Here is a 142,718-nt window from a genome sequence, read left to right as displayed (position 1 = left end):
CGAGGGGAAGCGGCCCACAGGGTAGCGGCCCACCGACGTGGTTTCCTTGTCCGCCGCCATGTGGAGGGGAGTGAAGCCGCCCCGACCTCTGGGGTTCAGCTTCAGGAGCCGGTACACGGTGTGCTTCTTCTGGTGCTCCTGCTCCGGCGTGCACTCCAGCTTCTCCAGTAAAAAAATGAGGTGGAGGATGATGTAGAGGGCCTTGGTGAACTGGGGGGCCTCTGGGGGGCTATCCCTCTGGGCCACGGCCCTCTCAACCTCCCTCACGCTCTTCACCAGCACAGTCATCAGATCCTGGAAGGTGATGCTAGTCGACAGCGTGCCTTTGGACCTGTCCTGAAGAACAAAAGAGAAAAGCTCTGCAAAAGACAGGAAGCTGGCGGCCGTCATGGGACTCAGAGGATCCAGGTTGCTCTGCTGCATGTCTAAGGCATACTTCCACAGGCTGATACAGCGCTCAAAGTTGCCAGAGTCGGCGTACACAGCGCCCCTGTAGCGGATGTAAAATGAGGTGTCTGGGTGGGACGGCCCGAGGATGCGCTCCCGGACCAACAAAGCCTGCATCCGCATTTCATCTGGGTCTGTGATCAAAGCCTCCAGCTCCTCTGCCGAGCTCACCTCCTGTGCACAGCCATACGCAGAGATCGGGGGTCCGGGTGGAGGCTTGGCCAGCGGTCCGGCTTGGTCCCCTGGCTGCCTCAGCTCCATGGCTCTCCTCCAGTACCTAATGGCCCCCATCAGATCTCGCTTTTTGTCCACAAAGGTGGCTCCTAACAGTTCCAGAGCATCAATGCGCTCCTCTCTGGAGGTCCAAGGCTGGTGGGCGAGATATTCCACGATTTTAGTGTGACCCGTGACACTTGCAGCCAGCAGGGGGGTCATTCCGTAGCCATCCCTCTCCATTCGGGCATTGCACTTCAACAGCATCTTCATGATCTCCAGGCTCCCGGACTCTGCGCAGTCGTGGAGGGCGGTGTTCCCCTTCACGCTTTTGCGGTTCACGTCCGCACCTCGATCAAGGAGGAATTTGGCGATCTCCTTGTGGCCTTTGTAGCAGGAGATCATGAGGCAGGTGTGACCGTGGCGGTTGGCCACCTCCATGTCGGCTTTGTGCTCCACCAGGTAGCGGACGATCTCCAGGTGACCGTCAAAGCAGGCGGCGCGGAGCGGCGTAGAATTGGTCAGAGTGGCGTTGTTCACCGACGCGCCGTGTTTCAGAAGCGTCTTCACCACCGGGAGGTGACCGGCGGCCGAAGCCGCCCACAGCGGCGGAGCCCCCTCGATGGTCTCCCCGTCAAAGTTGACGGAGCCGCCGAGCTCCACGTTCGCCTTACAGTGAGCCACCAGGTAGTCCACCACCTCCAAGTGTCCGTTCCGGGAGGCGATCAGCAATGCGGTGCCTCCCTGCGTTTTCTCCCCGGCCAAAACCTCCAGCTCCTCTGGACTTTTGTTGCTCAGCAACTTCTGGAGAAGTTTTAGCTTACCCTCTCTGGCCGCGCAGAAAACCGCCGTGTTTATATCCATTTTAGAGGCTTTGTGCTGCGGCGCCGCTCAACAACCCCATAACCGTCCGCCTGCGGGGAAAACAAGTCCTATTTTATGCTTCAGAGTTGCGGTGTCGCTGCGGGGACTCCGTTTCGGGCTCACATCTTCCTGCCATTTTGAGGGTGCTGTCAAGATGGCGTTTCTGTTGTTTGACAGGTCGCTGTTGACGCGTTCAACAAAGCATTGTGGGTAATGTATTTTAGGGCATGTTTTAGTTATTTACACCACACACTCAATTTCACATGTGGCAAACGACCAAAGCAATTTACATACAAATGAAACGAATGCAAATCTGACCAATTTCGTATCATTTCGTACCGGAAATATACATGAAATCCTTAAAAAAACAAAAACAAAGTACACATATTGGAAAGAAATACAGCATGTTACCACAATTTAATAGAAATGTCACTTCAAATGTTAGGGGATATAATATAATATAATATATAATATTTAATATAATATACAATATAGCAACCCAACTCCTCTTCCCAACACCCACAAATTAGAGCTTTACATGCTCTTCTGCCAGCTTACAGACCCTCAAACCTCCAACTTAACATTACTGGTGCAACAAAAATGGTGAGCGATATTGAAGCTATTCTATTGAACAGTTCTGAGCCAGATGCTAAAGACTTACATGAATCTAATCATCTGCAAGTGGTTGCATCAGAAAGGAGCAGAGCAGGGAGCTTGTGTTTCTACGTGACATATATTTTTTAAATTGCGTTTTTTTCCCTTCTTGATTCACAAAGATTTCGGTAAAGAAATATTCAGAAATGCAATTTAAGCTTAATTGTCTTTACAAATGTCCTCCAAAGCAATTTTCCTCAGAGTGGGACTTTAAGAAATTTGATTTGCCTAAGTTTCTTTTTTTAAACCCTTTTCTCTATCGAACCATTGAGCATTACAAAACATGGCTTCACTCGTAGTGAATCAACAAACAGCAACAAAACAAGTTCTGAGTATTTGCAGCCAGAATAAAACAAACAGAACAACAGACAAGAAAATAAATAATGACAACAATTGTAAATCTAACAATGCAGGGCCTTTTAAAGGTTATATCAGGCAGAGTAAAAACAAATAAATAAAACTAAAATTCAAGAAAAGCAAAACAAAACAAGTCAAAGGTCAATAGAATATACAAATATGTATATACTTGTAAAAATGTAATGCTCTGAAATATGATTAATATTATTCATTTTTTAAAGGATATGGAGGTTGTCCAACTTTAAAATTGGACATCTAAATGTAACTAACATTTAATGTAACATTTTGTATAAATGTAACTAATTTTAAGGCATGTAAAATGCTGACATTACTTTTTAAAAACGTTTTAATGACCTTTTATTTTATTTATTTTTTGTTGTTTTTTCAGGCCATCTGTATCTTCAGTTAATTCTTTAGAAAATGTAAGATACCTACTATGTCAGCATCCTCAGACAAATGAACACACTTTGTCCTTTATTTACCAGGTTTTAAAATGTGTTTGTTTTTATAACTGTATTTTTTATTAACCAAGCAGAAGATATTTGCAAGATTAATCTTTATGTTCATCAAAAAAAAAAAAATCCCTATAGACAAATACATTATTGACAGCCGATACTTTAGGTTGCTATTGCATCTCTGGCCAACCGGAAATTGAATTCTCAGCATTAGACAGGGAAATGACTTTACAGCCTGGATGTTAAATGGTAAGTCTGCATGCATTCACATTTTAAAGGACTGGTTGTTGCCACTTTTTTCATAAAAAACAAATAGTCTGAAAACCTGTTTTGCAAGCCTATCTCAATAAGGCAAAGCACATTTTTAGTGGTGCAGCTATTCATAGAACAAAAACACAGTCAAACACAATCCTCAGATGATGATGACTTAAGCTAAATTTCCATTTAATTACTAGAAAAAATTAATGGTGTTGGTTCTTTATATAGCTCACACGGTTCCCTAAAACAAGAAACCACCCAAAGCTATTACAGGCTCTTCATGGGAGTCTTAAGTATCAGTGAGTCTCAATCGAAGCTGCAGGCTGAGTAAAGATAAAAATAACTTCTGTCTCATAGACATGAGCCTCCCTGGATTGTGAGCAAATAACATCACCTGCTGTTAATAGTTGATCATGGATTGTACCAGGCTTCATAGTATCGTAAACAATCATTTTGTTTTCTCTTCTGGACTATTTTTCCAGTAATAAAGGAAAGTGCGAATGATATACCTGTTTTACATTGCTTTAGATTGTATGTCAATTGCAGCAACTTATAGAAATGTATGATGCTGCTTCTTTAAATGAAAGAAGCATTACAAGTGAAAAACAAAGATGATGCTTTTATGAAAATAACAAACAAAAACAACTTTATTATGGAAAGAACAGGTTGCAAACAAAAGTCTACAATGTAGCTGCTATTGTGTGGGAAAGTAATAACCTTTAACATATAGGGATCTGCCAATTCTGCAGCATCAGGTTTATTGAAAAGAACAAAACAAAACATACAAAAAATTGTATGAAATAAAGAGTAAAAAGGGTGCTGGGGTTGAAAAATGAACAAGGTCTGCATAAATGCTGACATCTAAATGCAAAGAAATGATCAGATAATCTCAAATGTCAGCCGCTACACCCTTGTGCCACTGTTCTCAAACTTAAGAACAAACTTTTTAATTTAAAACCTGTTAAATTATTAGACTGGTAAAAAAAAGCTCATTGAAAACAGATTATTGTGACAAAATCTGGGAATGTTTTTTTTTTTATTAGAAAGATTAATCTATTCTTCATTTTAGTGCATGAAAGTAATTTTCAACTAGTTTTAACAGAGCACTCATTAAAATATTAATTATCTTTGTGGAATTAAAATGTAAACGTCCATAGAGGATCCCAACAGCTTAGTATAGACCCAAGTGCTTAATTTTCCTAGTCAGAGACTATTACCAGAACACCAACTGATCATTGACTTGCCTAAAGCTGTCCAAATCCCGACCAGTGTAAATTAAATGACCAATTTACTCAATAACTAATGCAGACAGTAAGGTTTGGTTCACATAGTAGGACCGGATTTAATCAATTTAATAAATATATTTGCTATAGAATTGGTGAAGAGACAAATTGTCTAATGAAACATACAGGAAAATCATTAAGATCAGGTTATTAGTCTCTGTAAAAAGCCTCAAATCTTAATGCTACGTTCACACCGTCCTTGGCGATGAGTCTTTAAGCAGCCACTTCCAATGAAAATTCTATGTGAACGTGCGTAAATGCACGTTTCAGTCTTCTGCATTCAAAACTCACTCGTTCACATTTCAAAAGTTTCTACTACCGTTTTCTGGATCTACTTACAAAACGCTCGGCCCCTGAATGTGCATTGAAAGTTAAACCAGTTGAACCCTGACCAATCAGCAACTCTATTTTGATGTGGGTGTGGTCCCTTTAATTCACGGAAGTGCTGCCAACCATTTGAAAATTGATCAAGGTGGAGAAATTCATAGTTTTGGGCTCGCCTGGAATTACATGACGCCAAATCTTTCATCGTAAAAGAGCTGTGAAAGGAAAACCCTGGAGCAAGACTTGCAGCACTTTGACATTTCATACTTAGCCTCTTCCAAAAGTAGGTGGCGGACATGTGCTAGTATCGGGCAGCGGCAGTCCAGTGTGAACAGCATTAGCTAAACATCAAGAATGTGCGTCATATGCCTTGTGTGAACATAGAAAAACACTTAAAAGAGTCTTTATGTTTGGTAAAACATTAATGCAAGAGGGTGAAATAGGAAAAAGAAGGTCTGTTTAGAATTTAAAAATAAAACAGATTTCTTAGTAAAAGGTTGTTGTTCTATGTGGTCTTCTCACTTATGATTCAAAGCATTATTTAAGGAAAGCAGTGCCTTGAGATTAGAGAGTTTTTAGATTGTTGGGACTAAAAAGATCAATACTTTACAGAGGAGCAATTATAATGACCATCAGGAGCCTAGTTTGCAGAGAAGAGTATAAGAGTCCTGTGGACAAATTAGTTCTTGTCTGTCTGTAGCAGAAATGTGCTTCTTTGTCTGATGATAGAGCTATAAGACAGTCGAAGGTTTTTTTGTTCTGCAAGGACTAGAGTTAAGGAAAAGACATTGCTACAGATTGATGCTCTGAGCTTTAACAAAAAATTTCATTGACATGCTATCATCATGCTGCATCACCAGCAGAGGGTGCTGCAGTGCCACCCAAAAGTGATTCTCAGTTGGCCTCAAGGGTTCAACCCTTGTGCTATCCTAGGCACTTTAACGTTGGGAGTTGGGTCATCTAGACCCACTAGACAGTGCGCTGAACCTTTTTTCTTCAATGATTTGTGATCTTCACTGGTGTCCATGGATTACATGAAATCTTTCCAACTTTATCCACCTTTGTCATGGTAGGAATAACAGATCAATGTAAGGGTGGGGTCATCTAAGATAGCACAAGGGTTTTAAACATAAACTTTAAACTACCAACCAGGACACATAACACATTTACCGTCTTTCTGTTGGCAGTTTTTCTAAGCTTGGCTGTAAGATGATCAAAGTCTTCTGCCATCATAATGACTGAACTCAGCAAAGGATCATAAACTCACTAAAAAAAATGAATTTGAGTGCAACAATTTTGCGAAATATAAACCGAAAAACAACCATGAATGTCTTGCTTTGCCTTGTTTAATGAATGACAGTCTCAGAGATGCTATATTGAAGAACTTTAGAGCCAAAGAAAGAACAATTGGCATTCTTTTTGACCATGAAGAGAATGTGGAGGAAATACATGCAGAAAGAAACCCAGACGCCCCCAAAAATTGAAAATTTAAAGAAACAAGCAAACACTGGAATAACTTCTTGTGATGTTTATTCATACTTTTTTAAACTGAGCACATTAAGATCTTTTTTTTTACAACACATCTGCAAGAAGTTACAGTGAGTAAACATTCATTTTTACTTTGGACTTTTTCATGCAAAAAATACACTCTAAGGTTATTAAGATTTATCACAAAAGTAAAGCTGATGCAAATATCAACACAGCTAAATAGTAGCACATCTATGCATCATGTGTCATTGCTTCAAAAGAAACACCTGAAAGTCAAAGCTCCAAAGCTCACATCGCACTGTTTCTGGCAAGCATGCAGGTTGTAGCTGCTTGCTTTTGGTAAAATTGGACTTAAAAAAAAAAAAGTAAATAAAAAATGAATGTGTTTAAAATCAAAGACATAAGCTAAGAGCATGACAAAACTGTTTTCAAATGCTTTCTCCTGTCCGGCATTTGTCAGCTCTGAAGTGGTACAAAAAGGTTGTCAGTGTGAAGGGGAGAAAGCCCTCCACCTGTGACAGGTGACTGTTTTCTCCCGAGTCTTGACAGGAGATGTCTAAAGGCCTGCAAGCAGCTCACTGAGGAGCACCTCCCTTTCCCCAAGTAACACGTCTCTCCTCAGACTGGTTCCTTTGTTCACCACCTTTATCTTCATGGCCAGGCTCTTTACTTGTGCCTGGGGCAGTGCGTCAAAAAAAAAGTCTTCATTGAAAACCGGGTTCCTGCTGTTCTTGATGATGGTGCTTCTTTGTTTCTGCTGCTTACCAGGGTTCAGGTAGAGGGCAACGCAGCAGTTGATGCTTTTGAGATCCGTCTGCGTGTTGTATAGGGCCTCTGCAGCTAGCACTCGAATCCGCAGCCGGGCCGCCTCGGCATCGTAGTGAGTACTCAGTCTCAGTGTGCCCCCCTTGTGGAGATAGATCGTGTGCTCGCGCTGCAGGAGATCTGACGCTGCGCCCCTGGTGCTGCTTGTTTTACTTCCCCTGAAAGCAGGAGAGGGGGGGCAGCGCGTGCGGCGCCGCTGCATGTTGGGGCTGTTGTCCGCTGAGCTGCATTCATCAGTTGAGAGAGAGCTGTGGCGAGCCAAGGAGCGTTTGGCACGCGACACCTGAAATAAAAAAGAGACAGCAGGTTCATAAGCAATGCAGAAGAGAAAAACACAGAACTCGTGCACAACTAGGAGTTTGTACCTTGGCTTGTGTCTCCTTGGTAATAGAGCGCAGTAGGGAGGCAGATCGAGACAGAAGAGGAGAGTTGAAGGGGGAAGATTCCGCTGAGGAGCAGGTGTCACTCTCACCTCCGCTGAAGTACCTGGAGGGATTGGGGTCAGCTGGGGCCAGAAGGGTCCCACCTTGGGAACGCCTTTGGGAGTTAGGGGAGGTGCTAGGACTGTTGGGGTCGCTGTGGAACAAACTCTCCTTACGTCGGGTGTGAGGAGACTCCACCAGGGTAGAAAAGCCATAGGAAGTCTGGGCCTTTGGAACATACGGTAAAGACATTGCAGTCTGCGACTGGGGGTCAGCGTTGGTGTTGACGTCAACATCCCCCTTCCCCGCAGACCCAGCAGCAGGCTCATCCGCACTCTCAATCTGGATGATATGGCGGTTAGCTGACTTTTGAAGGTTTTTCGCAAAAAGGCGAGGGCTGGTGGGATTCTTGCTTCTCCTAGCTCTGGGGCTCTTGCTGCAGATGGCATGGTCTGACGCGGATGGCCTGAGAGTGGAGCAGTGCAGAGGTTCTGGGCTGGGAGACTCATCTGGCGGGCAGCACACAAGTTTAGGTGGGATAAAGAAATCAGGGATCCTTTCTGGAGTGAGTACGTTGGCATAAACGGAGACTGGAATGGCCTCTGTCATCTGTGGGGTCTGGGAATTTGTCCCACTGCTCTCTACGGAGCTGCGGAGCTTCTCCAGTAGCCACATGCTTGTTTAGATGCTTCAGCTCACAGTTTCTCTAACATAAAAAAAATGTAAATAAGACTCCATACCAATAAAATGAGATGCTCTTTATAGTTTAAAACATTTTATTTACCAAAACAGGAGTTCCAAATAAACCCCAAGCTTTTACCAACTGTTTTTGCAAAGGAAGTTGCAAAAATGCTGAAACACAACATCATCCAACAACTGTACATCACACATTTCAGTTTATTTCGGCATTTTTCTATCAGCAAAATACACAAAAAGCACTTTTTTAAAATAATGTTCCTACTTTAGTCGATTGAACATTTTTTAAAAGGACTTTTGCCTTCAAAAAGACCCACCTGTTGTTGTTTCAAGTGTCCTCGCAGAACGCGCAGCGCAGCGCCCGTCTCTCTCTCCTGCGCGTAAAATGACTTTTTTCCTGGCTGCTGTGAGCCTCCGCGCTCGCCTGCTGGAAAAGGGTTGCTGGATCAGTCACTCTCGCTTTATATGATGGGGTCTCTGACTTCTGAGCCAATGAGAGGGTTGTGAAACCTTCGCATGATATTTGCCTTCAAATTGTTCCCTGCGTGCGCGCGGAGGCACGGGGGGGGGGGGGGAAGAGAGCGAGGTAGGCAGCGGGGAGGGCATTTATCAGCTGTTGCCTCAGCTTCTAAGTGTTGCAAACTTTTTGAATTCTCTCTTCCTCGTTGTTTCGATTTATCTCCTTTCTTTTTCTTTCATTTCCAAATGAATTGTAGTTGGCGTTTAGGCTCGCGCCATTCCCTCGTGAGTTATCAGCAAGCCTACACAACAGTTATTACGCGGAACAAAAACGCCTTAACTGGACTGAACTCAGCAAAGGATCATAAACTCACTAAAAAAAATGAATTTGAGTGCAACAATTTTGCGAAATATAAACCGAAAAACAACCATGAATGTCTTGCTTTGCCTTGTTTAATGAATACAGTCTCAGAGATGCTATATTGAAGAACTTTAGAGCCAAAGAAAGAACAATTGGCATTCTTTTTGACCATGAAGAGAATGTGGAGGAAATACATGCAGAAAGAAACCCAGACGCCCCCAAAAATTGAAAATTTAAAGAAACAAGCAAACACTGGAATAACTTCTTGTGATGTTTATTCATACTTTTTTAAACTGAGCACATTAAGATCTTTTTTTTACAACACATCTGCAAGAAGTTACAGTGAGTAAACATTCATTTTTACTTTGGACTTTTTCATGCAAAAAATACACTCTAAGGTTATTAAGATTTATCACAAAAGTAAAGCTGATGCAAATATCAACACAGCTAAATAGTAGCACATCTATGCATCATGTGTCATTGCTTCAAAAGAAACACCTGAAAGTCAAAGCTCCAAAGCTCACATCGCACTGTTTCTGGCAAGCATGCAGGTTGTAGCTGCTTGCTTTTGGTAAAATTGGACTTAAAAAAAAAAAAGTAAATAAAAAATGAATGTGTTTAAAATCAAAGACATAAGCTAAGAGCATGACAAAACTGTTTTCAAATGCTTTCTCCTGTCCGGCATTTGTCAGCTCTGAAGTGGTACAAAAAGGTTGTCAGTGTGAAGGGGAGAAAGCCCTCCACCTGTGACAGGTGACTGTTTTCTCCCGAGTCTTGACAGGAGATGTCTAAAGGCCTGCAAGCAGCTCACTGAGGAGCACCTCCCTTTCCCCAAGTAACACGTCTCTCCTCAGACTGGTTCCTTTGTTCACCACCTTTATCTTCATGGCCAGGCTCTTTACTTGTGCCTGGGGCAGTGCGTCAAAAAAAAAGTCTTCATTGAAAACCGGGTTCCTGCTGTTCTTGATGATGGTGCTTCTTTGTTTCTGCTGCTTACCAGGGTTCAGGTAGAGGGCAACGCAGCAGTTGATGCTTTTGAGATCCGTCTGCGTGTTGTATAGGGCCTCTGCAGCTAGCACTCGAATCCGCAGCCGGGCCGCCTCGGCATCGTAGTGAGTACTCAGTCTCAGTGTGCCCCCCTTGTGGAGATAGATCGTGTGCTCGCGCTGCAGGAGATCTGACGCTGCGCCCCTGGTGCTGCTTGTTTTACTTCCCCTGAAAGCAGGAGAGGGGGGGCAGCGCGTGCGGCGCCGCTGCATGTTGGGGCTGTTGTCCGCTGAGCTGCATTCATCAGTTGAGAGAGAGCTGTGGCGAGCCAAGGAGCGTTTGGCACGCGACACCTGAAATAAAAAAGAGACAGCAGGTTCATAAGCAATGCAGAAGAGAAAAACACAGAACTCGTGCACAACTAGGAGTTTGTACCTTGGCTTGTGTCTCCTTGGTAATAGAGCGCAGTAGGGAGGCAGATCGAGACAGAAGAGGAGAGTTGAAGGGGGAAGATTCCGCTGAGGAGCAGGTGTCACTCTCACCTCCGCTGAAGTACCTGTAGGGATTGGGGTCAGCTGGGGCCAGAAGGGTCCCACCTTGGGAACGCCTTTGGGAGTTAGGGGAGGTGCTAGGACTGTTGGGGTCGCTGTGGAACAAACTCTCCTTACGTCGGGTGTGAGGAGACTCCACCAGGGTAGAAAAGCCATAGGAAGTCTGGGCCTTTGGAACATACGGTAAAGACATTGCAGTCTGCGACTGGGGGTCAGCGTTGGTGTTGACGTCAACATCCCCCTTCCCCGCAGACCCAGCAGCAGGCTCATCCGCACTCTCAATCTGGATGATATGGCGGTTAGCTGACTTTTGAAGGTTTTTCGCAAAAAGGCGAGGGCTGGTGGGATTCTTGCTTCTCCTAGCTCTGGGGCTCTTGCTGCAGATGGCATGGTCTGACGCGGATGGCCTGAGAGTGGAGCAGTGCAGAGGTTCTGGGCTGGGAGACTCATCTGGCGGGCAGCACACAAGTTTAGGTGGGATAAAGAAATCAGGGATCCTTTCTGGAGTGAGTACGTTGGCATAAACGGAGACTGGAATGGCCTCTGTCATCTGTGGGGTCTGGGAATTTGTCCCACTGCTCTCTACGGAGCTGCGGAGCTTCTCCAGTAGCCACATGCTTGTTTAGATGCTTCAGCTCACAGTTTCTCTAACATAAAAAAAATGTAAATAAGACTCCATACCAATAAAATGAGATGCTCTTTATAGTTTAAAACATTTTATTTACCAAAACAGGAGTTCCAAATAAACCCCAAGCTTTTACCAACTGTTTTTGCAAAGGAAGTTGCAAAAATGCTGAAACACAACATCATCCAACAACTGTACATCACACATTTCAGTTTATTTCGGCATTTTTCTATCAGCAAAATACACAAAAAGCACTTTTTTAAAATAATGTTCCTACTTTAGTCGATTGAACATTTTTTAAAAGGACTTTTGCCTTCAAAAAGACCCACCTGTTGTTGTTTCAAGTGTCCTCGCAGAACGCGCAGCGCAGCGCCCGTCTCTCTCTCCTGCGCGTAAAATGACTTTTTTCCTGGCTGCTGTGAGCCTCCGCGCTCGCCTGCTGGAAAAGGGTTGCTGGATCAGTCACTCTCGCTTTATATGATGGGGTCTCTGACTTCTGAGCCAATGAGAGGGTTGTGAAACCTTCGCATGATATTTGCCTTCAAATTGTTCCCTGCGTGCGCGCGGAGGCACGGGGGGGGGGAAGAGAGCGAGGTAGGCAGCGGGGAGGGCATTTATCAGCTGTTGCCTCAGCTTCTAAGTGTTGCAAACTTTTTGAATTCTCTCTTCCTCGTTGTTTCGATTTATCTCCTTTCTTTTTCTTTCATTTCCAAATGAATTGTAGTTGGCGTTTAGGCTCGCGCCATTCCCTCGTGAGTTATCAGCAAGCCTACACAACAGTTATTACGCGGAACAAAAACGCCTTAACTGGATGTACTGGTGGTGTTCTGGTGAAAACAGCATGCACCACCAGTGGGGGTTCTACCCTGAATTACTCCCCGGGCGAGACCCTCCTCTGGCGCCCCCCCCCCCCCCCCCCAATAGAGTCACTTTGTCCATTTATTGTAACTGAAAATACAGTTAGGAAATATTTAATAAACACAAATAATCTGAAATAAATATTATAAACTACAAATCACACAAATAATACACTAGAATAAATGTAACTGCAGCACTAAGAACAGAAAACACTAACTAAAACCTAACCTTTGTGGCCTTCCTGATGCAAGCTTGTCAATAACGTCATCATATGAAATCTGCTCCCCCCCTGAATGATTGATACTAACAACAGCAGGTTAGTGAGTTGCTCCTGAGACATTGGTGATCTCAGGTATGACTTGATCAACTGGAGTTTTGAAAAGCTAACAGCAGCAGCAGCAGCAGCATGCTACCATCACAGCTTATTTAACATTATGAACTAATATACAACAATAAAACACAACAAAAACTTTGTGTTACAGCAGAGCAGACAGACACACGAATCATAACTAATGTTACAAGTTAAGGCAGAGCAAACATTTAAGAATAAATATCTTAAAAATGACGTTATTTGCAATATTTGGGCCTTATTCAGTTTTGGTCATGATAGACCAAACAAGAGATTTTTTGTTTGGCCGCGACCGTTGCCCCCCTGGAAGAAGATCCAGCCAGGTTTGCGCATGCGTTTTGCGCTCCGTGCTCACCTCTCAGCCTGCATCCTTCACCCCGCGCCCCCTCCCTTCTCCTTCTCACACACATTTGCGTCTACTTCTCAAAGACAGGAGAGAGCGCAGCTGCGGGGCGGGGGCGCCGCCAGGTTTCAGGCTGTTACAAACTCTGTGATATAAGTAAACCAATAGTGATGCATAAAGTATTTTACAAGAGCTGAGCCGCTGGCGCCGCCCCTCCGTCATTTTTCCGCCCCGGGCGATCGCCCGTATGGCCCGTGCCTAAAACCGCTACTGTGCACCACCTGTACTTTTACAGAGAATTGAGCTGAGGATGGAACACTGATTTCCTTTATAGAAAGTGACCTAAAAGTCAACAGCAAGGTAAAGAAAACATAGCATTCAAATAGCTATTATTGCAAAGTGAAAATTGTCATCATTTTTTATGTAATCACTTATATTATTGTACTTTTTTTTTTTTTTACTTTTTTGGTGTTATATTACTAACTGGGCAGTGTCAGGCTTTTTATGTTTATTTCTTCAAGTCCCCTCCCCCACCCCACCCTCAGCAGTTCACAGTTTGTCACCCATTCATCAGTAGTGTAGCTTTTGACTTGTTGAAAACAAAAAGCAACGGGTTTCAGTTACTCTAAGGCAGGGGTGACAAACTCATTTTCACCGAGGGCCACATCGGCATAGTGGCTGTCCTCAAAGGGCTAGATATAGTTTATACATCTAATCAAATGTAATGAAAAATAAATGTAACTGCTCCTTAATGTTAAATAACTCATCATTTATTATACATTTTTAAAGTGACAATTATGGAGTCCTATGTTGTTCATAATTAGATAAATTGCAGTTGCAGAGACAAACATATGTTTGCTTACTCTAGCATAAATCTTTTTTAAATTTGATTCTTTCAGGTTAGGTTATATGGACAGTGTTTAAGTCCTAATTTATAGTTGGCAATTCCGATAGTTCAAGTCCAATTCCCCCTTAATATGAATAAATATACTATATATATATTATTTTAAGAAATTAAAAACTTTATGCTCTCATGGGCCACATAAAATGACATGGCGGGCCACATTTGGCCCCCGGGCCTGGGGTTTGACACATGTGCTCTAAAGCTACGTCCACACCGGGCATGTGACGGGCTAAACCGTTTAGCACATGGTGTTCTCGCTGGACTGTCACTACCCGATTGTAGCGCATGTTCACCATCTGTGAAGATCCAGTTCACCATCTTGAATTCTCTGGAAGAGGCTTAGTGCAAAATGTCAAAACGGTGCAAATCTCGTAAATTTTGCTAAAGGCTTTTTCGATATATGAAAGACCATGAATGCATTTTTTTATCTAGAGCCCAAAAATAGTCCCAAAAATGTGCGTTGAGACGCATGAACGTGAGAGTTTTGAATAAAGACGCCTGAATCACGCATAAAGGCATAAAAAGTGTGTGTGTGTGTGTGTGTGTGTTAGCCTGGGAGCGGTCCTGGCAACACAGACTCTTGCTAGAAGGGGCTGTTCGCCTCTTTGTGATGTCACAATGTGAGGACCCACTCATTTTTCTGGATGAGAAGGGGCTGGTGATCAGAGCACAGGTTTTTAGGGGAATACTCAGGGTGTAAATGGATCAAAATACTGTTTTGGGGTTGTTTTTTATGAGCAACTAACATTATAATACACTTAAAAACTCAAAATGTTGATTTTGTGTGATATATTTTAGCTGCAACAAATAGATTTTTGAAATTTTGTTAATGAATCATAAATTTCCAAATGAGCTGTTCATAGTGTAGTAAGCGACAAAGCCCTATGATCCTTTTGGGGGTTATAATAAAAGCAATTCCAAAAGCTGCTAAACAGCGTCTCAGGCTGAATCCGCATTCTTCCCCTACTCCCACAGCTTCTCCCTACCCTTACATTTAGCCCTCCAAACAGAGATTTATGGAAAAATAGTCATTGTGTCCGAATTCCTTCCCTACTCCCTACAAAGTGCGTTTGCCATTTTTGAGTGCTGTCCGAATCTACAATTTGAAAATCGAGTGCCCTAGAAATTTCCCAGAACTCTCTGTGAGAAACCAGTGTGAGGCTATGCTCACTAGATTGTTGAATATAGACCACAATGCATTGTGTTTGAACAATTTTTGCGAAGAAAATGTTTTTCAATTACCTTTTTTTTTAATAAAGTATCAACATTTTCATCTTCAGAACACAGTGGATTCATAAACGGTCGTCGCAAAACGCTCATATCAGTGAGTTTCTCACTTTGTGAAATCAATAAAAAAAAAAAAAGAAAAAAAAAGTAGTAAGCATGGTGTCTGAATTGCTTTCAAAACCCAGGGCACTACATAGTCAAGCACTATATAGTTTTTTAGTAGTGAGGGAGTAGGGTGGGAATTCGGACACAGCCGGTGTCTTCTAATTCGCAAGTAACTCTATAATGTCATCAATATTCACCAGTCAGCTACGTCACCGTGGAGCTACTAGCACTCGGAAATACATAAAAACGTTGGTTTTATAACTTTAAAAAGGTCATGTTAATACAAAAATAATTACTTACATTTAAATGTAAACTTCTGTGCATCAGAGCACAGCCATGTGAAAAAAAGCGCTTCTCCTCTGTGGCACATTTTGCTTTTTTGTTTTTGAATGATTTTTTTAAGATTTCACCTTCCTAGCAATGTCAGTGTTTCTACACTGCACCCCAAATTACTAATGTTCTTGGGGTCAAATAACCTATTTCTACTGGAACGGTCTAATGGAGTGTCTCAAATCTAATCCTAGTTTTTCGAGTAATTTTTCAATCCCCGCAGTCTGTCTATAAATCCAGTTGTGATAAATATGTTGAATTTTACACACTGCCATGGTTTATGTTACACTGAGCACACAGATCACAAGGCCCTGCAGTTTTTAATACCCTAAACCCTCACAAAGACCTACAGCATTGCTGGCGTCTGTAGTTTGGAAGCCAAATCTGTAACAATCTCCCTGCTGATTTGAGAACAGCTCCTGAAATGAGCTGTTTAAGCCCCCACAGACACACGGAGACAAATGAAAAGGAACTGTAGATCTTTCTTAAATGCAATTCCATTGTGTTTAGCATATTCTGACAGTTGTACCTATGGTTTAAAAATTGCACAGAGATGAACTAAGCCATTTGCAATTTATAAACCCAAATATACAAACTGACATGTATTTTACCGTCCAATTTTTTAAAAAGAAATGAAGGGTTACAGAGAAAATGGAGCACCATTTTAAAGCTGTACAATGTGTTTTTGAACAAACAGAACAAAAGGCAATTTGAGATTTCAATATTTTTTCAGAAGATTGACCCACTCATATCTCAGCTGGTCAGTTTATAAGAGAAAAAAACAAAATGAGAGGCTCCCTCCTATTTTTCTAATACGTTTTCTACAGTAAGATTCAAAGATTTGGAGTAGAGCCAAACTGTCATGCACAAGAGAATAAACACTGGGCAATTCACTGCTACCATTTTATTGTTTAGGGAAAACCATTATCTGTAAAAATAAAAGAGAGAAAAAAAAACACAAGAATGGCCAGAAAAAAATGTATGCCAAATAATGAACACGGAGGTGGATCTGTCATGGTATGAGCAGTCCTCATGTAGGAGTCAGTAGATGTTTTGCAGGGATTTAAAAATGGACAATACATACGAGGACATCTTACATGATCTTCTTCATTGTCTTTTTCATACTAATGACAAAAGACTGAAAGTCTTTAAATGTTTGCACTTTGTGTTTGTTTTTCAGAACTTATTTTTGGAAACTTCGTTTCATTCTCCTTTTTTTTTTCATCCGAAAAATATTTGATAACTTTACTTAGAAAATTGTATTACTTCCAGTGACAGTATAGTGTATACGATTTGTTTATGTACTTAAAATCTAACATGTTCTATTTTTTAGAATTAACAATTACCTTTTCTGAAGTTTAATTTTATTATAATCTAATTTATAGAGAGAGATTGCGAATCATTGATCTCGTGTGTAAAAAATATTGGTACTCAATTTTTCTGAACAGATCATGGATATCCGACTATTTGGATACTTGTTACAGCCCTAATTTCTTCAAAACAAAGTCTCAAAGAGCAAATATAACACGGTATTTTTGAGATTTATGACAATTTTTCCTCATAATTACCTCATGATAAGCAAATTTCTTTTATGATAAAGGAGAGTCATATTGAAATCAATTTTCAAAGTTTTACCACATGTTATTAAAATTGTGTTTTTAGGATGTTCTTGTAGCATTTTTCTGATGATGAAGGACATATATAAAGAAAATGAGATTAACCCTTGTGCTATCTTAGATGACCCCACCCTTGCATTGACGTGTTATTCCTACCATGACAAAGGTGGATAAAGGTGGAAAGATTTCATGTAATCCATGGACACCAGTGAAGATCACAGATCATTGAAGAAAAAAGGTTCAGCGCACTGTCTTGTGGGTCTAGATGACCAAACTCCCAAGTGCCTAGGATAGCACAAGGGTTACAAAGGCATTTCTGAGTATTGCAAATCATTGTGAATTAGGAGCAGACGCAAAAATGCCATTGGAAAAAACTTGTAGCCGTGACGTAGGTGCTGCAATCTGTGGGCCACAAGCATTCTACTTCGTTCCATTCTGATGCATCCACTTGCAGACGACTAGAGCCATGGACGTGTTTGTTTTCCTTGTCTAAGCTGGAATCTGGATCAAAACTGTACGGCTGGATAGCTTGAAAACTCATCACGGGTTTTTTTTGCACCACTAATGTTATATTGGGTATGTGAGGGGCTGTAAGCTAGCAGAAAACTGTGTAAACAGAAGGATGACGGGAAGTGGGGAAGTATTGCTCCCCACCAACAGTCCTGCCCACAACTCAAAGGCAAATTTTCAAGGAACTACTGCTGCTCAGCAGAAACTGTCATAGAAAACGACACAGGTTCTTTGATTTTGCCTAAAAACGACACAATCATAATAAAAGAATTTAAAATGTTTCAAAATATACTCTACCTGTTCAGTCAATACATCAGTTACTGATTCCTTTATGGCAATTAAACTTCTGTTTATCTTTTACCAAAATGTCTGAAAGACAATAGATACTTAGTGCATGGCTTATTTTAGATTCACAGTATGTTTTATTGTTTGCTTATCACTACACAATGTGTATGAAGAAACACCAACATATAGTGTGAAACTCAACACTTGCCAGAAAAATCCTACAACAAAGAAAACTGTAAGACTGCAAAAAAGTCAGCCCACTCTTTAAACGATAAAACACGAAGCCCAACTGAGTTCATGCAAAGACAATTAAAAAAAAACACAACTTATTACAATTTAGCCTGAGAAAAAACCTCCTTCAAAAAACTCTTACATTTTTTATCATATTATTTTTTAAGTACCATATTTTCACAACCATAGGACGCACTGGGTCATAGGGTTTAAGTTATGGGTGCTTTTCTGTATTTAAAACATTACAAAAGGCGGACCGGGTTTTAAGGTGCGGGCACTCTATCAAACACGCCAGGTTCCCTTTCGTCAGAGTCTGTCTCGTTGCTGTGCGGCTTCATATGAATGATGCTGGCTTTTGGGAAAGCTCGAAGAACAGTGCAAGCGTACACGTAAGCCCAAGCTTCTACAATACATTCACAGATTGTGGCGTAACTCGCCCAGCGCCAGCTCCCTGTCTTAGTAAAAGACTAAGACTTTGTAAAAGGAGCGGAAGAGGGACAGCTTTTAGTTGTAATACGCTGGAAGTTACTGCGCCACCGTAATCCTTACCCGGATGGAAAGATGGCCCCGTTTCATAAAACGAAAGCACCAAGACGGACCTCCTAGAAAATGTTCAATTTTCATTTCCTCTGCAAGCGTTACTGCCTTCAGTCAAATGGTGACAGTAGAGGCGTTTCTCCCAGCTTTTAGCTGATCGTTAACCCATCGCTCGAGTCGGTCTTCCAACTCAGCTCCTTCTTCTTGACATGGTCGGAGTTTGTTTTCCAGCTTCCTCCACTTGCAAACCATAGATTCATTCATCTTGAATTCTCTGCAGCTGCTCGATTCCCATGTTCCTCTGCATAGCTGATAGCTTGCAGTTTAAACTGTGCTTCATAAGCGTTCTTTTTGCTGGTGGCATTTTCAGGGTTTACAAAATGATGTTGTTCTGATAATTCACATACCTAAACTGTTGTACTATTCAGGAGTGTGTCTTCTTTCACGTCCACACTTCCCCCCTTACCGTTCTCATGCTGTCCGCTCTTACGTCCTCTTTACCGAAGTCACACAACAACACATTAGGCGCACCGCACCATATGGCGCTCCGTACACTTTGGAGAATATTTACCACTTTTAAGTGTGCCTTATGGTTACAGTAGTTGTTGTTTTGGTTTTGATATTTTTCTGCTTTAATTTTTTTTTTTTGTTGTTTCCAATTGCAAAAACCACAATGTGAGCAGTTGTTTCTTAAACACACATTTTGACATAAATGTATTCCCTGAAGAATCCAAAAAAAGTGAGAAAGCTTTTTAAACAAAATGCATGAATTACAATTCATTATTTAAAATAACAAAAATAACACTTCAGGACATGACTCATTGTTTGTAGGGGAGTTTTTCTAAAGGTAAGCCAAAAAAAAGAAGAATATATGAAAAACTTGCACTTACTCTAAAATGAGATAGATTTTCTAACAAAAGTATATTTTTGGGGAAATTTTAGGTCTGGTAAAATGACATTTTGTTTACACACATCTGCTTCGACAAGTGTTGACTGAAGGCTTTGTGTACTGCTCAAAACATAGTCTTGAGTTTCTCTGCTTGAGTAATGCCTCTTTTTCAATCAAGACAGATTGCACTACTTAATTTTTCTTTTTTTGTAAATGTCAATTTAATCAACTGGATCTTCACAGCATCTTAGTTTTTGGTCGTTTTATATTTATTTCTTATTTTTGTAACAAAACGTCACGCTCAAATCCGATTTTAAAAAAAGAGTATAGCTTATGTTTGCATTAATCAGCCTACAGGAAGTTCCTTCTTATGATGATCAGTCAAAACAGTTAAAGAGCTATAGTGTCACTTGTTGATGCTCAGAAGCTTCATGAAGCTTTAATGCATAACTGATTATGTTCCAGGTGCGCTGAAAATAATCTTCCATTTGTTTCACATGACTGCCCAGTAAAATAATGAAAGATCATGAGGACATTTTTGACAAAAAACAGACTAAGGTAGGACTGATGATAGGTTAGGTGTTGTATTCATCATTATTGTCACAAAACGCTGAGTATTTTCTTGGATGGCTCCTATTATTGAAGGTTAAAGAAATAAATGGCAGCTTATTTTGACCAATTTAAATTGTGTTTTTGTCAAGTACGATCCCTTAACACAATTTACATTAAAACGACTTGATCTGGTTGAAATCAAATCCCTATTAAAAACAATTGTACAGTGGCTGAGCTAGAACATTTGATTTAAGGGGGCAGAAGGGGGGCAGAAGACTTTGGCAGGGTGGCAGTTTAGAATAGTGGAAGGCCATAACAAATGAAAGATCAAAAATACATATTTTAAACAGTTTTATCATCGTTATTGTTGGCGAGTTCTTTCAGCTGAGGTGCTATTACTAGTGCTAAAACAGGGGTCGGCAACCGGCGGCTCCGGAGCCGCATGCGGCTCTCATGCCTGTGCTGCGGCTCTCTGTGGTTTTGTAAAATAACTATCATGTTCCAAGATTGTCGTGGTGCCTTTAACACCGTCCGGTAGACTGAGCGGGCAGGAGAAAGAGAGCAGCATGAGCGTGTGGAGGGGCCATATCTGCACCTGTGAACGCGGACTAGAGTCTGTTATGGGATGGAAAGTTCTTCTAAAAAGCCAGTCAGTGGTAATATGGTAGGGGACACATGAACGCCCCCCAAAAAAGCCAGTTTTTTTCCCTAGACCAAAACCACCCATTTCCGCGTAAATTAATCAAACATGCTGGAAGGGGGGTTGCACGCGGGGGAAAACAACTTGGAGCTGCAGAGGTGTGAACAGGTAGAGAGGCGGGGGCGGGGCTTAGACTCACCGCTGATGATTCCAGACCCCCCGACAAACTAACAGCTGCTTCCTAACAAAAAATAGTTCTCATCCATAAAATTAATATAATTTATTGGGTTTACTAGATTTAAAGAACAAAAAATAGAAAGGAGTCTGCATTAAAGTGAATTTGTTTCCATCATCTCACTCATCGGAAAAGTCTATTCAACAACTTTTTTCTAACACCCCTAGAGTTGCGGCTCCCTGTGCTCTCACTTCTGTGGGAAACTGATCCAAATGGCTTTTTGAGTGGTACAGGTTGCCCACCCCTGTGCTAAAAGAAGCTTCTATTATTGATTTCTTAATCTTTGTCAGTTATGATACTGATATTGACCCAATAGCTCCCCCATGCTACTGTATGTCTCAAGCTTAATTATCCCAAATAATGCATTGATCAGTGATTAATGTTACCTAGTTTACACAATCACATGTTTTTTCCTTAAGCTTGGAATAGTTGTTAGCATTCATAACACAATTTTAAAGTTTACCTCTAATTGAAGTATTTTTTTTGGCAACATTTCATATAATAAATTTAAAATGTTAAAACAAAATCACTCTTTTTCTGGAAGCATTAAGAAAAAGCCATCTTTTTCCTCATGTATGACAAAACACGATCATCTCACAAAGTATATATGAACATGAGTGTCTGCAGGCTCACACAAATAGTGTGACTGTCACTTTTAATTGGTGCAATGCCACTTGGCCTCCATGTATAATGAGGGCTCGCACATGTATCTGTTTCTTCCGGACCTCTCCTACAGGAGGGAACCCAGCATTTCTTGTTCCAATTAAGCCCCAGCTATGGGCAATCTTTAGGTGCGGTAACCATCCTCATCGGCACACTCACACATAACTTCAGATGACCATCACCTTGTCCAAATAGCAACTTGTCACATTGCATTTCCCAATAAAAGAAAATAGGAGCTTTCTGCAGACGTACTGTTTAATTTTCCTCTGGAAGTTTTAACGAAGTTTTGCTTTCAGTTTTCATGCAGATTTATCTTGTCTGCTTTATTTTTTACATCTGTCATTTGTTTTTTGTTTTTGTTTTTTTGTTTTTTTTTAACTTGTCCTGTCCAACAGCTGGGCAGACAGATGAGAGCTGAGGGCCTTTTGTGTTGGACATATTTTACTTTAACAAGAGGGGTTATTCATCTTCAGACAAACCAAAGGTATGTCTGAATAAACCCCTTTTGTAATTGAGGCCAAACTTTATTAATTTCAATCATGTCTGAAAATCTTTGGTGTTGGACCGGACGGAAAAGGAAAGAGGGGAAGAAGAGAGAGGGACGTTAGAGAGAGGGGGGGTAGGGGGTGATAATAGGAGGGGAAGGGGGATAAGACCATGAAGCAGCATAAAGCAACAAGTTTACTGGTTGTTAATCATTATGGTAAGGTTCAAATGTAGAAAAAAAAAAACCAAAAAAATAAAGGGGCGGAGCCTGTCCACACACACACTCAAATGTTATAAACACACCTGCTAGCTGCAAAAATGTCCATCTGTCGACATGTACACAAAACAGATAGTGTTCACACGCATACTTATGCCTTAAAACCAACTAGTGTGAAATATTTCAGTCATTCAGTCATGCAAACTGTTAGTGCAAAGGTGAGCTAACACCAGTGCTCAGGTGAGTGTTTATGTTCTTCTAAAATGGATGGTGGAACGTGAAAAGAAGGAGGGAGAGTGCCCAGCCATCCCCACCCCAAGACCCCCACCGCAGCAGCAGCGGCAGCCGGAATCCCCCCAACGCCACACAGGAACCGGCAGGGAACAACCGCCGCCCGGGCGACCAAGCCCGCCACCCAGGCCAGGGCCAGCAGGGCCGCCGCAAGGCCCCCAGAGCCAGAGGCCAGGGACGCACGGAGGGAAAGAGAGCGCCGCCCCAGCCCAACCAGGAGAGCAGCCCCCCCGCCGCGCCGGGAGAACCCAACGCAGGGCCCCACCGGAGAAGGACGCCCACAGCCCCAAACGAGCACCCCACCACCACCCAGGAGTTCCGGGCATCCCCCCGTCCCAACCCCAGGTACGAGCCAGGACCCCCCAAGGGAGACCCGCTCCGCACTCCAGGCAGCCACCCGCCCGGCCCACGGTTGGTCCAGGGAGGAGCGAGGCAGGGGCCCGCCGCCCCCGCCCAGGAGGGGGGAACCCCGGGGAAAAAGAGGGCCCACAAGGGGTGTTGTAAATATGGCCCGACCAGGCTCGGCCACAGTTGGAAATTTGGCGGGGCCCAGCACTCAGGAGCAAGGACCAGAACCTACCCCCCAGGGACCAGACACCCCCGGCTCAGATGTAATGTGAACCCCCCCACCGCGCGGAGAGAGCACCGCCGGGCCCAGGAAGCCGGCACCCCGGGGCCGGCTTCTGTCATTTGTTGTGATGGTTTATTTGTTTCCACATGGTTGGTTTAAAGTATCCGACATTTTTAACCAACTGCTGGATGAATGATATGTTTTTGATTGAAACACAGTGAGGTCCATCTGGTCCTTCTCAGGAATGTTGATCAGCAGCCATCACCACCCTACACACACAGAAGTTACAAACACAAACCCACAACACCCTCCTCCACACACACAACCAACATTAATTTTTTAATTACTCCAGTGTTTGGTTGACTTGTAGGTGGGAAGCATGGTATTATTGATTTATGTGAGGGCATTTTTCAAAAGTCATATTGATCTGGTGGGCGAAATAAGATCTCCTGCAAAGATTGTACTTTCATGTCTTCAGATTTTATACAAAATAACAGGAAAAAAAAGTAGAATTCATTGGGAGACCAGGTTGTTCCATTAATAAATATTTAGGTTTGGATTGCAGCAGGCTCTAAACCAAACACGTGTCAGGCTTACATTGGTATTTAGGATGAAACATTGGGAAATTTTTACAAACATTAGCAAATATTGAGTCCAGATCTCGTATCATTTGAGATTCATTCCTCATTTAGTCATGCTCTTTAAAAATAGCTGGAAACAGCAACTTAGATCAGTACTGAGATATTACATAGGGTCATTTAAATGATATATAGAACAAAACAAAGGATGGGAGTTTTAATTCAAGAATCCAGGATATGGAGCAATAAATTAAAGAAACCAAATCAGAAATTTCCTTCAAAAACGAATTAATACAAAAATACAATAGATGAACTTTGTTGCTTTATTCCAGGAACCCAAATGTACAAAAAGACACAACTTGCTATGCGTTGGTCTAAACTGAATGCTATTCTACATTGCAGAAATGTTTGTCTCGACACAGTACCTTTCTATATTACATTTTGTACCCTTGTTTTGCTCTTTTAAAGAATGTAAAAGGGGCAGAACAATAGGTTGTCTTCTTTATGTTACCTTTCTTTTATTATGTATAAGAATTTGTCATGTTCATCTTGGGGAGACAGACCCAGATGCTGGAACCCAGAAAGAAACACGAGTGTTAGATGGATAAATGGATTTATTTTCCTGGATGTGGATCCGAGGGTGAGTAAGTTAATGATTGTATGATGGCAAGATGAGACTGGTGTGGCAACCGGGAGTACTGGCTTGGAATTGTGGCGTGGCTTGGGGATCTTGACTTGGCTGGAGTCTTGGGGTTGTTTGGGGATCTTGACTTAGCTGGAGTCTTGGCGTTGTTTGGGGATCTTGACTTGGCTGGAGTTTAGGCGTGGCTTGAGGCTAGGATTGCAGATGAGGATTGGACTGCTCATACATGGAAGGACCCAGGAGGACAGCTCGTGGTAATTGGTCCTGTAGATGAGGCAGGGGAGCAAAGTTAGAAGGTAGCAAGAGTACAAGAGCATAGTAAACATAACGTGAGTGGCCAGTTAGGCACCATAAGGGGTAATGAACTGGCGATAAATGTTGGGACTGGATCTCCTTATGAAGGTAGGTGGATGATGAGGTGACCGTCCACAGCTGGGTCCAATCAGGAAAGCAGAGCAGAGTGGGGAGGGGAGGAGAGACTGACAGAGGCACCATGACACTTGTGTGAGATCTGTTGTTGATCCATTGAAATATAAAGAAATAAGGGGAAAAAGTGTGGGTGTGTGGTTGTGTTTAGGCCATAGACATTTACATGCTAGATGGATAATCCATACCAGGCTTTTTGTGGATTTGGAGAAGGCGTTTGACCGCGTCCCCCGTGGTGTCCTGTGGAGAGTGCTCTGGGAGTATGGGGTCCGGGGAGCCTTACTGAGGGCTGTCCAGTCTCTGTATGACCGGAGTAGGAGCTTGGTTTGCATAGCCAGCAGTAAGTCAGACCTGTTCCTGGTCCACGTTGGACTCCAGCAGGACTGCCCTTTATCACCGGTTCTGTTCATAGTTTTTATGGACAGAATTTCTAGGCGCAGCCAGGGGCCGCAAGGGATCTGGTTTGGGGAGCACAGGATTTCCTCTCTGATTTTTGCAGATGATGTTGTCCTGTTGGCTTCATCGAGGCAGGACCTCCAGCGTGCATTGGGGCGGTTTGTGGCTGAGTGTGAAGCGGCTGGGATGAGGGTCAGCACCGCTAAATATGAGGCCATGGTCCTCGACCGGAGAAAGGTAGTCTGCCATCTCTCGGTGGGTGGAGTGCCCTGCCCCAGGTGGAGGAGTTTAAATACCTTGGGGTCTTGTTAACGAGTGAGGGAAGACCGGAGCGTGAGATTGACAGGCGGATCGGGGCAGCATCCGTAGTTATGCGGTCGCTGTATCGGTCCGTCATGGTGAAGAGAGAGCTAAGCCGAAAAGCAAAGCTCTCAATTTACCGGTCGATCTTCATTCCAATACTCACCTGTGGTCACGAGCTATGGGTCATGACCGATAGAACGAGGTCCCGAATACAAGCGGCTGAAATGAGCTCCCTCCGCAGGGTGGCTGGGCACTCCCATAGAGATAGGGTGAGAAGCTCGGTCACCCGCAGAGAGCTCGGAGTAGAACCGCTTCTCCTCCACATCGAAAGTAGCCAGTTGAGGTGGCTCGGGCATCTAGTCCGGATGCCTCCTGGACATGTCCCACTGGGCGGAGGCCCCGGGGAAGACCCAGGACACGCTGGGGAGACTACGTCTCTCGGCTGGCCTGGGAACGCCTTGGGGTCCCCCCAGAGGAGCTGGAGGAAGTGGTTGGGGAGAGGGAAGTCTGGGCATCTCTGCTTAGACTGCTGCCCCCGCGACCCTGTCCCGGATGAGTTGAGGAAGATGGATGGATGGATAAATATAATATTGCCTGAACAAAAAACACTTACATTTGTGGTGCATACTTGGATTCATTTTTAAATTTGACATTAATTTCTGTTAATTTTTTTAAAATAAATACCAGATGATAAAAATCAATCAGTTAAATTGCCAACCAAAAATGCAGATTTAGAAAAATTATTATAAACCGAGTTTTTAAGCTTCATGTTGGAATTTAAAGAAGGAAAACAGGCTCAGTAGCTGAAATATAAAAATCTACCCTCAAATTATGACTCCAGGTAAACCTGAAGCAACAGGGCCTATTGATTTTAGGTATTTATTACTTGTAAAGTCAGGGAAGGAAGATTAATTTTACTCCAGGAAAAATAGCCTATAAACTGCAGTTAAATGTCAAACCAAATGTCACAATGAGTCTCACCCCTCAGCTTATATCCTCAAGGTAAAATCCCTTTTGTTTTTTAGAATAATTAAATTTTATGTTACTGCAAGATGCCTAAACAGTGTCTATTTAGTATTTTCCCCAGCCTGATTTGGACGAGAATGTAAAAATGGACTGGCTTCATTAATTCTGACTGCTGTGTGTTCATTTCCCAACAATCACAGGCTGTCAGGCAACCGTGCATGCTCGCAACGAAAGCCAATTTAGAACCAGCAGTTGGTATTACATGTGTGCCGGGGAAAATGCATCCTTCAGAACAACTGGCACAGGGACAAGAATTTTTATAAACAAAAATTAAAGAAATAAATAGAATTCTCCTCGACGTCAAACACCAGTGACCTCAGAGTCAAAATGCCCTTGTGCTTTTGACCTCAATTAAAAGTTCAGTTTCATAACGATCGTCAAGAATCTTTTGCTATAACCTAGAGCCATAAGTTCCTTACAAGTTTTATTATTCTAACTGTGAAAGTTTTAACCTCAGATGCAGACAAATCTGTTAAAAATAATACATTTTCATTGCATTACATACTTTTAATAATCATTTTTTTCCTCTGTTTACCTAATAAATGCTCAGCATGGTCAGTATGACCTCTCATCAATCTATTTCCATACTCCAGCATGGACAAATATTCAATTTCACTATCATCGTATTTGAATAATACAGACCAATTATAATAATAATGGATTGGATTTATCTGTGCTTTTGTCAGATGGTCAAAGTGCTTCCATTGTGTCCATTACTCATTCACTCCTCATTAATACTTGGTGATGGAAGAGGCGTGGCTCCTCCATCTTTGAGTTTGTGCCTATGGTCCCTCTGACCATCACCGGGATCCTTCACGCATATTCATGCTGGTAGGCATAGCGTCACGGGTCTTGCCCAAAGGCCCTCACTTTTAATTGCTCGCCATTGATATGGTAGCGGTACTCCTAGTACCCCTAGGGAATCGAATCCTGGATTCCTGCATGGTAGCTTTTCACCTTACTAACATCACTGACATCACTTTGATGTCACAGATATATGTAAAATTAGCAAAATTTTTACAACTGTCAGGTGGTGCTTCATTCACTGACATGAAGTGCTGGCACCATGGAAACAATGCAAACAGAAAAGGCAACCAGTTGAGTTCTCATTATGAAAACAGAGTATTCATTTAGTTACCGAAAAGACCCAAATTCGTCACTTTAGAGGACAAAGTTTCCTTAAAGGTGTTTTCACTCTAAATTGTTGATTTTCTTTCTCTCTCTAAAACTGGCTTTGTTCAAATTTAGGTAAATGAGCTGAACGGGATAAAGGTGATACAGAGGAGGAAAAAAAATCAATAATTTTTCAATTATGACAAAAATAATGAACAAGTAAAAATTAACAATCAAGATTAATTGAAATGAAATTATTTTTACCCTACAAAAACTAACCTGCAAAACACTTATTGTGTTTTGCGTTTGGCAACTTTACTTTAAAAAAAGGCTGGAGAGCTTAACTTAAGTTCTCGGCATAATTATAATTAAATGCTTTCAAAATAGATCAAAAGATGCTTGAGTTGGAACTTTAAGTAAAGAAAATCTGCTTCAAAATCTAAAGTGGGCTGTGGGTCCAAAGACTGAACTAGATCTAATGACGTCTCTACAAGACAAGCTAAAAGCCAGTTTTACTTTTATTTGGGTGTTTATGACAGGACAATTCTGTTTGTTTACTGTATTTTGATTAACTTTACAGTAAATCTGCAATGAATCACTTAAACACAATAAACCACAGTGAGTTCACTAATTTTTTACCACAACTGTGCATAACCATGGAAACCTCCAGCAATTATGATGTGTCATGTGAAATAATGAATGGCACGTTATAAGAACGGCCAAGATTATAACCTATAATAATAAAGTCAAATGCTCTCTGCGTGAGTCATGGCAACCATTAAAAGTGAGATTAGAGGATGGTAGTGAGTTGAGTCACTCTTGTGCAGGAGGCCAAGTTTGGAAAGAAACAATCAGTGCACAGTGCCGCACTGTGATATTCAGCAGGTTTAGGAAAATTATTGACCTAAAAAAAATAATCAGTCTTGTATTTTCAAAAATACAGATTGCACTGGTTGGGAAAGTTGGATATCTTAATGGAACCTAATAATCTTCAACATATAAACAAATATTAACTGGGTTATTTTTGTTCCATTTTAAAATCTACATTATGGCTCACAGACAACTGATTATGTTTATGAAAGTAAACAAACAGCAGGCTGGAATGAGCTATAAAAAGAGTCATTTCTGTGCTGCTGAGAGAGATTCTTCCGTGTTAATTTGTTGTATTCAGGATCAACTCATATGCAGACCAGCAAGCTAGAAGCCAATGTGTGGAGGTTGAACATGTAAACAAGAGAAAAAGAAAAAAAAAAGCAGACAGATGGAGAGGGGGTGAAGACGGAGCAAATACAAAGTGAAGAGTGGACCGATACCATCTGTAAAACAGTTGGGAGAGATTGTGGATAGGAGACGGGAATGAAACTAAAGAAGCTTTGTCACTTCAATAAACATGTCACTTAACTTGTAAAAAGCCCTGTCAGAACATTTGATCACAAACATCCAGAGTCCATTCACGGTGCATGATTTCTATGATGATTGAGAGCAAGTTTTTAGGCTAAAATTTAAAAATAAATGGCTAAACCACATAGCTAATGGAAAAAAAAGTGTTACATTTGCAACATTCAGGTATATTTGTTAACCAGTTTTATTCTGCTTTGCTTTCAGCAGACAGTCTCTCTGTGATGTGGGCGTGTTCAGCTATTTGTCATTGTGCAAACTGTGGTGACGCAGAGACAGGATGGAAAAGTTGATTAATCTGGTCATTGAACTGTGACAGTCTACAGCTGGTTCTTTGTGCAAAAGTGGGCGTCGTCTTTTCAGAGGGAGTTTAACAAATGTTCACAGCTAAATTTATCTCAAGGGAAAAAAAACTTTAATCTAAACCTCTGGCATATTCTTTGTCTTAAAGAAACTAATAATAACACAAGTAACCTTTTTTTCCCCCTTGAATCTGAGACCATCATGTAACCTACAGTATCTTCTCAAAGGCTCTAGCAATTTCCATTTCATTTTATCCACATTTTGTAGCTGAATGCTGACATGGAATTGTAATAAGCAGGAATCCACTGGTATCAAATTTTTTTGGGTGCCTCATCTACTCAAAGACCCACTCTGATTATCTTTTGATTCATTTTCAAAGCATTCCCAGCAGAACTTTAGTTCTGTGTATGATGTTTTTAGGCCAAATCTAAAAACCAGTGTCATTATCTAAGACGTAGTTTCTGCAGAGCGTCAGCAGTTCATTCAAAATTTGCGTCTAAGTTGTGGGCGGGACAGTGGGCGCAGAGCAACCCCCTCCCTCCCCGTTGCTTAGTGTTCTTAGGAGGAAGCTTGTGGCTTGCCAATTGTAATGTCTATGTCACAGCTACGTATAAGCTCATTCCAACAGCATTTTTTATCTGCTCCTGATTCATGACGATTTGAATAAAGGATTACTCAGAAATGCAATTTTAAGCCTAATTTTCTTTGTCAATCATCAGAAAAATGCCACAAGAACATGTTAAAAACATCAAAAAGACCATTTTCATCAGATTGGGTCTTTAAACATTCATTTAGCTTTAAATGTTGATTTAGCTCCGCTCAAAATGTAACAAGTGGGGACCAATTTAAAGAAAAGAAGAGTGGACTAACCTCTCTCTGGAACACATTGAGTTTTACACTATTTACTTTTACATACATTTTAATTTTAGAAAAAACTGTAAACAAATCAAATTGGAACAAAAAGTAAATTAGATGTGTCTTTTCCACCGTGCAAAAGAAAAATAAGTAACTTACTTTAATTGTGTATGAAAAATGTTGAGTAAATACAGTAAAACAAGCACAGAAAAACAGCTACACATAGGAATAGTAAGGCAGCACTGTAGACAACACTGGTACAATCTATTCATCAAGATAAAAATAGAAAAAGAAAAGAACAGACCAGGTATTGATATATGGAAAAAACCAGCATGAAAATACAAGTCATTTTGAAATCAAACGTACCAGTTAAGTAGGTCTGTTTCGCCTCAGAAATACCTGAAGCAACACATGAAGATTGAGTCTAGGACCATAAAGTCTAAAAAAAGGATTTATAAAGGTTTGTTCTGGAAACATGTGACCTTCATTTACCTGTACACGGGGATATAATAATTTAACACAAGAAGACAGTAGATGATCAATGTAGAATAATTAAATACTTAAAGTCAAGCTCCCTAACACCTATTGATGTAAAAGCGTTTCCAGAGGTCATTAAATTATGATTACGCCATTTTTAGCCAAAAGCAAAAAAAATTGTTGTTTTCTAGGACAGAGTTTCCGCAAAGTGGCAGTAGTCTATCAGAAATTCACCTTTGTGGTCCCAGATTCTTCATCATTCTCATGATCCAAAACAGAGGCAGTCTGATAATCTCACGAAAGTTGTTGGAAGACTGGAGTGCAAAGACAGGGAGACCAGAGGATGACCTGTATACAGCAGAAGGCTTGAAGATGGTTTGTTCCAGGGTGCAGAAGCTGGTCTGGTTGCACAGCTTTTTGGTGTCTGCGATTAGCATAAAACCCAGAGAATGACTGACAACTTATGGTGCTAAGTGCTTCTGATTAAAAATGTTTTAAAGTAGAGTCAGGTAATTTTAACAATGTGGATCTTCACATAATTACTGACAATTAAACACAATAAAAACCTGAAAAACAAAAGCATCTCTAAGAATGCTAAAAAACCTGAAGTGCTTCTATGTGTACTAATATGTCTAACACTAATCAATGTTTTCTGATATTAAAAAACTGCAAAGGTCGGCAGATTTCTCAAGAGATATTTTTAGCTTTAGAGAAATGGACATTAGACGGAAAATCGAAGGAATGAGATTGAATGTGATAATTGGCCAGAAAAGAGATAGGAAGCACAAATGTACCGTCTTTGACACATAAAGGCGCTTAGTCTTCATTTAATAAAAATGACTAAAGTGCTAGTCTTTGTACCTGAGGCACATGATTTCAAAAAGCATCAAGGCATATTTGTTAAATCTCTACTGATAATGATTCCCCCCAAAACCTTAAAAAAACTCATCTCTAATGTAAACCTAGCTGCACATTTCTTGGAGGTTTTGATCTATCTATCTTTAACAGTGTTCCCACTGGTCTTTTAATTATGATTATGTTTTTTGTTTTGGCAGAATCAAAAAATCTGTGTTATTTTCTAGGTCACAGTTTTTGCAGAGCGGCCGGAGTTCATTAGAAATTAACCTCTCAGTTGTGGGGCAGGACTGTGGAGCCTCCCCTTCCCATCATCAAATGCTCTCTTGCTAGATTAACCCCAACCTATCATTACCAGTCCAACAAAAATGGTGAGCAATATTGGAGCTACCCAGCCGTACAGATCTGAGCCAGATTCCAACTCAGACAAGAAAAACAAAGATGTACATCAATCCATTGTCTACTAGCGCATGCAACAGAATGGATTTGAGCAGGGAGCTTGTGATCCGCTTTTTTTGTCTGCTCCTGATTCACAAAGATTTGAAGAAGGAAAAGCACACAAATGCAAATTTAAACTTAATTTCCTTTATATGTGTCCTCCTTCATCAGAAAAATCCCTCAAGAACATGTTAAAAACACCAAACACTCAATTTTCATCAGTGGTTCCTTTGTATTAATGTGTGTCTTCTTCCTTAATCTTTCTGGTTTGCTTTTTTCAAGTACTTCTAGAAAATAACGTTCACTCTTTCTTATTTTTAGTTCAATCATCTCTCCGTCAAGTAATGTTCAACAGACAGGACGAAACCCTTTGATGGCTTCTTCAGATCTCCTCCTCCTGTATTTACATTTGAGCCTGTGACTGCTTGGCATTTTGACAAGTGTGTGACGGTGAAGTCTTTGACAACAGCATGATGAGTCCTCGCACAATATGCTGTCAAAGAACAGTGTCTCTCAAAGCAGTTAGAAGAAGGAATAGCCAAATGTTACATGAGGAAAAAAACCAACCCGGTCTCATCCTAAAATGTGTAGTAGCTACATTTGTCCACATGGAAATGCGTGAGAGTTTTACAAAAACGCCCCCTAAACTGTGAGGGGGATACGTTTCATTTTTCTATTCATTTTCTACGAGCCTTCTCAGGATCACGTGACTTTGGAGGTTTGGCCTGCCGTGAGCAAAAAACATGGCGGATGCACGTTCATTTTTCGGTGGAATATCCCATAAAACAAGATATTTTGAGGACTTATTTTTATTTTGACAACATTTCTAGTGAGAAATATACCATTTTCTTTTAAAATATGCTTTCATTTTGGACATACAGTTTGTAGTTTGCTTGTTTCGTTCAACTTTTTATCCCAAAGGCTCTGTTACGTTGGAGAAACACGTTAACTTTCATTCATATCTGCAGACGTGCGCGTGGGTCACGTGACTAATATGATTCTCTTTTTTCCCCGCAGAAAATGCAATAAAATAGGAGTGATTGTGGACTAATTTATTTTTGAAAACATTTCTAGCAGTATATATCCCCTTTATTTTCATAATATCCATTCATTGCAGACATGCAGTTCGTAGTTTGTTTGTTACGTTCAACTTTTCCTCAAAGGATCTGAAGGCGTTTGATCTTTCAGCCGCATATATTTTTCCATAAATATATGTGGGCTGACGTGGGTCACGTGACGTGACCTGAGTTTCTCTTTTTTCATATAAAAGATCTCGTAAAAAGGTACGTTGCTATTTATTAATTATTTTTATTTACATTTCTACGGACCCGTGTATAGGTTTCATGCTGTGTAGTTGCGACTTTGAAGGACATTTAAACAAACCGGAAGAATGTTGTTCAGGAACGGACTGGAGAGTTCTCTAAATTTACTTAGCGATTTGTTTTATTCAATATTCTTTTACATGTTAAGGTATTCACACTACAAGTCTAAATGCTGTGTACAATGTCTGATCTTTCCCATCATATCTGTGGGCTGACGTGGGGTCATGTGACGCGAGTTTCTTTTTTTTCCCGTGGAAAAAAAAATCTCGTAAAATAAGATCGTCTGAGGTTTAATATTTACGTTTAATAACATTTCTAGGGACCGATGTACTCTGTCGTAACGTCCATGCAAGCGTATTTTTTCAACATCAACTAGTTGAGTTAAGAAATACACTGTAAATACTAAAAAAAAAAAGACGTTTGGCTCTAAACTGGTTTTGTGATTGCTCCCAGTCCCACGTTTATCGGGAAGATTAAGTTTTAAAAATAAGCCCAGCGACAAACAGGTGTTTATTTTTATTTTTTATAGAAATTAATGTTTCCATTACTAATGCAAACTTTTTGTTTTGCAGGTACTTAAAGAAACAAAAAATCAAATGTTTTTCAGAGCGAAGGTACCTTGTCGCGTGACAGATTGCAGTTGTTTTTTATTCAAACTTTATTGACTGTAACAATTCAAAACAACAATTCCAAAAAGCAACAAGAAAGAAACAAACCAGGGGATTATTATGAAATTTTTCACAAAAACATTGAAACTGACGCACAGATTGAATGTTTTAAATGCTTTCTTATTGTCAGAGTTTCTTATTGTGTTCATGTTTTGTTTGAACTCATTGATAAAGTTAGAAAAATGGGGGGTATGATTTATAACTTTGTATTTATGAATGTGCCATATGAATAAAAATAAAAAAAGGTTAATGATGTAGAATTGTTCTTTTTTATGGGATGGACAGTGGGTGAGGCACGACAGATTACAGTAAAACAGTCAAACTGCTACCACAATAGCGTTGAACTTCTGTTGAGAATAATTCATTCATAAATCTGTCTATATATTAGAATATCAGCATCTGGATCATTTACGTCTATTTTAACATAAAAGGGGCTAAAAAGAACTAACATCAACAAACAACAACTACTAATAAATATTATAGGAAATAAGGAAACTAAGTATAAAAAAGTAAAACAAAATAAATGTACATAGTATATTATTTATTATTGTAAATAAAAAAAATAAACATGTCTGACTAAGAGTGGGGGTTGAGGTCGGGGGTTTTTTTGTCTCTTTTTTGGAATCCAGCGTAGAGGCCATGACCCCCCCCTGCAAGAAAAGTAGAGAAGGTTCAATCAAACAGTGATAGACGATGGGCTACAGTTTGTTCACTCAGTGCTCACAGGACGACTGTTTCTAATTTGATTAGTGTCAATTATCCTTTGTAGGAAATATTAGTACTATTCAAATATTCATGAATAATTACATTACTACATTGATTTTTAATGCATAGCACAAAAGCATCAAATAATCAATATCTAACAACTTGTAGAACATGAATAACAAAACTTGGACATGCATCCATCATCTACCCCTTTTGTCCTTTTATTGACAAAATTAGAAAAGATTTATATAATTTTAAATAAACAAAAAAACAAATTAGGCTGATTATTATTTGGACTTATTTATTTGCGACCAAGCAAAAAAACTGATGGAAATTCATGTTGAAGAGGCAAGTTGCTGGATTGTCCGCACGTATTTTAACCATAACCCCGGCTTCTTTACTTGCAAATAGGCACTTCAAAATAAATAAATAAATTCATTAATAATATATACAACATAAAACATGACTAGCACTCCATTAACTCCATCTGGGTTTCATAAATAAAATAAAAACGTTTACCACTCAAAACAATCATCAGAACTCTAACACAGTAAATATGCCAAACAAATTAATAAAAAAGCATTTATATACATTAGAGTTCTACTTTAAAATAGTAATAATGTAAAATAAAAACTGCTCCTTTTTTCTTTAAATGTCCTCATTGCATATTAATCTTTTCCTCCAATCACACGGCTGCATTCTGAAAGATGAAAAGTGTAAACTTGTTTAAGAGATGTTTAAGAGGACTACTGTGAACTAAGATAAATGTGTTAGTTAAAATAAAGTAATAATGCATAGTTATTTTATAATAAAAGACTAAAAAAGGCAAATTAATAATACAAAATCCAAATCTTTACAAATTCTGCAAGTATTTTGTCGTATTACTTTTTACTGGTGGAAATGCAAAGAAAAGCGACAAATTAGAAGAACTGGTTTGAACATGAATTATTGCACAAAGACGGAAAGGTGGGCGTGTCTCCAGGAAAGAGATCCTCATGACAACCAACATGATTTTTGATACGGAGGCTGATGCTTTAAGGAGAAAAGAAACGTCAACAGCCAGTGCTGATCAGAACACAATCCAATATTCTCATCATTTGAATAAATCCTGAAATGTTCATCTGCTGGTGTTTGTCTACATTTCTTGATGAAGTTTTGCTGCAAAATAAACCCATTAACCATCACTGTTCTGTCTGTGATGGAATAAACGCCAGGGCTACTATGGGAAGATATACGGTAGTCAACATTTTCTTGGAAAGGATTCTTTTTAAATAATATTTTATAGAATCTTTTAATAGTGTGTAAAATGTTTTTAACTACAAAGCATATTAATTGCATGTTATATGTTTTATATCAACTGTAATGCCCATTAAAAAGAAAAGCTAAAGTAAACTTGAACTGAATTATTTCTTTCTTATTAAAGATTTGAGGAAAAGTGTAAAAATAACCACCAGATGAATAATTCTGTATTTTCACATTTCTTTGGAGAAACATTTGTTGAGGATAAAAAAACACAGGAATATCTTAAAAAACATATTTTTGCTAACTGTGCAGAAAAATAAGATTGTACCAGGATAGTAAAATGTCAGAAGTTGGCACACTGGTGGACGGCTGTGGGGCTGAAGTGGTGGGAGGATGGATGTCTGAAACGGTTGATGGTTGGACGGCTGAAGCACTGGAGGGCTGCTGGTTTTTCCAACCTTAATGGATGAAAATGATAAAATGATTAGTGTGGTTGTTTTGGTGAGACATGACCAGATCTGCTGACGGTTCACAAATGAAAGTTTCTAATCAAACTAGAGTTTATGCAGATTGAAGATGTGGTGTCATCAAGCTTCCATGAATAATGAGGAACAACAACAGACTGAGGTGAATGTAAAATTATTATTACCAGTATACCTGATACAAGGCCTTCATCCAGTCAAAGCACGTTTCTGCTTGATCAGGGAACTTAAGGCAACTTAGGGGGCACAACATGTGTGTGGTAAGAGGCGGGACTTTTTGGCAGGTTTGGCAGCAATTTTTGTATCGTCATCGTCAAAATTTAAATTATCATACAACACTGTGAACAGATCGACAATTGGTTAATGACTCTGAGTCACAGATGGTAAATACATACCAATACAGACACTTCATCACATGTGAGGCGTTCTCTTTTGGCCTGAAATCTTTGTAGCCCGCCTTACATTTGGATGTTTTGGTGGCCACAGCGATCACAGTTGATGCAAGAAGTTGTCGAGCCTCGTGGCAGAGTCAGCTGAAAATAGGAAAAGCAGAATTTTTGTGTCCAGTTCCCCATTCTGATAAGATTTGGGGAAAATATTGCCATATTAATGACAATGGTTGTTAGTTTTACAATTAAATTAAGGTAGCAATTGAAGTCTAACAGTTTTGTAAGAATGTGCAGGTTATTATTTCTGAATTTTAAAAAGAAAAGTTATAAAAAAAGGTCATGAAGACTTGGTTTTGAGCTGAAGATGTCTTTCCTCTTATCCAAAATGATTTCTGGAATAAAACTGGTAAAAAAGCAGTTTGACTGGATCAGAGAAAAGGTCTGAGCGAGTGTGACGTCACCCATTTCCTTCCAGATCCATCATAACAAATTCAATTCTGTCGTCGTTTCTCTGTGATAAAGACGTCACCACGTTGGAGCCAGTTGACAGTGATTGATCTGAGTATCAATTCTATGGCAACTACTGTCGCCAATCAGGAGTAAGCTTGTTGAAAGTCCACACTGCTTCCACTGAAAGTGAGCTTGGTGGAATTTGTCAAACAAACATTCAAGGTGGCACATGCTATTACTGAGGCATCTGTTGGTCAGTCTATAATTTGAATAACTTGTGATAAAGAAACAGTTTTGTAAAACAAATAACTGGAATTAGAAAAAACATGTTGAAAAGGGTATCACAACAAGAATGGTTAATCTGACCCATAGAATGACTAACTAACAGCTGTTGTTTCTCTTTAGAAGTCTACAGGATTTTGGCTCCTTGGAGCCAGCGGGTACTTCCTGTTTGGAACGTGAGGGGGAGGAGTCAGTCAGTCCAGGTCTCTGAGACAGAGACTGTTTTAAAATATTTACAAAACCAAGTCCAGATGATCGTTGTTACAACGTTTTTTGTGTAAATTTGGAGAAAAACCCTAAATAGGTCAATCATAACACTTTAATATGTCAGTAAATTACTGTTGCTTTTTTTGCCGGGAAACCGGCGGTGGCGCGAGCGCTGCCATAATCATTAGCTAATGTAACCCCGATTCTCACAAACCTCCCTTCCTCTGCTCCACCACAATAACTATACAGTCGAAACAAATAATTAATACATTTTTCTATGACGATCATAGTAACCTGCAGTCGTGTTACGTTCAGTCTCTCGATGGAGGCCGTATTTTTCAGCACCGCTCTGCCGTCACACAGTGATAACAACAGCTGCATTCATTTGTCAGATGAAAATACATTCAGATGACCATAAAGTATTTTCATTACTGCCTCTTGTGTTTACATTTCTTACCTTTGAGACTTCTTTAGCTCGTGCAGAGATGCAGAACGCGCGACAACCAGATTACCTTTATTGACGCCCAACACCCACCGACCGGCGCGCGGATACGTGGGGGTGGGGTGGCTTAATGTGCACGGCGCGCACGCATGCGTATTTGCACTAAAATTTTCACATGGCCTCTTTGACATATAAACCTAACATTTCTATCATTTGTGTCTAAATTACGTGCATTAAATAACACAACTTGATGTGTGTCTGTCATATAAAATATTCCATGTTGGGTCTAAATCAGATAAGCATTGTTCATCACATCAAATATTTACATATTTACTGTATTATACTGTTTTCATATATTTATTACTTTTATCATCTAAATTTTCCCAAGATTTATGAAAAAATGAAAATCACACACTGAAAAATAGGGTTTGCTTTATCAGTTTATTCTGCATAATGGAATGTTTGGCTCAGAACTGAGCTCTTTGGCATCAACTCAACCATTGGGTTTGGAGGAAGAGAATTGCTACCTATGACCCCAAGAACAGCTTCCCCACTGTCAAACATGGAGGTGGAAGCATTATGCTTTGTGGCTATTTTTCTGCACAGAGCTACGTCACCACGTTGATGGAGCCATTAATGGAAAATCCTGAGTGAGAACTTCCTACCCTCCTTAAGCCAGGACCCTTCAAATCAGTCATGAATGGGTCTTCCAACAGGTTAGTGACCTAGAACCTACAGCCAAGGCAACCAAGGAATGGCTGAAGAACAATCATATCAAGGTCATTGAGAGGCCCAGCCCATGTCAATCCTATGGAGAGATCTCACAGTCGCCAAGCAACAGCCACCAAATATTCTTGATGTAGAAGGGTCAAAAGAAGGGCAAATACATTTATATAAATTCTTTCAACTTGATTTCTTTCTAGGTTTGCAATTCTGCACAACAAACAAAGGACAAAAACTTTTTTTCCTCCAAATAAAGGGAAAAACCTTGAAACTTCATGTGAGTTCTTGGCAACTGCCATTTCCCAAATCCTGCTCATACTGGACCCACATCTCCATGTCTTGGATATAAGTAATTAACTTGCCAATAACAAAGACTTATTAAAGGTCACTGAGGTGAACTTTGTAGACAAGTGCGGAAACTGTATAGTGTAAGGCTGATCGGCAAATAAAAGACCATGAAAGTCATCTTGGACTATAGTAGGCACAGAGGAGGGTTCACAGCTTCCCTTTCCTGGGCATCCCCATCTCAGCTGATCTAACTTGGTTTCCTAACATCCAGGACGTTATCAACAAGCACATCAGCACGTCTGAAGCTGCTAGCAACCTACCGCTCAGCCAGTCCAACTGTATCATGGTCTGGCTCTCAGATCAAACTGAAGAAGAGCAACAGAAGCTTCTGTGCTGAAGATACTGGAGCAGATCATCGGCTACCCCCTTCCCTACCTGTCATCCTGTCTGAGTAAAGGAACGTGTCAAGGACAGCACCCTTCCTGCAGCTAACATACTGATAAACACACATTTCTCTCCACACTTCTAATATTCTTAATTTCTCATGTCATTTACCCCTAATTTAAGATAACTCATTGTCATTTTGTTACATTTTACTTCAGTCTTGCTACAATTAAAATGTAGTCTGTACCCTGACAAAGGATTTGGAGATGCATAGCACATTATATGAGTTTAATAGGTCAGTGTTTCATTCTAAGGTGTTGGACATACAAATCAAAGGCCAAACGTTTGAGTTAAAATGAGAAGTGTCTTCAGCACAGGTGTGAGCACTGAAATGTTTAGCTAGTGTTGTAGAAACTTGAACGGAGGTAAAAAACAATGTAATTGTTGAAATTTAGGTTGAAAAACCCTTCATTGGTGCAGTTCAGAAAAAAATCTCTCATTTCAATTAAAAGTCATTTATTGGTACAAAAATGAAATGAGGTTTTCCTTCATATAAGCCTTTTTTTAGGGGTGGAGCTGGGGCTTGAACTGCAGAAAGTCTCCTCCTCAGCAGACAATTAGTCCCTCATGTTCTCTCTCCATCAATGACTCTGTGCTGCCTAAAAATGAAATGAAGAAGAAAACACATAAATGCCACAAGCCCTGGACATCCATGCAGATCACAAAGAGAAACCTCCTGGCTGTGTGGGGCAGAACCATCCAAAAGCTGGGAGGAGAGCTCTTCAACCACACTTCAAGGACCTGCAGTGCTGCTGGACTTCACCAACCACAGTCTGGTCAGCAGCATGACATCATAGAGCCTTTAGTTCTTTACCATGGCACCATAACCTGCAATCCATCACATCATGCTTGATCAGTTATGCAACAACTTTAGAAAGTGTAACCCTTGTGCTATCCTAGGCACTTTACCATTGGGAGTTGGGTCATCTAGACCCACTAGACAGTGCTCTGAACCTTTTTTCTTCAATAATTTGTGATCTTCACTGGTGTCCATGGATTACATGAAATCTTTCCACCTTTATCCACCTTTGTCATGGTAGGGAGAACACGTCAATGTGAGGGTGGGGTCACAAGATAGCACAAGGGTTACAAAAGATTTTTACCATATGTTGATGACAGCTGATTCTTGTTTTCCTGATGCTCAGACAAAGCCCTTCAGTGTTTTTCTCTGGGTCATTTTGATTGGTCCTTGTGGGAAGAGATTAATGTATTAATAATACTGAAGAAATCAAGAGATATTCCACATCAACAGCATGAGAGTAACATGAAAGAAACAAGCCAACATTTATCTACAACATTACCACAGTCTTTACCTGGAGGTATCATTCTGGTCACGTCTGCTCCAGCTTTTCTGACTTCCGCTTGTTCCAGCCACCGGCCTGAACGGCGAGGATGTCTGTGCAGAATGAAAGGATCAAAATGTATTAAACTGAGAAAACAAACTACACAAAAAGGATGCATCTTCAATGAGTATTTACCAGTTTTTGACACATATGTACTCGGAACATGTGTCTGGTGAAGAGAGGAAGCTGTTCAGTCGGTTCAGTCGGTTCAGTCCCTTTCCCTGATGTTGTCCCTTCTTGATTTCATCCTCGGATCCTCATCATTTCAACCAAAATGTATGTTTGCAAACTTTTGAAACATAAGGGGTTAGAAAAAAACTCCAACAGGAATAAGGGCAGAGGCCCTAAGGGAGACCCAGGACACGCTGGGGAGACTACGTCTCTCAGCTGGCCCCGGGGTCCCCCAAGAGGAGCTGGAGGAGAGGGAAGTGTGGGCATCTTTGCTTAGACTGCTGCCCTCACAACCTGGTTCCTGATGAATGGAAGAAGATGGATGCATGGATGGAACGTGTTCAGGCCTTTCAGCAAAACTCCACGATGGCAGACTGCGATCCTTCCTCATTTACTTTGCCAGAAGACTTGTTGGAGGACTCTGGTGCTGCCACAAACTTACCTGCTCCACATCTCCCATCTCCAGGATTCTATCAAAACAAATAAATGTCGTAAATTAACATGATGATATGACACAAAATACAATAAAACATATATGCAGGCATGTTCATTTTCTTAAGGAAGAGGCCATGAAAATAACCTTACATATTCTATTTCCCCATGAATGCAGTTCACAAAGGAGGTCACCACAGTGTTTTTGGTCAAAAACGCATCTTCCAAATAACCACTGAGCCTAAAAGAACAGAAAAGTTTACATAAGAAAAACATTTATACCATCAAAAATGTAGGTGGAAAAGAATTTTACACACCCCAGTTGGCTCTCAAAACAGTACATTTAGCAAGTTCCATCCACTGCTACAGCCAACATGGAGGGAGAGCATGCAGGACCCTGAAACAGATGAACCTGACAGCTTCTCCATCTCAAAGTTAGCAGAAGATCAGTCCAGGAACTATTTGTACATGTTGTCTCCAAATAACTGACCAGTCTGAGAGAGGAAAGGGAAAAAAACATGTGGTTCTTTTATGTATATACATACATACATGCACACATACAAGAATCAGGAATCAGACATTCTGTTGGAGTGGAACTTTAAGTCCCACTCCAACAGAATTTTTAGCTATTATAAAATCGTTCCCAGTGTTTCTTTTAATTACGATCATTTTGTTTTTTTTAAGACATTTTTCTGCAGCACAGCAGCTCATAAGAATTTCACCTCAGAGCTGTGGTGCAGATGTTTGCCTCTGCTAATTTTCCATAAACCGTTTGTTAATTCTCTCTCCCGCTAGCTTATAGCACCTCACAAGCCCTAGCCGACATTAGCATAGCAAAAAAAAAAAAATCAATGAGCAACATTGGAGCTATCCATGTGTACACTTTTGAGCCAGATACCAGCTCAGACAAGGGAACTCAGGACATTAATGGATCTACCGGTATTTGTCTGCAAGTGGATGCATCAGAATTGGAGCGGAGTAGAGACTTTGGCCCATTCATGGCAGTTAGAGCGTCACAACTATAAGCTTTTTGAGACAATGAGTTTCATCTTCTCCTGATCCATTGAGATTTGAATAAATACTCAGAAACAGTTTTAATCTTATATTATTGTGTATGTGTTTATATTTTTGTTAATGTTCTCAATAAAGAGAAAAATGTTTGATCTTAAAAACATGACTTCCATTGGAGCGGCTCTTTAACTTTGTTGACAATGCTAGGATAAATACATGTGGTCAGTCAAATCAGCCATAACTGTTTAGACCAGGGGTCTGCAGCCTGAGGCTCCACAGCCACATGTGGCTCCTTGACCCCCCCTTTGCGGTTCTCTGACAAAAAATAAAAATGTTTTTAATTCAAACAAATATCCTATTTTTCAGACGACACAGCGCATCACGCAAAACATAACAGTCAGATAAGTCAAACTTTACACTTTACTCAACTTGGTGATCTACTCAACAGTTGAAGCAAAGTATTACTGTGCCAGGCTCCTGACTACAGTACCCATAATGCTTCAATAATCTATCAAGCGGTGATGCACAATATTTTAAGAAATTCCAGCATTTATGAAGAATTTTTTTAAACCTGACAACGTACCCTAAAAAAATCAATTTGAGGTCAATACGCACAATTTAGAGGGCCTATACCATGCTAGCCATTTAGAATAAACTATTTCCTCGATCTCTGAGGCTCCGCCTTTCTCTTCTTGTGGGTGTCGCCTATTTCATGACATCAACCTAGAGTCGGCGTCTGCAGCGTTTCTGCGTTTCTTCCATCCAAACTTTTGCAAAGATGGATGTGAATATTGTGCAATGAAAGCATTTTGCTGATCACCACTAGCTCCATTGAGAAAGTGGGCGTGTCTGTTAGCCTGGAGGCGGTTTTAGCTGCACAGGCTCTTCCTAGAAGAGGCTGCTCCTCACTTATGATGACGTCACAATGTGAGGACCCTCTTATTGTGAATTGGGAGGGGCTGGTGCTCAGAGGGTTTCAGAGGAATGCTGAGAGATGCGTGAATGGATCAAAATACTGCTGTGGATTAGTTTTTGTGAGGAATTAACATTATAATACACTTTAAAATTTTAAAACGTTGATGTTGCATGATATAGGCCCTTAAAGAAATACTGGCTGAGATGTACTAACAACATAAAATTTACAATGTGTAAAAAAAAAGCTTTTGTAAACCCCAGTAGTTATCCAGTTTCCAAAATAACATAAATGCAAATGAGTGTTTGACTTTCTAAACGCTGAAGAGACACCTTGTGTGTCCTACTGAGTTCTGGACAGTGAGACATTAGAAAGGCTCTTTAGCAGTTTAAAGGGCTGCAGACCCCGTTTCTGGCTAAATGACCCAAAAGGAAACTTACCTCTGCGGAGACCACGTGACGTTTCCGCCCACGTCCTCTATACAGAAGAGGCCTTCACCGTGATCCTGCGGCCTTTTAAATTTAAGATGGAAAAACGCCTCGTCATTCAACGTTTATCCTAAACAGCCAACACGTTTTTACTAAAAACCCATCTCTGGTTTCCCAAATCTAAACATTACATTTCTACAGAGAAAAGTTCAAAGCATCGCCCACCTTCCAGCTGTCCAAGAGTTCTTTAGCCGCGCGCCTTCCTGCGGGTTCATCCGAGGGTTTCCGGGGGAGTGGGGTGGGGGTGCCCGTATGACGCTGCGTTCACTGGCTTTTCGAAATGCGCACTTCATGTCAATTGGGGCAAATTGAAGGCTTAGAAGCCTGTTTACTTTAGATAATATATCCTATTTAATATATCCTATTTAAAACATTATTGAGAATTACTACAGGAAACAGTGATGAAACCTTTTTTAACAGATAAATTAGAGCACTTCATTGTAATACTATAATATATGAGATACGTCAAAAAATTGACAGTTAAAGAAAAAAGAATATAATAGATCCTAATATTTTATAAAATCCATCAAAATAATTGTTTCATCTCATTTATCATAATATTTATAGTTTTTTTTATCACACACCATTAGACTCATAGTGTAAATAAATTAAAATGCAGAAAAATCAATTTAAAGAACTCTTTGGTCCGTCCCTGAACTCAACATTTTTCCGGTTTGTTGTCACATGTCAATCATAGCCTGATCGCCGCAACAGCAACACGGAACGAGAGAACCTATACACGGGTCCCTAGAAATGTAAATAAAACAAATTAGTAAATCGCAACGTACCTTTTTACGAGATTTTCCACAGGAAAAAAAGAGAAAGGCACGTCACGTGACCCACGTCAGCCCGCATATATGAATGGAAAAGATCAGACGCTTTCAGATCCTTTGAGGAAAAGTTGAACGTAACAAACAAACAACTTCATGTCTGCAATATTACGAAAATAAAGGGGATATATACTGCTAGAAATGTTTTCAAAAATAAATTAGTCCACAATCACTCTTATTTTATGGCATTTTCTGCGGAAAAAAAGAGAATCATATTAGTCACGTGACCCACGCGCACGTCTGCAGATATGAATGAAAGTTAACGTGTTTCTCCAACGTAACAGAGCCTTTGGGAGAAAAAGTTGAACGAAACAAGCAAACTACAAACTGTATGTCCAAAATGAAAGCATATTTTAAAAGAAAATGGTATATTTCTCACTAGAAATGTTGTCAAAATAAAAATTAGTCCTCAAAATATCTTGTTTTATGGGATATTCCACCGAAAAATGAACATGCATCCGCCATGTTTTTTGCTCACGGCAGGCCAAACCTCCAAAGTCACGTGATCCTGAGAAGGCTCGTAGAAAATGAATAGAAAAATGAAACGTATCCCCCTCACAGTTTAGGGGGCGTTTTTGTAAAACTCTCACGCATTTCCATGTGGACAAATGTAGCTACTACACATTTTAGGATGAGACTGGGTTGAAAAAAACACAGCAGCCTGCGATATTATCCTCAGTGTAGCTTAACCGACAAATGAATCATGACAGACAGTGACTGGCTTTGGGACAAGCACAGCTCAATTATTGCCTCAATTAACAGATGTCAGTTCTGAAGGTGTTTTTCAAAATAAAATGACGATGTCCATCCAGAATCCTGCCTTTCTGTTAAGGAGTCAGATTTTCCGCTAAGTCGTTCAAATGTAATGAAAACTTAATTTTTGTTCTTTTCATACATCCGAGATGATTAATCTTAATGATTGAACTAATGACGTCTGCATATTTGTTGCTAAAACTGAGGTAAAGAACATGATTTCGCCACATCTTGTTTTTCAAAAAACATATATTTTTACCTGGTCTGTTGCTAATTTTAAACTCACAGGAAAAGACTTCCTGCTGTTTCTGAATAGCCTCTTAGTGTCGGCTCCGACCTCGGGGAAAGCAAAGGGAAATGGTAGGAGTGAAGTACTCTACTAAAAGAAACAATTACAGTAAATGACTCGTGGACCCTTTAGGCCCATGAAGTATAGTTTCCTCTCGCCAGCTATCAGCAGTCTTCTTGAGTTCATTGTGAACTTCTAAAAAAGAGTGACTCATAAACTTTGTTCATCAAGTAAATGTGAATGATTGCTGGTATCACCGACGGGGGAACTAACAGTGGGGTGGGATGTGCGACACAAAGCAGAACACATGATCCTCAAACTCTGATTAAGAGGACGTTTTACTGCAAATTTTGAATCAACTAAAGTATGATGGTTGAAACTTACTGTATGTTTCATGTAATAAATGCTTGTTTAATGTTTTAAAACTCACTATTTTAGGACTGCTTCCACGTGGATTGGATTTAAAGTTCAACCGCGATCAAGCGTTCCCAGTTGTGGGTAGGACTTCTGGCTCATCTCCCATTATCCCTTTGTTTACATTCTCTTCTGGTAGCTTACAGCCCCTCACAACCCCGACCTGACATTATTGGAGCAACAAAAATGGCAAGCAACATTGGAGCTATCAAGCTGTACAGTTTTGAGCCGGATGCCAGCTCAGACGAGGAAAACAAAGGCGTTCATGGATCTATTTGTCTGCATGTAGATGCATCAGAATGGAGCAGAGCAGAGAGCAAGTGTCCACTGACTGTAGCAGCTGCATCATAGCTAGAGGCTTTTTTCTTCTGCTCCTTATTCACGACGATTTGAAAAAATATATACATTCAAAAATGCAATTTTTATGTTAATTTTCTTTAAATATGTTCTCCATCATCATAAATGCATGAATGTGTTTAAAACCAATACACCATTTTTATTGGAGTGGGTCTTTAAGCTGTGTAAATTCACATAGATCTTTCTGAAAAACAAAAATTAATCTAAAAATCCATAAAAGAAAAAGAAAATGCTCACTTCATATTAAAAAAAAGCATCTCCAAATTATCAATTTTTCTTCACCAAAATGGGAACTTAAAAATCCGGCACACAATGAATGCTGTTCAGATATTAAAAAGCATTTAAATTTCCCTCATTCTATGTGACGTTTTTAAAAACTTGCTAAATAGATTCCTATTCACAATTTCTTTCCACATTTCCACACTGTTATTTGTCTTCTAATTTTTCTTTGGGGAATTCAGATAAAGGGATAGCACATATAATGAAGTTGAAGGGGGTTTTCTAAAGAATCTCTCAGAGGTAGAAATGGTTTACACCAATAACTCTTACACAGGTTCCGCCATCTAAAATGACTGTTGGATTGTTGAATGTAGTGACAATTTAAGCATCTGATTTAGAGGTATTTTGTGGTTGATGTTGTTTTGTTTAAATTCTTGCTGAAACTTTAGAAACCCTCTTTTATGAAGGGTCTTGCCTAAACACACAGCTGTCAACCTGGTACAGTTTGCATGATGTAACAGGGAGAAATGTCACTCATGTCCTGCTTTGCGATGAACCTGCAAAGATGAAAGACTTCCAAGGGGAATAAAATCAAGATATTCCACATATGATGGTGAAAGCGTTTGGGAATGGAGGAGGCCCCAGTGTAAAGTGGTGAGACAATAACAGGACACACTTTGCACCACACAAGCCTCAGTTTATTTATACTGTTAACACTCCCACAAACTCCAGTTGGAGACCTATCAGCGTTAGTCAAGCTGGACACAGGAGCCAGCAAACCTGATTGCCATCAGTTTGGTTCATGAATCACATGGATCTTGTTTGAGGTGATACTCCACTCAATTCCTTAATCACTTATAAACCCATCTCTAGCTCTCCCTTTTATTTATGTAAAAGATTGAGAAGGAGGTTGATCTTCGTTTGAAAGAAGGTATCATTATTTTCTTTGTGTTGTCATTGGGGAGACAACAAGGGAACGAACTAAATTAGTAAATGGCGCCCACATATCTCCCTCCGAGTTCATAAAGAGTCTAATGTATTTTGTGCACAAAGCATTTTCCCCATTACACCCGGAGGAGAGACTCCAAAAGAGACACACTCTGTGAGAATATTTAACCCAGACGAGACATAGAAAAAGTTTTCTCTGTCGCTAAAGCAACAAGAAAATGCCAAGCCAAAAAAAAACCTTTTCTTTGGAGGAAGGAAAAAAGATCAAACCCTCCCCATCTAGATCAATTCAATGTATATTATGTACAACTGCAAAAAGAAAAAAGAAAAAAACAAATACATCAATTTGTTTAAGCTTCTGATGATGTTGTGAAAGGACTGTTTAAATGCCAGCACTCCTCCTTTAAAGTAATTATCCTTTCAATCATATTTTATTCATAGTCATATGGGTGTGATCCCCGATATTATTGTTGGTATGAGTTTTACATCCATGGGTATAGGTCTTTATTGCAACCTACACCAGTGAGAATTCTTTGAAAGAGTAATTTGCTTTCACATGCGAGAAAAGACTGGAGACCTAAGAAGAATTGAGTTGCTGTGATAACGTTGTCAACGTCTGCGACGCAGAGGAGCATTTTTTATATGCAGGTACAATTGTTGCAGTTCATTCCTGTTTGAGCATGTCAAATATATCATAAAGAACTTGACTCAATGGAAAACTATTTTTTGCGTTGTAGTGTTTTTATTTTTATTTTTTTTATTTTAAACACAGCCTCACCTGCCTTTTCTGACTCCATGTCACTGAAAGTCAGCGACTACTAGATTCAAGGAAAAGTTGACCTGCCAAAAGAGACTGTGTTAAAACACGAAGAGGCTTGATTAAACAAAAAAAAAGCAAATAAACTTATAGTGTATTTAGCCAAATCCAGTGATTCCCTTTTACACTACTGCCTAACTATGTAATCATGTGGGGGCTCAAGTCTGTGTCCCGCTGTGCCTGTCCCCAGCCAGGATAAAATACAGGGTTGTGTCAGGAAGGGCATCCGGCGTAAAAAATCTCTGCCTAACCACCTGTGCAACTCGGTGAAAACTAATTCGCTCTGGGAAACCTGATAAGTTCTGATAAGATCAGAACTGTGTGATAAATAGACCTTTTGCTAAAGCACATTTAGCTTTTGCAAAAGCTCCATATCACTGACTGAAATTCTAATGTTTAATGTGTAACCTAATGAATTAACTTGATGAAGTAACTTAATGAATTAACCGTTGTTGCTCAGCAAGAAGTTTTCTTCCTTGAGCGCATAACATTGGTACAATATGTGTTTTTTTATTGAGTGGACTGTTTCCAGTGAAACCTATTGTCTTCATGTTGACATTGTTTCCAATAGGTTTCCAGTGAAACCTATTGTCTTCATGTTGACATTGTAATGAAAAAAAAAGTTTACTCTTGAAAGAGCCATTTTCCTAGTTACAACTTAATAGGGTTTTTGCTACAATATAACAGTTTCTTTTATTTTTGTGGAAGGAATTCATTAAAAGTATGTCTGACAAAGGAGGATAAAATAAAATGAAGATTTATTGAAGTTTTTTTAAATTTGGCAACATCTTACAGGGTTGATCTGTCTCTTAAGCGCAATTTAAGGGAGTTGAAACATTCTCAAATTTCTATGCATCCTTTTTTTCATGTGCTGACTCTGGAGGCCCCTGAAATCAAATGTGGTGTTTGTCTTGTTTATCCATTTCTGCTTTCTTTGAACCCATGGTGAGAAAAATACAGCTCAACAGTTTTGTGTATTTTATAGATGTTTGGTTTGAGGAAAATACATGAAACACACTTTAAAGCTGTTGTATTAGAAAAATCTTGTCAAAATATTCTCCGTTTTTTTTTTCTGTCGCTGTGCGCTTGCACTCAATTTCTATGAAGCTAAAAAGGGGAAAATTACAGTGAAAAATCAACCCAAGTGCTAGAAGAAATGACCAAAAACATCAGGGTGCAGCTGTGAAAGAGGTTTGGGAGGGAGATGGAGAGCAGTGAATCAAATATGATTAATGCAGGGGAAGAACAAAAAGAGACAGCAATACATTTATATAAAAAACATTTGAAAGAAAAAGATGTTGTTTAAAGGCAGCAGTAGAGCTAAAGCATGCTGTGAGGCAGCAGGTGAACAGGAGGTTCTTGCTTACTGCCTTTTGATTCTTCTTCTGCGCTCATGCCTCTTTTGAAAGTCATCCATAACAAAGGTGGGTTGCTGTGAATGTCAGCAACAGCTGAGCTTTTAATAGACCAAAATAATATGAATCTTAACAACTCACTTCCAACTGAGGTGCATTCTCCACAGTTTATCTGACACGACTCGTGTCCTGTTTCTTTTCTGGACTACCTTTCCCAACTAAAAAGCTTTCATTGTTGCCTTTTAGAAAACAGATGCAGCCTCTGCCCCTTGAAATCAATTTTCTATAACAAGCTCTCACACTCTCCCCTGTGCTGCAGCTTGTTTCGGACGCATTGTTGTCATTCAGCAGGTGCCAGAAGGGGAGTCCGCTCATTGATCTGCCAATCAGGTGGGCTCTAAAATTAGCGTGAGGCCTGCACTCACCTTTGCCAAGATAATGATGAGAGTCAAGGAAAAATGGATATGTTTTTCTACATCATAATGAGAACATCTTTGAAAGACTAGAATTTCTGTTGATATTTCCAAACTACAAAAGAACTAAGTATAGGTGATGAAAAGAAACTGAGGTCACATCTTGAAGGGATTTAATTGAAGTACTTATCTATTGAAACACGGTTGCTACCAAGCGGTTAGGAAGTAAAGTATTAAAGTTGTTCCTTGCACGCTATTTTATAAATGTCCGATTTCCATGCTAATGAGTCTGTAATGTCAAATGAGAGTTAAAGGAGACCAATTTTAACATTAACGAGCAGCCCACTTGTTTTTGTTGCCTTATCTTTTGTCTTGTTTTAACATTTTACTGCTGCTGTCATATTAGTTAACAATAATTCAATGATTAAAGTCTATAAAGTTGTCTTATGCTCTTTTCTTAACCAGCAAATTTCCTTTTATCTTTACAAAACATCTCTATCAAAAGCCTCTCTCACAGCTTGTTTACTCATCCTTTTAACTTTATTTTGCTCTGTTGTGTGAAATTCACTTGACTGGAACATTTCTTTTCCACCTCCTTCATGCCTCACTGACCACCACAACCACAGATCCAGCTCTGATAACTAAACCGCTTCATTGGAGCAATCGTGGGTCAAAGTGGGTCAAAGACTTAGCTCAAAGTCTCCAAACTGGGGTAACAACTGAGGGAAACACAAAAAAGCATTTGTTCCATACAGAAATCTGTCAGTCTCTGGACTTAAACCAGTGACCAGTGACAAAACGTCATCATACAATCAGTGATGTTCTGTAGTGTCCATCCTTTCTGGTACCTTGTTGTGTTTCATTTTCAATATTTCATTTTGATTTCTGGAAATAACTTTCAATTTCATTAAGTTTTATTTTTATTTTATTTTATTTTTTGTAACTGTGTTTTGGTTTCTGGAATATTGCTTTGATCTCTAAAATGTAATTCTGTTTTTTAATTTTTTTTACATTTTTTGCTTTTTTAATTGTCGTTGTGATCTTTAACTTGTTTTTGTGTTCACCGATTTGTTGGTGTGATTTGCACTTCAGGGCCACCGTAGATTCCTCCTAAGATCTGCAATACCAATAAAAAGTGTACGTAAAAGAAGGAGTATTTAGAACCACAAGAGTTTGGGTCACATCAAAGGGTTTTTGGTGCAAAACACACAACTGAGTGTTTAACCCTTGTGCTATCCTATGACCCCACCCTTGTATTTACGTGTTCTCCCTACCATGACAAAGGTGGATAAAGGTGGAAAGATTTCATGTAATCCATGGACACCAGTGAAGATCACAAATCATTGAAGAAAAACGGTTCAGAGCACTGTCTAGTGGGTCTAGATGACCCAACTCCCAATGTTAAAGTGCCTAGGATAGCACAAGGGTTACATGTGCAATCATCCCCAAAAACAAATAAGTAACAAAACCAGTTTTTAAGAGTTTTCCCATGAAAGCTCTGCCAAAGAGCCAAAGGTCCCATTTAACAGCTTATGTCAGCTTATTTATCATGAGTTGTAGGAAAGTAAAGAATTTCTTAGGACTTTGACTGCACGCTTAAAGTTATGTAAAATAGTTTAATAAGCCACGTTTCTTCACAAATAACAATAATAATAATAACTATTATTATTGTTTATTATTAACCCAGAAGAGGGTCTAGATGACCCAACTCCCAATGTTAAAGTGCCTATAGCACAAGGGATAAGAAAGATTCTCTGAAACAAAAAGAAATGTCAAGCAGAACCAGACTCTGTCAGGACGACTGCCTGTGAATGCTTGGGGTCAGAGATGTTGGGCATGTCTCTGTTGCCACCTCAGGACGGTGTGGAGATAAAACAGAGCTGGGAGGAAATCTTGCATCAGTGGTGCAAGTCAAACAGCAATATAACAAAACTATAAGGGAGTGCCACATGTGTTTCTTTTTGCGAGTGCCACACATTAAAGTGATTTTATACAGTTTAAGATTTGAAGTTTACATGTTATTTTCACATATCTTTTTTTATTTTGTTACAAAAAGAATTTCTTCTGGTGGCATTTAAAGGGCAATCTGTAACTACTGATTTAAGATTTTTCTGACAACCTGATGTTGACAGAATGTTGTTATTTCAAAATTAATGAACAGACACGACTTTTTATTTGCTTTGAGTTATCAGTTTGTCACTTGTTTGTTTTTCGTTGTGAACATCTCAGCATGGTTCCACTGTAGAACAATTCACCAAGTTTTATTTAGTCTTTTTTCCATCATTAACATTATTTTCTGCATGGTCTTGAAATGACCATGTTCTTTTATGACATTTTCTTTTAACTTCTCCTGTGTTTTGACAATGACATGTGGACTTTGTATACTTCTGAGGAGCTAAAATCAAGTGCAGTGAATCAGCAGTAAATCAACCTGCAGTTCAGTCTTTTTTCTTTAAAACTGCATGCAGAAAAACAACAGAATTCATCTGGAATTAGCAGAAACAAGTTTCAAATATTCCAGTCAGGCAGGATTTTCTTCTAGATTCTCTTAAAATGTAGAGTTGTCTTTGTTCTCACCATTTTATAACTCAAAATCTTTAAATTTGCTGATAGGAGATTTTGTATTTTGGCCATACAAAAATAAAACTAAAGAATTAAAAAGGAAAGGGCAAAGATAAAAGATTAAACTGAAAAAGACACATTTTTGAGTACAGACAAGGTTTTGAGTAAAACATGAACTTTGTTGCAAATGGTTTCCTGATTAATAACATTGTGAAGTATATTTTTTTCTATCTTTTATTTTTTTGGGACCATGTCCATTAATCACACAAAAGAGATGTTTCTGCCAGATTCAGCATGATACTTTTAATCTGCAGTCCTCCAGCATAGCAACAACTGATCACACACTAATAACACCAATTAACAACAACAATAAAGGAGAGCAAAAAACGGAACAAGTGTTTAATCATAGCAAAATTAATATATATTTTATTTTTTATATAACTACGGTCTGACAAATGGGACTGAAAATAATTAAGTGCAGTCTTTGACAAGTTATAATTAGAAAGCTCTGATAGTTGTAAAGGATGGTAAACAGTGTCAAAACGCTTTTGTAGGACCATAAAAACACAACCAGCTTCATCCAAGTTTGCTTTTAGAGTTTCACCATAGAGGGATATAGCTCTGAGTCTAAAATGTATGTGATGTAAGCGATTAGGTACAGGTTCGGTGTTCTGTAGGTTGCTTGTTGATGACCTGGGTTGTAACGATTCAATTTTAACAACAATTCGATTCATATCACAATTTGTGGTTGCAGATATGATTCATTGTTTATATTGGTTCATTTTGAACGATCCGATCCAAACTGACCTAAAATTGATCTTTGGCCAAAAATGTTATCAGTGTCACCATGTCTCCATCCAAAGGGTATTTTCCAATATTGAGATGCATATTTTTTTTCATTTTTAATTGACTTTATAATAAACTAAAACAACTTGCCTTTGCTTGATCTGTTTGGTACAAAAGAATAGAACTTAATTAAGTCCATTAATCATTACACCCCATTGATGAATTTCTTTTAGAACAATTTGACGATTACAAAAGATTACCACACTGCTCAGATCTGACTCTGTTGCATTTCTTTTATCATCACCTACAAAACAGTTTTAGTTGACTCAGTGCAAAGATAGCCTTCCCAGCACAGCTGTTCCCTCATTGAATCACAGCGGGGCTCATGCTAAACTGGTAATGAGCTATGTCCATATTTCATATTCCTTATAACAGGATGATTCATTCTAAATATCCTTTTATCTATTTGTTTTGAATCATTGTATGTTTTGTGATGCCATTTTGACCCCTTCCACTCATTTGTTTATTTTATAGGTAGCTCATAATCCAGTCAGTGAAGGAGCCTTTCATCTGCACCTTCTTCAGGTTCTCTCCCAGCAGGGCGGGTGGATCATGCCTGCTGCACAGAGAAATCAAAGACTAGGATCCTTAGCGTGCTGCTGCGTTGTCCATACCAGAGTCCTCTCTTTTAAGCAGGTAGAAAGAAATCCTGTGGGGTTTGACAAAGACGTTCTCTCTCATTAGTTTAGCGTAATTAGTTGTGGTTATGGATGCAAGTAAAAAGCTTTCACACACACTGAGACAGGCTGATTAAAGGCACTTAGTATATGTTGTCTGTAACTGTAACTTTTGAAGTAAACTTTTTCAAGTTCAGGCCACATTTCCTGAGACCATAATGGCAAAACCACATTAGATATGCTTAAAGTCCCCCTCTAATAAAATCATGTTTTTTGAGTTTTTGACATGTACTTTTGGTATTTTTCTTATGAAAGAGAACAAATGTAACAAAAAAACTTTCATATTTGCATTAAGGAGTATTTCTCCTTTCCTGTCAATCAATATGTCCCAAAGATGCTAGGTTTGAATTAATGAGCAGTTATGATGTCACAACAGCCCAGTAGCCCATGTGCATTGCACAAGCTCCCTGCCTCCTCCAGCATCCACAGGCTCAGGGAAGAGAAGATAGCACATTGCTGCATTCCCATTTTAAGTGCGTCCAAGGCTGGATTTTGTTGTTGCAGCATCAAATTAAACTTAAAGTTAAAAACCCAAATGTGTTTGCCCCTGCAATGGACTGTCCAGGGTGTACCCGTCTTCGCCCAACAGTAGCCGGGACGGGCAATGTAGGGCAATTTGGTTCAGACGGGTACCAAATCGCTGCTGAAATTGCCCTGCTGCCAGACCTTTGTGCCGTCGCTCAAATCACGCCGCTGGACCTCATATCCCATCTGTATCATTGACTTAACATAGAAACTGGCCGCCTATGCCGCAAATCCCGGTGTGAACGCAGCTTAACCGTAACCCGTAATCCTGAACTTAACCCTTCCTCTGGGTTCGTGGGGCTAAGAGAAGATTACGTGGGAATTGTTACTTTCTTTGTGGCATTTCATTTTATTTGCTGTGCAAGGTAACTGAACAATTTTCACAGTTTTTGAGACTGTCAGTTGGTGTCGTTTGTGTCACCCCCTTGTGTCAAGCTCGTCACTCATGCAAGACAGCTTGCAGAAAGATCACGGGCAGAGCTACTCAGCTCAGCACCAATGACCGTGCCCATGTAGAGGAGATTTTGGTAACAGAGGCTTCAGATAAACATGAAATATGGCTTTTTAAGACATTCGGGCTGTGGGATTTTGGTTAAAACACAATAATCATAATTAAAACACCACTGAGAACATTTTTATTGAAACAGAAAATTGTCCCGGGGGTACGGCATTTCATTATGCCATTAATTGAACAAGCGCAAAGATAACTGAGCGACTGTATTTAGGAACTGAGGGAGCGAACCTTACAACTGCGCAAGCACAATGTTAACTGAGCGACTTCGTATTTTACAACTGCACGGCTGCAATCCTAACTGAGCGGCGATCCTGCGCGTTCGCTCGGTTTGCAACAATGTACAGGGAGGGTTTTTGTCACTTGGGGGCAATAACCATTCTGGTTGATCTGATTTGCTGAAATTTGCATGTCAAATCTGGTGAGACAGCAGGGCGGGACTTTCCTTTTTTAGAGGCTTTAATAGAAAAAAAAAACGCTGGATGTAACATGGATTAAAACGTTAACAACGACCAAGACCATGTAAGAAAGTGAAGAGTTTTTTTTTAGTTTTTTTTAATTCAGCTTCATTTATGGTTGTAGAGCCAAATTGCAATATTTCAAGAAGGCGATAGGAATACGAGTAATTATTTATTTGTGACACAGAAAGATGTGAAGAACAAGTGGGCACAAACCTGTGCTTGTGCCTGTCCCAAGCCCGGTAAAGGCAGAGGGTAGTGTCAGGAAGCGTATTCAACATAAAAGCTTGAAGACAAATTGATCAAAGGATACAATGGGTATTCGAATAGATAAACTGATATGATGATAGCATGGTTTTCTGGGGGCTTGGAGGGATATGACACCCCAAACTCTCAGCACACCTGCACTTGCCCCATTCTGATACTTCCTGCACCCCAGGGGCTGGCTAAATCCAGGCTTGTTACAATGTTGTTTTTTGTTACGTTTTTATTCCTTATTGAAGACACACATTCAGGGTACCTTGCCAAACTAATTCTACTTGATCTAGATATAGAAATCTCTGGTGTGAAATCCTCTAAAGTGGATTTTTTTTTTTACGAGAAAGTTAGAGCTACTTTTCCCCCCTTGAAATTCTGTTTATCACGTCACCTGACCTAAAACTAGATCTGAAACCACCGTGTCGCACTGAAGCAGCTTAAGTCAAAGTATTGATCACAGGACTGCATCAGAGAGATACTGATGTTATCGGTTAAATGCGAGCCAGTTGTCAATTGCCTGCCAGCATGACGGCCTGCAACAACATTCAACACGTGTCACGGCTTCCTGGATTTACTTGTGCTTCCTCTAAGAAGATGAAAGGATAAGGAGGCTGATCTGGACTATCAGGAGGCAGTCGTGGAAAACAGACTGCAAAATCAGTTGCCTTGCCAACCAAGCCCCTCAGAGTGTGAGGGTTAAATGCAAAAGATGCTCTGCCAATGCAAATATGGGTCGCCATCTGTTTTAATTACATTCCTATTGTTAGGTATTCTGAATGGTGCCGAAATGGTTTTATTGGAAGTAGATCCCTATAATCCCATTTTGTGGAGATTAGCAAGTAAATTTAAATATTATATTAAATTTAGAATTGATAATTTATAAGATTACATATTTCGTGTATACATCAGGTGTATCTTTTTTTAAAAATACGTTGTGTTTTCATTTGAGAACTTTTTGTACTCCTAATTATGGGGAAAAATTAAAACACTAGCTGAACTTCTAAAATAAAATAAAATGATCATTATTTTTATCACTATTACCCCAGCATGTTGGGTAATAAAGCACACTTATTTTGAAACAAAAGACAAAGAGCTGTTTCATCTTCAGAAAAAGAAAATGCTTTATCACACTCCCACAGAGTTGATGCCACCTTTTACTCTTCCCTCTAACATAAAGAAGACTTTGCAAAAAATGTTAAAAGTTTTGAAGTCAACTTAATTTCTGTCTCTGACTATTAATCTCCAGCTGAGCTATCAGTGATACAGTGAAAGCAAGAAAACAGCAAACGTGTTGCTAAGGAACAGAGAGAAATAACCCTAACTTTTCTTGAAGCATCTGATCTTCTCTCCCAGGGTGCTCATAGCGTTGTGTGTATGTGCGTGCTCGTCTGTGTGTGTATGTGTGGTAGAATCGGGTTTAGCAGAGGTTGTTTCTAGGCAACAGCTTTTTTTTCCTTTTAATATGAAAGTTGTTTGTTTCTCTGCATTTTATATCTTTCTCTATTCATTATCTTCCACTTTTTCACAAATATGAGTTTTGATCATTAGGGTTTGGTTAAGCGGTTCTGTGCTGCATCGGTGCAAAAATCCCCACACTCTAATTGCAAATTTCAAAGTTTCTCTTTTGCTTCTATGCTTAGTTAACAGAGGTTTTAATCTCTCACTTTGTCAGAAGCCCGACAATAAAACATCTTCAGCTTTCATATAGTTTAGCTTCATCACACGCAGCCTTTCTTCTAACATTCCTGCAGCATGGATAAACTAAATACTTGACCTACAACAACTGCTGGCTGATTGCCTGGTTCTGCCTCAGATGTGAGGATTTCATTACATTACACTGTGGGCTGTGGTTAAATAAACAAACATTTTGTTAACCTTTCCTCATCAGGTCTTTTAGCAATCTAAAGCCTGTTATACAGCTGTTAAAAAAGGAGCCACGGACCTTATGGAATGCCATCTTCTAACCTCATTGTCTATTAAATTTTAATTAAAGCTGTGCATCTGTGCATGAGAGAAACGGGTAAGATGGGTTCAGGCTTTGGTTCATGCATGAAAAATCAGTTTGGCATCATATTTTAAATAAAGAGTTGCATAGTGGGGTAAGTGAATGCAAATGTAGTTTAGATGCAAAACCATCCATAAAGCATAAAAGTGGCTGCATTGTTTCATGCGTGTTCACTTTGACAGAACCAGCAAAGCAGCAACTAATTGCAGTGTCTAGCCCCTACACCTCTGCACCCACCTTCACACCGCATTGATTCCAGCAATGTCTTTTGCAGATGGACCCCTTTGATCAGTTTTAATTGGCTGTGTGTGAAACCTTTAATTATATTTTTCAGGATGAAAGTTTCAGGGAGAAACCTGTGGTGGATTCTGTGTTTGTCATTCCCTAATTAAAATTTTCTTCATTAGATGATGAGATGACCCAAAACCCCTTGGTGTTGACAGAGTTTGCACACAAAACAAAAGGAAAACAAGTTTTCTCTGGTTCTTTAGTCTCACAATTAATCCAGGAATTTCACTTCATGAAATTGCATTTTAGGTCAAGTCAATAAGCAAATTTTTGCTATCTGATACATCGCTATCTTTTTGTTTTTCTTGGCTCTATTATTAAAGATAATTGCCAAGTAAAAGACCAATGAAAAGGTTAAATTCAATAAAAACTCATGGGAAAGGCACTCCTCCGAACAACTGGTAAATGGAAGTTCTGTTTGTCCTTTAGGCAGGTATTCTTGTCCTACCTGAAACAGCCATTACAATGAAAAGACATCGTCTTTTTCCATCCATCCTAATCTGTTTTAGCAAATGAGAAAAAGCAAATGCTTTTGCTTGGACAGGACATTTCTGATTTCAAGTGGTTGTAGTATACTGTTTACAGTAAAAAAGGATGCACATTTTTAAAAACACATTTGAAATATAAATTTGTATGAATAAAGATTTAAGACTTTTGGTCGACTTCAAAAATGTTTTCCGTTTAAATTCAGAAAACTAAAAAAGATCTTTGACTTTCCAATGTGTGCAAACAATCTGACATACTTTAGTATCAGATAAATCACTATTACATTTTCAAATAGTTTCATATTTCCATGTAATTTTTCTTAATTCACTTCAATTTAGTTCTTCTGCCACAGATGGGAAACTAATCAACTCAACATTGCACCAAGTGTCAAATGTGTCTGTGGGGAGATGATGCCCTCTATTGGTGAATAAATTAAACTACAGCTTTGACAGATTATTGAAGGAGCAAACTTCTTCTGGGTTAATTTTGATGAATTTCTTCTGAGGAAGTGAGACCACTTAGTGGGTTCTTAGTGTAAATAGTGGCTCACAATGTTTTCAGGTTAACCTTTCAGGCCACAAAAAATGAGCTTTCATTGAACTAGAAAAAACAAGTTTATGGTTTTTGCCAAACAGAAACAGTAGCATTGCCTATTGATAGTGTAAAAATAGAAAGTGTGGCAAATCTTAGATTCCTTAGGGTAATATTGAATAAAATTCTTGGTAACCCATATTATATGTTTAAAACTAAAGTGTCCGAACAGCTTATTATGTATTAAAAATAATTTCTGCGAGATTTAGGAAAGATTCTTATAGCATCATCGTTTGTCTTCTTTTTTAAACTACCAAAGAAATTAATTATACTTGTGTACTTCTAAAAAAGAAAAAAACACGTTCAACTGTATTTTCCTATTACATACATAACAAACATGTGTTCTATATCTACTTTATCAAACATATTATTAATCCATGCTATGGTTGTTTTAAGATCGTAAAATACAGAAAATAAACCACCGGCAGTGCATCATGGGAAAAGGGCGGCTCTGAACTTTTGTAAGTGGGCGGGGCTGACAGATCATGTGACAAGAGTCGCTGCAATGTGGTTACGACCCGCTGTGTTACTAGGGGTATTAGGGACCAGGGGCATCGTGAGAACCATGGTAAGTCCTGCGCACAAACAGAATGACTAAATGCTTCTTCATGTGTAAATGAGCTTTACGTGTTTAAATATTCGCGTGTTGAATGTTGAACAACATGCAGGTCAGACTGGTTTCTTTTTTTAGACGCAGTGCAGCAGAAAAATACGTCCGACATGATCGCGGCGGGTAGCTTAGCAACACCAGTCAAATCTCGTTACCTGACTGTGTTGCGTGTTCGTTTTGGTGTTTTAGAGCTTGCTGGGTGGTTTGATTGAGAAAATGGAAACCTGTATTGTTATTTTTCTTTAATTTATTGCATTTATTTGTAATCTCTTCCTATTATTTGTGTAAACAACACATTTTGGATTAATAAGTGTGTCGTTATAGTTGCTTTATCCAACAGGAATCAACAGGAGATTTCCTTTTCATGTTTAATCCCAATTATTTCCTCTTGTTGTCCTGTAGCAGTAGGGATTTACATTTACAGCGGACAGCTACACCTCTCTTCATGATCCAAGCAGTCTTTTATTTCTTGAGTAACTAACAGACAGGGGCGTGGGGTTTAGACCAAAAGTCGATCAAAGTGCACCAAGAGCTCTGATTAGGCTCTGAGTCGTTTCTGCCAGGACCATGTGACTGTTATGATGTTATGATCTTTGCTTCATCCGGTGCCACTCCAGCTGTTGAAGTACTCGGTTATTGCCTAATGAACCCACATCTTTTTGCAATAATCCCTCTATTTTTTTTCATTTATTTACTTTTGCAGTGTGCTCAGAAAGAAGACTGGAAAAAAGCAGCCTCCATCTATGAATTTTCGGCCATAGACATCGATGGGAATGATGTGTCCCTTGAGAAATACAGGTAAAAGGAAGATCACTGCACTGATCAGTAAGGATGTCCCGATCGGTTTTCTTTGGCCCCGGTCCGATTCTGTTCTAACACGTTTACAATATGAACAAATTGCTCCCCGACTTTGGAATGACCTCCCCCTGTCTCTGTGCCAGATTGACTCAGTGGAGTGTTTTTAAAACTTAAGTTAAGACGTTTTTATTCAGGAGAGCTTTTAGCTGACTTGTGTTCCCTTTTGTTTGTTTGTTTGTGTACTTAAATGCCTGAGTGTGTTTCATAGGGTTGTACCAGCTTTAGACTCCCTGTGCCATTTTGTGTTCTTTCTCTGATTTTATGTTTTAGGATTGTGAAGCACTTTGAGTCGTTCTCTGAGAAAAGTACTATTTGTGCCTCCTGCTCACTAGTGCTGTATTCTGCTGTGCTTTATGGCAATGAAATGTCTTGATCCATTCCTGTAGGATATTTGTCTGTAATTATAAGCTTTAAATATGGCACTGATTATAATAATGAGAATAAAATAAATATCCAATTCCCGATAGGGATACAACATCCTGTCTGAAAATATGTGATCGTATCACACAATGTTTGATCGCGTGACCGGATTGGGACGCCCCTCGTCTTAACTCTGGGTTTGCTTTCTTCTCTCTTCCAGGGGTTATGTCTGCATCATTGTAAATGTCGCCTCTAAATGAGGACTGACCGGCGTAAACTACACTCAGCTCACTGCAATGCACACCCAGTATGCTGAGCAAGGTTTACGCATCCTTGCATTCCCATGCAACCAGTTTGGCTCCCAGGTGAAACCAATAGACACTTTGTTTTTTGTCTGCAAATGCTGCTTCTCCCTTGAATTTACTGAATAAAATTGCCTAAATGTTTAACATCTCATTGTGGAAATGCCGAGTAGTTATAGATCACTGAATTTTTCAATTAAATGTCCTTCTGGTTTATTTTGCTGCTTTTAACTTTTTTTGTTCTGCAACTCAGGAGCCTGGAACAGAAGCAGAGATTAAAGAGTTTGCTAAGGGTTACAACGCAGAGTTTGATCTCTTTAGTAAGATAGATGTCAACAATGACACCGCTCACCCCCTGTGGAAGTGGATGAAAGAACAGCCTAAAGGAAAAGGATTCATGGGAAAGTGAGTTATTAGCATGTTTCCATAGATGAAATCAACATTCCTTTAATGTAGTATTGATCAGTCTTATTCTGTGTTAAAGGACATGCTATTTTTTTGTTTTTGTTTCCTTAAAGTCATGGACATTCTTGTAAGAGAATGTCAGATGATTTACATAGTTTTAAAGTCTAGATTGTAACAACAATAAAAAAAAGAGCATCTTTGAATTTATGAGGGGTTTAGGTGGGCATTTATGACACTGTCTATAGCAAAATAAGTGTATAATATTTACAAAGTGAAATTATTACATATATTTTTAAAGAAATAAAAGTAATGTTGATTCATGGCAGCCACAGAATAGTTCAAACATTAAAATAAAATGCCCTTTGTAATACACAACCCGGTTCCGGGTTACGGCAGGACACGTGCGTGGCTCTCTGCGGATACAACTATCTTCAAATGACTTAAAAAGTTGATTTTCTCCAAAAAAAGAGAGCTGACCATGCCCCCCAAGAAAAACCAGGACTACGAAGACCTTAAAAAGATTCTTAATGATATCAAAGCTACGCTGTTTTCCTTTATGGAGCAAGTGTCCGCTAAGCTAACGCCACTTATGGAGACAATGGAAGAGTTCCGAAGATTTTGGGCTCCAAACGAGCAACGAGAAAACCGGGACGACATTCTGGAGAAAAGACTGGAGGATGTGGAACAACAAGTAAGGATGAATAATGTCATTCTCACTGGAGTACCAATCAAACCTCGAGCAAAGCTGAATGAAGCAGGAGCTAGCACTGCTAATGCTAGCGTAGCTAGCAGTGCTGAAGCGGCGAGCGGTGGAGAATCTCTGGAACAGCAAATACATTCATTTCTCACATCTAAAGGGATTTCCCTGGATCTCAATACCATCAAGACCTGCCACCCGCTCCCCAGGAGAAAGGAGATGGATAAACCAGCGATCCTCATCAGGTTTGTGAATCAAAAACACAAGCTAGCTTTGATGAATCCACGTAAAAATCTCCGAGGTTCCTCTGTGTATCTGAACGACCATCTGACCAGAAGGAATGCTGAATTCTCCAAACATGCACGGCTTCTCAGGAAGCGTAAGCAGATTGAGAACACTTGGGGATAAAGGCTGCAGGATTTGCGTCAAACCACTCTGTCCACCGGACCGGTCCAAGGTTCTGGTTGTGAACACCATGAAAGACTTTGAGAAGTGTCTTATCACGGTCGTCTGAAACAACATGGAGTAATAATCCAAAGAGCCAAATAATTTCAAGAAATATGAAACCTGGTTTCCTCACTTTCTCCATACGTCTGACGTCACCTGAATAACAGCAGAGAGTTCTGACATGCAGATAGCTTGACCTCAACTTTCACCGCCGCTGATATCAGCTGAAGAAGGATATGGACCTGAATCTAATGTCTGCAGTCATAACATCGAAGAGAACTATTAACTGTTTAAACCCAGAAGAACGGCTGTTATCAGTAAAAGAAGAAATACCAACCTTGGACAATCGACAGTTATGGACCCTTTTTACTTTTCCCCTACAGCATTACTTTATTATAAAAAAAATAAAAATACAAAAAAAAACAAATGATTAATCACTTATTGAAAATTGTTAAATTGATTGACTTTTAATGATATTACTTCACTTTCTCCAAAAATTGATAAATTGATTCAAAAATCTTTCCTAATGTAGCATAATTTTGCACATGTTTTTAACTTTTGATACTTGATGAAATTTTGCTATGAAGATTCCTGAAACAGTGTTGTGTCTACTTTACTGATATAGTATTATGTTTTAATCATATGAATTACTTTTATAAGTAACATAATCTGCATATATTTTAGATGACTGATCTGCATTTGCCATGTTGATTTCTGAAATAGTTATTTTTGCATAATAATTAAGTAATTCATCTTTGCCATGTGCTTTATTGATACTTTATGATTCTTAATTCTGTCTGATAAAAGTTAGGAACCGGATATTGATAAATCATGTAATAAAATGGTTATAGTATAACGGGGTGGGATTATATAAATTCGCTTCCTTCCACTCCCTTTCAAGCAATATTTATTAATATGTCTAATTATCTTAAGTTTGATTAGTTACTGTATGAATGTATAACTGATGATTATATTGCTTTTGTGTATTATTTCTACTTGATTGCTTTGCTTGATTTCAAATCAAATCAAAAAAATGTAACACATATTAAAGAATTAAAGCATTATTTTTATTTTTTTTGCAACTTTATTGCTTTAGTATTTATTTGTTTCTGTTCAAACGGAGACTTGAAAAATGTAAATACACAGATCCCACAAAGTACAAGAACCGAAATACTAAAAACTGATGATTCTTCCTGAACGTCTGAGTCAATAAATCAAATGGACCTTTGTCTTAATATCCAGATTAAATAACTCAGAAATAATGTTTGCCTGCAGTGTCTGCCTTTTTAGAATACATTTGTAGCTCATTCCCAGCCTACAAAAAAAACCTTTTTCTGTCCAACATATAGCTTTACTCAATTTTTTTTTTTTTACTCAGCATACCACGCATTCTAATTAAGTACTATTCATCAGTTTTATATCACAAAATGTTATTTATTTACTATCTAAAATAATGTTTAAAAACATGTTTCTCTTCCTTTATGGGGTTGCAATGGAGTCATTGTGAACGTTTCTCTGTTTTTTGTTTTTTTTAAAGGAATACTTTTTAAGCATCTGTTTAACAAAGTTTTTTTCCTTTTACATTTATAAAAAGACAAAATGCTGGATAACCTGGAGAAAGAAATGTTCGGACTGTCTTTTAATGATTTTATTTTGTCTTTCTTTAGTTATATCAAGTGGAACTTCACAAAGGTACACTTTCAAATTTGATTCTTAGCATCTTTACATTTTAAAACCGACCATATTTATGTAATGAATCTATTTCTGTTTCTTTTGATAGTTTCTGATTGACAAGAATGGACAGGTGGTAAAGAGATACGGTCCAAAGGATGAACCATTTGTAAGCTACTTTTTGTTTGTTTCTGTGCCCGTCTGTAGCAGCATTTATGGAAAATTAAGGATTCAGATTTTAACTCCAGGAACATTGTCTAGGTTTTAAATTTGTATTAAACAGTTTTTCTGACTCTACATGTTTGTCAAAATAACATTTCTCTGCCAGCATACAGCAGATGTCCTATTAGCGCCCTACCCGCCAATTTTAACCGCACCGTAGACATTTAGGGCCCCTTGGTGGGGAAGGTGATGGGAGATCACTATGAGTAATCAAGAGATGTCCTCTCAGTACCCTACCCGCTAATTTTAACTGCACCCCCTTTATACACACGCCCTTTAACCCTCAAAATATACACTCCCATACAAACACACATACATGCACACACACACCCTCACACACATGCATTTTGCATGAAAGTGGGACCTCGGACCATCTGTCTGCAAGCCTGGACGGGCCATGTTTACAACACCTAGTGTGGACCCCCTCTTCTCCTGGATGTCTTCCTCCTGGGCGGGGGCATCTGGCCCCTGCCTTGCTCCATCCTGGACCAACAGTGGGCTGGGTGGGTGGCTGCCTGGAGCACAGGGCGGGTCTACCTTGGGGGGGTCCTGGCTCGTACGCGGGGTTGGGGCGGGGGGATGCCCAGAGCTCCTGGGTGGTGATGGGGTGCTCGTCTGGGGCTGTGGGCGTTCTTCTTGGGCGGGGCCCCACGTTGGGCCCTCCTGGCGTGGCGGAGGGGCTGCTCTCCTGGTTTGGCCAGGGCTGCGCTCTCTGTCCCCCCCCCATGCCTCCCTGCTCACTGGCTCTGGGGGCCCCCGTGGCGGTCCTGCTGGCCCTGGCCTGGGTGGCGGATGTGATCACCTGGGGGGGTTGTTCGCTATCTCCTGCCGTTCGGGTGTTGGGGGGGGGGGGTTCTGGCTACTGCTACTGCTGCGGCAGGAGTCTTTAATAGAACATAAATACTCACTTGAGCACAGGTGTTAAACTTAATGAAATATATCACACTACTTGGTTTGAAGGCATAAGTGTGCGTGTGTGAACAGTATTTTTATTGTGTACATGTCGACAGGTGTGCTTATAACAATTGAGTGTGTGGACAGGCCCCGCCCTTGTAGACCTGTATTACATCTGAACCTCACCGTAATAAGTATAACCATCCAGAAAACCTGTTGCTTTATGCTGCTCCATGGTTTTACCCCCCCTTCCTATAATCACCCTTCTATCCCCCCCTCTCTAGCATCCCTCTCTCTTCTTCTGTCCTTTCATTTTCCGTCCGGTCCAACACAAAAGATTTTCAAATACAATTAAAATTATTAAAGTTTGGCCTCGATTACAAAAGGGGTTTATTCAGACATCCCTCTGGTTTGTCAGAAGATTCATAACCCCTGTTGTTAAAGTAAAATATTTCCAACACAAGAGGCCCTCAGCTCTCATCTGCCTGCCCAGGACAAGTTAGGGGAAAAGAAAAAAAATAACATTGCTCTTGTATCTTTTTTTTGCAGTCAATAAAGAAAGACCTGCCACAATACCTGTAATTTTTCCTCCCATCTCTTCACGTTCTCTGGGACTCCTGACCTCTCACATGGACCGAGGCCTTGTTGTGTATTTTCCCTGGACTAGTGACGGCTCTGCCTGCAAACCCATCACCGGGAAAGACTGAGCCTGATGACTTCTGGTGTGCAACTTAACTCCAGGGCTGATTCACTGCAGACCTCATCGAACCAAATGAGAGATGTTCCTTAGTCACAGTAGAGAAGCTTTCTTCGTACATTAGCGTCTGACAGTCGTTCTGTTTTCTGACACGCATTAAATTAAATTCTTCTAAAGTTGTATCTGCATCTGTTTGATTTGTAGATGTTCAATGCAATTATCAAAAGCTATTTATGGCCTGTAGTATGTATGAAATAAACCATTTTTGCTTCAGCTTCTGTGCAGCAGTGGACATTTCTTCTGTTGGCTCTCCTAAAAGGTCAAGGGGTTTATTAACGTCTGTCACACATATGTTGGAATACTTCTATCCAAGTCAATAGAACATTAAAATACTTATGTTGGTCTGTTTATAGCAGAGGAGCAACACATTTTTTGACAAATTGGACTTGGTTTATAAAAAAAAAAGACGCATAAGTTAAGAGAGCCATAAATTGGTTGTAAAAAAAAGGCCAATATAACTCTTCATCATAAATAGATATATTAGGAGAGTACACACGCACACTGAATCCATTAAATAGACTGATTCTGAAGAGTTTATTTTGAAAGGGAGTGGAAGGAAGCACATTCATATTATCCCACCCCCTATTGAGTTTCACTTAACTTTTATTTATTACAAAGCAACCAAAATCTGGTTCTGAACATATAGTATTTTTATACCTTACCATTCTTGATGCAAATTTGATTGGGTTTTGCAATAAATTAGCACAGACCTGGAAAAATAAAGTTTCAAAGTAAATTTGATGGATTTCTTTTTTTTTTAGATTAAAATGGAGCCGGTGGTTTTGAGGAGTGCTGTAGAGACGGCCAGCCCAGTCAACCTATGCATGTCCTGGTGTCTGAGTCATTACCAATACAGATTTTGTTTATTAATGAGGTTAAACGAGTTAACAGGAAATTTGATTTTGTATTTGGACATTTTAGTGGTGTCAACAGGAAGTATGGGGCAGTTTTGTCCACGCAAACGTAACATGGTGAGGATTAGATTTAAACTCTAGCACTGATTACAGCAATCCAAGTTCCTCAAAGTAAAGGGCGACATTTAATAGAAAAGTAATATAATCAATAGAAAAGTATAACCATAACCGTCTCTGTGATGTTTGAGAAAAAAATCCTTAATAATCCAACAATCACTGTCCAATATTTTTATAATCCAAGTTCATCTTTATTCTGTGCAGTTTTAGTAACAAACCTCTAAAACAATGGTTTTGACTAAAACAGGTGACAGCTGTGAAATCAAGACCAGCTTTTTGAGGAGAGGCTAACTTTTTGAATTATACAGATATCAAACTCTAAGCCTTGAGCACCAGTGTCCTACATACAGTGGTATGAGAAAGTTTGGGCACCCAAGATCATTTTCAAGATTTTTCTTCATAAATCATTGGTTGTTCGGATCATCAATTTCAGTTTAATATATCATATAGCAGGGCCTGCATTCTGGTTGAAGGTATTTTGGACCGTTCCTCTTTGCAAAACATCTCCAGTTTAGTCAGATTTGATGGCCTCTGAGCATGGACAGCCCGCTTTAAATCACACCACAGATTTTCAATAATATTCAGGTCTGGGGACTGAGATGGCCATTCCAGAACATTGTACTCGTTCATCTGCATGAATGCCTTTGTAGAATTAGAGCAGTGTTTAGGGTCATCGTCTTGTTGAAGTGTCCAGCCCCGGCGTGAACTTCAACTTTGTCACTGATTCTTGAACATTGTAAGAATCTGCTGCTACTGACTGGAATCCATGTGACCTTTAACTTTGACAAGATTTCCAGTACCTGCACTGACCTCACAGCCCCAAAGCATAATGGAACCGCCATCAAATGTTACTGTGGGTAGTAAGTGTTTGTCTTGGAATGCTGTGTTTGTTCACCAAGCATACCACCCCTTATGTCCAAATAACTCCATTTTAGTTTCATCAGTCCACAGCACCTTATTCCAAAACAAAGCTGGCTTATCCAAATATGCTTTATAATACCTCAAGCGACTCTGTTTTTTGGCATTGAGCAGAAAAGGCTTCTTCCGCATTACTCTTCCATACAGCATCTCCTTGTGCAAAGTGTGCTGAATGGTTGAACGCTGTACAGTGACACCATCTGCAGCCAGATCACATTGTAGGTCTTTGGAGCTGGTCTGGGTTGAGTTTGATTGTTCTCACCATCCTTTGCCTCTGCCTACCTGAGCGTTTTCTGGGCCGGCCACTCCGGGCCTTTGCTTGAACTTCCATTTTCTCACTAAGATCCTCACAGTGGAAATTGACAGCTAAAATCTCTTAGCGAGCCTTTTGTATCCTTCACCAAGACTTTGATGTTGAACAATCTTTGTTTTCAGGTCATCTAAAAAGAAATACACAGTGTCGAGAATACACGAGCTGAGGTACAGTGTATAGTTACAATTAATAAAAAAGTTAATAAAAAATACTTTAAAAAAAACTAAATTCATTAACAAGGATAGGAATAAATACCAAGATAAAAAGATTACATATACATACCACACTATAAAACCTTAATTACAAAGACAAGTAAAAAGACAGTCCCTCCAGTGTTTCCATAGATTTGACCGGAAACGTATTGCACTAAATCTAATGTTGCTTATAGCCAGGATGAGAGTATTCTCTGAAGCGTTTAATCTGCAGATAAATTTGAACATCAGCGAGCGCATGCAAGCCCAGAGAGTGTTAATTCTGAGTGAAACGAAAAGCTCACTAGCACTTGTCCTCCTTGGCTTATTAAAAAGCACTCTTAGAGCATCATTGTACGCCACCTGCAGCTTTCTCATACTGGCACTTTTATCGTTCGCCCAAAGATGAGCTGTGTACAGAGGAGTGCAAAAAGCTTTAAATAATGTCACCTTGACTCTTTCCGTACAAATACCAAACTTTCAAGAAAGAGTGTTGGCTTGGCCATATACCACACGACACTGCCTGTAGATGTCTGCGTCATCTGACAAGTCCTCCGAAATGATATGCCCAAGATACTTGATCTTACTAGTGCACACAAGCACAGCATTTGACAGGTAGAAATCAGGGAATTTTTGGTTTTTGTCTTCTTTTGTCCGAGAGATCATAATCAGACTTTTTGTGCATTAAAAATGATGTCATTATCAAGCCCATAGGCTGAACAGATGTTAAGCAATTGTTGAAGACCAGCAGTACTTGGACTCAACACAACTATATCGTCAGCATACATCAAATGGTTGATAATTAGATCTCCAGCCACACAGCCAGTGTGACAGGCGTTAAGTTTAAGAGACAATTCATCCAAATATAAATTAAACAAAATAGGAGAGAGAATGCCCCCTTGCCTCACCCCGTTGGTGGATTTAAAAGGTTCTGACACCTGGTTTCCCCATTTAACCTGCATCGTCTGTTGAGCATACCAATACGCCAGAATACGCACAACACATTTGGGTACACCTCTCTTCATCAGTTTCATAAATAATTTCTTATGATTTACCCTGTCAAATGCTTTAGAGGCATCTAAAAAACACAAAAAAACAGAGGAATTTAGACTCCTATATTTGTGAATCATTTCTTTAAGAGCATATATACACATGTCAGTACCTAGCTTTTCTTTAAACCCAAATTGATTGTGAGTCGTTTTCACAAACTCTGTAATCATGTCCAGCAGGATTATCTCAAAGAGTTTAGATAGTATACTAGCCAGAGCAATTGGTCTGTAGTTTTCAGTGCAACCAATCTTTACAGCTTTGTTTTTTAACACTGGGACTAACATTACAGCTATCATAGAGTCTGGTAAAAATCCATGAACAAGAAAAGCTGTAAAACACATTGCAAGTAGTGGAGTTACCCTTGCACTGGCAAACTTCACATGCTCAGAAGATACCCCATCAAGTCCAGTAGCTTTATTATTAGACAGTCTGGAGATGGCTTGGTGAACATTATGTGTTGTGCTTTAGGTGAAGCAGCCAGTTTAATATGATATTTTTCAGATTTTCATCGAGAAAATAACAGATCGACCATTCTTGCTTTTATTTTTACCTCTATTGAATGCTCACAGAGACACGGAAGTAGCGGCCGGAAGCGGCTTTTGCAGCAAGATGACTGAGGGCGTACCAGATCATCATGTGAATGAACGTGAATCAATACGATGGATGCTTTTGTGCTTTTTGAAATAAATAAATCTGTTCTCTAAACATCCTCCGTGTCTTCAATGCAATGTAATGAGACACACACAGACAGAAATGTGAAGGTATCTGCTGTAAATCTATGACGTAAATTAATAACAGGAAATGATCGGCTAGTCAGTTAGCATGTAGCCTAATAGCCTTCGAATGTAAAGCGACTGACAGCTAAAGTTAATAAAAGACAAGTCCTGAATATTATTATTCCTATTTGACCCTAAACTACAATATCAGCTGTCTGACAACAGACCAGCCAGTTGCCCAAATGCCGGCATACATCAAAGAGCTCTGCGGCGGCGCTAGTAGTAGCCTAGCAGGAGCTATCGTATGACAAAGCAGCCTAGTTATCATAAATCTATTGATATTTTTCTTATATTCATTGAGACGGTAATAAAGTGATCATTTTTGTTTTTCATGTTCCTTTTTTGAACGAATATAGGTCACAGAGACACGGAAGTTACCGCTGAAAGCGGCTTAGTTTTGCCGGCGTACAGAGAGCATATCCGCGTGTGTGATTTTTATGACGTGAATAATTACTGCGTTCGAACGGATTAATTATTGCGTTCGAACGACATAATTATTGCGTTCGCACGAGTTAATCATTTCGAGGGAACGGAATAGTATTTTGAGGGAACGCAATAGTATCTTGTGGGAACGGAATAGTATCTTGTGGGAACGGAATAGTATTTCGTGCGAACGACATAATAACCTGTGGGAACAAGATATTAATCTGTGGGAACAAGATATTTTTTTATATCTTAATGTCAGGACACGGGCTCAGTACAGAAGACATTTACTCATTCAGTAATCTGTTAAAGTTGTAGTTTAATGTATTCACCAATAGAGGGCATCATCTCCCCACAGACACATTTGACACTTGGTGCTACGTTGAATTGATTATTGTCCCATCTGTGGCAGAAGAGCTAAATTGAAGTGAACTAGGAAAAATTACATGCAAATATGAAACTATTTGAAAATGTAAAAGTGATTTATTTGATACTAAAGTGTGTCAGCTTGTTTGCACACATCAGAAAGTCAAAGATCTCTCTTAGTTGTCTGACTTTGGACAGAAAACATTTTTGCAAAGTTTTATAAATGAGGCCCCAGGTCTCTAGGGCTAATATCCTGCTGTTTTTCAGAACCCCTGCCCCAACTGCTTCTGATTACCTTGGTCAGGTGTGTTTGACAACACCAGGTTAGTTGATAATTTTCAAGATTTTTCTTCATATAGCATTGGTTGTTTAAATCAGTGCTTTTCAACCTTCTTTTGAGCCAAGGTTCACTTTATCCTTGAAAAGAATCCCGCAGCACACCAGCATCCAAAAACTAAAAAAGGAGAAACTCAGTCTGCATTGGTGTACAGTCCCTCCGCAATCTCACATGCATTTTTGTGATAATTGTGGCAGAAAAAGCTGAAAGTTGCAGCTGTTTTTTCTTAAAGATGTAATAAAAGTTAAGTTAGTTAGTTAGTAATAATTTTCAACTAAATTATTTGAAATTTACCCTGGTAGTTGTTTTATCCCTCCAGTTTTTTAAGATGAAATTTTATGTAACCTCACAAAAAACAAATTCTTTCTGAATTGTGATTTATTCTTTGAATGTTTTATTAAATGTCAGTGCAAAGGGAGCTGTAATTTTTCAACACTATGATCACAATATTTTTGATACATTTTACACAAAAAAATTAACATTATGTTTTCTGTAGATACACAAAAAGTGAACATGTAATAAAGTTTGGCCTCAATTACAAAAGGGGTTTATTCAGACATACCTTTGGTTTGTCAGAAGATTAATAACCCCTCTTGTTAAAGTAAAATATGTCCAACCCAAGAGGCCCTCAGCTCTCATCTGTCTGCCCAGCTGTTGGACAGGACAAGTTAAAGAAAAAAAAAGAAAAAAAGTGAACATGTTGAAGTTTTATTAGTTTTTCTTTGTCTTTATCAAAGTAGACGTCTTTGAAAACTTTAACAAAGATGTTTTATTTCTTTTTAGATAATTAAATTGTTTCAATTTAGTTTAATTGTGTCTGCTGGCCAATTCACCTTAATCCTATTTCTTAAATGTTGTTATTACTTCTTCTGAAGTTTAACATATAAAATAATCCAGACATTATTAGAAAAGTGTTTCAGTTAGAAAGATGACTTGAACCAAACTATGGGATGTTTGGCTGTTAATAAACACAAACCTTGAAGGAGAACTAAACTATTTACCTTTGATTTCATCAAGAAGATTTAAAAACTGTTTGACGTGTGGCTGTTGTGGTTTCAAGATATTTAACAGGGAAGACTCATTTTACGCTGAGTCACTTTAACCCCATGGGAGATGTAGTGCAAAACCCCCGCTGATTGCAGAAAGACTCGCTTCTCTGGGCTTTATTATTTTGTTCACTTGTTCCACGGTCTGATACCAGATCCCGCGGAAAGCTACACTATTTTTGTTGGAACTGAGAGAATTTACGGGCTAAATCGGAACAAGAAAGTGAAGACTTAAATCACTTCTGATTGGTCAGAATGATGACGTATGATTAAGCCTCCAAGAATGATTGGTGGAGACAGTTAAAGGGGCGGGACTTTTCCAAAAACAGAGCTGAAGCTGCGGCTAAATCGCAACCTCGCCAGTCTTATCAAAATGTCTTTAATCAAATTAAAAAAAACACAAAAAAAATATTTTATGATCTTTTATATTCCGAACTACTCTGGGTTTTATGAGGGCCTGTTTGGATGAAAAAAGAGCTGATATCCTGGAGATGGTAAATGTTTTTAGATCAGTGAAAATGGATAATTGTGGGGAATTGTTGTAATAATTAGATACAACTCTTGGAAATCCATATCATGTGTTTAAAACTAAAGTCTCTGAACACCTTATGATGTATTAAAAACCATTTGTGCGATATATAGGAAAGATTTGTTTAGCATTCATCATTTGTCTCCTTTTTAACTGCTAAAGAAATGAATTATAGTGGTGTACTTAAAAAAGAAAGGAAAAAAAGAAAAGCATGTTCAACTGTATTTTCATATTACCCAAATAAAAAACACGTGTCCTATATCTACTTTATCAAACATATTATTAATCCATTCTATGGTCGTTTTAAGATCGTAAAATACTGAAAATAAATCACCGGCAGTGCATCATGGGAAAAGGGCGGCTCTGAAGTTTTGTAAGTGGGCGGGGCTGGCGGATCATATGATAAGAGTCGCTGCAATGTGGTTACGACCCGTAGTGTTACTAGGGGTATTAGGGACCAGGGGCATCGTGAGAACCATGGTAAGTCCTACAACAGCGCACAAACTGGATGACTAAATGCTTCTTCTTGTGTAAATGAGCTTTACGTGTTTAAAAATTCGCGTGTTGAAGGTTGAACAACATGCAGGCTAGACTATATTATATAATATAGCATCAGTCAAATCTCATTACCTGACTTTGTTGCGTGTTCGTTTTGGTGTTTTAAAGCTTGTTGAGTGGTTTAATTGAGAAGACAGAATCCTAAATTGTCATTTTTCTTTTATTTATTACATTTGTTTGTAATCTATTCCTGTTATTTGTGTATAAGTGTGTCGTTATAGTTGCTTTAATCCAACAGGAATCAACAGGAGATTTTCTTTCCATGTTTATTCTGATGAATGTTAAGATTCACGTCTTTGCTTCATCTGCTGTCTTTTTCCCGCCCTGTCAACTCCAGCTGTTGAAGTACTCAGTTATTGCCTAATGAACCCACACCTTTCTGCAATAATCCCCTCTATTTTTAATTATTTATTTACTTTTGCAGTGTGCTCAGAAAGAAGACTGGAAAAAAGCAGCCTCCATCTATGAATTTTCGGCCATAGACATCGATGGGAATGATGTGTCCCTTGAGAAATACAGGTAAAAGGAAGATCACTGCACTGATCAGTAAGGATGTCCCGATCGGTTTTCTTTGGCCCCGATCCGATTCTGTTCTAACACGTTTACAAAATGAACAAATTGCTCCCGTGATACGTGATCGTGTCACGCGTGACCGGATTGGGACGCCCTTCGTCTTAACTCTGGTTTTGCTTTCTTCTCTCTTCCAGGGGTTATGTCTGCATCATTGTAAATGTCTCCTCTGAATGTAAACTGACCGACGTAAACTACACTCAGCTCACTGCAATGCACACCCAGTATGCTGAGCAAGGTTTACGCATCCTTGCATTCCCATGCAACCAGTTTGGCTCCCAGGTGAAACCGATTGACACTTTGTTTTTTGTCTGCAAATGCTGCTTCTCCCTTGATTTTACTGAATAAAATTGCCTAACTGTTTAACATCTCATTGTGGAAAAGCTGAGTACCGGTAGTTATAGATCACTGAATTTTTCATTAAATGTCCTTCTGGTTTATTTTGCTGCTTTTAACTTTTTTTCTTCTGCAACTCAGGAGCCTGGAACAGAAGCAGAGATTAAAGAGTTTGCTAAGGGTTACAACGCAGAGTTTGATCTCTTTAGTAAGATAGATGTCAACAATGACACCGCTCACCCCCTGTGGAAGTGGATGAAAGAACAGCCTGAAGGAAAAGGATTCATGGGAAAGTGAGTTTTAGCATGTTTCCATAGATAAAATCAACATTCTTTTAATGTAGTATTGATCAGTCTTATTCTGTGTTAAAGGAAATGCAATAATGTTTGTTTGTTTCCTTAAAGTCATGGACATTCTTGTAAGAGACTGTCAGATGATTTACATATTTTTAAAGTCTAGATTAAAGGAGGGGTTTAGGTGGGCATTTATGACACTGTCTATAGCAAATCAAGTGTGTTGTAACATTTAAAAAGTGAAATTATTATTTTTTTTAAAGAAACAACAGTAATATTGATTCATGGCAGCCACAGAATAGTTCAAACATGCAAATAAAATGCTAACTTTTTGCTGCAAAATAAGTGTTTACTTTTTGGTTTTTCACGCCCCCCCCCCCCCCCCCCCCCCCGAAAAAAATGAAAAAAATGATTTATTTATCTTTTTTATTTTAAAAACGAAATTTTAAAGAAAAAAACAGTTATTTTCTCAAAACAAAAATATCTAACTTGTCTGAACTGGCTGTCTTTGTTGATTTTGGGATCGATCCTCTCAGAAGCTCAGAAGCAGAAACTTTTTCTGTCCAACATAAAGCTTTACTCTATTTTTTATTTTTTACTCAACATACCAAGCATTCTAATTAAGTACTATTCATCCGTTTTATATAACAAAATGTTATTTATTTATTATCTAAAATAATTTTTAAAAACATTTTTCTCTTCCTTTATGGGGTTGCTATGGACTCAGTGTGAACGTTTCTCAATGATTTTTATTGTTTAAGGAACACATTTTAAGCGTCTGTTTAACAAAGTTTTTTCATTTTAAATTTATAAAAAGACAAAATGCTGGGTAATCTGGAGAAAAAATGTTCGGACTGTCTTTTAATGATTTTATTTTGTCTCTTTAGTTTTATCAAGTGGAACTTCACAAAGGTACACTTTAAATTTGATTCTTAGCATCTTTACATTTTAAAATAGACCATATGTATGTAATGAATCTATTTCTGTTTCTTTTGATAGTTTCTGATTGACAAGAATGGACAGGTGGTAAAGAGATACGCTCCAAAGGATGAACCATTTGTAAGCTACTTTTTGTTTGTTTCTGTGCCCGTCTGTAGCAGCATTTATGGAAAATTAAGGATTCAGATTTTAACTCCAGGAACATTGTCTAGGTTTTAACTTTGTATTAAACAGTTTTTCTGACTCTACATGTTTGTCAAAATAACATTTTTCTTGTTTCTTTGTTTTTGCAGTCAATAAAGAAAGACCTGAAACAATACCTGTAATTTTTCCTCCCATCTCTTCACGTTCTCTGGGACTCCTGACCTCTCACATGGACCGAGGCCTTGTTGTGTATTTTCCCTGGACTAGTGACGGCTCTGCCTGCAAACCCATCACCGGGAAAGACTGAGCCTGATGACTTCTGGTGTGCAACTTAACTCCAGGGCTGATTCACTGCAGACCTCATCGAACCAAATGAGAGATGTTCCTTAGTCACAGTAGAGAAGCTTTCTTCGTACTTTAGCGTCTGACAGTCGTTCTGTTTTCTGACACGCATTAAATTAAATCCTTCTAAAGTTGTATCTGCATCTGTTTGATTTGTAGATGTTCAATGCAATTATCAAAAGCTATTTGTGGCCTGTAGTATGTATGAAATAAACCATTTTTGCTTCAGCTTCTGTGCAGCAGTGGACATTTCTTCTGTTGGCTCTCCTAAAAGGTCAAGGGGTTTATTAACGTCTGTCACACATATGTTGGAATACTTCTATCCAAGTCAATAGAACATTACAATACTTATGTTGGTCTGTTTATAGCAGAGGAGCAACACATTTTTTGACAAATTGGACTTGGTTTATTAAAAAAAAAAGACGCATGAGTTAAGAGAGCCATAAATTGGTTGTAAAAAAAAGGCCAATATAACTCTCCATCATAAATAGATATATTAGGAGAGTACACACGCACATTGAATCCATTAAATAGACTGATTCTGAAGAGTTTATTTTGAAAGGGAGTGGAAGGAAGCACATTCATATTATCCCACCCCCTATTGAGTTTCACTTAACTTTTATTTATTACAAAGCAACCAAAATCTGGTTCTGAACATCTAGTATTTTTATACTTTACCATTCTTGATGCAAATTTGATTGGGTTTTGCAATAAATTAGCACAGACCTGGAAAAATAAAGTTTCAAAGTAAATTTGATGGATTTCTTTTTTTTTTAGATTAAAATGGAGCCAGTGGTTTTGAGGAGTGCTGTAGAGACGGCCAGCCCAGTCAACCTATGCATGTCCTGGTGTCTGAGTCATTACCAATACAGATTTTGTTTATTAATGAGGTTAAACGAGTTAACAGGAAAATTTGATTGTGTATTTGGACATTTTAGTGGTGTCAACAGGAAGTATGGGGCAGTTTTGTCCACGCTGTAATAAAGTCAAATAGCAATAAGTCAAGGTATTTTTCCCTATGAAATGTTTAACTTAAAGCACTCTTAGTTTAAACGTAACATGGTGAGGATTAGATTTAAACTCTAGCACTGATTACAGCAATCCAAGTTCCTCAAAGTAAAGGGCGACATTTAATAGAAAAGTAATATAATCAATAGAAAAGTATAACCATAACCGTCTCTGTGATGTTTGAGAAAAAAATCCTTAATAATCCAACAATCACTGTCCAATATTTTTATAATCCAAGTTCATCTTTATTCTGTGCAGTTTTAGTAACAAACCTCTAAAACAATGGTTTTGACTAAAACAGGTGACAGCTGTGAAATCAAGACCAGCTTTTTGAGGAGAGGCTAACTTTTTGAATTATACAGATATCAAACTCTAAGCCTTGAGCACCAGTGTCCTACATACAGTGGTATGAGAAAGTTTGGGCACCCAAGATCATTTTCAAGATTTTTCTTCATAAGTCATTGGTTGTTCGGATCATCAATTTCAGTTTAATATATCATATAGCAGGGCCTGCATTCTGGTTGAAGGTATTTTGGACCGTTCCTCTTTGCAAAACATCTCCAGTTTAGTCAGATTTGATGGCCTCTGAGCATGGACAGCCCGCTTTAAATCACACCACAGATTTTCAATAATATTCAGGTCTGGGGACTGAGATGGCCATTCCAGAACATTGTACTCGTTCATCTGCATGAATGCCTTTGTAGAATTAGAGCAGTGTTTAGGGTCATCGTCTTGTTGAAGTGTCCAGCCCCGGCGTGAACTTCAACTTTGTCACTGATTCTTGAACATTGTAAGAATCTGCTGCTACTGACTGGAATCCATGTGACCTTTAACTTTGACAAGATTTCCAGTACCTGCACTGACCTCACAGCCCCAAAGCATAATGGAACCGCCATCAAATGTTAAGTGTTTGTCTTGGAATGCTGTGTTTGTTCACCAAGCATACCACCCCTTATGTCCAAATAACTCCATTTTAGTTTCATCAGGCCCCAGCACCTTATTCCAAAACAAAGCTGGCTTATCCAAATATGCTTGCATTGCTTACTAAGGGTTACAAAGCAGAGTTTGATCTCTTTAGTAAAATAGATTAGATATAAATTAGATTAGGATTAGATTTAAACTCTAGCACTGATCACAACCTAGTCAATCCAAGTTCCTTAAAGTAAAGGGCCACATAAAAAAGTAATATAGTCAATAGAAAAGTACAGTGGTGGAAAAAATTGTTGGTAACCCTCAGTTAAAGAAAGAAAGTCCACAATGCTCACTGAAATGACTTGAAACGTTCAAAAGTAACAAATTTAAATTTATTGAAAATTAAATAATCAAAATCAGCCATTACTTTTGAGTTGTTGATTAACAGAATTATAAAAAAAAAAAAAAAAACTAATGAAATAGGGCTGGACAAAAATTATGGTAGCCATAACTTCATATTTTGTTGAACAACCTTTTGAGGCAATCACTGCAATTAAACAGTTTCTGTATTTGTCAATGAGCCTTCTGCAACCTGTCCACGGGTATTTTGGCCCACTGCTCATGAACATTTTCCCAGAAGCTTTGTGGCTTGTCAACATGCATTGGTGCAAATTCCAGTCTGGCTTTTTTATGATTTCCTTTCACCAGTGGTGTCCTCCTTGGTCGTCTCCCATGAAGTCCATTCTGGCTCAAACATTGACGAATGGTGTGATCTGACACTGATGTACCTTGATCTAGGAGTTCACCTTTAATATCTTTGGAGGTTGTTCTGGGCTCTTTGGATACAGTTCAATCTATCAGTCTCCTCAATTTGTCATCAATTTTCCTCTTCCGGCCACGTCCAGGGAGGTCGGCTACTGTCCCGTGGGTCTTAAACTTCTGAATAATATGTGCCACTGTCGTCACAGGAACTTCAAGCTGCTTAGAGACGGTTTTATAGCCTTTACCTTTACGATGTTTGTCTATAATTTTGTTTCTAATGTCGTGGGACAATTCTCTCCTTCGCTCTCTGTTGTCCATGTTCAGTGTGGTACACACCTTTTCACCAAACAGCAACGTGACTATTTGTCTCCCTTTAAATAGGCAGACTGACTGATTATGGGTTTGAAAACAGCTATGATGTCAATTAAAGGACATACCCGAGTTCATCATTACCCACTGGGCATTTAGTTCTGTCTTTTATGGAGGTACCATAATTTTTGTTCAGCCGTATTTCATTAGTTTTTTTTTTTTTAAATAATTCTGTTAAACAACTCAAAAGCAATGGCTGATTTTGATCATTTAATTTTCAATAAATTTTAATTTATTGTTACTTATGAATGTTTCAAATCATTTCAGTGAGCATTGTGGACTTTCTTTAACTGAGGGGTACCAACAATTTTGTCCAACACTGTACAACCATCACCATCTGGGATGTTTGAGAAAAAAACATCCTTAATAATCCAACAATCACTGTCCAATATTTTTATAATCCAAGTTCATCTTTATTCTGTGCAGTTTTAGGAACAAACTGCTAGTATTTCATAATCAACGGTTTTGACTAAAACGAGTGACAGCTGTGAAATCAAGACCGCCTTTTTGAGGAGAGGCTAACTTTATGAATTATACAGGTGTCAAACTCTAAGCCCCTCACACCCCCAACCTAACATTGGAGACCTGGAATCTTACACAATTCTTTAACAGAAAACTAGAAAAGATAAAAGGCCAAAATGCATCGGAAAAAGATGTTTAAATCCCTAAAGGGCTTAAATGTGCAATCATCTCCAAAACAGCAAAGTCACAAAACCAGTTTTTAAGAATTTTCCTATGAAAGCTCTGCCCAATGTCTTATTTAACAGCTTATGGGAAGTTTCAGCTTATTCATCACAAGTTGTAGGAAATAATGGATTTCTCAGGACTTTGACTGCACACTTAAAGTTATGTAAAATAGTTTAATAAGTCACATCGCCTCACAAACATGAATAATAATTATTTTTATTATTATTATTGTCATCATTATGTTATTAATCCACTTCAAAAGAATTGACATAAAATATAGTTTTTGGGGGGGAAATTCAGATGTTTTTTTTTTTTTTAAATCCTTTGATGAAAAACAATTATTTAATATCAGATATAAATAAGCCTAGCATCAATTACTGTATGATTCATTGGGTGATTTGGTATGTTTTTGTTCACGACAATGTTAGTTTAAGATGCAGAAATATTGACACGACTGTTGCTTCATTTCAATACAGCAATTAGTCATTTAAAACTGAGCAACAATAGATGAGGTATTCTCACTATAAAGTTTGAAAATTAATTAAACATTTCCCGCCAAGTGTTTGGAAGCACCTGTGTCCTGCATATTTTCCAACTAACCGGGCATGGTCCATTGTCATTGGTAAAACACCCCTGACCAAGGTAATCAGAAGCAGTTGGGGCAGGGTTTCTGAAAACCAGCAGGATGTTAGCCCTAGAGACCTGGAATCTGACAACTCTGTAACAGAAGACTAGAAAATATAAAGGCCCAACTGTGGGAAAAAGATGTGTAGGGTGCGGCAGATACAACCTGAAGGGCTTAAATGTGCAATCCTCTCCAAAACAGAAAAGTCCCAAAACCAGTTTTTAAGAGTTTTCCTAGGAAAGCCCTGCCCAATATTAACAGCTTACTGAAGCAGCCATTTTGAAAATGAGCAAGAAAAGCCCTTCTGCTGCCTCTGCCTCTCAGTTGAGCTATCATACATTAAATAACAAACAATAACAATATATTTGACCTTACCTCGAAGATCAGTCACCATTGCCAAACACAACGTATTAACATAGAAAATAAAGAATAGAGGAAAAAAAAGAAACAATAAACATAACACACAAATAAATAAAAACACAAGTAAAATAAAAATAAAATAAAGGAACATAGAACCAATCTAAATAGTCTAATACTAGTTAGGGGTACTCGTGAAGTTTGTATTTCTGAACAAAACTAAGCAATTTCAAGCCATTCTTCTTTTTCATATAATGAAGTGATTCAAAGTAAAAACAGAGCTCTAAATGTTATAAAAAGTGGTTTGGTCTTCAAAAATTTATTTTTGTGTATATAAAACTTTCCTTGCAATATCAGGATATTAAGAATTGTTTTTATAATTCCACAGTTAAAGAATAAATGATCCACCGTCTGAATGTCATTCAAACAAAAACTGCAGTCATTCTCTTCAAACCCAAAACGAATCCTCAAAAATTCCTTAGATGGGTACGACGTCGCTAAGTATTAAAATCGCTAAACGTAAAATCGCTCGCTAAGTAGTTTGTCCAACTGGTGTTACCGTCGAGAACATCCGGCAGCCCGAGTCGATCCGGTACCCACACCGGGTCTCAGAAATCCATGTATCAAATATGATACGAATGGAATTGTGTTCAATAATTGTATACAATAATTGCCTCAAAATTGATCTAGAGTAACAGTTGCTTCGCCAATATCGTTTTTGATGCATTTCTTTCTATTAAAAAACACATCTGAGTATACTTGAATAGTAAATCATCAAAACCTTTGCTTAAATGTGTCCACATCAATTAATGGATTTTAATTACTCAAATAGACATCACATGGATGAATGAGAATTTTAATCAACATTTTGTATTTCATTTAATGAAAGATTTATTTTTGTATCTATGCCTTCTGTTTTAAATGTTATGTCAACGAGCTTTTGCACCTCGAAGTAGGCCAAGCTTTTGCGTGTCTCGTGACCGGCGGCACCCGCACACACTGCATGAGAAATTGATGACGCACAGCCGCGGTGGGGATGAGCGGCACCGCTGGATCGGAGCATGACAGCATCGGCTCTACGGGAATGATGCATTCTGCAGGCGAAAATGAAGAACATAGAAATTCATTTCGGAGTTTTGAGATGAATCCGGCATCACCTGCTTCCATCTGAGGACGCGTCTGCGTCTGCAGCCATGCAGGAGATGGACGCCGGAACTGCGGAAACCGGCAGTGATGGAAGCTGGAATGAGGATGGGGCCGTCAGCATCTGCCAACAGCTTGAATTCGGAGACACTGGTTTGTATATTTGTCTGTCTGAGATCATAATGCACTTCCTGGTGTGTTCTGTGGAGATCCAGACCCAGCTTCTGGTGTCAGTGTGGAGTCATGTTTGGTCAGCCTTATTATAAACAATTATTGGCACCAAAAACGTAAAATAGTGCATCAAAACTGCTGGATGAATAATTGGGCAACTCCAGTGCTTGTCCAAATGAATAATACATTGCTTTGTTAGATAACAGTGTCAGGGCTCAAGACACACATGCTCTGTTTAAATGTCAGTGGCTCACAGGAGGCAGAAAACAAAGTGCACATTAGAAATGTGTACACGTTGTTAAATTGAGTTAAAACTGAGCAGCTTCCGTGATGAGCAGCTTTTCTTGCACTTGATGGACAGCTGTTCTTTCACTGCACTCTTTGGTCCTAACTTCAGTGTCATGACATTTCTTACATCCTCTTTTATCCTGTACTTGAATGCAGAGTGCATTATATAACAAATGTAAATCATTCCATAATCTTCTGTGAAAATGCAGGAAATGCAAAAGGAAGTGTTGCAGAGTGCTTGCAGCTCATGCTATCAAAGTTGTGCACAAATACATTGGAGGGATCTTCATCAGGGCCTGTTTTTGTGTCAAATTAATGTCATAAGAAAAAAAGAGTCCACTGTTTTCTCAGATGAGGAGTAATATTTAATCCTCTTTTCCATGTCACACACCCACACTAAACCCTGAAGGCCTAAACTCGGGAGATACCATTACACAAGTAAATGAGCCTTTAGTGAACGTACATGTGTTCGGTCGTCTTTCCCAAATCAGCTGCCTCACACCAAGTCATTGCGCACATACACATAACTAACATCACAGAGAGGCTGTTCTGTCTGTTGCTTGTTGACACATTATACTGCCTGACCCTAATCCCCAGAAGACATTGCTAGTGTCTGTCCTACAATCCTGCTCATTGTTCCAGAATTAATCTGCAGGTTACAGGTGGGAACATCCTGTTGAGCAGGCCTTATTGTCATGTCAGAGTCCTAAAATCGTATATTAAGAGTATCCGGAAGATGTTTTTTTCTTATTTCTGTAATGACCAAATCTTTTTTAGGCATGTCATTTTTGCTTTTTTTTGGGCAAGTTGCAAGCACAAGGGGGTATGGGACAGAAGGCTGAGGATGTACCCATGCATGCGCAGAGAGGAGGAGAGGCAGGAGGTTTCAGGCAACAGGATATTTAAATAGATCCAAAACTACAAACAAAAACCACTGCTTAAGCAGGCAAAACAAAACTTGACACTCGAAATGCACTAAACAGGGGAAGAACATAAAATGGACCAGCACAGGAGGAAGGGAATGACAAGACTTAAATACAAACAGGACTGACCAGATACAGGTGAACACAATCAGCACAGATGGGGACCATAGTAAAACTCAAAACCAAAGTACAACACAGGAACCTTTCAAAATAAAACAGGAAGTGAACTGAAAACATGCCAGAACAAAAGGAGAATCAAAACACAAAGGCTTGTTTTTGTGGTTTAAATTATATCTGCTTGGACCCTGAAGTTCTCTGAATTCTATAAATACATTCTATAAAGATTTATGTGATAAACATGGTGCAGCACATGCTTTTGAACAAACTATCCATTTAAATAAATGTTGTTTGGTAGATTTGATTTTTGATAGATTTTGTTCTTTTATCTCAAGACTTTTGGAGTTTTGTTCATATTAGTCAATCCATCAAAATTACAGAATGTTATAAAACATTTTTTTTAACTGTCAGACTAAAATAGAAAGTTTTTATCATAAATAACAACACAACAGAGGACAAACAGCTACATTATTCAGCTTGTAAATATGTAAAAAGCGGCAGAACAAAATGTCCATACCTAAAATACAGTTTACTCAGATTCAAAAAAGCTAACTAATATTTAAATTGATTTGTATAAGTGTACGTTTAAATGCACAGTAAGTCAATTAAATGTTAACCTGCTATAAAAGACATACTAATGAAAAAAAAGGGACATATCACCAAAAATTGTGCAGCAGATTGCCAGCTGGACACAAAGCAGTGGCATACAGATTTTTGTGTGAGGAAATGAAATTGTAAAAAGATTTGTTTAACCATGGGTTATTTTAAAACGATTGTTAAAGTTTCCATTATTGGTTTAAAGCTAAAGTCATCCTAAAGACCCATTCCAATAAAAACAATGTTTTCGGTCTTTTTAACATGTCCTTGTAGCATTTTTTTGATAATGGAAGACGTATAAAAAAATTCCGCTTTAAATGTTATTTCTGAGTATATCTTTATTACTCATTAAGTGTTGTGAATCAGGAACTGACGAAAAATGCAGTTTAAAAAGGAACTTATTTGTCACGTAGAAAATATGCAGGGTGGGCCACAAGCTCCCTGCTCTGCTCCCTTCCAATGCATTTGCTTGTAGGTGACTAGTCTCATGTGAATCAATACGGCTGGATGGCTCCAATATTGCTCGTCATTTAAGTTGCATTGGTAATGTTGGGTTGGGGGTGTGAGGGGCTTGAAGCTAGCAGGTGAGTGTGTAAACAAAGAGCTCTCAGTTATGGGCGATAGAAAAGGGTTTTGCAGGTTTGCTACGCCTTTACAGCCCCAACAACTTAATGGCAAATTTCTTAAGAACTTTAGCAGAAATGATGTCCCAGAAAACGACACATGTTTTTAAGATATTGCATAAAAACTGCATAATCACAATGAATAGACCACTGGGAGCGCTTTTAAAATACATCAAAAGATGTAATTCGGGTGATGCTAATGAGTATCAGCTGAATGATATTGTCTTACAGTTTTTTAGAATTCCAAAATCACACATGGGACAGAGTTTGTAGCACCAGGATGCTACTCTGAAATGGTGTGATCTCGTTTCTTGTCCCTCTTGCTCTCTCATCCCTTTATGCAGAAGCGCAGAGTCTAGCTTGGCTCCTCATGCCAGCTGGAAAAGTCTTCCTAATCCTCACCTATGATTGGTTGGTGAGATGAGCTGGAAACTCCAACCAATGACAAAACAAGGATTAGAGAGGAAGTCAATCCAATAGTCTTTTTTTTTCTACCTTGTCTGTACAAATCTGGTCACTGGTCCTGGAATAGGAAATACTGAACTGCACTATTCTGACTGTTTGTTGTGGTTTGCTGCACTGTTTCTATTTCTTCTGTGGGTCATCAGACTAAAAAGGTTTCTGTCGGTGAGTTAAACACCAATTTATTTTGAGTATGGCAAGTTATCTTGAAAAAACAGCAATGTCTTCTGCTGACTGATGAGTATTTTCCTTTACAATTCATGAAATCTTTAGTTATAGTTACATGCAGAGGTTATAACAACTATTTTTTTATTTTGTGTGATTAATTTCTTTAATAATCAGAATAATTGAAATCTTTGAAATAAGTTTTTATGTTTTGCAGATCCCTGGACACTGAATATGTTAAAGCTGAGGAATTGCTTAACCAGTTCAATGTTTTTTGAATCGGTCTTCAAAACAGCTGTTTTTTTTTGCAACACTTTGCAGTAGCCAAATCAAAACCAGTGCTAAAAATGTATGAGGTTTGACACATCCTAATGTGTCTCCTCTTTCTGTCTTTCAGATTCAGCCAAGCAGAGTCAGTTGACAGAGGTGAGGGCACACAACACATGATCCACCTGTCCGGTGTCACCATCTCAATTCTCTGTTTTGGCATCTTGTTTAATACAATTCAACCCATGCTTTGAATAAAATATTATTTGTATAAAATATTGCATACCAAATTATGATCGGTCATATTTTTTCTTAGATGCCATCCCCCTTTGGAGCAGACCCAAATCGTGAGAAGAAGATCGGGCACAGGAGAGTAGATGCTTCTGGAGAAACATCGTACAAGAAGGTTCCTTCTTTATTTAACAGTTTGGTTTTTCCTTAGCGACTTTCTATCATATTTTGCTTAGCTGTTTTATTTGTTCACCACCTCTAGACTTCATCCTCTGCTCTGAAAGGGGCTATCCAGTTGGGGATTGGATATACTGTTGGAAACCTCAGCTCCAAACCTGAGAGAGATGTTCTCATGCAGGATTTTTACGTGGTTGAAAGCATTTTCTTCCCAAGGTGACGTCTTTATAAATAGATGTGCAATTGAGTGTAAAGCGTTCATTTGCTTATTTTACTGTGGAAACTCTCTTTCCAGTGAAGGCAGTAACCTCACCCCAGCTCACCACTACCCAGACTTCAGGTTTAAAACATATGCCCCGGTGGCGTTCCGCTATTTCAGAGAGCTTTTTGGGATCCGACCAGATGACTACCTGGTGAGAAAGTAATTTTATTAAAAACTCATAATACTGAAAATGTGACACAATTCATTCATCTCTGTTGATATCACAATTCACTCACATTCCCTACTCACTTGAATTGAGTGACCTGCAGCGTGGGGGATAACTCGTTTAAGTTCAAACTGCACCTGTTCCAAAGGCAGATTAGTGGAGACTTTCTTTTTCATGTTTAAGTAGTGGCCGTCACGACATTCATGAATCTGCTTGGCTTTGCTGTGCCATTTGAGTAAAGCTTTATTTTATTACTCCTCGTGCAAAGTTATGTATAAAAGGGATAAGAAATATTACTACAAATACATAAAGTTTCTTAAAACCTGATGGAGGAAATATCAATATGAGGAAAACACAAATTAAATATGTTTTACATGGCAATATTGTATTCATTGAGGAAATACAGAAAAAGATGATGAATGAACCAGTGTTCAGACATTTTAAACTCAAAAATAAAATGCAAAGGTTTAATAATAAAGATGCAATAGATTGAAAAATGAATTTACAAATGAATAGGGTGCTTTGTAATCACTAGCTATCCATGTTGATCACATTCTTTGCTTTTGAATTGGTTTTGTTCTGGGAGTTTGTAAGGGTGACTATAACAATAAAGAACTTTTCTAAATGTTAATAAACCTCACGTAATTTAGAATCATTTGATTGTGATCCTACCCACAACGGGTAGCTTTAAGGGGAGTAGGCTTCTTCCCACTCTCTTTATGAACATATTATTGCTTTAATTCTTATTTTTTTTAATTAGAACAATGCATACAAATCAACGTTTTAGCACAGCTAGAGCATATATATCCCAGAATTAGCACTGTAGCTAAACTACTGTTGTCCTAAGGCAGTGGTTCTTTTGTGTCTTAGAATTTACTTTTCATCAGTGTATGAAGATCGATTATTTCCTGTTTGTGTCTATTTGTACCCTAAAATAACTTTTTATAATAAAAATCCAAATCAATTCAATGAATTAGCTGAAACACTCAGTCTGGCAGTTTGCAGCTAGTGTGGATAAACCTTTTAAATGAAGTTTGCTTTCAGGATGGCTTTATGTATTTACATTTTTTCTTAACAGAGAGATCACAGCTGCAGTTTTAGCTTGAACGAGGCTATTGAATTAGGTTTGGTTTTTAGTATGATTAACATATTTTCCAAAACCTTCAATTGTCATTTTTGAGAAAATTTATCTTAAGCCAAACTAGTGATACCCAGCAGCATAAATAAATCTGGGGTTGTACTAGTTATGTACTAAGTTATCATTTTAAATCTGTTTGTTTCTTGTGACTTTGTCTAGTATTCTCTGTGCAATGAGGCACTGATTGAGTTGACAAATCCAGGGGCAAGCGGCTCCATTTTCTATGTAACCCGTGACGATGAGTTCATCATCAAGACTGTCATGCACAAGGAGGCTGAGTTTCTACAGAAATTGCTCCCTGGATACTATATGGTAAGGCAAGCGTGTCACTCCAGCTGTAGTTTGTTTTAAAATGCGTCTCAACACCACTACTATGCTTTGTGAGAGTGTGGTCAGTCGCTTTTAAAAGTTCAACGCACGTGTCGGTGTACGCTTTTTGTGTAGTTGAGTGAGCGCTTAAGAGTAATACTGCTACAGAAACTTCTAGCCACCTTAATCCTGTTTATCCAACCCCCTGGAGTTGGCCCTCAGTGAACTGTGACGTCAGCAGGTGGCTTCATGATGGTTAGAAGAAAGGAGCTTCTTCTAATACTCCTTAATGGGTTAAGCATGCACACAGGACTACATAGGTTTCTGCTAAAGCTTGTTTAAAAGTCACGCTGTTGTGCAGGTGCATATCACTGAGTGTTGCACAGAGTTAATGTCTTTTCTTTCATCTCCAGAACTTGAACCAGAACCCTCGAACTCTGCTACCAAAGTTCTTTGGCCTCTATTGCGTCCAGTGTGGAGGCAAAAACATCCGAGTTGCTGTGATGAACAATATTTTACCCCGCTCAGTGCGCATGCACCTTAAATTCGACCTGAAGGGCTCAACGTACAAGAGACGAGCATCAAAGAAGGAAAGAGAGAAGTCCAAGCCAACTTTCAAGGACCTGGATTTTCTGAGCGACGTTCCCGAGGGCCTCAATCTGGACCAGGACACATACAACGCTTTGGTCAAAACCTTGCAGAGAGACTGCCTGGTGAGAAAGAAAAAAACTTTCAATTCCTATTGCTAATTCCTAAGTGCTCTAGCTCTGCTTTATATTATTACAGATCACTTTGGAATATAATAAATTGTCTCCTGTTAGGTTCTTGAGAGTTTTAAGATCATGGACTACAGTTTGCTGCTTGGCGTCCACAACAAAAGCATAGCAGAGAAAGAGCAAATGTCCCAGTCAGAAGGTGGTGAGGAGAAGAAGCCTGCGGGGCAGAGAGCCTTTTATACCACTGCCATGGAATCAATACAGGGTGGCTCCACATGCAGAGACACTTTGGACCACGATGACACGTAAGACATATCCTTTCAGAATGCCTTGAATCCTAATGCACATTGGATTCATATTTCTTTCCTTTGTGAAGCATGGGGGGAATTCCAGCCGTCAGCAGTAAAGGAGAGCACCTTCTGCTGTTCATCGGGATCATCGACATCCTGCAATCCTACAGGTTTGTTCAAAAAAAGTGCTTCAAGTTTTTACACATTAAACATACACATAAATCTTTTGAATACTTTTAACTATTTGTTGAAATTTCACTGTCAGGATAAATTCTGAAATGTTAAACCTCTAAAGGTGCTTTAGAAAAGATGTTTATGACAAAAATGGGAAAAAGAAAAAAAGTCTTTGGAAATTACTGAACATTTCTTACAAAAGTTATTAAAGGGTTTGTTCTTGAGACAAAAAAAATTCCAGGGTATTACCCCTCCATTACTGATAACTTCTTACTGGTATTGTTTCAGTCAAGAGCAATTACAAAAATAAAAATAAAAAATGCTTGAAGACCCACTTTAATGGAAATTGTGGCTTTGGTGTTTTTAACATGTTCTTGTAGCGTTTTTCTTCTGATGGAGGACGTGAATAAAGTAAATTAAGCTTAAAATTGTATGTTTGTATTTTGAAAACTTTGTACATTTGTTAAGTTTTGATGTGGAGCCTTTACTTTTAATCTGACTCGACATTCAGAATATATTGCTTCAAGATATTTTAAAATATTCAATATGTCCTCAGGAAACATTAGAAGCAGAGCATGTGGGCCTTCTTTGTATTTGTAATCAAAAAACATTTTTCTTGCAGGCTTATTAAGAAAATAGAGCATTCTTGGAAGTCTCTCATCCATGATGGAGTGAGTAACTCTTCTGTAGTTTTTGAGGGATTGATTTCAATGAGGCAAAGCAGACCTCATGTGTACCTTAAAATACATTCTAATTAATGATTTTGACTGATTTAGCATCATTTTAATCAACATTTTTACAACTACAGGATACGGTATCGGTTCACCGGCCAGGTTTCTATGCTGAGAGGTTCTACAAGTTCTGCAGCACGATCGTCTTCAAGAAGAGTTGCTGTGAGTTTTCTTGAGATCTCACCCAAACGCTCAATTTTCTTGGAGGGAGGACAGCTTAACTGCATCTCCCTCTTGCAGCACTGCGATCGTCACCATCTAAAAGAGGCCGCGGGCAGCTCTCCATGTACAAGTCCGGTACTGGAGCTGGTTCAGTTGGGCAGCGTCGCTCGCTGAGTGATGAAAGGCAGGAAAACTTGGACAATCTGGAGAACCTAAGAGGGGCACACAACTTTCCTGTTCTGGAGGATAACGGTAAGATACACCGCAAACTAGACTCACTTAAAATCAAATACAGATATAAAAAGAAGTGATCCTCATCAGTGTTTTTAACCATTTTATGCCCAATTTTTTTCTCTAAAGCTTAAAATGAAATTAGATTTTTACAAACGTGAAATCATAAATAGAGTAAAACGGCAGTAGTAAATCTAAATATGGATAAACATTACAAAAATATTGAATTTGAAGGATTTCCAAAACACGCTTAAAATAAAGTATCCTTGTCTGCAGAATAATAATGGAGAAAGGAAATGCAGAAGAACAAAGCTTGTGGCAGAAATGCAAACATTTTTAATGAACTAACATAAGCAGGACATGAAGAACCAGACTTAAACATTTCTGAACTGTAGGAAACCTTTAAACCAGACGGATAAGAAGGTGGTAAACCAGAAATATTGACTCTGACTAACTCCAGACCATAAACGTAATAGACTGAGGTCAAACAATCTAAAAATAGAAACATCTATGAATGATCACAACTGAAACTGTGTGCAAAGGAAGTGAACACAATCTAGAACCTGAACATGATTTGATTACCTGTACATGAAAAATAAGACCTGAAGACAGAAAGAAACAACAAAACTATGAAAGGTACAAATCCTGCATTTAGGGAAAACTATTTATCTATTATTAATAAGTCAGTAACATCAGCGGCATTTTACCATCTGAAAAACATTGCCAAAATCAAAAACATAGTGTCAAAGCCAGACCTGGAGATACTTATTCATGCATTTGTCTCCAGTAGGTTAGACTACTGTAACGGCCTGCTCACCGGCCTCTCCAAACGAGCTGTAAAACAGTTTCAGTACATCCAGAATGCTGCTGCTCGAGTCCTGACCAGAACCAGGAAGTATGATCACATTAGTCCTGTGGTCAGGTCTCTGCACTGGCTCCCTGTACCTCAAAGAATAGACTTCAAAGCAGCTCTGCTTGTGTACAAGTCTCTCCATGGCCACGCACCAAAGTACATCTCTGACATGTTAGTGCCATATGAACCATCTCGTACTCTGAGGACCTCAGGGGCCGGCCTCCTGTTGATTCCCAGAGTCAGAACTAAACAAGGGGAATCAGCGTTTCAATATTCTGCAGCTAAAATCTGGAACAGCCTCCCTGAAGTCGTAAGACAGGCCTCTTCTGTGTTCATGTTCAAATCTAGACTTAAAACATTTCTGTTTAGCCGTGTATATGACTGAAAGGTCCTATCTGCACTTTTCTTTCCTTTCCTTCCTTTATTTTTAAATCAATTTTCAAATTTTTTTTTTTCTTTTCTTTTAAAGTAAATTTTACGTTGATTATTTCTATGATGTATTGTGATTTTAATGCATTTTTCTGTTTTGTGAAGCACTTTGAATTACTTTGTGTACGAATTGTGCTATACAAATAAACTTGCCTTGCCTTGCCTTGCCTTATGAAGGAAATCCAATTAAAAAGGTGGACACACATAATCTCAAACATTCAATGTAATGTTTAGACTCAGTGTAACACATTTTTAATATAATCAATTATTAACCCTTTCATGCCTGACTTCATTTTCAATAATATAGAAAATATTCTTTCATGTTTGACATACAATGTACCATTAAATGAAGTGAAGTCCTGCATTTGATGTTACTTTGCCAATTAGCGACATACGCCATGAAGGGGACAAACCAAAACATATTAAAATTGTTAAGCTTTTTATAAATCTACATAAAAAAAGGCTGTTTTATTTGTTAGTACTTTATCATTGTCTGTTGTTTGGGCTTTTTCAATGTAATCTGTGCTTCTAATCATTCCAAGTAAATTAATAATTCTTGCTGCTTGTCTTACATTAAACCCATAAATTTATGCAATACAGGGAAGGAGCCCCCCTGCACCCCTCCCTCATTTGAAGATGCCACCACAGCGTCCATAGCCACCACTCTCTCATCCAACAACTCTTTGCCGACGACCCCGTTTGACACGCCGGAGCACCCCCGCCAGAGGAGACAAGCGCAATCCCCAAATGTTGCCAGGTGAGAGAATTTCTTTTCTCTATCCAACAGTTGCACAAACATTTCACTGGTATGCGTTTGACAGTTTTTATGGGGATGGGATTGTGGGAAGCATTGACATCAGATGAGTAAAACTGAAAGGCATGATGAACCGGAAAAAAAACAAACTGTTTCAAACAAACTGTAGGTATTAGGACACACTCGTACTGCCAGTGGGAGATTTACTGAGTGTTCCTGAACGTGTCGCCGCACGCCTGCATGTACATTTGCGTTAACAAGTGAGTTGATGATGCAATGTTAATGATGGTAACACCAACACCCCAACCCAAAGAACGGTGGGCAAGCCCTTAATCGTTTTCCTTCCCCTAAACCCCCCCAGAGAATTTGTAACTGAAGGTCTTTTGCAAGATTTTTTCTGTGTTTTCAAATGATCAGGAAGGACAGTCATCCTTACTTTACTCCTACATGTGGGTTACTACGGAGCCCTGGACATGACATGAAAAAAACTAATATAAATTGTTCACTCGATTTAGCATTTTGTGCACACAAGTTAGCCTTGCACGCACAAAGTGCTAATAAAATGTTAATTTTAATGTCTTGTCCTGGGCTCTGTTGATATGCATCACATTGTGAGCTTTCTGTTTTATTTGTTTGTTTCCTCAGATCACAAAAAGAGGTGGTTGAGGTGCACGGTGACAGACAGGACACCATCACTGTAGAGGTGGAGCTCAGGTATTCGAAAACAGAAATTAAGGGAGTCCAAACAATTTAATCCAAGACACAGATTTGTCTTTAATCTATGTTTTGTTTTTCTTTATGAAGCAAAATCCCTCAGAGCACTGAGCTCACACAGATGACCTCTTCCAGCCAGCAATCATCTGATCAGACTCACGTTGCTTCATCAACTTCCACTTCTGCCAGTTGTCCCTCTGCGTACTCCTCCTCTACTCTTCCCCCTTCCTTTAATTCAGCCTCTTCCTCCTCTCACTGTGCTCCACAATCCTCTTCCACTCCTCCATCCTCCATCCATCCTTGTGAAGTTGCTCAGTCGTTCACCCTCCCTTCCACAGCCTCTCGCTCAGATGCACAATCTGCATTAACAAGTTCGGCCCCCCAAACCACCACCCTCCCTCCATCATCAGCATTTACTCCTATCTGCCCCTCGTCCACTCAGTCATCTACCCAAAGCTCCTCTCAGCCTCTCCTATCAACGCCTCCTTCCTCTGCCTCTTCAAGCCCCCAGCCGCCGCAGCGGGCGGCGCTCGCACCACGCAATCAGCTTTCCGTGTCCAGCAGCCACGATTCTCTGGACGGGGAGGTGCAAGTTTCGGACATTTACTTTGTAAGTCCTTGACGTCACATCTGAATGATTTTTGAAAACTGCTCAATGACAAATAATAAAAATAAATAAAAGTAAAGTTGGCCTAACCGAAGAAGGAGATGTAAATCCATCACATGACTTTGCTTCATTGGGTTTCTACTTCTCTTCGATTCAGTGGCCCAGTCAGGACAGCGTGATAGAATTATGATGGTGAGGAGGGTTGTGTGTTCTGCACGTTCTATGACATATGCTTTTGCTGCCTGAGAGGCTTTTTTCCATGCAGCATGAGGCTTCAGTCAGCTCGTGCTTTTGGTCAAATCTGTAAAGCACAGCTTCTCTTCTATTTAGCATGAAGTATATCTGTCAATCTGCCTCCATGCTTCCTGTCAATGAACATCTGTTGGCTTTTCATCTGTCCTTTGTTGCTTGTCTTTACAATCACTTCATGTTTGAGTCTTTCATTTCCTCCTTCCATCAGCTCATATCTTGTTTTCATTCCCTTTTTTGTGCGTGCGCCTGTGTGTTCCTCCATCTCTCTGTGCACCAGTATGCAGATGGCAGATATTGGGTTTATTCTCCAGTTCTGGGCCGCCGTAAGCTTAACTCTAGCTCAAGTTACAATGTAAGTCACCTGCCAAGCTTGAAAGTCATTTGAAACACTAATCAATGTTTCTTTGGCCGCAGAGGCTCCACTTAAACTGACATTGTTGTCCAGTTTAGAAACATTTAAAAAGGAATTTTACACCTAAAGTAAACTGAACTTGTTCATCTAAAGGCTCATAATTAGAAATTTTAAGTTCATTCTGCATTTTCTTTACAATAAATCAAACATTTATATGTGCAATGTCCACTTACTGTGCTGCTGTTGGATTAGAGCTATTGTGACACTTCTTTCCAACTGTCAGCACTGAATGGAATGTATGTATTAATGAAACCTCTTCTCAAAAGTTGCACTTCAGAAACTTTTAGTGCTCTTGATAAACTGTAAAAATGTATAAACCAAATTAATTGTTCAAAAATAATACAAATAAATAAATAAATAGAACCTTTTCAGGTGAACATGCAAAACCTGTAAAATGTTTAAAACTAAAAATAGCATAATCCAATCTACCCGAAAATTCTTTTGATGGTAACGCTGATGAGAGCCTTTTTTACATTAGATTATGATCCAAACGTTCACAGACGTCAGGGATATCATCACCACAGCTCAAAGGAACAAGCTTTTCTCAATACAGCTTTACTTGTATTCAATAGACACAGATGTTTTTTTGTTCTTGTGATCATTTTTTTCCCTTTCTGCTCTTTTTTATCTCTTTGCTGCCCTCTGCTGGCCCATTGTCCAAACTGCAGACTCAGGAGGACCGGAGCTGGGTGTACTCTCCTTTGCACTGCAGCTCAGAGTCCAGAAGAGGCTCAGACGGAGAAAATGAGGTTCAGAGTCCATTTATGATTTATCGGAAACACATGCATACTTTATATTAAATTATCCTGTAAAACAAAATCAGATATTAATTGTTTTAAATGTCTTCCTCTTTCTTTCAGTGGAAGGAGCAGTAATGATATTTCACCACATGCAAAATGCTGCACGCCTTTAAGGACAGTAAGAGCTGCTAAAGCAACATGTGGGAGCCTGCTTTGACAACAGCAACAAAGACGTAAGGTGTCAACTCGACGATGATGCTCTCAATTGTAAGAGTGCTATTATGAATTTTGACACATCGTAGGGGAAGTACAGACAGAGTTATTCACAACATATCAACAAGCAATACAAACGCCCCGATTCTGGAACAATTCAAACTGTCATGAAGCGCAGAAACATTAATTGGATGGTTCAATCAGATGAGAAGCGCTGTCATGGAGTTTTGTCAGGACCCCAAGTCCACAGACTTCATCTGATTCAACTTACACAACACAATGAAATTTTCAATAGATTTGAAATCATGTAATTATATATATTCCTATTTTATTTTTATAATTTGGATTGTGGAATTTGAAGGATATAAAGACACATTTCTCTCCAGCTCTGCCTATGCAATACCTGTTAATAATTTCTCTTCAATCTGATGTTAAATCAAAATTTCTTCCAAGTGTTTTTTTTTTTTGCCAGGAGCATGCCAGCTCTGTGAATTTCCATTACAGCACTTTATATTCGTACATGTGGGCTAACGACTTTTTGAAGTCCGTGTTTTAAGTATTTTGTCACAGGTATTGTTTTCTGTGCCGTGTGTACAGTGTTTCTTATTCTTCCAGCGGTCCACTTTGCAACCTCTGCTGTAAAAGTAAAACGGTTTTGTTGAAATTGCCTTTCTTGCCAATTTGTTACGTTGTCATGTGCAGTCAAAGAAAAAGTGGAAAACTAAGCAACGGACAACCCTTCAAATTCAAACATTAAAAGGTTTAATTCACGAGTGAACAGCAAATATTTGCAGCAAAAATAACACGATGCAGGAATGAAGAAAACAAGGGAATGTTGGTTTTGTGTTGTTAATATGGAAGTGCTTTAGCACCTGCTTAGGAGTCTGAACTGCCCTTCAGTTTCTGTGTGTGCATGTACTTGCATGCACACGACTGGCAGCAACTATCCAGACTTCTCTGTTTGTCAGTTTGTGAAAAGGTTTTGTGATTTTGGGCTGTGAGAGTTCAAACCAGCTGGAAGCATGTCTGTCGGTAAAAGGCCGTTTATGTAAGTGGTTTTGCAGAAAATGCTCATGGACACTCCTGCTGAGACATGACTCAATGTAAATGTCGCTGTATGTGTTTGCAATCACTTCTTTACCAAGGTACTTTATTATTTCAATCTGCTGATGTTAACCGGCCTAACTGTAGGCAACTGTAAGTGTAGCATACCACTGTGAAAAATACAATAAAAAAGTATGTTGTGTAAAATGTCAGTCACTTCCTTTTTGTGGATGTGAAGCAAGTTCAGTCCAGCAGATGGCACCACAGCATCTAAAAAGGTCATTTGCATTTTATTTTGTAGGACTATTTACACCTTTGGGTTATTTGAACATTTATTGTTGCATTTTGAAATGAAATTGCACAGTGGCAGGTTGCCACAAAAGGTGCCACCTGTAGGTTGTGAATCAACGTATTGTGTTCCTGATGGGTCATAAAAGTGAAGCTCATATTTAAAGCCTCATATTTCATTTTGACACATTCAGCTGACTATATTTCTTCACTGAGGCTGGCAATAACTAATCAACAGCACCTGGAATCTCAACAATTTGATAGTCCACACAGAAAAGGGACTGAACCCAGCAAAAATGGCCTTTCCCCTCTTTAAAGGGCTTATACCATGCTATTCTTAAGCTTATTATGGTAAACAATATCCATGTATATGATAATATATCACCTTTGGCGAACAAAAGAATGAATTTCTAAAATTTAAATATTTGTTTTCCGGAGCTCATATCAAACCAGGAAGTAAGAAGACTCTATCTCTGAGGCTTCGCCTTTCCCTCCATGTGGGTGCCGCCCATTTTATGACGTCAACCTAGAGCCGGCCTCAGCAGCGTCTCTGCGTCTTCCACATGAAAACAAACAGCACCCAAACTTTTGCAAAGATGGATCTGCATATTGAGCATGTACGCCAATCACCACGAGCTCTGTGGAGAAAGTGGGTGTGTGTGTTAACCTGGGGGCAGTGCTGGGAGGGCAGACTCTTCCTGGAAGGGGCGGTTCCTCACCTGTCTACGTCACAATGGGAGAACTTACTAGTTTTTGTGGGTTGGGAGGGGCTGGTGCTCAGAGCGCAGGTTTTTAGAGGATGAAAATGCGTGATGGGTTCAAAATACCGCTTTGGGGTTTCTTTTAGTGAATATTATAACACACTTAACCCTTGTTCCATCTTAGATGACCCCACCCTTACATTGACGTGTTTTCCCTACCATGACAAAGGTGGATAAAGGTGGAAAGATTTCATGTAATCCATGGACACCAGTGAAGATCACAAATCATTGAAGAAAAAAGGTTCAGCGCACTGTCTAGTGGGTCTAGATGACCCAACTCCCAATGTTAAAGTGCCTAGAATAGCACAAGGGTTAAGAGCTCCACAGATTGATTTTGCATGGTATAGGCCCTTTAACACATCTCATACAGAACTTAAAGTCATGCCATTAATGCAATCAAATGATGGTAAACGTGCTGTGAGTGAATGTAAAGCTTTCTGTGCGTGCCGCTGCAAAGATGTGTGTGCTTCAAGAGATGGTTGCAAATGTCACTGATGGAGACGAGTCAGCCATGACAGACCATGATGGAATGTGTGATGGACAAGGATCAGCAGCCACCTGCCCAGCTGACCCAGAATGCAATTGTCCTTTTACACACAGACATACACTCACAGACACACAGTATCTTTCCTGCACCAAACGACTTCTCCCTAAATTTAAACTAAAAAGACCTTCTTCATCACCTGTACCCTTGACAGTTTCACTTTTTGAAACTTTTTTTTAAAGTATTAAGACACGAAGATACGGAACCCGTGTCCTGACATTAAGATATAAAAATATATCTTGTTCCCACAGATTAATATCTTGTTCCCACAGGTTATTATGTCGTTCGCACGAAATACTATTCCGTTCCCACAAGATACTATTCCGTTCCCACAAGATACTATTGCGTTCCCTCAAAATACTATTCCGTTCCCTCGAAATGATTAACTCGTTCGAACGCAATAATTATGTCGTTCGAACGCAATAATTAATCCGTTCGAACGCAATAATTATTCACGTCATAAGTCATTCACGCGGATATGCTCTCTGTACGCCGGCAAAAGCCGCTTTCAGCGGTAACTTCCGTGTCTCTGTGACCCATATTCGTTCAAAAAAGGAACATGAAAAACAAAAATGATCACTTTATTACCGTCTCAATGAATATAAGAAAAATATCAAAAGATTTATGATAACTAGGCTGCTTTGTCAAACGATAGCTCCTGCTAGGCTACTACTAGCTCCGCCGCAGAGCTCTTTGATGTATGCCGGCATTTGGGCAACTGGCTGGTCTGTTGTCAGACAGCTGATATTGTAGTTTAGGGTCGAATAGGAATAATAATATTCAGGACTTGTCTTTTATTAACTTTAGCAGTCAGTATCTTTACATTCGAAGGCTATTAGGCTACATGCTAACTGACTAGCCGATCATTTCCTGTTATTAATTTACGTCATAGATTTACAGCAGATACCTTCACATTTCTGTCTGTGTGTGTCTCATTACATTGCATTGAAGACACGCAGGATGTTTAGAGAACAGATTTATTTATTTCAAAAAGCACAAAAGCATCCATCGTATTCACGTTTATTCACATGGTGATGTACGCTCTCAGTCATCTTGCTGCAAAAGCCGCTTCCTGCCGCTACTTCCGTGTCTCTGTGAGCATTCAATAGGGGTAAAAATAAAAGCAAGAATGGTCGATCTGTTATTTTCTCGATGAAAATCTGAAAAATATCATATTAAGCTGGCTGCTTCGCCAAAAGCACTTACCTTTAGCTCGTAGCATAACAACAATAGCAGTACGTCATGTTTCCCAGCGTGCTTTGCTGCCAATCACTGGCCAATCACCGTGTCCCTGTGACCAAGGTCTAACAACAAGACCAATGATTGGCCAGTGACGAATATGGGTCACAGAGACACGGAAGTTACCGCTGAAAGCGGCTTAGTTTTGCCGGCGTACAGAGAGCATATCTGCCTGAATGACTTATGACATGAATAATTATTGCGTTCGAACGGATTAATTATTGCGTTCGAACGACATAATTATTGCATTCGAACGAGTTAATCATTTCGAGGGAACGGAATAGTATTTTGAGGGAACGCAATAGTATCTTGTGGGAACGGAATAGTATCTTGTGGGAACGGAATAGTATTTCGTGCGAACGACATAATAACCTGTGGGAACAAGATATTAATCTGTGGGAACAAGATATATTTTTATATCTTAATGTCAGGACACGGGCTCCGTACGAAGATACCATCCCGTAATGCATAGATTAATTTTTAAAATAATATTTTCTTCCTTTTCTTTGTCATAATTCCTGAAATGTGCTGTTATCCATTGCTAAAAATGCAGCTAAAACACTGTTTATCTATTCATGTGTGTCCAGAATATTTTCCCTTTCAAACATTTGTTGGAATTTTAAAAAGGTTTTGCTATTTCTTCATTGTTGAATGCACAATAACAGCACACACAGGGTGAGAACGATTTTGTATCCAGGCAATTTTGCAGTGCCAGAGTTAGCGCACAAATGAGAGGATAAAGGAAAATTCCATATTAAAAATCCTAATAAAAACTTCTACCTTTTGACAGACTGCTGCAAAATGGTTCAGTATGTAACAATACAATTGCATTTTTGCATTTGGACTATTAATACTTGTAATGCATTGCATTGTGCATTGTGCAAAGTCAGGATGACTATTTACATGTGTAAAGGAAATAAGCAGATGTTTTTCGAGCTGCTGTGCATGAGTGCACTTTTTCAGAAGTCTGATTTTAGAAGAACGTCATTGTAGTAGCTCAGTCCAATGTTTGAGCTGTAGTGGTGGTGTTGGCCTCATGTCCTGAAATGGTTGGTGCATTCAGAAAACTTCATAACAAAAGATTCACGGCTCTGACAACTGTTGCAAGTAAGAAAAAAGAGCCATATCTTACAAATACATTTCTTTTACGGTACTCTGTTGAAATGGCCGTAAACCATTTGCTCCTTCGGATCAAATCACCTCCAATGACAGATTGCACCTGTAGTTAACACGTCGGTTCCCATCAAGGTGACACCAACAGGACAAGCAATATTTGCACAGTTTGGCTGCTACACACCGGCCCCTGATGTTTTAACAGCAGAATAACAATTTCAACGTTATAAGTCAAACAAGTGTAACTTTACACCTACTATACCAAAAGACAGCCACATGTTTACAACAGCTTTTAACGAAAATCCGCCAATCACAATAAAGAATACTGTAGTTCTTAGAAAGTGCTGGAGGCCACATATTGTTGATTTTAAGACAGGAGCCTGCGGCCAGTAGAAATTTGAAAGTGAGCTGGATTTTGCCCGCGTGCCAGACTTTGGACATGCCTGGTTTACAGGGCACAGCACTAGAAAGCAAAGGTGGAACAGTGGCATCTGGCCCCCATGGTACCTTGTGAGGGGTTTGGCACAGCACACTTTCACAGACATCAGATCTATTGAAAAGAAATGAATGTCTTTGTTAGTACCCCACTGCCCCCTACCCCACACAGCCTGCTTGCAGCACCTGTGACTGTGAACGCCATCATTATTATTAAAAAAAATATAGAGAAACAATTGTGGGACAAAAAGGGTACGCATTAGCATCGGCAAGTGATAATAACCTTTGCAAAATGAAATGGAATTTAAAGAAAAATTGTGGAGTGGCGGCACCTGCAGCGGGGGTGAATGGGTCATCTCAAAGCCGAGCTTTCATCTGCAGGGAACACAGACAGATGCCTTTGTTCTTTTCAAAGGAGAGAGGGGCGAAAGCCACAACAAACAGGGTGAGTGTTCGGTTTGTGTGTCTGCACGTGAAAAGAAAGGGAAGAGGACGCAGAGACACATCAAAGCGGAAGGGGGGTTATGCTTCAGAAACCCTGTGTGGGAGGTGAAGCCTCACCTTCCCAGAATGCCTTGCCTCACTCCTTGCAGCCCACTCAGGGTTTTAGGAGCATCACTTCTTTTAGCCAGCTTGTTATACTGTCTCTCCATCAGTCATCTGCAGCTATTCTCAGAGTCCTGAAAAGGGGACTTGATGTGAAGCAGCAGTCGGTCTCTGATCGCTGCTGTACAAACTCTCCCACACACTGCTCCGTGTGTGTGCTTCAACAGTTCCTAGGATACATCTGTGCAGGATATCGAACAGTTTGAGTGCAGAATGTCATCACCTGGGATCTTGGATGAAGTCTTGGCTGAATGTTGCTGCAGAAAATTCCTGAAGTTGGATCAGAGCCCATCCCCCCTTTGTTTCAAAGCGCTATGAAAGAATCGAAGCATCTCTTTTTAACTCAGTGTGAGAAGCTGCTACCAGATGTCTGTCTGTCCACGCAGGGAGAATGCATGCCCTCTCACATGTATGTGAATAGACGTGAAAGACCGTCGGTGTCTTAAGGCAGTGTTTATCTTTGGCAGACTCAAGAAAACAAAGCCATCGATTTCTAATCCTAATCCCCTCCTACTGCTTCTCCTTTATTGATCATCTATCCTTCCTTAATGAGATGAAGGGGAAATAGAGGAATGGTGGGTTGATGAAGGACAAAACTGTGTCTGACAGTGTGGTTCTGTCTTATGCATCTATACATCTCTGTTCAGTCACTTGTGGGCTTTAGTCAGGTTGATGGTGCGGAAAACAAATGAAGCCTGGTGTTTCTGCAGAGGGCGTTTAAACCAGGAGCTCTGCGAAAATGTCACTGCCACATGGTGGAGAGGCTTTTAGATCTACAGAAAACAGCCCAGCTTCAGTAAAAACACACTAAAAAAATTGCATACCTTCTTATTTCCTCCAGCTCATTCTCATCCTGTTGTGCTCTTGTAGAGTTTAGCAATCATTCCCTCATCACATGACTTTAAATCGAAGGCGATGGAGTCCTCATGTCTCTCATGCTGATATTGGAATGAGGTCTGCTCTCCTATTTAATTTGTTGAAGTGGCTTTGATTGGGAATTGTAAATGGAAGAATTTTCATCTCGGATCTTGGTAAAAGCAAAATTGAAGAAAAATAGAATAGGTCTGTGATCGGAGATCGGAAATACAAACACAGTGTGCTTTCTGGTTTTCAGCTTTAAAGACCCAGTCAGATAAAAATTGTGTTTTTAACAGGTTACTTTGGCATTTTTCTGATTGTGGAGGACATTTAAAAAAGTAAATGTAGCTTAAAATTACATATCTAAGCATTTCTTTGATCAAATCACTGTGAATCAGGAGCAGACAAAAAAGCAGAGTTGGAAAAAGCCTGTAGGTGTGACATTGAACCTACAATGGCAAGTCACAAGCTTCCTGCTCCCCTCTGTGAAAAAAAAATAGATGATGGAAGTGGAGGCAGGCTTACTCCATGCCAACGTTCCCGCCAACATCTCAGAGGCCAATTTGAACCACTTCCACTCTGCATAAACTATGTCCTTGAAAACGACACAGCTTTTTTGATCTAGCCTAAAAATGGCATATCATAATTTAAAATACATCAAAAGATGATTGGGGACTTCAAAGGTGAACAGCTTGGTGTCTCTTGAATTTGCCTTTTTCTTGGCAAACATTGTAACTGTTAGTCAAGAGCACAGCAAAGTTTTCCTTTTTATTAAAAATGTATAAATTATCAGACTGAAAATTAGCGACACCTTTCGCAGTTTAGCTATCTTTAAGTCCACAACAAGAAAAAAATTACCAACCGAGTTCTCCTTCTATGGGTCCCTCTCTTACACAACTAAGTAAATGGCAGTAGCTGACACAGCTTTCACACCAGCGAAAAACCCACCCTTGCCCTGCAAAAACATGCGTTGCTTGCAGAAATTTAGATTAAAAAAGAGCTTTGGATGTGTGTCACTGGAGAAATGCCATCACGGGACATGCTTCCACCTAAGTATTTGATAATGGCTGCAGCAGAAGTCATTAATAGCAGGCTAATGTGTGTCAGATGCTACCTGTCCAGTAGCAGCAGCAGCAGCAGAAGCAGAGGAAAGGAAACCAGGATACGAGTGACTGACCAGCATAATGAGAGGTGCATGGCCTGCCAACTTGGACAGCTGCTTGTGTGTCTCTCAGTGTGTGATGTGGGTATTTAGTCACCTGAATCTGCTAAGCCAATCGAGTTATTAAAATATGGACAAAAACAAAGCAGGATGCAAGATTTTGAGAACAGACTCAAAGCGCCATCATCTAAAAAAGTGTGTTAAGGTGTTTGTGGATTATTCTGCTTTAAACCTTTTTTTAAACTCTTATCTGCTGTTTCTGTTGAAATAAAACCCCACACACACACATGCTGATCACTGAACCCTCACCCACAGCATACAGACAGACAGTCACCCTCCTCGGGCTTACCGTGGGAATGCCTCTGGCATTATGTCAGTTATTGAGGTGATGCTTTTAATCCTGAAACAAACCTAGACTGTGAGCAGGGTGCCTCCATCTATGTGTGAGTGAGCGTGCCCCCGTACGAAGCCCAATCTCGCACCCATTAGTTTACAGCTGGTCGCACAGCAAAGACACCCCACTGCCACTCCCACATGGAAGCGCGAGCAGGATTAGCCAATTCTATACCCGCCCTAATCTGAGGACAAAAACCCACAATCACCTCCCACTGTGACACGAAGACAGAAAAATTCAATTTGATCTGCCCTTCTGAATGTAAGGAGAGTGTCTTTTAGGGTTAAAATGATTACGCCACACCACCTTCAGTCAGGCAGTGTGGCTTCAGTTTCCAACTGGGTCCTTTTGAAGGCTGTTTGTTACTACAATCCGAGGATTTGATCACAGATTGTTGAATGTGAAACAATGCTGGGAATAAAGTTATCACATTCCACTCATAAGCCTTTTTCACACCAACGCCGAAGCCCTGAAAATTGTTCTGACACCACCCAGACGAGGTCTTTTTAGGATGCAAAGCAGATTGGGCAGTGCAATGACTCCATTCTGCCTTCTTTTTAAAGTCCTTCTGCAAGGAAAATTGCTGCTCTGCTCCATTCTGATGCATCCACTTGCAGACAAATACGTCTTCGTTTTTCTCATTCGAAGTGGCTCAAAACTGTACGGCTGGATAGCTCTGATATTGCTTGCCATTTTTGTCGCACAGGTAATTAAGTTGAGGGTGTGAGTGTGATGGGCTGTAGGCTAGCTGGAGAGCATGTAAACAAAGGGATGATGGGAAGTGTCGGCAGGCTTACTTGTGCCAACATTCCTGCCCACGACTTAGAGGCAAGACTCTAACAAACTACTGCCGCTCTGCAGAAACTATGTCCCTGAAACAGCAGTTTTTTTAAAATTTGGCTTAAAAGACATAATTATAGTAAAATAGCACTGGACTGGGAATGCTTTTAAAATAGATCAATAGATGATTAGAGTGGGACTTAATAGGGTCATGGAAGAGCAGATTAATGTGCCTGCAATTCATTTTCCCTAAGATTCTTCTTTTCAATTTTTTAATATATGTTCGGTGTCCACTTAAAAGTTGAAACATTTCCAGTTGAGTATAAGCCCCACCCACCCAAACACTGCTCTGAAAGAGTATTTCCCTACAGTTGCCCTCCAAAACCACGAGTAATTATTTCCAAGTCAAAAATAGTTATCAGGGTTTGTCTGCTGAATGCATAAAATCCTTTTCTACCAGAAGAGCTGCCATTAAAGAAAAAGAAAAAAAAGGATTCCGTGCACTGATGCATTGCCATGAACGGCTACCTACAAAAGGTGAGGTCAGCGTCTCATTATGTGACAGAAGCTGACTGTTTCATTGCCTCCAGGCAAGACCACTCTGTCCATCCATCTTTCCTTCTCTGTGTGTCTCTTACTCAAAGGCATCTGCCTCATTAACCACCATCAGCATTTTATTTGCTGTGTGTTATTCGGAAATACTGAGAGGGAGGCAGGGGGCCGGGAGGATGTGTGTAAGGATGTGTGTGTGTGTGTGTGCATTTGCTCATGTGTGCTTGCAGCTCCTCATTAGGCTGGAAAACATTGACATTGTTGCCAGAAAACAGATCATATCCTCTCTTGCTTTATATATCAAAGGCTTCCTCCAATCAAATCCCTGGAGTGAATATGTGTGTGTGTTTATATATATATATATATATATATATATATATATATATATATATGTATATGCACACACATGCAGCTGAGAGTGGGAGACAGATGTTTGCTGATTCGACAAGTTTGCTATGCAAACTCAGCCCAATTTAACCGATAGAAATGTGATACCAGACAGACAGCCATAGTGGCGCCCTTCATTTTTGCCTCATTGAATTTAAATCCAACCGTTTTTTTTCTTTTTTATCCTCAGCTCTTTCCCACCTTATTTGCTCTCTTTTATTTCTTACTTTCAAACCAGCACTGAGTGTGATTAACACCAGCAGAATTTCAGCAGGGCATTCTGGACTTGTTTGGCTTGTTAAAGGGAACCTCTGACTAAGTCCTCACTTTCGCAGAGGGTGATGTCTTCTGCCGGAATCATAAACAGAGAGCACTTCAAATGTCATTTGATACACTAATTACAGAACATCCAGCAAATATCATCCTTTGTTTAAATTGAGGCAACATGCATGGATGGGTTTGGCATTTATTGCAATGCAATATGGCACTCATTACAACGTTTCCTCATCGTTTACTATTTTACAATGTACAAACTAGATAAAAAAAGGACCATAAATAAACAAAAGGCTTCATTTAGCTAATTGTCAGAGACGTATATGTACAGACACGTAGGAATGACATTCTAATTTAAATCTAAAACAATTTCTTAATGAGTTCAAACAAAAAAATGAACAACAAAAAACAAACAATCAAATCAGTTTGTTAGCACAATCAGTCAGGATGAAACTAGAAAGACCTTGTAATGATACATTCCCATACTCCCACTTTCTCGTTGACTTTGCATAATAGGATTACTTTAGATTATGCTGACATCTTAACAGGGAGAGTCCATGTTGAATGCATTCCCGCTACACAATGCTCTCCCACAGACACAGACTTATGAGCAAACTAAAAACACATTTTGTTCAAGTCAAGTACAAAGCAGCAAAAGAGAATCACAGAAGCCTTTCTACTCATGCACATGTCAGATTGTGCCAAAAATAATTAAAAAAAGAAAACAGGAAAAAAACAGATCAAGACAGAACCATCAGTCTATGTGTCCAGCAGATCATTGCCTTCTGCAGCCATGTCCAGATCCTGGTCCATAGCAAACTCCACACGATGGAAGTTCAGAAAAGTGCTGCTTTGTTTTTGTCTGCGCATCTTGTTTTTCTCTCTTTTATTTTGCTTCTTTCCTTGTCTTTTTCCACCAGTGAGAAATCCCTCTAAAGTGCACAGATGAGGTAAATGAAATTTTTGTCAGAGCAGGTCTGAGTCCGTCCATCAGCTCAGACCGGGACCATGGAGTGTTGCATGTGCTGCATTCGAGACAACAGTTCTTGCTGCACGCTGGCAATAAGCATGTCCTGATGTGACGGTGTGATTATTCCAAGTCTGTCCATTTCCCTGCAGATGCACAGGCAGACACACATGTGGTCAGACACAATATTTAAAGGATGAGGTCAGTTGTTATGTTCTAGCAGTAATCTCTGGTTTTGAGAAAACTTGCGCACGCTTAATAATGGTGACTTAGACCTGCTTTGGGGTTCGGTATCTGCTTGAATTGTAATGTTAGCCAGAACAAAAGTGTCTGTTAAGCTTTAGTCTTCACTGAAAGGGATAATGCTCTTACTGGTGTGTGAGAGCCAGGAGACTGTCCAGGCTGGTGTAACCTGCTGCTGCGAGGGTGTCTCTGTACCGCTCCAACCCAATGGACTGCAGCCACTCACACAAAGTCCACTGTGGCAAACACAGCTCAGGAATGACAGACACGCAAACTTCTGAGCCCACTCCAGACTCTATTAGTGTGCCCGGAGATCTGTGAAAGCCGACGGAAATGTTAGCATGCAGTCATCATTTTGATGAAGAACTTTGCATATAAATCTAAATTAGGGTTTTTTTTCACAAATGCATCCGACTTACCTGTCCCCTCCTGTGCGACGCAGGGTCCCAGGATTGCGGATGAGTTTATCCAGCATGTTCAGTATCTGGCTGAAGGTGGGTCTCTCTGCTCGCTCCCTCTCCCAACAGTCCAGCATGAGCTGGTGCAGCACCACCGGACAGTCCATGGGAGCAGGCAGTCGGTACCCCTCCTCTATCGCTTTAATCACCTGAGGGAAGGGTTAGAGTTAAATAAAATCAATGACACTTCTAAAAAAGTGATTCCCTTTATGTCTCTGTTCTCTTCCACACATCAAAAACAGATCCCCAGAATTAACTGACAAATTCTAAAAAAAAAATAATCTGTAAATATGTTAGCATTCACGTTCTTGCAAGAAAGAAAATAAGACACTTTTTTCTAAAAAGGGGGTCATTTGACTCTCTTAAGGTTCAATTGTTACAAGAAATGACTCTGACATGTGAAGACACTATTTTAGTCAATGTAGGTTTGGTAAACTTGCATACCTGAGACACAGTTACACCACATAATTCTTAAAGAACCACTGCAATGAAAATTGTGTTTCTGCCACATATATTAAGAAAACACATCTTAACAAAATTTTCTGCAACAAAATATCAACCTTTTTCTGTATCTCCTTTGCAGTCACACAAGTCAAGCTCAAGCAAGTGTTTTTTTTGCACACAGAAAGGCTATTGGATCCAAAGTGCATCTTCCCCCATAGGATACACCACTAGTTTGACTTCTTACAGCATTTCCTGCAGCTTCATATTGATTCCTGATGAAAAAATAGCTCACCAAAAGATCCTTATTTTTGATACTGTACGTTTTAAACAGCATGCTCACAGTTTGTTTTGAAAGAAACATGATACACGTAACGGTTTTCTTTAACACATAAAAAGTCATTTTTTAAAAGTCCTTTTGGTCCTCTTTTGATCTATTAGAAAAGCATTCCCAGTGGTCTTTTATTTATGATTATGCTGTTTTTAACCAAAACGAAAAACATCTGTGTCATTTTCTAGTTTTCTGCAGAGAAGCAGGAGTTTATTAGAAATTTGCCTTTGAGTTGTGGGCGGGACCATTGGTGGAGAGCAACCCCGCCCCCTTTCCGCTCCCTATTGCAGAGTGATGGGGAGCAGGGAGCTTGTGGCCTCTTTTCTATGCCACATCGATGCTCTTTTTCCAAAGGCATTTTTTCATCTGCTCCTGATTTACAACAATTTGAATATAGAAATACTCAGAGATGTAATTTATGAGCTAAATCCTTTTTATTTATGTCCTCCATCATGAGAGGAAGACCAGAAGAACATAAAAACACCAAAACAGTCTTTATGGGTAAACCACTTCAATAAAATGCAGTAATAGAGTGAGGATTAAAGCAGTTTTACAAATCGAATAGTTTCAAGTGACTCACATCCTGGTTGTTCATGTCCCAGTATGGTCTCTCTCCATAAGAAACCACCTCCCACATGACGATACCGTAACTCCACACATCACTGGCTGTGGTAAACTTTCTGTACGCGATGGCCTCAGGAGCTGTCCATCTGATGGGAATCTTCCCTCCGGGGGAAAGATAAGATCCAGTGGCTTCCTGAAACACAGGAGCAGTGATTATGTGAGAAATAAAGCATTTGCGTCAGAGTTTACTACAATATTGCTCAAATTCAGTTTTGTGTTCTTGTGTTCACCCTTGTTGTGTAAGCCGCCTCAGGGTCGTCCTCCAGAACTCGACTTAGGCCAAAATCTGACACTTTGCACACCAGGTTGCTGTTTACCAGGATGTTTCGAGCTGCCAGGTCTCTGTGTACGTAGTTCATGTCTGACAGGTACTTCATACCTGAGGCGATGCCGCGCAGCATGCCTATCAGCTGGATCACTGTGAACTGGCCATCATGTTTCTAAAATAAGAACATAATCCACGTTAACCTGGGAACACAGCTAGCTGTCCAGTACACTGTTTTTAACTAGTGATTTAGTTATTGTCTTTTATTTAAAAAGTCAGTGCATACTCTGAGATATGCATCCAGGGATCCGTTTTCCATGTATTCAGTGATGATCATCAACGGCTTGCCTAGTCATGTTTAAAAAATGATCGTTATTGGAATAAATCCCATACATAAACATGAACTACATAAACTATACTCACATCTTGTAACAACACCCTCCAGCCTGATGATATTGGGATGATCAAACTGTCCCATGATGGAGGCCTCTGACATAAAGTCCCGTCTCTGTTTGTCCGAATAGCCTGCCTTTAAGCTTTTGATGGCGACGTAGGTCTCCCTCTTACCCTGGACACGGAGCCGGCCGCTGCACACCTCCCCAAACTCTCCTACACGCGGCCAACAAATGGTGGTGTCATCGCCAAGTAACTGTGTGTGTGGGTTTGTGTGTTTCAGCTTCACAGCCTGGCTTACCCATGCCAATAACCTTCTCGATGTGAATACTGCTGACATCTATCTCTTTGGCAAACTCGTGGACGGCCTGATCTGGGTCTTCATAGGTAAAGGGATCCACGTAGATTTTAACTCCTGCCATGAGAGGGAGGTGGAAAAGGACAATGAGTGAAGGAGCAGCAGGAGGATTGCAGAGGAGGGTGAGAGATGTCCATTGTGTAACTTCATGTTATGTAAAATAAAAATAAAAAATGTGTGAAGAATTTGAGTAAAATGACCTGGGAGAATAGCAGAAATACAGATTGCACATGCATACTGCACCTGGATTCAGATGCTTCTCCTCCTCCGAGTCCTGCTTTGTCTTGCTGTACTTGCTTCTCCTGATAAATAAAGAGGATCTTTAACACACTGAAAGCTCTGAAGCAGGCTTGCATAAGAGCATCTTAAGACTGTTCCTGAAGATTTTAGGTTTTCCACAGTTTTGAACTTTTTTGTTTTCTTCCTCTTTTTTTTATTGGTTTTTTAGGGATTCAAAGTAACAGAAGCCAATGACAAAGAGAACAGAGAGTGACGGGCTGCAAAGAGGAACACAACGACCAGATGAAAGCATTTCAGGCTGAGCAGGAAGCGGGAATGATGCCTCAGGTAGCAAGAGATAAAAGGTGTTTTTCTATTAAACAAAGAAACTGTCAAAAAACACCTTTGTGGCTGAGCAGGTGTGCGTGTTTGTGGGCAGCTGCGCATGGTTGTGAGAGTGCGCGGCGGTGGACGCTAACGCACACGCCGCTCCACGGAAGACAGTAATGACAAGCCAGGGACAAAGAGATTATTACTGTCTCCACTCTAATCCCCGTCAGAAACCCCAGGTTACACACACGTTATTTGCCAACACAACGGTAAGACAGCCATTAGTTTTGTGCAAGCCCAGTGTGTCAATTTGTTGAGAAGTAGTAGTTGCTGGTAAAGCTGCGCTCTTGGCAATGTCAGTTGTCCTCATGGGAACCTTGGGGGGCTTTCACACTAGAATTATCTGGCGGACTCAGTTCACATGGGCAGAGAATTAAAAAAAAAAAAAAAAATCACAGTCATTTGGTCTGAATTGCTTTCCTACTGCACTTTTGAGAGCAGACAAAGCCACTTGGAATTTTAACATAAAGTCAAAACAGCTTCTCGTTTGGGGGAGGTTTTGTCTGAAACGAGCATTGACCAATAAGAAAGAAAAAGAATGAAGAAGAGAAACAGTTGGTCTCTCTAGTCCTCTAATTATCACAGTATGATGATCTGAATGAGAAATGCAGCGAGTTTACATCACTTGCTCTCTACGGTTTACTTCCTTGAACAAGAAAAAAAAAACCATGGCAATGAATAGTGCCATATAGAGCTATTACATGACTCCTTTTTCTGCAATAAATACCAGACAGTTTCTTTTATAGAGTGTGGATAGTAAGAGTGTAACGATTAATCGACTTAATCTATAAATGCATTTTTATTCCTGCGATCCAACCAGATCGATCTATCTGAGGTACCGGTAAGTTGTTAATCAAATCAAGTTGATCCATTTCATTATAAAATCATTTAAAAAAGAAATAAATCGATTACAATTGATAATGGAAAATACCATTTGGATTAAGGCACAGTAGGCTTATTTTTCTACAATGTAAAAATGACCACGTGCATCACAGCAAATAACACATATGTGATGGGAGCAAAAAATGATCAGTCCATCATTCCAGTCCAATGTGTGGTAACACTTTAACTTTGGCGAAGTCATGTGACCACACAGCAGGGGTGGGCAATTATTTCAACTCGCGGGCCACATAGGGTTCTAAAGTTGGATAGAAGGGCCGGACCAGGGGCACATGCATGGAGTGGGACAGAAATAACAATCTGGATCAAAACGTTTGCATTGAAAATTCTATTTTTCAAACATAGCATTTTAGAGTTTTTAGGTTAAAACTTTTGTTCTCATTTTAGAGCCAATTTTACCAATGGTTTGATGTACCTCGTGTAAAACCTAGAGAAATGCTGCATTCATGTGGTGTTTGAATGATCGTAAGAATAAAAGGCAAAAAATCTTCAAACACCACATGGATGCTAGAGCGGAGTCCCCAAAACTTTTCTGGTGAGGGGCCACAATAAGCCTTTTTCTCTAAAACTTTAAACTTCTTTTAGCTTTCTTTTATTGTAAAGCCCTATAATACAGTTGTATTAATTCATGATCCTTTTAACAAAATAAATAACACTATTTATGAAAAAAAAGATGACCAAATAATTCTCTGTGATTTTTAAAGACAAAAAGTCCGGAAAAAATACACTGATATATTGAAAAAACAATAAATAATGGATCCTCGTCTCACAGTTTGCGCTAAAACTGAGCAGCAGTTTTTCCTGCACGTCTGTTTCTCATCTAGTAATAATGGAAAAATATCTAATTTCTGTGTCTTCTGCTGCAGCTACGCATATATCTGCGTTACCTTTTCACCAGTACAGAGTCCCTCATTTTTTGCAGAAGTTACGTCCTGAAAAAAAAACGTGATCGGTGAAATCCACAGAGTCTGATTACAGACCTTTATGGCAGTAAAACTCCTCACTGCCTAAATACACTTTTCTCAGACAGACGTGAACATTTTCACCCTTTTCTTTTAAATTCTCAAACCTTCATACAAAATTAGGTCCAGGATCTTAAATGAGAACAAAGATTTGATCGATCAAAGATTTCTGTAGATCTGAAGAGTTTCTGTACAGGAGACACGGCACGGAGGATATTAAGTGACAGGGTCTCCAGCCAATCAGGACACAGAACAGGGTACGCTGTTTAAAAAAAGCAGCATAATCACTCTGAAATAACGAGCTAAACCGCAAAAGACGAACTGTGACGTAGAAAGGGAAGACATTCTTCTGTTCTATTTGACAGGGATTTTAGAGGGTTTCAGGTTGGAGCACAGACTTGAGAAGGGTGGAATAAAATGTCACGTTCTATGCGTGTATTGATCGTGTGGCCAGATTAAAAAACAAAACTAAACATGGGTCTCTGATATTGTTCAGTGGGCCGGATCCAGCCCGCGGGCCGTAGTTTGCTTACCCCTGCCATACAGTGTGGTAAAATGTCCTAATAATGTTCGGTTTCAATTTTATGTGGAAAAACCTCAGTGAAAATAAAATGTGAATGCATAAAATGTGAATGCATTCGCTATTATTTCTTGTTTCATTGTTTGTACACATATTTATTTACACTTGATTATCTTGTATGAAATACAAGGAATCTGAAAAAACTTAAGCTGCACTGTTCAGTACCAGGTATTTATGTCTGAGTTACACTGGTTGAATTTTTGGCTAAACATGTCCTGGATATATTTTAGGTCAGTAAATAGTAATCTAATCTGATCATTCACAATAAACCAATATCGAATATGAATCGCATCAGCAACCACAAATTATTACATTAATCAAATTGTTGTAAAAAGGAATTGTTACACCCCTACGTGATAGCCAGTCTCCAATGCCGCTGTGAATGACCACAACAGGATTCATTTTCAAACAAACTGAGTCCCTCAGGCTTGATTTTTCTTTGGTACAGTTAGAGTTCCGATTCTTCAATTGACAAGTATACGTAGCAGACTATCTGAAGATGCAAATTCTGGTGGGGACCAATAAATGCAGTATTAAACAGAAGACGTAGCAGGTTTAAAGGTGAGCTTGTGTGTGTACCTGCGACTGATGAAAAAGACAACAGCAGAAATCAGCACCAAAAGTCCAACTCCACTGATCGACAGCAGCAGGAAGGCGGAATTGACTCCTTCTCCAATCAGAGGAAAGGGATCTAATATAGAGAACACACATTTTCAAACAAACTTTAAACGTATTGTTAATGGACTTCTTGATCACTGCTTACTAGATACCTGAATTGGTGGAGAATTCAAAGGGAGAGCTGTACTCTCCGTATCCAGCAGCTGTGCGTGCACGCACATGGAATACATAAACAGTGAGGGGCTTGAGACCCGTGACATCGACACTCTGTAAGAAGGTCCTGATTATGCGATAAGACCTCTCCCTCTGATCCTGGTGTGACAGAACAAAAAGAAGAGCTTTTTTCTGTCACTGACAGTCCACCTTTAACAAGCAGCAAGCTAAAATATCGACATCCAGAGCTGAGCGAATGCCACTCTCACCTTTTCGTAGAATTTGACCTCGTATTCAAGGATGACCCCGTTGGGTCGATCCGGCTGTTGCCATAACAACGACAAACTGTGTCTTGTGACATCAGTGACTTGGATGGATGACACCGGGGAAGGAGCTGGAGGGGAGCGACCGATTATTAGAGATAAAACACTGACATTTTGACAGCTTGTAGGTACAATGCCATTCCGTATTTGGCATCGTGGCGACCGCTGATGTTCCCTGAGTATCCCTGAACATGCCTTTTTGTCATCAATCCCACTGACCTAATGCAGCTGAGAAGTGACCCACATCTCTTTGCTAACCTCCTTCTTCTCCCCCTCTCTTCTATTTTACTCTTCTCATCTTTGTCCTCCCTTTGAGGCTGTTCATGTGATATTGGACCATATGGTTGTGCAGGTTGGACTTGACACATCCCAGGCAAGCTTTCATGCTGTGCTCACGCTGCAACTTATTTCCCCTGGGGAACCGGGATCTAAGCAGGTGTCCCGGTTACCAAATGCCACCAGGAAAACTTAAAGCAGTGACAGTTGAGAAGTTAACAGCACGCAAAACAAAGAAAAAAAAAGATCAAGAGCAAAGCTTAAAACTAATAGAGACCACGTGTGAGGTTCACCACATGCCAGCTACAACTGAAATGAAACACTTCATAAAATATGGTGATTTTTCATTCATCTTTTTGATTAAGTGCTGAGACATGGAAAAAGCGGCACCAATTGTGTTTAGCTTTGTGAGCAATTCCTGTATATTTTGCTCAGTTCAACAGAGTCTTATTTCCTACTGGAATCAAAGACTTATTGTTTATATCAGTTTTTGATGTTCTTTTGAAAGCATCCAGTGAACCATTACAGGAGTTATTATGTATAGGAGAGCAGGAAAATAAGTGTGGCAACAGTAATGTAATTCATAGACCCAAAAGATATATTTTAAGTCTATGAATTTGTGCACATTACCAAAATGATTAAAAACAATTATTTCCAATTTTGCCAATAAGAACATTTTTTTTCACAAATGGGATTACTACTTCATTTAATGGGAGAAATGAAAAATTGCTGTTTTGCATTGTTAACGTGTTTCAGGGTGTAACTAACCTTCATCATAAACTCAAAAACTGACCTTGTGTATTTCATGCTTCCACAGTTTTGAACATTTCTTCTGGGACCTCATCTCCCTGTAGTAGCGTGTTTTATTCAGCTGACCCACTTACAGATTTAATCTATTAGCAGATTTTGTTTTGCTACCTGAGTCAACAGTATGACACATATTTCACACGCATACACTTCTCACACTCACCAGCTTGGTTTGTTGTGACGCTGACAGATGCACTCTGCGCAGCCCCTGATCCACTAGCCTGGGAGACCCCATTTCGCGCATAGACGATGAAGGTGTAGTGAGTGTGGGCCCTCAGCTCGCTCACCACCACCTTGGTGGTCAGCAGGTCGGTCTGGCTGGGAGAGAAATGCACATCTGGGGTGCAGGGCAGACAGCTGGAGATGGGGGTGGAGCTGGAGCCGGGCCTTTGGAAGACCCCTCGGCCCAGCGGGACCTCAGGTCCAACAATCCCCTGGTCTGACTGCATCCCCACGCCGTGCTGCTGAGCTACAGGTTGGGGGACCGTCCGGTTCCTTTCGACAGGCCGACGTTCAGACTGCCCAGTTTGACAGATGAGACACTCCACATTGTAGCCGATGTCGCTCCTTCCTCCAAGGCGGCGAGGGGGGGTCCACTCCAAGACCACCGATGTCTCATTCACCACAGAGATGAGCTGCTGTGGAGCTGATGGTGGCTCTGAGGAAGACGACGGTAAAGAAAAACATTTATGAAACATACCGAGGATGGAAAAACTGTGGAAGAAAGGGTGGCGAGTTTAGCTGGGATGTTCATAGCTTGATGTGTGTACATCTGGCATTACATTTGAAAGTATATGGTCTAGAAATGTTTTCAGTGGTTGGGTTGTTTTGGTCTGTGGCATTTCATTTTTGTGTGTGCAAGAGTTTGCACAAGTGTGTTTCCATTTTTCCCAGGCCAAGGAAACCATGTGCTGCATGTAGACATAATTAAGTTTAAGACACACAGAGCAAGGTTTTCAAATCTGCTGCACAGACTTAAGGAAAAAGTGAAGACATTTAATCACTTCTTAGTGCCTTCAGTTATCACTACCAGACAGGATGTAGATGGCGGCTTAGTCATAAGTAATGAGATCATGAAACAGGGGTGGCATTCAGACATGTTTCTATCTCCCTCTGTTAGGAAGAGATAGACAGTCGGGGAACAATGACTATTCTTCTTTTTATTTGTGAGAAATGCACAGGCACGCATGGACACAAACTGTTTTCTGTTCTGCATTAACTGTTTGTGCATGTCTGAGGCTGAGTTCTTACGGGTGCACGCCATGGAGGGAGGGTCAGCATCTGCACGGAAGAATCCTGAGTGGCAGTCACACACATTAGCCCCGTCTCTGAGCGAGTGGCTGTGGGGAGGACACTTGGAGCAGCCAATGTCCGAGGATTTGGCTTTGTAGAAACCAGCTGAACAGGCTACAGAAAAAGGGAAGACACTTTTATAACAAAAGTTTGCAATTAAATTTGACACAAAATCAGACTTACTGGAGAGAGAGAGAAAAAAAAAACAAATTTTTCAGAAAACTCCGAAATCAATATAAACATTTTTTTAGGTGAAGCAGGAGATGAGGAAAAGCTAACAAAATGGTTTCTGAAAATGTGTTCATACAAATGTGTAAAAATCTGTGATGTCTAATGAGCAATTTTGATTCTGCAACTGTGTAATAATATCCTCTATTGAAAATCAATAAGATCTTCATTTTTGCTACTTGATGAATAATCTGCACTTGGACTGAAGAAATATTAATACATTTTAATGGATGTTATAAAATGATTTTTTTATAAATGTAAAAAAAAAAGTTAACTAAAACATAACATAGGTAGGATTATACTTGTTTGCTTTTTCCCCTCTCCATTTTAAACAATTATTCAAACTCTGTTTGACAATCGTATTAAATGGATTCACTGTGTCACATGTGCTGTATGTATTAGGGCAAATGTGTCTATTTATGATTAGGAGCAATTATAATCTCTAGAAGATAGCATCATTTTATTTTATTTTTTTTCCAAATCAATTTAAGAATCTTAAATGTATTTGATGTATGTTTTTATTGAATTTTTCTTTGTTTTTATACCTAAAATTGATCTACATAAACCCATCAGTTAATATAATAAGGAGTAACAACTCTGTAGTAGACTGTTTGGTATCTTTGTACCTGTTAAATGGTTACGGAACACACACAAAAATGTCTGAACTTATCCTTAATTTTTCCATTTCTTTCCACGTTGCAATGAGTTATATCGATCTATCTATCTATCTATCTATCTATCTATCTATCTATCTATCTATCTATCTATCTATCTATCTATCTATCTATCTATCTATCTATCTATCTATCTATCTATCTATCTATCTATCTATCTATCTATCTATCTATCTATCTATCTATCTATCTATCTATCTATCTATCTATCTATCTATCTATCTATCGATATAGATATATCTATATTTATTCAGCTATATTTCCTTGAGTAACAACATTTATAGAGAAAGCCAATGCATAGTGATCAGAAGATCAGAAGGCACTAGACCTCTCATAGCTCCTGATGGTCCCTTTACCAGTAGTACCTTATATGGATAAGTGTGTTTTTTTTGGTTAATTTTTAGTACAAATTTTCAATTCGTTTGAATCCACACTTGTCTGAATTATCTTTACCATTTACTTTAGAAACAAAACGCCACAACATTGAGTAAAAACCTTGTATTGGACAGTAAAAATATTGCTGCTACTATGTCTTGCCAAAATAGTTTAGCTTTGGCTTTGCTTCTGCTGCAAACTGTCAGCCATAAAGAGACGTGATTTTAATATGTACAGGATTAAATAAAAAACATTGATTTAGGTGTGCAAGTTTATTAAAAACTCAGAAATAGCAAATACTTAGTGTTGTGAATTTAACAAAGGGATTAAACATCATTAAATATTTGATATTGTGGCCACATTTGATCAAAATACTGGGAACATTTTGAAATTTTGCATCCATGTTTAATTTGCAACATCAATGAGAGATGGGATGTTTCAAAAAAGACAGTGAACAAGAATATGTTCCTTTTTCATCTATTAACCTTTTTATATGTGGAAATATGAGCAGTTTAACATATTTTTTTCCACTACCTGGTTCCATTAATTTGATTCAAATTCTATCTCCTCAAACTGCTAATAATTTTGGACTTTTTTTCACCAGTAGGTTTGTATTCTTACTTGATAAGGTGTTTAGAGTACAATGTTTCATGTCTTCTTGAGCAACATTACTTTAAAGAAGCACTTTTCTTGGTTGAGTCAACTGTTGGAGATTGGTGGTTCAGCTGTGTACAGGCAGCAACCGGCTGATGCATTTCAAACACTATATGGAGGCAAAAAAAGAAAGCATCTGCAAGATGCAAGATATGCAAGATGTTCACAGATAGATGTTGCATTATTTAACACTTCTGGTGAGCTTAATGTTGAACCCTTCAAAGGTTCCGTTTCCAGTCATTTTGAAATCCTGCAGCAAAGGAGTCACCACAAGTTTTTCTTGAAATTTTGCTCTGACATTCCTAAAATCAACAAAACTCACTATAAAAAAATGCCTACCTTAAGGGCAGACTGCAAGGTACTGTCAACACTAAGTTGTCAGGCTAATACAGTTAACATCCCCTGAAGGAAAAGCTGGAAAGGAGTGAATCCATTTTTTATTCAGCATATCTCTCCGTTGGACTTGCGAAATATTAAGAGAAAGAAAGAAATAAGGCAAAACGGGGGGGAGGGGGTTTAGATGTTTTTTTTTTCTTAAATTTTGATGAGCATCGAAGCACCTACAAGAATATTTAATGATCAGCTCCCCCCACACATAGAGGAGACACACAAGAGCTGAAAGCATCAAATCTAAACTGTGCCGGCAGCCCACACCAACACAACTGACATTTAAATATGTGAAAGAGGAGCAACTGAGAAATAGAAAGGGTGACGGGGAGAAGGGGGGGGGGGGGGGGAGAAATCCTCTCTCTGTGTACTGAGGAGTTCATGCATTGACAGAGCAACAATACAATAAATGAGTGCATAATTATACTGCTTGACATCCACTGGTGAGGAGAAAGAGATGGGGAAGCCTGGCTGGTTTGAGCTTTTTTTTTATTTCTGTTTACTTTTAGAAGGAAATCCTTCTTTTGTTTCAGCTGCAGTCTTTTATGAGCACCTTTCTTTTCATCATCAGCTCCTATTCATTCTCTTCCTTCGGTCTCAGCAACTTTCCCAGCTTCATCTTTTTTTTAATCCTTTCAAAATTTCCAAGGGAGATGAAGACATCCCTGTGGGAATGGGGAGGAATGTTGGAATTATGAGTGCGCAGAAGCGTGCGCTCAGATGTGTCAGTGTGCTTTACGACGCTCTCATCAGTAAATGAGAAGGAGGAAGTCTCCTCTGTAATCTCCTCAGACCAACCATCCTGCCCCATTTGTGTGAGTCTCTGCAGATTTGCTCTTTCACACACTCATTTGGCCTCCCTTTCACGTTTCACAATCTCTTCCATTTGCTCCCTTCGCACTTCCTACTCGACCTCCACTTATCGGCCCGTGTGGCTTCGATTTCTCTCGCGGGCTTGCTCTATCTCCAAACCCGTCTTCTGTGTGAGAGTCAAGCCAAGAGAAAGCTTTAGAAAGCTGCCATGTGTCATCCCGCCACACTGATACCAGATGAGAGAACCAGAAAGCTATAAATTCATAAACACATTTACAGCTGATAAGACTGCCTATCATCTGAGAGTATCAGGAATATCAAGAGTGACAATGCAACATTTTCGTCTGAAGCTGTAGTCCCCGTTCTTTTGTTTGCATCAAGAGCTGCAGGAAAGATAGGTAATTCACCAACGTGGAGGAGAATTATTTAAGCTGTTCAGAACGTTAAAGTCCAACTCCAATCATCTTTTCATCTATCTTTCATTCATGATTATGGCGTTTTTAGCCAAAATTAGCCTGTGTCGTTTTCTAGAACACAGTTTCTGTAGAGCGGCATGAGCTCATCAGAAATTCGCTTGCGAGTTGTGGGCCTTCATTTCCCGTCATCCTTTTGCTTACACACTCTCCTGCTAGCTTACAACCCTTCAGAACCACAACCGGACCAGTGCAACAAAAATGAGCAATATTGGAGTTATGCAGCTGTACAGATTTGAGTCAGATGCCAGCTTGGATGAGGAAAACAAAGACATGCATAGATCTATTTGTCTGTACGTAGATACATCAGAATAAAGCAGATCAGTGAGGTCGTGGTCCACTCACTGTAGCGTATACATCCCCACTACAAGCTTTTTCCAACAGAATTTTTTCATGTCCTGATTCACAACTATTTGACTGACAAAATGCTAAAAAAAAGACTTTTATTGTTCAATTTTCTTTATATATGTCCTCCAAAAAAATGCCACTTGTTAACCCGTTAATAACAACAAAAACATCACATATATTGGAGTGGGACTTTAAGGCTGATTAAAGCATCCCCTGCCAGAAAGCAGAATGCTGCCTTTGTCTATGAACCATCCAGTCCTCTCTTCCTGCCTCACAGAGGACTGCAGGATGAAGAGAAAGAATGGTATTTGAAGCCATAAACTTCTGTCAGCACCCTCTCACATCTCTATTCTCCCTGCTTTCTGTAGCCTTTTGTGTCTTCCTCAGGTCTGGTTCAGACAGAGGAGTTTAGTGCTGGTGACCTGGAATAAGAGCCCATGAGGGCATCATTAACCCATCATTAACCCCATGATACAGAGGCAAGTGCAAAGACCAGTAAAAAGTAGGAGGTCACAAAAACACAGAACTGGGATCCAGCGATAACATACGGTGGAAACTTGAGCAGAAGTGTGTGGGGTCCCATTAATATTCTACTTGCTTGAAAAGACGGATAATTACACTCAAATCAACTGTTTGTAGAATGCAAAGGAAAGGGGAAGGCTGAGGGGGAGAGAAAACACTGGAGAAAAAGAGACTGACAAGGAGGAAGAGATAAAGAGGTGAAGAAAAAAAAGTGGGAATGACGAGGAGGAGGAGACATGGAGGGGAAGGTGCCCTTTGATTGTTATCAGCATTGTCTGCATTTGCATATGCATTCTTCTGCAACCGAAAATGCAAATGCAGCTCATTGCAAATCCAGCTAAGAGCCTCGTCGGCACACTGTATGTGTGCAAGTGTGTGTTTGGATTCTCCTTGACCCCATGTTATCTGTCATCATCCCTTGTTTCATTGCAGCGGAGGGGTGGGAATGGAGGAAGTACCCCTGACTGCTTCAGTCTGACACTTGTCAGTGTGATGGATGAAGGCAGGGACGGATTGATGGATGGAGGCATGGATTGATAGACTGTCACACAAGCAGGAGGGACACTATTAATCAGCAGTGTCGTGGCCCCTTTAATTAAAACCCAGAGAAATGCTGGGGATGAGAGTTTTAGATTCCTCTACTGTATTTGTTCATGGGGGAGGGTTACTTCTCAAGTGCCAGTTTTAGTGGGGGCATTTAGGAGTCAGTTTTCATTTAGAAACCTTAGAAACACACTCAGCTAAAGATGCTGCTTTCATGAAATCCAAGTATTGGCGGAATCCGGTTTGGAGAGAAATCTGAGTTGATTGGTTAGTGTGTGTCTGCCCAAAGCCTCGGCGCAGCATTAGCATGTGAAAGAGGCTCTACAACAATAACCCTCCTCCCTATCAGACACACATCATCCCCACAACCACCAGCAGCAACACCCCCACCCCCCCCCCCCCCCCCAAAAAAAAAAAAGAAGAAGAAGAAAAACCCCGACTGTGGATCAGTGAGAGGAGTTGGAGAAGAGAAAGGAGGGATAATGAGGGAGAGTGAAGCTTGTTCGGATGCCAGAGAGCTTCAGACAGCCTGGTGAAGCTGGCAAAGCCCCCCTACGTTTAGACCAACCTGCAAGAGCGAGACAATAGCGCTCACGCACGCATGTGCGGGGCCTTGATTGTGATGCTGGAATGCAAATCATTCCCCCCACCTGAGTTTGGTTCAGACGAATGCCCGTGCCACTCCAACATCTCTGCTTGCATTGTCACCTGGCACGCAGAAAACACACTTCCACAGACACACAATCTTCCTCTTCCCCCTTCTCTAGGCATTCTTGGGCACTTTTCCAAGCTGTGAGTGTATTGGAGGGAAGGCTTTATTGGGCAGAAAATCAGAGATACAGTACGCGCACCAGATCGCACAAGCGCACACTTACTCTTGCACCAGCAATCCAACATACTCTGCGTCCAAAAATGCAGTGCAATAATTAGAGGGACTGAATGCGGAGATTACACAGTCATTCCTGCCACAGCTTTCTCTTTCCTTCAAAATCTCTTTATCAGTGTGGCTATCCTTCCCGTCTGCTTCAGTCCAAGTGCTTGCTGCTGCTGACGAGACACTGCAGGTGCACTGGAGAGACGCACAACCGTGAAATCTCCATGGAAAGCATGAGCGCGCACACACACAGGCTTCACACACAAACATTCCACCCTCCGTGCGTGGAGTCGAATCAGACAACAGGGAGAGGCTGTGAAACAAAAAAGGCTCTTTTTCATTATCCAGACGGTTAGCATTTCTGATTCTTTCTGTTGTCTCGTTTCCGATCATTCCAGACGGATCGCAGCTGTCAAACTTTTGACGTCTTCATCTCCTTCGGTCATGACCCCGCACTCTGTGCCTGAACTCTCCCTGGATGTACATATGTGAGAGGCTGTCAGTCACCGTTTCTGACGTCTTCATCAGGCTCAGTCATGACCCCAGTCTTAACAGGGGCTTTAGAAAAGAGGGGGAGTTCCCTCTTTCTTGTGTTTTCTCTACGTGTCCCCTTTGCACCCGGGGATGGACCCCCAGCGGGGGAGGAGCAGCCGTGTATTGATGCCTTCTGCTGTCAGTGGCCCTCTTTCAAACGTCCCTCTCACCCCATTCAACATCTAATCCCTTCTTCCTCTCTGGAGCTTCTCCCCTCATCATCTTCATCCTCATTATCCTGCGTCAACAGTGAAAATGAACTTTTCACATGGCACACGGCTGTTGCACAAAGGCTGCTCTTGTCTCAGCTAAGTTCAACTAAAGGTGTTAACATATTTCACTGGAAGATTCATCTAAGTTTGATTTCAGTTCCTAAATTCTAGGAAAGCACTGGCAATATGTTTAGCTAAACTGACTCCATGAAATGGTTCTACCTGAGATTAAACTTTTTGTGTAATGTTTTTCGTGTCAGTGATGTTCTTAACACGCAGAGATTATAGAACTGCTTGGAAATTCTGCTGCAAGTATTTTGGATTAAAGAACCACTACTGAGGATTTTGGGTTGTTGAGAATCAGGACAGGATCAAAAAAGGCTGTTAGAAAAACCTTGTGTGATTTACAAGCTATTACGGCAAGCCACAAGCTCCCTGCTGCACTCTATTCCGATGCATCAGCTTTTAGACAAATAGATCCATGTACGTACGTCTTTGTTTTCCTTGTCCGAGCTGGAATCTGACTAAAAACTCTCCGGCTGGATAGCTCCAATATTGCTCACCATTTTTGTTGCACCAGTATTGTTAAGTTAGGGGTTGGAGGGGCTGAAAGCTAGCGGGAGAGAGATAGTAAACAAAAAGGTTATGGTTATGGAAAGTGAAGGCGAGCTTACTTCATGCCAACAGTTCCAATCATAACTCAAAGGCAAATTTTTGATGAAATACTGCTGCTGTGCAGGAACTATGTCCTACAAAATGATAATTTTTTATTTTATTTTGGGCATAATGGCATAATAGTAATAAAAAAAACACTGGGAACACTTTTCAATAGACCAAAAGATGATCAGAGTGGACTTGTCTCCACTTCCTTCCTCTTTTTGCTGTAATTTCTGTTAAAATACAGTTCAAAATGTTTGAACTGCTTTAAATCTCTTTGGTCTGGTAATAAGGAGTCCTAATATCTCCAGAAACTCAGCCAGCTTTCTCCAAATGTTTGGTTTGGCTGTACATGTTTGGAGCCATTACCAACTGAATCTGAAGATGTTTCAACCAGGGAGAGATGCATCCTTCTCTTTGTGGATGAGTATTCAGCTGAAGCGAGTGACTTCTGGGTGATGGAAATTTCTGAGGTTCCTGCCAGCAAAATACTTTGGCCTGCTCGAGAAGTACACACATGTAGAAAGATGGGCCAGAACACAAGTATGAAGAATCTTGGAGAACAGCGCCCAGAAGAGTGGGACTTTGCTCTCTGGCACGCATAAGAAATTGCACAATGTCTGAGGACAGAAAACAGTTGCCTACTCATGCATTAATGTTTTACAGATTGTGTTTTTTTTCCACGCTCCTTCATTCCTTTGAACCCATGCAAAATTCACATTATGAAAACATGTTATGGTGTTTTAGGAGCTTATGTGGACTATTTCTTGGCGAGGGGAACTCATATTAGGGATTTCCCCAAATGCCAAGCTCCTCATTGAGTGCATTACTCATTTTCCTCGGTTTATTGAGAAACAAAGCCTGTAATCAGAGGTGACTTTCCCTCGTTCCTTCAGTCTGTTATGTGCCTGCAGGGAGGCCAGAAGATTAGGGAACCTTTTGACCCAGTGGACGAGAGAAGAGAAAGATTTTCTATCTACCTTCCCTTCATCCCTGCTTTCCCTCCCCTCACCGCTGTCCCTCAAACAGCGTTTTGTTAACTAGAATCAGGAGAAACCCGAGGTGTTTATCTCACACTGCAGGATCTGAGATTCTGCTTAGCAGCATCCTGTATTCATTCAGGCACTGATGGATTTCCACTGAGTCAGCTGCTCCCAGCCAACAGCCTGACAGGCAGCAGGAACCCGAGAATGAAAGGAGAGGAGCCCTGAGGCCCTTCACATCTGCTGGAGGTTCAGCAGAGTCAAGGAGATCTCCTAAATCTAGTTGAGGAGAAACATCTTTCAGACCTCCTGGGCCACCCCACCAAACTCCTCCCCTTTTCAGAAGGAACAAATGGAGCAGACTGGGTAAAGGTTTCAGAGAACATTTGTCACAGGGAAACTTCTGGCTTAGGTCTCACTGCATTCAGGGAAAGTCAAGTTTTGCCCTCCTCCCTTAATTGCCAACTGCCACTAAAGGGCATCCCCCTCTTTCTGTCCATCTCTGAGGCTTTCCAAGCAGCTCCTCTGTTCTCCATGAGTTATAGGTCTGTTTGTTATACAATTAGCCCTCTGGGACAGGCTTCATAAATGAAACTGAGGGTGTAGATCAGCAAGTTTTTTCCTCCTCCTCTTTCTATTGGTCCCCGTCCATCTGTGTGTGCGTTGGAATCAACATTTTGCGTCTCCCTTGCACATGTGACTGAATAGTTGGAGGCAAGTCATGTGGTAAAAATGTCTCCAGCGTGTCTGTTGTTTTTACATTCTACTTTTTGTACAAGTTTAAAAAGTTTCCCAAGTCACAAAGTTCATATAGAAGCCTACATCTTTTCCACTTTCATTTGAACAGCTTCCATGTTTGTTTCTGTAGGACTGAGACATCTTTTTGGTCAGATGGCTGGGTCTACGAAAGCATACTTTTAGTTTGAGTCGGCCATTTAGCGGTCCTCGTTCCAATATGTGAGCACAACAGAAGAATGGATTATTAGAACTAAGTGAGTTCAAGTCTCCAAAAGAAGAGCTGAGAGACTGTTTGAATTTTTAGACTCTCAAATATTTTATCTTAAAAACAGCTTTCATATTAAGTTGGACAAATTTACTAACCTGTTAATTGGAACGTTCTTAAGTTTTTCTTTTACACAAATGAGACCCAGTCTCCCCCTTCTATTCTGACTTCTATGAATATTTGTCCGAAAACTGGAAGTGCAGAACTTGCACAGAATGCCAAACTAGCTCTAAAGGACCATAAATGTAAAATAAGTAAATTTCCCAACGGTATGGTTTGGGTGTGTTTGGCTAACAATAAATGGCTGATTTAAGTCAATGTGAGTCGGAGCAAAAACGTGTTTTTCATCTGGTTAATAACAGTTGGCAGATTTTTCCTCTACATGGAGAGAGACTTAAAGTCTTACTTTTATTCAGGGTGCAGCAAAAAATGTTTACAGGTTAGGATGATCATTCTTAGTCCTGCACAATTTCAGAGAAGCCATATATTAAAGCTCCTTCATTGAATTTTTTTTTGTTTTTTATTGAATTCATCTTGAATGTAAAGTGCAAGTAACCCATTATTTTCTGTCTGGGTAGAGTTATGTGCATCTTTCTCATTCAATGGAAACATCTCCATGTAAGGTATATCCACCACAGAACAGCTGATGGGTTGAATTTAAAGTTAAAACACTAGGTTAGGAAAAGTTTCATAGCTTTTGCAATAAAAAAGCTAAATATAAACATATCTGAGAAAATGCCATGAAACCAATGAGGTAGGTGTTGTCCAGTCTAAAGTGTTGATCCCTATAATGAAAACAATACTACAGCTTGCCAAGAACTGGTGGTGTTGGACCCAACATGAAGACTGGGCTTGGTGGCACAAACTTCAATATTTAACCAACTTAGAGATGACACAACCAAGTGGGCAACAAAAGAGTGACAAAGCAGATGACCTGACAAAGAAAAACTGAAAACCCGGCACTTAAAATACACTGAGGATAATTGACTAAATGAAGACAGCTGTGGATGATCGCCAAACTTAACCTGGTGTGACAGAACATCATCAAAATCCTATTTAAGAACACATATTCACACAGCTTTTAAAAGCTCACTGTTAGTAAAATAAAACTAACAGTGTGTTGGAAAAGAGAAGATTTTTTTTGTCTCTAGTTTTTAATCTTCTTTAGTTTAAATTGCAAAATAACTGCACTTCATAAGATGTTCTAGTCACTCCTTTTAAAGTGACTAGGAGAACATATTTTAATGTCATGGCATTTGATGCTACCTGCCATTTAAACAAGAAAAAGAAGAATGTCATGATATTTATATGTTTTGTTAAAGTCAATAATAAGCTATATTTATGGAAAAAGGAATTGGGGGATTGTTATCTGTGTCATGTATTGCAGAATTATCAAGCCAAAACCATTTAAATGTCAGTAAATTTGTGATGTTTTTTCCCCCCAATATTTAACGTTTTTGGATTTTCTAAGATGTTATATGCTTATAGAATCTGCTATGGGAACATTTTTAAGTGTTTTTTTATGAAGCGTTATCAACAGTTTTTGAAGAAAATACTTACAAATCCTATTCTAATGGCCAAAACCTTCTAAAATATATATATATATTTTTCTCAGAGAAATTTTTCCGATCAGTTGTGAGAAAACAATAATGCTGCTGCATCAATGGTGACATAAAAAAAAAAAAATCTCACGCTCGAAGAGTCATGCCATCAATTGCTTTACTTACCTTGACATGAACCGCCCTTCTCCTCATATCCTGGATTGCAGAGACATCCACCAATTGGAACCAACCACTCTCCATCCGCTCCGCAGTACATTTTAGGTTCCTCTCTTTCTTCTGATTGGTTAACACATGACCCTCTAACCTCCACTAGGGAAGACGTGTCAGCACCGGTGACTGTGTCAGGAAAAGTCGCTAAATTCCGAATGGTGAGCGGACATGTTTTGTAGAAAACTCGAACCGAAACCAAAGCGATGCAGGCGCCGACGTCCTGAAAGGCCAGGTAGAAACCTTTCCGGTTTGTCACTTTCACATCTCGCACCTCTGTGTTGAGTTTCATGATACGGTCTCCAACATCAACCTGAACAGACAGAGAATGGAGCCGCTGTAATGGAATGTGTAGTGAAATGTGTCAGCTCCTATTAATCCAATTTGCTTTTTCGATCTGAAATGGGAGTTTTAGCCGAAACCGTTACGGATCCTCCGATTTTCCGCACTTGGCTCCCATTCAAATAAACTTTTATTGATTTCAGAGGTAAAAGCCCGCAACACCTAAAATCAGGAGACACTTTAGGAAGGGCTAAGCAAAAGCACCCCACTAACATTCCTGGGACAGCAAAACCAACATTCAAGATAAAAGTGCAAGTAAGAAAATTACAGCAAAGTGCCACAGGGTTTTATTTTCCCCATCATAGCAAATTAAAGTGAGTGGAGGAGGCAGTATACTGAGCTCAAAGTCTGACTCAGTTGTTTGTTGTTACCTGGGTGAAGCTCTCATCTGCTGCCACTGTGTCCACCTTAATGAAGCTGCTCTCTTTGATGTAGCTCTCTCTGTCTTCGTTTGACTCATGGTAGTACAGATTGAATGTCTCCTGTAAGACAAAAGAAGGCATTTGAAAAAAAAATAGACATGCCTATTAATTATCAACAGCGGCCATTTTTTTCTCTCTTAACAAACTAATGAGGAAGAGTGAGCTTTTTTGCCTGAGTAATCAGTAGCAGCACTATAAAAACTCCATTATCTGCAGTCATTACATCAACTAATCATGATGAAAGTTACAATATGAAAGAAGCCAAGCCTTTGTCAGAGATCTCTGTTGTTGGCCAGCTTCGGTTAAACTTTGTAAGATCGGATCAGGCAGTTATCTTCCGACAGGGGCCAAGGTTTATCTACCTTGCAGGTGCCAGTGACTCCTGGCAGGCTGTTGCAGTCCCTCAAAGTGAATTTGACTTCCACGTAGACCCGCTGAGCGCCGGACCGAGGGATCCAGTCTGTCCTCAGCCAGTTGTTCTGGTTAGGTCCTAAGACGTTGCACACCTGGTACGTCCTGATGGGGATGTTCTTCTCATCCATAATGCTGACTTCCTCCCACTTCAAAAACATAAATGTGGATCAATGCACCCGTTAGGTCATGCAGCATGCTGTAAATTGATTATGCAGAACGTTTTTGTCTTATCTGTTCCAAGGAAACAGGATTTCAAAGATTAGTCTTGCCCAATTAACTAAAATATAACAGTCAAGTATTAGACATTTATGTGGAAGTTTCAGATGAAATGCAGATAGAGTCCCCACAAGGATTCATTTGATGCTGCAAACAAGCATCCCTGCTGGGAGCTGCGGGTCAAAATTACAAGCATAAAAATTTCCCAGAAGAATGCTGATGCATAAATAAAAAGAGCTTTTTAGACACAGCACTGAAAGTCCACATCAGAAAATGTAACCCTTCAAATGGGTTTCACATAGAAAACTTTCTGTCCATTCAAAATCGGAACAAAAACATGCCTGATGCTTCTGCGCATTCAAGAACAAAGTTCATGAATGGACAACATTCTGCAGTGGACAGCAGTTCCTATGAAAATATGGTTTCTGCATGGGCTTTTCCACACAAGTGCAGCGGGTCCAGCCTTCCCCGCACCATCCATCTCAATGGGGCCGATTATGTGCCTTGTACTGTGACCCTTCAAACGACCGCTGAGCCTCCCAACTCCAAATTGGCTTTTTATTGGCACTGAATAATAATCTGCTCTCTCCCTGCAAGTCAGAGCTGTATACACTCTAAATGCGGTGTGTCCGGAGAGAGGAATAGGGGGAGAGCCACGGAATGAGAGGGTTTGCGGGCCTGTGTGTGTGTTGGGGGTGTTAAGTCTGATTAAAATGTCATCAAACTCCAGAAATTCACTACTAAATTGTTACAAATGTATTTACCGGTAGTCAAAAACAGATTTGTCAGTACCAGAACTTTGTTGGCGTTACATATGACAAAGTTTTAGAAGAGCACATTGTTTTACATTGTTACAGCGACCTCAAAATCAGCCTTAAAAAAAATAAAAATAAACTAACTATGTCTTGGATTTTAGAATTACTCCAGAAATGTTTGTAGTGTGTTGAGTGTTAGCTGTGCAAATGATTAGGACTGAGTATGATGCCCCCCACCCCCGTGGAGCTTTTGTTTTCCGACAGGAATCACACACAGCTGTCAGAGGAAAGAAAGCTTTGCGGTTGCCCCAACCATGGAGAAACTGTGGATGTGTGCAGCTAAGGGATGAGGAAGGTAGGGAGAGGAGGGGGGTCCCTGTAATCAAAAGCTCAGTATGCCGAGACCAGGACCCCATCAATCAAGCAGCATGAGTGACTGAAGAAATAAAATTCAAGTTCACCACGGCCTCCTGAAGCAACAAAGTGATGAGAGAAATAATCTGCAGGCAAGAAAGGCGAAGAACCACATCACAACAAGGAAAAGTACAAAAATGATTGAGAAAATAACAAACAAAACATGTATATATATATATATATATATATATATATATATATATATATATATATATATATATATATAAAGAAGTATCTGAAGGACTCTTTCTGGCAACTGCTCCGTAGTTCAAATCCCTAAAAAATCACACCCACCATCAAGCTGGCTTGTGCCGTTACTTCTGCCAAACACAACGCCAGCAATCTCATATTAGCACTTAGGCTTGGTGAACAACAGCACATTGCAAAATCTGTGGGATGATTAGCTTCAGCTTTCAGAAGTGTGTGTGTGTGCATGTGTGAGGAGACTAAGTGTGTGTGTTCAAAAGAAAGAACTGGTTGTAAACAGCAACTAATAAGAAGACAGAAGAAAGAAATAAAAGAAGGAAATAAGGAAGTTCCCACTCACTCCTCCTTCTGAAGGGCGAGCAGCCCATTTCAGCTCTCCTGGCACTGTTCTGGTGTCCAGCAGGGTCACTGAAATTCAAACACACACATGCATGGAGTTTGCACAAAAAGTCAGGGTTTTAGAAAATTGCTATGAAACTTCTCACTTCTAAAAAGTGTTCAGTGTGTTTAAAAATAGCGAACAATCTGGCTCACTTTGTCAGATTCGTTTTCTTTGGTTAAACATGAAAGAAAACCGGATACTTTTTGGACACGTTGAATTATGAAGTCATACATACTAAGACGGAAATTCTTTGCAGAAATCATTTATGGGATCTAAATAATTTTTCTGCGTCTCCATTGGGCCATTAGGGTGAACAATAGTGCAACTTTTTCCGCCCTTAAAACCAACTTATTGAACAGTCCGAGTTGCATCTAAATCGGCTTGATCAATTCAGGACGCGCCGCAGTGCGCGCGCCGCATCCACCGTGCGCATACGGACCCTCATTTCTTCCGCACTCACCTTCGTTGGGGGGATAAATCCTCGTCCTCGAGCTGGAAGCAAGCGTAAGGATCCAGATGGACGCCGACAAGGTTCGCCATAATTTAGCAGCCATGTGTGCCGCCTGGAAGCCTGCGAGTTCCCTGTTGGCTCCGCGCGCCGGCTGATGCCGCTCCATCCCGGTGGGAAAAGTGTGCGTGAATGAAAAGCAAGTGTGAAAGAGAGTTGGATGCAGCGGCAGATAATAGGGCGGTCTCTCACACTCTGAAACTTCCCCTGACAGTGAATGACATGAGCCTAATGGCACACAGAGCTGTGGGTCAGGAAAACTGCGCGTCAGTGGGTTCTCTTTGGAGAAGACTTTGCAGTTAATTTTTAAAATGGAAGTAAGGAGGCATCAGACTGACAATTATCTGATTAAATATAAGTTTGCCTTTAAATTAAGATACAGATAACACATTTTTTATGACTGTAAGTCATTTTTAAGACCCAAAAAACATTTTAAGTGGTATTTTATAAGGTTTTAGAAAATCCTCAAGAAAAAACATAAATGTTTAAAAGGTAAGAAAAACAACGAACTGTCAAAAGGATCTGACTTTCTTACATTTAGTTTTATTAGTCACAAAAAATGATAACACTGTTGAAAAAAATAACTCAGCTTTTCCTGGCATCACTTCTTTTTTTGTGAATATGTCAAATTTCCCTGTCAAAGGGTTGGGCTGTCTGAATTTCTTTGAAGTTGTAGGCGGCTCTTTGTCCTGAGGAGCTGTACAGCTGAAAAACCGAGACTACATCGCCACCTGTTGGTGGCAGCTGAAGCAAGGAAACACGCCGTAGGTGAAAAATCCTCCATAAGAGGCTGTTGGAAATTTTAAGGCTATAAGAACATGAGGATAACAAGCTCCAGTGAGTCCCCCACCATCTGTCATCTGCACTTGGAAAAATGTATCATCCCATATGGGGATAATAAAGAAAAAAAAAATAAGTGGAAGAGATTTTTACAAAGAGGCGGTTGTAAACAAAAAGGCGGCGTGTTGTGGCCCAGTGTGAAAGCAGGATGGGACAAACAAAGAGCAGTCTCCTGACCCGTCCTCCTACACTCCAGTACACATTCACTCTTAATGGCTCGGCTTGAAGAACTTTCATTTGCTTTGTGTTTCTCCGCTATCTTCTGCACGGTGGAAGAACAGAAGGTGAAACAAAGGCGTTCTCACATTGCAAAGGCAGTGGGAATCATGCTCTGATGACCTGCACCAAAAGCATCCAAGTCTCAGCAGCCAACACAAACTGTTTGATTATTTTTAGGGAGTGTTGTTTTTAAGTTAGCATGTTTGTGAGTCCATGTGCAACACTGTTGGCCTGTCCCTCGCTTGTTTACGCGAATCGTCTTGATTGGTCTCCATCTTGCTTTTGTGTTTTTGCAGTTGCTACGCTAAAACCATCTCAGTCCCCTGTAAGGCCTCACAATTGACCAAGGAAGAGCATCTGGCACTTTGAGATGGCGGCCACCGAACTCCCCGCTTCGACCTGCCACTCTCCGCCATAATACCGTTTTTCACGTCCTTTTCTTCCTCTGCAGCACGATAGACCGCGCAATTACAAAGACCCAATTAGACAGGAGAGGAACTCGATTTCACTCAGGGACCAGCCGGCCAATCGTAGAGGGTGCAGTCCGGCGAGGGCCTATGGTGCGGTGGCACAGGTGGGTGGGACATGGCGGTGACATAGTGGAGAACGCTCCGTTGTTTCTGGTCATTTGTGTCACCAAAGTTTTGATTGATGATAGCCGGAATGTTTTTCCCACTCTCCCCTGAGATTCCCAGCCCTCTGGTGTGTGTGTGTGGGGGGGGGGTTCCACAATGACATCCCAGCCTCGAACCCTTTGGTTTGGCCCTTAGCCCTCTGCAACACAAGCACACATCTTCTGACGTTTTGTCCTGTTTGGGGCCCCAGATGGCTGCTGCCCACACATCTGCATTGGAGAACACTAAATATAGGCGCTGAATGTTTGTTTCTCACTGTAAACGTAGATGTGCTTTTAGACACTTACAGATCTAATCAAAGATGGCAAAAAAAGGATTGGAAGGAATAAAGTGAAGTACAAACAAAGTGTAAATGTAAATCTGTGCATGTGTGGTAAGAGCGTAAAGAGAAAAGCCCGGGGGACGGTAGGTGTGTAGGCGGCCGAGAGTGATGAACAAAAGAAGCAGGCAAGAGAGACGAGGAGCAGCACGTTGCCAGTGAGGATCTGATTGGGTAGGTGGGTGTTTGGGGTGGGGTGCTGAAAGAAAAGGATCTTCCATCAAAAACTGTCTTAGATATTCTTGGAGCGAACAAGGGTTTTATTTGGTTTGCAGCCCTACAGAGCGCTAATATCACCCAGGGAGCGAAACCCATTTAATATTCACACAACTAGACTGGTATTGTCTTGGATAAGTGACAGATAATAGTCAGAGTTTCTAAATCTGCACAGTGTGAGTGCGTGCAGTTGAACTCCTCGGGTCGACAAAGCGTCATTAGCATGTCAGAGGCGTTTTGCTTCTTCCACAGCAGCTGCTTGTCTGCTGATTACTCAGTGCATGTGTGAAGGCAGGAGGATGTGCAGGCCTGTTTATGTACATCTCAACAAATGAAGGGAGGAAGGTAGCCTCAAAAACATCAAACCATTAGTGCGTCATTGTTTGCACTTTGAAGACGGAGTGAGTCTCCATTACCGCCTTGGTTTGGAGCCTAAACGTGTGTGTGTGCTCGCAGAGTGTGTTTGTGTGGAGTGTTTGCATGTGGTTGCATAAACATGGTGTCAGAGTGATGAGATGTTCTCTGCATCCATCTGTTCGGTTGGCATTTACATCTTAGAACTATCACAATGAAGAAGAGATAAAATAGCGCAGATTCTGCTGCGATATTGTTGGTTTTGTCACCAGAGGAGACACCCGGGCCGCCTTTGGAGCTTAAAACTCCACTCCGATGTGATATGTCTACACAGACGAGGGGTTTAAAGTGTTTGCGAAAAGATACGTGAGCTGCAGTGTCTCTTCCTGTGGATGTGGTTTTGTTTCCGAGTGTGCATCTGTGCCTTTGTGGACCTACAAGTGTATGTTCACTGTTCAATTCCTCCTTATCTCATGTCTCTGCGGAGAGCTCGGTGCTGTTTCCCCCCTTGGCGATGTGGCCCGGCTGGTATTCTGCGCCCTCGTCTCCACTGATAACAAACCACCCTAAAAATACTCCTCTTTCTCCCACTCTATCGCTCCCTTCCACCTCTGTACTCCTCACCTCTTCTGGCTCACTGTATCCTCCAGAGTTCCCCTGGCCATGAGTTAGCTCTGCCTGACTAAAACACCTCTAGGCTCTTTGTCAGATTTTTTGAAGTCCTTGTCTTCTCATCGTCTGCAGACTGTGGATGTTGGGCAACAAAAGTGGTTCAAGCTGTTACATCACCGCTTATTTACCACAATAATTCCTCTTCCCCCCCACAGACACTCCAGTCACCCACGGTCTGGACACACGGGGCAGATGGCATGTAGGAGGAAAAAGTAAGGACAGAATCTAGTGGGCTCACATATTTGTATGTCAAAGAGTCTACAGAGTTACCGTTTAAGAGTAGAACAATGCTGATTATGATAAATAAGGCTTTTTTTCTTAAATGCCAATGTCACCTCTTCTTTTTTTGGTCTTCTTTGCTCTGGCACGCTTTAAAGGACATTTACATTTCTGTAGGTTTGAGGACGTTTCAGTCTAATTAAGAAATGCTTTTATTCCACTCCATTTGGCTACATTTAAGATTCAGGGTTAAAAAGATGCACACCCATTTGAGTGGATGTTTTTGCATCTGCGCCTTTCTTTCAGCCCACGCCCACGCAGGTAAGCAGAGGGGGCTTCGTGTGGGCGGACAACTCAATGGTGACCCTCTCTGTGTTTTTACCCTCACCCCTTCTTTGACCCCCCCATCCCCAAATCTTTTCTTTGGTTCCATCTGATTTGCAACCCCCCAGAAACAAACAGCTTTTAAATTAAAAGAACGTACATTTTGTACTGTGAGGAAGATATTAGATTTCTTCAACAGACAAGAATAAGTCATAGTAATGAAAAAGTTGCACTAATCAGCTTTTTCTTCAGCTACTTTAAAAGCATGAAATGATGTGTAATGAAAAGTGTTACTCATTGAGTTGAACCTTCAAAGACCTGAGCGATCCCCCGTGGTTCTGCCAAGCTTTTTCTAGCTTTTGTTTTTTGGCTTCACATGGGTTTTTCCGCCTTTAGTGCTACTATTTTGGGTTGGTCTCACGGTTCTGTGCAGCTTTAGTGATAGTAAGCAAACGTGTCATGGGGAATGTGCAACCTGCAGCATCGGGCAGTGTTGGTCCCTCTCATAATTTTATTTGATTAAGAATTCACAGGAGAGGATGAAAAGGAGCTGCTACAGAGCCAAACATCGCCGTTGTCCTCGGGCTCTTTCTCCACGGGGGGTCTGGGGGAGTCCCTGGCTAGCTGAGCTGCTTCCTTGTTCTTCCATGCTCAGGAAACACACACTAAGCTGAACACATCTGGCTGCTCATCTCTGCACAAACACAGATGTTTGCATGCATGCAGGTTTATCTGGTGTCTGAGGTATGTGTTTGTGTTGGTATGTGCGTGGGCGTTTGCACATATGTGCTGAGTACAGTTGCATGTGTGGATCCTCAAAGCTATATACTGTATATGTGCATGTTAGTTTGTTGAGACAAATGTCTGTTGGTTTGTGGCTAAATAGATGTGTTTTTTTTTTAATTCAACATTTATTTCTAAAATTGACAACATTATGTATTAAGAAACTTTCTTGTCTATTTTTGATCTTTTATATTTCCTTTCTCTTTTTGTTTTTCCCACCCCTTCCCCACTTTGACCCCCCTCTTTTCTCCTTCAACTTTTCTTAACTCTCACCATAAATCTTCCTCCTCTTCTCCTTTTAACATCCTGAATTTAAATTGCCACTCTGATCATCTTTTGATCTATTGCAAAGCAGTCCCAGTCGGCTTTTAATCACGATTATACCGTTTTTAACCAAAATCAAAAAACCTGTGTCGTTTTTCAGGACATAGTTTCTCCACAGCAGCAGGAGCTCATTAGAAATTCGCCTCAAAGTTGTTGGTTGTACAGTAGGTGCCGAGTATGCTTCTACCAATGTCCATCATCCATCTGTTGATGTGCTCTCCCGCTAGCTTACATGGACCCCCTCACATCCCCAACCTCAAAAGAGATTGGGGATGTAAGAAATACTCAGAAATTCAATTTTTAGATTATTTTAAACATATGTCCTTCGTTACGAGAAAAATGCTACAAAACATGTTAAAAACACCAAAAACATGATTTTCATCAAAGTGAGTCTTTAAATTAGTTGTTCATATTCAGGTTTAGCCTAAAAGCCAAAAAGGCTTTTTACAAATGAAAACCTGATTTATGCAAGGAATTTAAAATATAATTCCAACTGTAACCATAAAATCTCTTCAGCATGGTGGAAGTGTATATAAGATATTTTGTGATCCCCTACGCCAAAAAATACGACTTTACAAATTTTTGGAGACTTTGTGGAGCATCAGTTGCACATATTCTGGGGATGTTTCCTGATATATCAGTATTGGACGGAGATAAAAAAAAAAGTGTAGATGAAGCTCCCCCCTCACCATTCACCTGGGAAGGATTGAGATGGTTAATCTACAAAGATTTCCATTAATTCATTCGTTTATTTATTAAACCTCCTAAATCCCTTTCAGGATCATGGTTCTGCAGGATCCAACCCAGCTGCTATTGGGCAATAACAGGGCACACCTCCAACAGGTCACCAGCCTGTGACAGGGCCACTCACTCACATGCACACCTAGGCGCAGTTTAGAGAAACTAATTAACCTATGATGCATGTTCTTGGAGTGAAGCTGGAGTCCCCAGAGAAAACCCGCACATGCACCAGGAGAACATGCAAACTCCACTGTTAGGGTTATGTAATTATCATTTGCTTACACGCTATTATCACCATATGATTGTCTAAGTCCTATCTTTCAGTAAGAAAACAATGACCTGAAAAGTTCTGATTATACAAGAATATGATGTTCCTGTACTGCTTGATTGAATGACCTACTTTTATGTTATCAACCCCAGCCACCAATAAAACCAGACTGGATAGACTGAGAAGGCAGAACTCCTCTGTGACAGTTCGCGCTGTCACAGACCGATTCTCCTTCTGCAGAAGTCTAGCAAAAGTTCTCATCTCCTGTGTGGTCCTTCTCTTTATTAAGGAAAAAGTCAGAACCCTGACATCCACACAGAAAGGTCCCAGCTGGGATTTGAACCAGGGCCTTCTTGGTGCGTGTGAAACAAGAGCACCACCGCACAGCCCTCTAAATAAAAATGAAGATAAAAAAACAGTTGATGACTATAAAATCCTGAGATTTATGATGCTGGCCTAAAAAATGGGGATTACCAGAAGATGACAAAGTGCCTAAAGTGGAAGAATTGGTTGAAGTGATGCTCAACAGCTATAATATGGAGAGACGGACATCTTCACTCCGGTTGGAATTTGATAAATCCGATTCTATTTGGGAAGGATGGCTACAATACATTAGACAATCGAGATCTGACCTTGTGTAGGACTGGTGTAATATGCAAGAATGTATGCACTGTGAAAATATTGTATAAATATATAATGGACTGCAAATAGAGATTACTTTTTTGTATTGGTTTAGTTGTTTTCTTTTAGTAAGTGGTTTAGTTCCTCTATAACAAACATATAATAAAAACAACAGTCATTAAATGTATACACTCACTGATAAATAAAGACAGCCATTCACAAAGTCTCAGAACTTAAGAACAATAAGCTGTTTGAAAGGGAGATGGGCATGTATCTTATTTAAGCCCACTTCCTTATACTGAGTCAACTTTGACAACATAAAATACCAAAATGTAAAAAAACAAACAAAAAAAATACACACAATATATTGATATTACCAATATCATCATCTGTATAAGATTTATCAAGCACCAGCATTTTATGACATTATAACAAATAAGAAGAGTATAGAAAGAGTGACCATATGAGTATTTGATGTAAACATTGAAAACAATTTTTTTGGTATTTTTAAGTTGACTAATGTGTATGCGTGTACATTTTACACTGATCAATCTTTTTTACAAGGGGCTTTATTTTTTCATTCCATTTGTTAATAACTATCTTTGTAGAATTTAACACAGTTTTACTAAACCTAACAATAAATAAATTACAAAAAAGAAAAATCTGTTGAGCACTGGTGGCTTCCATTTGCAGCTGGATATAAAGAAAATAAATGTCAAAAGTCAACTGTGCTTTAGAACTTTGTTTTTAGATGATACTTTTTCTGTTTCCCAAATAATTCTTCATATTTCTAAATTTAAAAAATGTAGTTTCACTAACTGATATAGTACAATAAAATGTGTTTTTAAAGGGGAGACGTTTGAAGTAAACAAAGTAACTCGTTAAAAAAATGTGAAGCCTGTATTTATTTTAATGGTAATCAATTTGGAAGGGACATTTAAAGTTTAAAAACTGTGTGAATGTCTTTCACAGTGAAAGGCAGGGTGTTAAGAAGCTGTGTTTCATAGAGGATTAACAAGGATTAGGCTGTCAAACAAGACAAGCATCAGCTTTATCTCATTAGCTTTCCCCTTATCAGTAACAACTACAAAAACCTGGGCATGAGCACACACGCTGAAAAAGGGAGATACAATATTAATTAAAACCCATACCTGCTCTTGTGCCCTTAACTGTCTGGGTTAGAATTCACACCGGAGCGTTTAGGAAACTCCCTTATTTTTCTTTTCCTCTAAGACAAACATCATGGGTTTGTTCTGTAAAGAAGCTTGATATTCCCCTGTCCCCTGTGGGTTACGTAATATGTGTGCTAACTATGTCCTCCTCTGGGGTCAGAGGGAAAAAAAATGGAAACGAAACTGCAGCCATTTAATGTGGCGTATGTTTGGATGATGCATTAAACTGAGAAGCGTAAGCCTGACGTGGGAGGACAGAGGAGCTTTTAGGGGCGGCACTGGGGAGGGTCGGATTTCAGATCCATTCTTCGTTATTCTAAAGAAATAGGAGCTTAAAGCTCCTCTGGAAGTCTTGTTTCCTCTAAACATCACAAGACTCCCAACCTTCTTTATCGCTCCCTGATCTTTTATCATCGGGCTCCACAAGTTACCTTGCTCAGGTAAATGGGAAGAAACATTTGTGAACCCAGAGGAGGATTTTGTCACTTTACAGACTCCATAAGCTTCACTGCTGCAAGCAGCACTGTCATGTGTTTGCACTTGATAAGTGCAGGAAACTGGAAATATATGTACAACTTAAAGATGCTATCGGTTTGATGCAATCTAGGTCGGCTGAGCGGGATGCGGCGCCTTCACCTTTTCAAAATAGGTCAGCCTAGTGAGATGGGGATTTTCAAAAGCATGTTACAGTCCATTGGGTTTCACCACTAAGCAGTATCAAGATTCTGATCAAGGTTATGAACCGACTACTACTGTTTTAAGCAAGAGTTCATTTTATATAACTGCAATGTTATGTCATCACAAGATAAAGGTGAGTCTTCTGGACCGGAAGCTGTAGATTTTGCTTTAAAATCATTTAATAGAGTAATAGGAGTTAAGCTCAGATGATGAGAAGAGTTTGCGTCTCATTAAAAGAATTGGGAAACGCAGAAAGGGGTAAATGTAGGGAAAAGGGCAAAGGTTGTGTGGTACTCTCCAATAAGCCCACGTCAATGAATCATGTACAGTCAACGTAAAAAAAAATTAGCATATTTTGCTTTCGTATAGCTTTAGGTTTCCTGTTCTCAATTCGGTAGCCACAGCATTAGAAAAAAGGTGTGGCAAAAGATATATAAACATGCTGAGATTTCTAGGCTCCTGAACTCATCTGACTCAACAACTTCAACATGGCTATCAGAGGTATTGCTGCGGCATCCCTTCTCTGCTTCCTACTGGGCATGCTCTGTCCAGCTCCAGCTGACAGTAAGTTCTTACTTCTCATGTATTTAATTGTCTATTGTGCATTCATCTGAAATCATTGATTAAATAATTCGTTTTGTTTTTGTAGGTGCCCGTTCAAACTTATCCTGCTGTACAGCATACAATAAGATGCAGCTGCCCTTCCAACGCATTAGGGGCTACAGAGAACAAACTTCCAACTATTGTCACATTGAGGCCATCATGTAAGACTCTTTCCCTCCACTTTAGCCTGCATTCATCTGAGTCTTTGAGAAAGAAATGTAAAATATGTATTTTTTTAATTATGAATTAGGATTTCATTTTATAAGCAAACAAAAATATAATTAAAAAAAGATTGAATTTGGTGATGCACCAGATGATTTCATACTTCCAAAAAGGCAATTTTTTTCTTTCTTTATTCATTTGAATAAAGATTGAAATTGTTTAGTAATACAAATAATATAATAAGACACACAAAAAATATATTTTTGTAAAAAATGTTTTGTAGAGTTTTCTCTCACAATGATGGGGGAAAAAAATCACAAACTTCAAATAAGTAATTTTTTAAAAAGTCTTTGCCATCAAATGAACCAACATTCCTTTGATTTCACTGACTCTGTTCTGTGTTTTTTTCAGTCTAATGTGTCTCTTTCATATGTTTCTCTGTGACAGTTTCTACACCATTAATAACAGGCAGTTCTGTGCAAATGCAAAGGAGACGTGGGTGAAACATTCTCTTGAATTGCTGAGGTATGACATGCCAACAAGTTTCAAATATAAGACTTTGTTTTTCAGGTGTTCTAAATAAAAATGACTTTTTATTTATTTAATCGTGTGTTTTTTTCAGCACAAAACTGAAGAGAATGTCCAAAATCCTCCCTGGACCAGAGAAGGCAGTGATGGAGAAACCCAAAAACCCTGAACTGTCAAAGACCTTGGAAGTCATACCAGAGACCTTCCACAACAAAACTGAAAGTGTGTAAAAGAGCAACAATTGAAAGTTGTTACAGAAACAATCAAGTGAAAAGTCGTTGGAAATAAAGCAAACTTTTTTCCGTCTAATCATTCTGATGATAGATTTCAGTCTCCTACAAAAATCCTTATCCTCTTTTTGCTTTTAGGATTTTATTTTATTTTGGGGGTTAATCACCATTTTATCAGCAAATCAAAGATTAAATTATTTTCTTATATAAAAAAAGCTCTTTTAAAATGTTTTTCTTTGTTTACATTATTTGCTCCACCATTTCTTTTTGTTGATTTGCTTACTCAAGTGTTACTATTAAAATGTGATAATAACAAATACATGTATTTTAAAGCAACCTTAAACTGTTGTCTGTTTTTATTTTATGATATAAATTTGCAATATAGTAAACATTTTACATTTGTTTTACTCAACAATAGCATCTACTGAAATATAACAAAGAAAACAGACCAATTCATTAATCGTCAAACACACATTTACAATCAATAGATGATAGATGACCCTCACCTTAAGTCTAATGGGTAAACGGCAGCACCAGATGGTGTTTATTTCAAAGGGAAAATCTGATAAAGGTGTCTGCATTTCATTAAATTGCTCTGGCCTCTGCCAGATGCGTGCTGTGCTTTACCGAGATGCAGTTTTGTTTTAGTTCAGATAAAGACAGCTCTTGCACTTGATAAGTGCAGCTCCAGTCAGGCGAGATGTGATGCTCCTCCTGAAATCTTCACTAGATGGCAGAATGTACTTACAAAAACTTTCTCATATGGTGTAAATTGACAAAATTGGCATTCATTAATTTAGGATTTGTGCTGTTTTTCCACAAAAAAATGACTAAAATCTTTAGGGTTTGTTGTTGAAATATGATTTTATATTATTGTAATTCTGATTCCAATATGAATACATTGATTTGCAACAGAAAAAAAAACAAAAGTATCTTAAAACAGATGTAAAATAAGACTAATGGCTTATTTGCATAATATAAAGTATTTATTGTCCGGTAACCAAATACTCCGACAATAAGAAGTACCAGCTGAAGTAAAAACGCGCCATACTCTCACTCACAATGCACGTTTACTAATATATTCATTCATAATACTACCATATTTACAGTACAGGGTAGAAGTTTGGGGAAATACTTATAAAACAAACCTACAGTGTTTATATATCTTACAATAAAAAG

At 39.6% G+C, this 142,718-nt stretch overlaps 8 protein-coding genes and 3 long non-coding RNA genes across 21 annotated transcripts in view; 4 read left to right on the top strand and 7 right to left on the bottom strand.

Moving 5' to 3' along the window:
- The window catches only part of LOC101161269 (protein fem-1 homolog A-like), a 4,847-nt gene extending 3,127 nt beyond the window's left edge, over window positions 1–1,720 (bottom strand). The window contains exon 1 of the mRNA XM_004079178.4: window positions 1–1,720. This exon is cut by the window's left edge and continues 3,127 nt beyond it. Coding sequence (XP_004079226.1) covers window positions 1–1,524 — 1,524 coding nt within the window. The 5' untranslated portion in view covers window positions 1,525–1,720.
- Window positions 1,721–6,292: 4,572 nt separating this feature from the next.
- LOC101169316 (C2 calcium-dependent domain-containing protein 4C) lies at window positions 6,293–8,834 on the bottom strand. The gene is made up of 3 exons (XM_020710996.2): window positions 8,604–8,834; window positions 7,534–8,294; window positions 6,293–7,451 (listed from the first exon to the last, which is right to left on the bottom strand). The coding sequence occupies exons 2-3, from the start codon at window positions 8,263–8,265 to the stop codon at window positions 6,900–6,902; spliced, it is 1,284 nt and encodes a 427-aa protein (XP_020566655.2). The 5' UTR covers window positions 8,266–8,294; window positions 8,604–8,834; the 3' UTR covers window positions 6,293–6,899.
- Window positions 8,835–9,364: 530 nt separating this feature from the next.
- On the bottom strand, window positions 9,365–11,912 carry LOC111949108 (C2 calcium-dependent domain-containing protein 4C-like). Its single transcript, XM_023965522.1, has 3 exons — window positions 11,599–11,912; window positions 10,529–11,291; window positions 9,365–10,446 (listed from the first exon to the last, which is right to left on the bottom strand). The coding sequence occupies exons 2-3, from the start codon at window positions 11,258–11,260 to the stop codon at window positions 9,895–9,897; spliced, it is 1,284 nt and encodes a 427-aa protein (XP_023821290.1). The 5' UTR covers window positions 11,261–11,291; window positions 11,599–11,912; the 3' UTR covers window positions 9,365–9,894.
- A 22,270-nt stretch (window positions 11,913–34,182) lies between these two features.
- On the bottom strand, window positions 34,183–38,351 carry LOC111949098. Of its 2 annotated transcripts, none has more exons than XR_002875139.1 (4): window positions 37,961–38,351; window positions 36,734–36,871; window positions 36,185–36,314; window positions 34,183–34,559 (listed from the first exon to the last, which is right to left on the bottom strand). It is a non-coding gene; the product is annotated as an uncharacterized LOC111949098 (long non-coding RNA). The 2 variants fall into 2 exon arrangements; XR_002875140.1 differs by having other exon boundaries at window positions 38,124–38,351.
- A 1,651-nt stretch (window positions 38,352–40,002) lies between these two features.
- Window positions 40,003–44,734, bottom strand: LOC111949091. 7 transcript variants are annotated; one of them, XR_002875126.1, is made up of 10 exons: window positions 44,710–44,734; window positions 44,087–44,192; window positions 43,874–43,945; window positions 41,827–42,003; window positions 41,663–41,750; window positions 41,042–41,547; window positions 40,877–40,959; window positions 40,667–40,751; window positions 40,473–40,589; window positions 40,003–40,391 (listed from the first exon to the last, which is right to left on the bottom strand). It is a non-coding gene; the product is annotated as an uncharacterized LOC111949091 (long non-coding RNA). The 7 variants fall into 7 exon arrangements; XR_002875128.1 differs by lacking the exon at window positions 44,710–44,734 and having other exon boundaries at window positions 41,851–42,003; window positions 44,087–44,220; XR_002875125.1 differs by lacking the exon at window positions 44,710–44,734 and having other exon boundaries at window positions 44,087–44,218.
- A 15,246-nt stretch (window positions 44,735–59,980) lies between these two features.
- On the top strand, window positions 59,981–66,961 carry LOC101160762 (phospholipid hydroperoxide glutathione peroxidase, mitochondrial-like). Its single transcript, XM_020710995.2, has 7 exons — window positions 59,981–60,091; window positions 60,837–60,931; window positions 61,572–61,716; window positions 61,907–62,058; window positions 64,870–64,894; window positions 64,983–65,042; window positions 66,539–66,961. Exons 1-7 carry the CDS (start codon window positions 60,029–60,031, stop codon window positions 66,569–66,571), a joined length of 573 nt encoding a protein of 190 aa, XP_020566654.2. The 5' UTR covers window positions 59,981–60,028; the 3' UTR covers window positions 66,572–66,961.
- Window positions 66,962–74,039: 7,078 nt separating this feature from the next.
- Window positions 74,040–77,076, top strand: LOC111946273 (phospholipid hydroperoxide glutathione peroxidase, mitochondrial-like). Its single transcript, XM_004079176.4, has 7 exons — window positions 74,040–74,146; window positions 74,649–74,743; window positions 74,932–75,076; window positions 75,272–75,423; window positions 76,311–76,335; window positions 76,423–76,482; window positions 76,656–77,076. Exons 1-7 carry the CDS (start codon window positions 74,066–74,068, stop codon window positions 76,686–76,688), a joined length of 591 nt encoding a protein of 196 aa, XP_004079224.2. The 5' UTR covers window positions 74,040–74,065; the 3' UTR covers window positions 76,689–77,076.
- Window positions 77,077–82,365: 5,289 nt separating this feature from the next.
- LOC110016890 lies at window positions 82,366–82,835 on the bottom strand. The gene is made up of 2 exons (XR_002292191.1): window positions 82,726–82,835; window positions 82,366–82,662 (listed from the first exon to the last, which is right to left on the bottom strand). It is a non-coding gene; the product is annotated as an uncharacterized LOC110016890 (long non-coding RNA).
- LOC101169066 (phosphatidylinositol 4-phosphate 5-kinase type-1 gamma) lies at window positions 82,603–97,141 on the top strand. 4 transcript variants are annotated; one of them, XM_011486674.3, is made up of 18 exons: window positions 82,603–82,864; window positions 86,455–86,483; window positions 86,641–86,730; window positions 86,818–86,948; window positions 87,028–87,145; window positions 88,458–88,610; window positions 89,021–89,320; window positions 89,429–89,628; window positions 89,700–89,783; window positions 90,410–90,458; window positions 90,596–90,680; window positions 90,759–90,932; window positions 92,794–92,950; window positions 93,593–93,661; window positions 93,752–94,271; window positions 94,798–94,872; window positions 95,601–95,681; window positions 95,793–97,141. In XM_011486674.3, the coding sequence occupies exons 1-18, from the start codon at window positions 82,762–82,764 to the stop codon at window positions 95,805–95,807; spliced, it is 2,433 nt and encodes an 810-aa protein (XP_011484976.1). In that variant the 5' UTR covers window positions 82,603–82,761; the 3' UTR covers window positions 95,808–97,141. The 4 variants fall into 4 exon arrangements, 3 of the variants coding, with proteins under 3 accessions (XP_011484976.1, XP_004079345.2, XP_011484977.1); XR_002292190.2 differs by lacking the exon at window positions 94,798–94,872 and adding an exon at window positions 94,426–94,460 and having other exon boundaries at window positions 82,604–82,864; window positions 95,793–95,821; XM_011486675.3 differs by lacking the exon at window positions 82,603–82,864 and adding an exon at window positions 85,941–86,057.
- Window positions 97,142–106,498: 9,357 nt separating this feature from the next.
- Window positions 106,499–136,813, bottom strand: LOC101160266 (ephrin type-A receptor 4-A). The gene is made up of 19 exons (XM_011486673.3): window positions 131,584–136,813; window positions 131,082–131,149; window positions 129,098–129,295; window positions 128,685–128,795; window positions 127,930–128,284; window positions 116,881–117,036; window positions 115,793–116,287; window positions 114,493–114,617; window positions 114,223–114,382; window positions 114,032–114,143; window positions 110,645–110,703; window positions 110,345–110,458; window positions 110,074–110,259; window positions 109,937–109,998; window positions 109,616–109,825; window positions 109,342–109,518; window positions 107,951–108,138; window positions 107,661–107,846; window positions 106,499–107,434 (listed from the first exon to the last, which is right to left on the bottom strand). Exons 1-19 carry the CDS (start codon window positions 131,738–131,740, stop codon window positions 107,317–107,319), a joined length of 3,237 nt encoding a protein of 1,078 aa, XP_011484975.1. The 5' UTR covers window positions 131,741–136,813; the 3' UTR covers window positions 106,499–107,316.
- Window positions 136,814–137,833: 1,020 nt separating this feature from the next.
- Window positions 137,834–141,882, top strand: LOC101160023 (C-C motif chemokine 2). The gene is made up of 4 exons (XM_004079174.4): window positions 137,834–140,580; window positions 140,666–140,780; window positions 141,229–141,306; window positions 141,404–141,882. Exons 1-4 carry the CDS (start codon window positions 140,505–140,507, stop codon window positions 141,537–141,539), a joined length of 405 nt encoding a protein of 134 aa, XP_004079222.1. The 5' UTR covers window positions 137,834–140,504; the 3' UTR covers window positions 141,540–141,882.
- Window positions 141,883–142,718: the final 836 nt, after the last annotated feature.

This window comes from Oryzias latipes, chromosome 17 (genome assembly GCF_002234675.1).
Source record: "Oryzias latipes chromosome 17, ASM223467v1".
NCBI lineage: Eukaryota > Metazoa > Chordata > Actinopteri > Beloniformes > Adrianichthyidae > Oryzias > Oryzias latipes.
Note: the sequence above shows the minus strand (reverse complement) of the source record. Positions and strands in the feature narration are given on the sequence as shown.

Excerpts from the sequence above, each read along its gene's own strand:
- LOC101169316 (XM_020710996.2), bottom strand. The coding sequence starts at position 8,265 with ATGTGGCTACTGGAGAAGCTCCGCAGCTCCGTAGAGAGCAGTGGGACA. Across the intron at positions 7,452-7,533 it reads CCAAGGAGACACAAGCCAAG|GTGTCGCGTGCCAAACGCTC; the intron begins GTACAAACTCCT and ends TTTTTATTTCAG.
- LOC111949108 (XM_023965522.1), bottom strand. The coding sequence starts at position 11,260 with ATGTGGCTACTGGAGAAGCTCCGCAGCTCCGTAGAGAGCAGTGGGACA. Across the intron at positions 10,447-10,528 it reads CCAAGGAGACACAAGCCAAG|GTGTCGCGTGCCAAACGCTC; the intron begins GTACAAACTCCT and ends TTTTTATTTCAG.
- LOC111946273 (XM_004079176.4), top strand. The coding sequence starts at position 74,066 with ATGATAAGAGTCGCTGCAATGTGGTTACGACCCGTAGTGTTACTAGGG. Across the intron at positions 74,744-74,931 it reads GTGTCCCTTGAGAAATACAG|GGGTTATGTCTGCATCATTG; the intron begins GTAAAAGGAAGA and ends TCTCTCTTCCAG. Across the intron at positions 75,424-76,310 it reads GGAAAAGGATTCATGGGAAA|TTTTATCAAGTGGAACTTCA; the intron begins GTGAGTTTTAGC and ends TTGTCTCTTTAG.
- LOC101169066 (XM_011486674.3), top strand. The coding sequence starts at position 82,762 with ATGCAGGAGATGGACGCCGGAACTGCGGAAACCGGCAGTGATGGAAGC. Across the intron at positions 86,731-86,817 it reads GAGAAACATCGTACAAGAAG|ACTTCATCCTCTGCTCTGAA; the intron begins GTTCCTTCTTTA and ends CACCACCTCTAG. Across the intron at positions 89,629-89,699 it reads ACTTTGGACCACGATGACAC|CATGGGGGGAATTCCAGCCG; the intron begins GTAAGACATATC and ends TCCTTTGTGAAG.
- LOC101160266 (XM_011486673.3), bottom strand. The coding sequence starts at position 131,740 with ATGGAGCGGCATCAGCCGGCGCGCGGAGCCAACAGGGAACTCGCAGGC. Across the intron at positions 129,296-131,081 it reads CTCGCCCTTCAGAAGGAGGA|TGGGAGGAAGTCAGCATTAT; the intron begins GTGAGTGGGAAC and ends ATGTTTTTGAAG. Across the intron at positions 128,796-129,097 it reads GAGTCACTGGCACCTGCAAG|GAGACATTCAATCTGTACTA; the intron begins GTAGATAAACCT and ends TTTGTCTTACAG.
- LOC101160023 (XM_004079174.4), top strand. The coding sequence starts at position 140,505 with ATGGCTATCAGAGGTATTGCTGCGGCATCCCTTCTCTGCTTCCTACTG. Across the intron at positions 140,781-141,228 it reads TGTCACATTGAGGCCATCAT|TTTCTACACCATTAATAACA; the intron begins GTAAGACTCTTT and ends TCTCTGTGACAG. Across the intron at positions 141,307-141,403 it reads CATTCTCTTGAATTGCTGAG|CACAAAACTGAAGAGAATGT; the intron begins GTATGACATGCC and ends TGTTTTTTTCAG.